Raw genomic sequence first — 113,882 nt, 5'->3', positions numbered from 1 at the left:
CAACCTGCACACTTAATCTGAAATTATCACAATAACAACCAGGTTTTTTGAGAAACTTGTATGTATTAGTGAATGTAATCATTCTTATTGTACTACACTGAAAATCTAATCAAAATCTAATGAGCCATTCCAAACTTAATAATAAAAATAAAATCGGTCGAATCGGACAAATCTCTAGAGTTTGAATAAAAAGCCCCTAGCCATAAATCCAACATTGTATCGACTAGTGTGAACTTCTCCTAAAATTTGACGGTCTCCTCCGTAATCACCCTGTATAATTGCTTTGATTGTTCTGCAAATTACCCCCTCTAGACATGTGAAAGAGGAGTCAATTCAGTACATCTCCACCCACTTGAAGATTCTATTGCGTCGTGTTTAAATAACTTGTATGTTCGAGAAATCATATAATTTTGGTTGAATTATAGAATTTTATAAAGTGTAGGCCACATCAATTGAATATTTGGATTCTTTCAATAGTTGATAGATTTAAAAAACTACAGTTGAATGGTGCTGATAACTCACGTCATTTTTAAGGTGTTTTATATTAATATTAGTATCACTACCTCATTTCTTTCCACCTAAATAGCAATCTAGAAATTTTTTATACCTTTCGTACAGGCCGAAGTAAAATTAATGTAAAACACTGAAGAAACTTATAATATCATAATACTGCCAAAGATCGGTCGAAACTAGCCAAAGATAGTTTTTATAAAACTAACTTATTTTTGTTTGTGTACATATTAGAATTTTTGGTTGGCAGACAATCAGCGTTGTATTGATATTGTCATTATTAGGTGTAGATATTGGTGGTTTCGTAAAAGAAACTAGAAATAATAAATATAAATCTTTATTGAAAATGACAATTTTTCTTACAGATATAGTATTTGAAAGCGTAGCACAGAAACGATTAGTGAAAGCAACGGACATCAATGCACCCTTAACTTTCCTCCATCTTCTCCACTTCTTCCATAATTTCGAGTTGTCGAGGTCCGTACAACAGTACATAGGCACAGTGCCAGTCACCTTTAGAATATGCGAATTAGGATCAAATGAGAATAATATGAAATATTGACTAAAAACCGAATTGATATCGAGAAGTGAGTCCAACAATTATATTTTCTTTGTGCCGTTGAAATTTTTTCTTATTTTCACGAAATGTATAAAAGGGGCTCAGCATTTTTTGGAATTAGTCAAGTATAAACAAATGAATCCCATTGGTATATACGCTCCATCGATATGGCTATAGGGGGCGTTTGCGTCTTCGAGATGAGCGTATTTTGTCTACGGACTGGGTAGATGATGAGAGATTTGTTGAAATAGTGAAGAAGTTTCATAAGCCATAGATATCATATACCTGATTTTTTTAGATTTTTATAAAATTGATCGAGAGGTATGTAATGTTTAGGTAATTTTGGTAATTCGATACAAGTGAGAATTGACCGCCAGTGCATCTACAGGAAATAAGAGGGACTGTATCAAAAATATTCCGCTATATCTTGTTTATGTCAGAGTTTTCTCAGTAATTTTTACGATTCATGTAATACGGATCAAATAAACTATTTACCATTTCAGAGATATAGAGGAGAGTCGATGATTTTTAAATGGGACATTTCCGATTCACCTTGTAAATTGAGGTAAATTAAAATCGATAGATATCTTGGGATAATGATAAAAAAGTACGCATCAACTGAACAGCCTATGTACAAAGCATACATAGAAGTGAACTTACCACCTCCCGATAATTTCAGAATTTCTTCTGTTGTTACTGGAGATACAACGTCATCATCGCATTTAACCCACGTGTCTCCAGATTGCCTGACCCATCCCACATAGTGACCACTAGATGAAGATCGGCCACGATGGGTAAGAACAGCTTGTAAGGTGTAATAGCCGCTGTTATTGCTGCCCAAATCTGAAATTAAAATATTCGAGAGGATAGGAATAAGATCCGGAGGAGTGACAAATCATTGTACATCAGATGAGGATTTTATTTAAACTCGTTTCACTTGATCACATAAATTCAAGCAGTTTAATCGAAACAATTAGAATTTGATAAATCCTTCATTACTTAAGCCCTTCAGAGAAATCAATGAGAATTTAATACTCCCTGAATTTCAGAGCGCATTTGGAAAATTTACGTCTATCTAGGGTGGTAGCGATAACGAAGTAGTCAAAATTAAATTATGTACCAGTTTATTCACACCTTCGAAAACTGATTATATAAACAACGGAAATATGTGTAGGTATGAAATATGAGCAAATCGATCAGCAAACATACATTCTGGAAATTCTATCCGGTCACGAGCACTTTGCAAAGTTTATACCGGGTACAGTGAAAAAAATCAAAGGTTGTTCAATAAAATGCGCCAACCAGAACTGACGAAATGGATACTAAGGATGACCTCGCGAAGTGAAATGACTTGCTATACGGCATCGGGATGTAATTAATTGTATTTCTCCAGAACTGAAAGAAACACAGCCAGGGCGGATCTATTCAAGACTTTTATTCGCTACCTCAAGGGCTAACGCTCCATGACTGATAGCGAAGAAAAGATCTATTTTGAGCGCAACTACGGAATTTCACTGACGACGAGCGGTACCTCTTATTCTCTACCCCAAGGGCTTACGCACCATGACTGCTAGAAAAGAAGAGATTTCTATTTCAACACACGTTAAAAATCTGAAAATTCCAGTATGCGACAAGAATGAAAAACGTCGTCAGCTCCGGTTTATCGCATATCAACATCAGAAAAACGTCGAAATCTTCAACGGCATGCAAAAAAAAACAACGTTAAACACAGATAAACGGTTTTTTACATTTACTCTGTCTTCGAGAATTAAATATTTTCAAAGGCGGAAATGTGAAATGAAAGGGATGCACTAAAATGAACTCCAATTTTTCTCAGAAAACTGGAGATCATTACAGTGTCTTTCAAGATTACCAAGTTTATGTGAGGGAATCCTATACTAGTTTAATCTAGTTTTTTTTATAGTAGTTGACGTTCAATTAGATCAACATAAATTTCAAACTTTATCAGTATCACTCCTGAAATTATAACTACCTAAGGTAGCTATTTGTGAGTCAAGATAGCGTCCAATAATAATGAAAAATCATGTGAGCACACAAATAAAAATATAATCGATAAAAAAATTCTGCTATTAAAGAAGTTAACCGAAGAGAAGAAATACAAATAAGAATCAGCGATTAGATGTACTTACCATCTTCAAACCAATAAGGTTCATATTTTTTCAATGCTTCACTAGATTTGGCATCTCCTTTGTTTTTACCCTTGTCTTTGGATTTGGAGGCAAGTTCTACCTGCATGTCCTCAACTTCCTAGTGAAAATAAAATTTTGGTGAAATACTGCCAAAGTTTTATCATAGTTCATCATTTCCAGTACATAATAATATAAGAAAAATCACGAAAAAAAAAAAACTCAACACCAAAGCATCGGGTGATTTACTCTGAATAGAATTTTTTGCATTCCTCAAATATCCACGTTTAGAATAGGTTATGTATTATTCATCAGCTAATCGATCTTTGTCATAAGGTACGTTGTTATTATAATACACTCTGATCCATACTTAATTGCTACAGAAAAAAACTCAATATGATGAATGTAATGATGGATGGCCAGATTTTTTGGCTTTTGCCCAAAAGAAGGGATGCGAAATTATCCGGTGCAAGCCAAATTTTTTCAGGGTGATTTGAAAAAGAATGTTACTTGAAATGATAAAGCAAATGGTTCTTCCAAAATATTGATGTTCGATCTAGCGAGAACAATTTATTTTGGAGACGAATGCGCAACAACCATTCATAGCCACTTGCCTTAAACTTAGCTCTCATTGGAGCCAATTTTTCCTGTAACTCTGGGGTGCAAAGGTCGTAGGCGTCGAAGTCCAAAGGAAACTTGACATCCTTCAAGATTTTCGCATTGATGGCTTCCTTTTCTTTATAGTAAAATCTAACAAATTGCACAGTTAGATAGGCCGGTAATCTACTTATTTTATTCTGAAAAAAAAAATCATTATATTTTATTAATTCATTTTAATTCAAGAAAGCAACTCTTAATACGCAGTAATTGTAATTTTAGTATTTTATACACAATGTATAAAGTATCATCTGAAGGCATTAGAGGAATAAATGAATAAATGTCATCTTTAACACCTTTTTCGAGAAATTTTCCGTATACTTTCATAGAATTTGAATTAGTATATTTGGACTTAGATATTACAAAAATAATAATATCATACTGTAACCAGTCCGGCCCTGTTCCATCTAGAAAATGTGGGATGCCGCAAGAAAGCTTTCAGCGCCTATATTATAATCCTCCAACAATAAAGATAAGTAAGCAATGTGCAATACTTACAGTTTTTGTATACAACGAATCCCTTTCCAAAGTGGGGGAATATTTGGTGATTTGCTCTTGAAGTTTCTGCAATATTCAAGATTATTGACCTTCCACTTCGTCTCAAAATAATTACTCACATTTCTCAAACCAGAGTGCATATACCTAACGTCTTGGGAAATGAAACAACTCAACTGCAAGAACTGTTCTTTACTCTTTGCTACGGGTTCATCTTCCGCTTCTGCACATTTCAATTCAACGTCAAAAGTTCCCCCGAAGTACTGATCGATCAGAGATCTGAAATAGACATAGAGATAATTTGGTCCCAAGCCAGAAGGTTGATGCTGAATTAAAAAATTCAACTTCCAATTGAGGGTACTCACTTGAATTGCTCGGCTTTCTCAGCATTATTTTGTTTTGCCGGTAGTTTCTGCTGAAGCATTCTGATTAACTCGGTCCAGAATTCATTAGCATCCTAAAACATGGAAATCTCGATAAACAACTTTCAACAATAGTTGCTGATTGAGATTACCTGTTGTAAATACCCATGATCATTCTTCTCGGCAAATCTAGGGAAAGCCAAATGCAACACTTGTAAAAGAAGAAATGGTGGAATAGTTTTTGCCTTGTCCATGCTAATATATAGATCCCTTAAAGCTGCTGTTATTGATTGAGCTGGTATCATATTACTGCTCATCGATATACCTACAATAAAAAACATTCAATATTCTGTATATACTCTGATAGAGACCATGTTGATTCCTTACTGCCTTCAAATTTCTGCAAAGCTTCTCTTAACTCTGGGACTGACTTCAAACATTGTACAGTAGCATTCATATAACAAGTATTGCCTAGATTACTTAAGCCTGCAGGTAAATCCAACTAAAAAACCAAACATCCTATGAGTAAAATTCGAAATAAAACTGTTGTGAAATACACTCACAGCAGTTGCTAATTCACTTTCATTCATATCTTCTACAAAAACAGTTTTTTCAACTGGTTCTTTAGGAACATCTTCCTCTTTGCTACCCATCAGTAATATTGTTACGCCCTGAAATGAAATGTTTCAGTATGGAGTGTAACTAAACAAGTTGTACTTTACATCTTTGAGATTGAAATTTGCCCAGTCATTATCTTTCAAAGTGACTCCTTTGATCATGACTTTCTGTCTTTCAGGAAGTACCCCAGTGAGGGCAAATAATTGAGCTTTGAAGACTATGGGGGATTCATCTGTATTTACTTCTATATCAGGATAAATTTCTTTACCCCATTTTACTTTAACTGAAAATGAAATAACATAAAACGAAATATATAACCTCATAAGAAACAGTTTTTTCAAACAAGAGGCTCACCCTTATATGAAGGCATTTTTATAGATATTTCAGATATGCCGTTTTATAAAATGACAAACGAAAATATATCACAATCTTTAAATAACTACAATTTTCCTAGATATATATACACATGAACGGTTTATCGTACAAATCAGTGCAATGAAATCGGCAAATTCGGCAAATTGTCACAATTGACAGTTGACAGATAAAATTGGATTTGACAGTCATCTGACAGATGATTCTCAGAAATGGTCTTGGTTTCAGGGGGCTTTAATGATAGAAAAATTAACAAATATATGATGTATAGTAAACAATACGTTAAGCTATTCAGATTATAATGAATTATATATTGGTTTTAGACCTCCAATGATGGATAATTTTGCAATTTTTGAATTTAAAAGGACCAAAGTTAGTATTTTCAGTTATACCAACAAACACAAAAATTCCTAACAGACGACATTTGTAAAGGTGCTACCAACAAAATGGTAATATCAACACTAACTTTCCCTTCCCTCCCATTAAAGTAGACTAGAATGGAATGCTAAATTGTTAAAATCGAGGTTGACTTGACGGATGGGTTGATGGATTGTTATTAGAGTTATTATTGTACAATTATGTATTCAAAATATTGAGGTGCAGAAACTTTAACATTTGTGATGATTTAGTTCTGTAAATGTGAAGTGCGGAAAAATAACAAAAAAATGGGTAACTGTTTCAGTAGTCCTTCAACAAGTGATAGAATTGATAAAAATAGAGAAAGGATTGGCGTAAACAATATCGAAGATAATAGTTTACAACCAAATCCAATACCACAAGCTCCTTCGGAAATAATAAGACCTGTGGTACAGAACCCAGAGCCAGACCCACCAAGCCCTAAAATTTTTGTGGCTCTTTATGACTATGATGCACGAACAGACGAAGATCTTGGTTTTCGCAAGGGTGAACATTTAGAAATCCTGAATGATACACAAGGTGACTGGTGGCTTGCTAGGAGTAAGAAGACACGACAAGAAGGATATATTCCATCGAACTATGTGGCCAAATTGAAGAGCATAGAGGCTGAACCGTAAGTATTGTTTACATCATTATCAAGAAGAAATGGAATTATGTACACTGAAGGAATGTATATGCTGCTGAGCACAGATTGATTTTAATTATTTTTTATTAGTGACATCAGTAAGAGCTGACTGGGATTAGGGAAACGTTATCTTTTGGATTTAGTCAATTTGAAGGTTGAACAGTCTGCAAAGAGAATCTTGTTCTTGGAATCATTGTAATTTGTTGTACAATATGTAGAAATGGGGTGAGGTTTGATAAACTGTTGTGTCCACTGCGATAATTGTTCTTCAATGGAAAATTATTATTTACGTTTCGTTATTTCTCGGAATCTTTTGGCATAACAAAATTACCCTGGTTGTAGGAGGACTTTTTCAAAAATATAATATAATTTTGAAGTGTATTCATATTGTCTCATATGAAACTACAAAAACTCGAATAAGATTTATTGTTTTCTAGAGTATTCTTGTGTATCATCCCCTTATAGTGAATTTCGTTTTACTTGGAGATAAAAGCCGTGTTCCAACCAAGATAGACTATATGCCTAGCAATTGAATCTGTGCCTTCAAAAGTATGTAGTTCACAAACAAATCTTGGGAACTTTGCTTATATACAATGTATTGCATGGTGGTTGGCCTATTTGATTTTTAAAGAAAATCATAAAAATTTTGTACTGAAAATTTGCATGATTTATAGTTTCTTCTAGTTCCCATTATTCCCAACTGAATTCCATCGGAAAAGCATACTATTGCAACGTCTGCGACCTGTTATTCTTATACTATTCAGAATACACCATATTTTCTTGGGAAGATCAAAACCAGGAACTCCATTCGAGGTATCACTAACTTATTTTTGGTTGTAAATAATACATGTATTCCATTCAGACTGCCAAATGTCCTTGTCCCTTACATTCGAATTAAGAAAAGAGTTAGAACATAAAGGTTTATATGAATTTACTCTGAGAATATTGGACAGAATTAGAAATGACTCAGTAAAGGAGTGAAATTTATTCCAAGAATTTATAAGTGCACTCTGCTTACGAATATGGGGTGGTACAGTGTTTGTAAGAACTGGTAACCATTGAATAGATAGAGATTTAGTAGTTCCGGTAATAATTCTCGGAGAAAGATTTAGCTGTTTATCAATTTTTTACACATGAGCTCTTTTAACCCAAAGGGGCAACAATATTCACACTTCATATGTGTGTAAAGTTTGAAAATCCTTCCATACTGTGTCATATGCTGCAGACTAAATCCACAAATGTTGTTCCTTTTAGTTTATCATTGAAACTTTCTTCAATGAAAGTGGTGAGGCTCAGAAGCTGATCACAACAATTTCTATTTTTCCTGAAACCTCATTAACCATTTTGGACAGTGTCATCTACAGTTGATTCAATCCTAAAAAGAATTAGCCTCTCTTGAATTTTCCCGGAAAATTGCCAGAATTCAGAATGTTATTATAAAAAGAATTGAATCCTTAATAATTCTCATCAGAGAACTCACACTTGTTGGGTTGAAATTGACCCAATTGAAATTTTCCTTGTTCAACTCTGTGTTAGAGAAGAAAACGAAAAATTATATTGGAAAAAAATTTGCGTGACAATTATTGAGGAGTCGTATATAACAATACGTTCTGTCAATTATTCTCGAAATTGAAGAATTGTTAGCCGAAAGCTTCACTTTTCATCTTTTCGGCCCAGTATCTCGAAATTAGTTATACGATTTTTTTGTGCCTTATCATTTTTGCCGGGGCGGTCAAATTCTTCAAGTTACCCATAGACTTGATGATGAATTTATCTAGCCCATAAATACATACCAAAATTGAAAACCGTTTTCCATTGAAATATTGCAACGTTTATTTTTCAAAATACATTATGGCATTTTTCGACTTATCAATTACGTTTATTACACAATAGTAACAAACGTAGGTGCCGGGATAGTTTCCAGCACAACAACAATAATTCAAGGTAATCGAGGTACGTACCTCCACAAGAAATTATAATAAGAATTATTATTAATTCATTCATGTTGCTGCAAGTGGAAGCATTTTGTCATCCGGTCGGATATGTTAGAATTACTCGATTATTGTTATTTCGAATTTATTCACGATTTGAATGGGACTTTCCATCGATTGCATTTCGAAAAAAAAAACATTTACGAAATATACAGAGTATGAATGAATTGCGGAAAAATTTAAGGGTTGATTCTTTGACAACAAATAGGGTGGGTCTTTCATACGAAATTTTTTTTAACAGTCCCTGCTTGGATACAGTAATTTCTGGTTTTTTCTTAGAAACAAGAAAACTGAGTGAAATTAGTGGGTAGGTAGTAGGTACTGATTCGACTCATAGAGCAAAGTATAGTGTTTTTGGCCTCGGTATTTAGTAAATTAATTTCTTTAAGGCGTATCCCCTGTCCTACTAGTAACCTTATTCTGAGAACTTATAGGCATCGGTCTGTAGAAACCAATCGCAATTATGCATCAGGAAAAATGCTAGATAGACTGGATTGTGCCATAAAAATAGTGTGCTAAAACAATAAAATAAAAGGCTATATTTCTGCAGAATCGGCAATCGAACACTGGAAGCAACGTTATCGCAGTCAAATCTGGTAATTTGACCACAACGCTTGGAATATTTTATAAAAAGAACGCAATCAACAATTGAATAATAACGGACGTGAGGATAGTTGAAATGAAAACGTGATTTTCGAGGTGATTATTTTACAAGTGCGGACGAAAAAATGAGAATGCCTCAATATTTCAAAACTTCTTAGTAGAGTATTTCAAAGTATTCATTGTATATCTACTTAAAACTGGGAAAATGGGATATTTCTCAAATATCAAGGAAAAACAATATGATATAATCAATGTTGTGGAAATCTGATTGGAACCATAACCTTCAGATCAAGAAGAAGCTGGTAGATTGTCCTCCATTACAGAAGGAATAAAAATATCATGAGTGCAGCAGTAAATGTATTCCTCAATGTTTTGAAAATCAATAACAATCCATCAATAATTAATAAAACCCCACAATAATTATCACATTTATCACTAGTAGGCCAGGAAATCCACCTTTTCGGAATCAAATCCGTCCAACCCACCCTTGTCTGTGATCGGTGCTAACCTCACTTTGGTCAAACCGACAGCTTAGGCTTACATTTGCGATTAGTAAACGTCAAAAATCTCTTTTGGGAGCTTTTTTTCTTATCTTCGGTGTGGCTCCCCGGTCGAGAGTATTTGCTGGGCACGCTCCGGTAGGACAGATTGAAAATTTTTATGTGTTTATATTTCTCGGTGATTTTCGCTATTCTCGACTAATCCGGAATCTCGAAACTTCACCCTTAATTTGATTCCGTATCCTATGGGATACGCTATATTCACGCAATATTATTCTGTATAGAGGGCTGCATCAAGTTGCATAATGTAGTATATTATATATATAGACCTCATTTCATTCGAACTCACAACTATTTCCGCCATCTATACAAGTTTGTTGAAAATACAGTGAAATTAGTTAGTAATATTAGTTTTTTTTAAAATGTTCTTGCCAAATTAAGGGTTAAATCGTGGAAACTCCGCCAATTGCAATAAACAGGAAAAGCTTTTAACGTTGAAATAAGTTATATCTTTCGCGATGTAAAAATAGGTAACAAGTAAATTACAATTCTATTGATTCGTACGGGTCTTTTCCCCTGTATGACTCGTCGGTCGCTGGTGTAGATAACGATAAAGGCAATGAATGTGCATTATTCAAAGTTCTAATCGAAGAACACTGCAAGGCGAAGTGTAGACTCTTGTATTGTCTCTTGCATATAAAGTTTTCAACTCGTGCTAACGTTGTATTGTCTGCGAGCAATATATTATTCTGCTGACGGAATTTCATTGCACCATTATGTTTGTGGTTTTAGCTAAAATGAATAATCGGTATTGAAAATGTTTTATCAAACTAAAAAATTTGGATGAAATTTAGGAAAACCTACCCATTATTTGTATTCACAATTTTTTTCATGAAAAATATAGGGTATAAACTCTCTGGGTGTAAATGAATATTGCTGAACAAATTAAGCAGGTATTTCCTTGTCAAAAAATAGTTCAGTTGTTTTTTTCCAAGTAGCAATTATTCATTTGTTTCTTAGGAATCAGAAAACTGACAGAAATTGAATTGAGCAGACAATTTATGAAAGCAAGAAAGCAATACAAAATTTTGGTGGTGTTCCCCTCGGTGTTCCCAATAATCTAAAGTTCCAAGATATTTCCAGACTATAAGACTCACTCTATTTGATTTTGTATGATATGAGATCAGAAGAAGAATGTCTTCGTATCTAAAATTACGAAGTTCTTTTTTCCACCCTTAGTAAAAGGGTCTGTAGAAAGGTTTTTTCATTTTCAAATCGACAAAATATCGAAATTTGGTTATATCTTCAAGGTAATGAAGATATCGTGAAACGGTTTCTACTAATAGACTTTTGACGAAAATTGAGCCCAAGACTCCTTTCAACGTTTTTATCTATCTAGTCTGGAATTCAAAGAAACAGCCAAAATCAAGCAGTTTGGAATACCCTGTATGTACAATGCAACTTATCCTGAAAGTTCAGTAATTCCGATAATTTTCTTGAGATTAAAATAAATATTGATGCAATATCGTTCGTGCAATGAACATCAAATTACCCAAGCTTGTTATCTTGATGGTTCGGAACAATAATTATCAGTTCTTGGATGATATCCGATTCAGGATCAATAGAATAACTTGGACTGTGTAACTTCACAATAAATTAAGCGACATTTTGACACCTTTTGATAAGTATAACTTGTTTTAACTAAAATTCGAATGGATTATTCATATAAAAATCACTTTTCAGACATTTTGAAGTAATCAATGTTTTTTGAAGTGCCTTTATCGAATGTTATCAGATCTAGGGAAATCTCGCTTAATCCCTTATAAGATGACACGGTTCAATAGCAGTATACTCAGTGACATAGAAAACAAAAAAATAATGTTAAGTTATTTACGAGGTTATTTATTTTTGTTTAGTTCAGGATAATAAATTATCAGTTTTTCGTGGTTTTCGTCTTTTCTCACAAAAAAAATAGAAAGTACGAGATTATAATTGTAGCTAGCTACAATTCGCATTTGATGGTCTTGGCTGAGGAGACGAAAAAATTCCAACAGTTTAGTATTGATATAGAAATCCAGCTACTAGCTAGTTACCACTACTCGCAGTCCATTTCATCTAGGTAGTGTATATGCTCACCATCGTTTCGGTCTTATTTGACCTCCTCAGAGCAACGCAACTTGCTCCCCGATGAAAACGGAACGGATTGATTATTCGATGTCAACAGGCTCCATTATGCTTAAATAAACACTAGCGCCACCTGACAGGACGGTAGTGGTGATTAGCTAGTTCGACTTAGACATTTGTTGATTTTGCTATCAATGGATATTATGTATCCGAACTAATTTAATACATATATTTCAAACTCAATCATCCCTTCCCTTTAATCGAGTAGAAACTATTGTTCAGATTGAAGGGCTGAGAAAGCTACTCAAATCGAGGTATATTTACTATTTAGTTTGTGGTTGTTGAAATGAAATTTCATGAAAATTGAAATTCGCTGCTATTGCTCATGATATTACCGAATCATGAAATACTTGCCCGATGTGATTGAGAAAATCACCACCTCATAGCGCTTAGAGTACTTATTAGAGTGACTTCGCCATCGATTTTTTTATGCGATAAAGTCATTGTAGGGTACCCAGTAAATTACCCAATTTCACTGATTTTCATGTAACTCTTCCCCCTGTTTCGCAGTGGTTCATGTTTCATTACACATCCGTAATTTGTTATCGTTAAATTCTTGCACGCAAACTCGATATGATAAGTGTAATGGTATAATTTCCGCGAACGTATTAACAGAAATAACATTCCGCTCGAATATTGCGTGCTGATCACATTGAATGAGGAACAGTAGACGTACTGTCTTCAATTTTTTTTTTTTAGTTTTACTGTACAGAAATACCCCTTCATGAAACGGTCAAAAATCTTAGGATAAGATATTCTGAAAACAATTTGACAGATACATTAAGTATTAATCAAGGGAAAAGAACAAAATAACCTTTCCAGCAAGAACTTTTTTTGTTAGACGCGTATAGTGATGCATGGATCAAGGGAAAAAAAAGAGTAACTCAGATATGTTTTGTTAGATATTGGTAAGAAAGTACATATCGAGAAATGATTATTCAAAAAGCTGTCGTCTAAAAGAATTGTAGAATGTTTTTCGCTGCCGGGTTGGTACAGCGACTTTTTCCTCTTTCCAACAATACTAGCCCAACGTCAAAACTCGACCGAATTGCCTCAAAAATGTGCCAAAATCGATAACATCAATATTCCGACTATTTAGCTGTATTTTGTCTGAAGATACCCACGCAGTTGTTGAATTAAACGTCCCCTGCTAACCATCGCCCGTGCTGACCCTGTATACTTGAATCACAATAATTGTCGACACAACAATAATCATAAAAAAAAATTGAGTGAGCACACTAATAATCGTTTAGATGAAAACACGTCCATTTTCAATTTATCTGCAGCATCGCCGAGGAGTCGTGCTCTGTTGCATTTCAGAATTTAATAGAAAGCACGATTTTCACAACGTTTATTATATGTAGTACATAATTAGGTACATAATGCAGGTGAAATCTGCACTGGGTTCCTCCTCATTCTTCGTTCGAGCAACGCCTAGTAACTCTTTCCGAATTGTGGGTTGCAGCGTTCAGACGTTTTGAGGGGACGTGGAATTGGTGTCGTCGATTTCAGATTATGGCGGATGCGCTGATACATTCGGGTTTATTTTTATATTTTCAATAGTTGTAGTTTTGTGTGTGCTTGGTCCTAGCAATGAAAGCTTCGCCATTTCGGCCAAATGTCTGTGAGTTCAGAATCAGAGCCGCAAATGTTCTCCAACTTTTTTTTTTTCTGAAGATCGTTTCTTATCCTGACTATAAAATATACAGTATGGTCCAACTAAAACCCAACACCTCAACCTTTTCCGGCTTTAAAATGAAAATGTGGAAAATCGTTTGGACCTGTCAATTTCTGATTCGAGGGGGAACAACTTTTCTTCTTTTTTCATCCCCGTATTTGCAACCCCCTAACGGTAGCACAACCCGTTGATTTTGAATAGGGATGCGGGGTTTTGCGATACGTCATGTTGAAGATCCATATTAGATAGGTCTAATCAACTCCATAACCGAGATACAGGGTGCTTCATGTATTCACCTAAAATTTCATTTTCTCATAACTTTTGAACCAACCAGTATAGTCGGTTCATATTCGAAATATATTATTCACTTGTAGAGGTCGATAGATTCACATTTAAATTTCCAAAAAATTCCAGGTCTGTATTTGAAAAATATGGGACTTCCAAGCTGGGATTCAACATCCTGTACATCAAAATTTTTTTATTTGATGGAGATATGTATTTGAAAATAGCAGCAAATTTCCAATGAGGTTCAGTAGATTTCATTGTCCCGCACGTCATTTTGCTCAAAGGAAGTGAGAAATATTTTCTTTGCTTATTTTGGTTACAAATCGTTTATAAAAATCGATTAATTGGACCACACGACCTACCAAGACGGCTTACATGATCTTTACTTATTTATTATTATTATTTATTTATATAATTTACGTTAAGTTTTTATGTTTCTTTATTTATTTATCGTTGTTGTCTTCGAATGAATTTTTCTTAATCATTCATGTTTTTCCGGTAATATCTTGAAATGATTCCTCAGAATATTATGAAATACGAATGTGCAATAAGTAGGACAAAAAAGCCAATTTGATCAAAATGTACGATTTTCCTGAAGATAAGAGGAATTCCAATATTCAATTTGATATTTCCCTGGATTTTCCTTTAAGCAAATTGACGTGCGAGACAATGAAATCTACTTAATCTCATTGAAAATTTTCTGCTCTTTTCAAATATCTCAATCAACTTCCAAAATTTTCATATATTTATTTTCCAAATACGGACCTGGAATTTTTTGAAAATTTAAATGTGAATCTATCGACTTGTGCAAGTGAATCATATATTCCAAATATCAACCGACTTCACTGGTTGGTTCAAAAGTTATGAGAAAATGAAATTTTAGGTGAATACATGAAGCACCCTGTGTCTCGGTTATGAAATTGATTAGACCTATCTAATATGGGTTTTTTGGACTCGCCTAGGGTAGCTCTAGCTCAGGTTACCGTATGTTCATTTACCAATGAAACACCTTGTAGATCTAAAGAAAATTCCATGTTTATTGTTCGTGAAACACCAGATACATCGGACAATTTCCAAGTTCTATAGGTCGGATCCATTGCTACATGACCTAAGACAGCCACGTCCCTTGCTTCGTCCCTTTCATGCTCCCTCTTTTTGTTTTCGACTGAACCAGTAGCGTCAAATTTGGCAACCAGTTGCACAACGTAAACATCAGATACATTTTTAGTTATACTATATAGTTAGAATAAGATTTAATTTCTTCAATAAGTTTGAAAATAACTGAGAGACGAGGAGTGACTTGCAAAGAAACACTTTCCAATTCCACCCTGTATCGCGAAAACCAAAAGAGTTAGCCATTTCTTTGGTTGAAAATGAAGATTTCTACCGAAATAAAAACAATTAAAAAACACGAGGATAAATTTTTAGATTTCTATTAATACAATCAAGAGCTAGTTAGGTGACATTTGAATATAGGAAGTTTGTTGAATGAAAGGTATCTCATTACATCGATCTCAATGAAGCGTGGAAAATTTCCTCGAGAATATAGGAAATACCTATATGTCCAGCAGAATAATTACATAACACGAAAATCGATTCAATACGAAAGTAGAAAAAAAAAAAGAAAAGAATATGTCTCCGAAACGGGGGGGAAATTCGAATACGGACTGATTCGAACGGGAATTACGAATAATAACCGAAAATTATAGCTCGCGCCCCCTGTTTACCGTTAGCAAAAACGAATGAAAGGCCCGTACAGGCGCCAGTTACACGCGAAAAAACTAGATGGTCAGCGAGAAGCACAGAAACAGTGAACCAGATTTAATTGTGCTCCTTGCAGAGCGACCAGCGGATTAATAACTAGTTTCAAGTTTTATAGGCTTGAAAATTACACGCCTGTCTTTCCTGCAAATGCACTCCGTCAAATTTATTCTATTTATAGATCGCTAATCACAATTAGATTAATCGCGATAGAATTTTCTATGCGCGGAGAAAGGATCGCGTCCACAAAAGAAACAAAAGAAGAAAACTGTCAGCGAATTATATAGGCTAGCGTGACGTGAAACGTCACAACTGTCACGTCGGATGAAGGGTTTCACTCGAATCCGTTTTAGATCTTTTTAGCGTTCAGAAGGTTTATAATCTGCAATCTTCTCGTATCTGTCGTAGTTGACGTGCTATGTAGTATAAAATTAAAATCGCGTCTTTTTTGCAAATTTGAGATTTTCGCATTTCAAGTTTCCGTTGAATCAGCCTGTATTTACCGCAAAGATCAGTTCGTAAGCAGAGCGTCGACCTGAGGATATCTCGAAAAAAAATTGACGATATCTGCGGTCGCTCAGTTTTTGCCAGAACGTCGCAGAATGAAACTACCAATAGTAGTTACCTATAACCGCACAGTCGAAGAAAATACATCGAAACAACGGACGAATGGATCGTTAACTGTTATCTGGAAACGAGAAACGGACGTGTTATTGTTGCAAGCGATATTTTTGGCATTAAATATGTGTACAATGTTGTTCGCTTTCGTATGTTGCAAGTATACAGGGTGTAGACTAGCTGTAAAAAAAATGTGTCCGAAAAACTATTAATTAGAGAAATAATATATTTATGTACTTAGTCAATAAACATAACTCAAAAATGACTTATATTTAAAAAAAAACAAAAGGGCTTGAGAGGACCTGATTTCATTATTGTACTTAAACCGGGGTGAAGTTTGTAGTCATTTTCTATCTATTAGGTCTCGGAAATAGATGAATTCTCTCAAACTCGAAGTGTTTATTCATTAGAAGTTGATAAATACTATTTCAACGTTGAAGTGTGAGTTTCATCCCTAAAGTGGATTTTCGAAATATAATAATCTAGAAATGCTCTCAAAAATGAATAAAGGGTTTGAAATTTGGTGTTCATATTCATAAATAGCTTAAGTACATATTGGAAAAAAGGCATGCAATACCAACAAAACAAAGTGACTTTTCGCTACAGTTTGTGCAAGCTTCCTGGTTCACCTTTACGGTATCATCGAGGAATCAAGTCCTCAAACTAGGACTGGTAAATTCCGATTTACAATCAAGGATACCGTTAATCCCGATCCTCGATTGTCAAAATTATTTGATTTATTCCTTTTTATCGATGCTACTCCCGACGATTGATTAATTTTCGAGGGTCATACACGAATGTACGATAATGAAGATACCGGCGCCAAAAATCGAATAAAAAAAACGGCGCGGATGCGGAATGATAGAATGTTGTGTTGAACTCTCGCAAAGAAATTCGCACACGCCACGATTCGACAGGACGATGTTATTGACCGACGAGAAAAAAGAATATTACGATTATGATGCCCAATTGAACTTGGCGGTGTCTTTCTTGATGACTGCCTCAGAATATACAGGTGGATAAACATGGATTGGTATTGAGATCACTAATCTGTCTTATTCACATTGACCTGTTTGATAATATATAAACTCTCGATAATTTTAAATTAACTAAACAACAAATAAAGTGGGATAGCTAAAAAAATTGCCTAAAGGTTGACTAGATATAACTTCGACATCTTTTTTTGGTAAAATATTCACAAGACAACGTTGGAGTGGCAATATCAGCTTTCAACCATGGAGTGGATGGAATATTCCCAGCATTCCTGCAAAAAGGAATGGTGAAGATTCCTCATAATCTTCTACAGATCATAGAAGTTGCTTAACACTGGATAATAAACAGGTGTCCCAAAATTAATGGCAATATATTCGGATATAGGTTCAGTACCTCAAAATAAGACGAAAAGTTTCTATGGAGTCAAGCGCGGAAATTATCTGGTGAAAAAATACGTTTCTTCAAAGAGATGAATAAATGAAATTTTGCAGTGGTATTTGTCAAATAGAGTTCATCGAATAGAGATATCTAGAACTCAATTTTTCACCGATTCACCGATAGCCACAGAGGGGTGAAATCGGAAAACCATTTTCCACCATAAATTTTCTTTCAGGCTCATCAAAAAATATACAGGGTTACAGGGAAAGTCGTACTGAATATTAAAGAACGTTATTATTCAGGTCATTTCTGATGGATTTGGTTTTATAATATGGTGTCCGAAACTCGGCCGTTATGGAGATATTGAGTTTTGAAGATTTTTTTCAAAAATCGTTTATTTTTGGCTTTTTTATCGATTTTTTTCGAATTGGAACTCCCAGGGGCCATTTTTTTTATGTACCCAGTCAGAGGGCATGTCAATTAATAAAAATGATCTGCAGAAACTGAACCTACTAACAACTCAATACGACTGCTCGACAACGGTTAGAATTAAAGAACTTTCACTAAGTGTTTTTAACTTTGAAGCTCTTTTTTTGCAAAAAACTTCATGGAACTTATTCGGCATATAATTTTAAAATCTTCTACTTCTCTTTAGCTATTCAAAAAGGTATAACACTCGCTATTAAATAAGCGAAATATCGACCAAATGGCAGTAAACGTAGTAGAGGGTACATTTTCAGTTTGAGGTAAAAGTAGCTGAAATAGGTAAATGAAACAAAAAAAGAGCAATATTCTTATAATTTATGTTCGACATGACTGCCACTATTGCTTACACAAATTCTCATTTTTTTAAACGGTTCGACCCAATTTGCACATTCCAATAAATCGAAACGTGTGTGGCGTTCTTTTGATTTTTGAATATACCGGGTCTTGAATTGTATTCCGGTATTCGGTTCATAAATCTGATTTTAAAGAGACAAAGTAATAAGCCATTCGTCTTGAATAATATTCCAGCGAGGCTGGCGGAGCCGTGTTCTTCGGAACGAGGGGCCGTACTGATTGTCAAAAAACGAAAAAGACGCATTTATCTCCGAAGACGTTGTTCGATGTGCGAATACGAATCGTCCTACAAAAGAAGGTCATTGCCGTCGGTTGAATCCTACACGATTTTTTTTTCTTCATCCGAAACCCGACTGTTGAATGTTCCGAGTTAATGTTTCTTATTTTCCTGGAACCGAATTGTTATTTTTGATAGTATCGAGTGGATCAGAATTAATGGATTTCGATGAGCAATAAGAAAATTAATTCTAATTGCGAGTAGATTTGATACATATTTGTTGGCTGTATACTTGGTCGCGGTAAACACCCCCTGCAACTGCTTCAGTAAATAAAACTCCATTAAAACATCGAATTAGCAGAACCCCCTAATTCTCCAAGAGTTGGAGTGCAGAAAATTCTTCACTAATGTTAAAAAAAAAACTAAAATGAGCCTGGAATTAGAGTGTGATCAGATTGTCGATAAACTTTCAATAAGCTTCTAGGTTCCTCTAGATAAACGTTAAGTTAGCAAAAATCTCTTAACCTGAGTAAAAAATGAATATACTAGTTTAACATTGAGTTAGCAGAACCCTCGAGTCTCTTAACAATAGGAGAGCATCAAGTTTTTCACTAGAGTAAAAAAAAATAGGCCTTAGTTTAGCCCAGAATTTTGGGGTGATCAGATATTCCATAAACACTAACTTTCGGGTTCTGCTAGCTAAATGTTGAGTTGGCAGAACAATTTAAGGCCAGAAAATTATTCACTAGTCTCAAAAAAATATCAAAATTAGCCTGGATTCATGGTGTGATCAGATTTTCGATGAAAGTTCGATTAACTTTTGGGTTCTGCTAGGTGAAAATTAAGTTAGCGGACTCCAGGAATTGCAGATCAGCAAATCACACACTTAAATGGCCTAAAATCATGGTGTAATGAAATTTTCGATTAACATTCGATTAAGGTGAATATTAAGTTAGCTCTACTCTTACTCCAACAATTGGAGGTTAAAGGATATCAGTAACTACAAAATAAATGAGCGTGTTCCATACTTGGATGAGTAACCTCTTTTTTAATGAATTTGAACAATGTTGCAAAAGCTCCGAAGTTCACGTCAGCAACACAGAACAAGTTTGTTTCTGTATGTAATCTGTGGCCAGCACTTTTGACTTTGTGTGTGAATTTATTTTATGACGTCCATAGAATTTCATCCTCTAACCGAGCCTACTTGACCGGTATTCTCGCCAGATCCTGTGCTAAATTCTAGTAGTTTCTTTGCCAGTTTTAGCGTATGAATAAAGCAAGCACAATAAATAATTGGAAGCAAAGCTGAATGATGCAAGAAGTGAGACGGTCGTTTTCTCGATTCCGCTTACGCCTCTCGGATGAACTTCTCGAAAAGCAGAATCCAATAAATATGTAAATGTTCCTCGTAACGAATTCGCCGAATTGGACCTCGTTGAAAACCAAAAATAAACAATGACCGCCGACACATTTTGATGAAGGTCCTGGCTGATATTTTTGGGTTTTACCAGATATGGTAGCCTACTGTTAGTACTAGCATTCAGTCTTTTTCCATTTGGAAGGCTTCCCGAGAATTGGACTGCGTTAAATGGGATATATCTGACGGCATCCCATTCAAGTTATTTGTCTTCCGATTAGGAAATCGCTTTTGGGAAATCAGAAGTTGAATTGATGTTTGTTGGTTGAACGAATCATCAATACAGCCCACCTCTTGATTTCAGTCTATTTATGGAATATTCATACTAGATTTGACATATTCTATAGTGTGTTGCATTTATTTAGAGGGTTCAGAAACTTTGAGACAGTTTCAAAAGTTCACATTTTTTTTCACCAATTTTTCCTCACTTTTCTGACTCATCCTTTTGCCAATTTTTTTAAAAGTTCTATATACAGTTTCAGGTGAAAATTTATTTTCAGTATATACAGTATATTCTTTTGATAAAGAGCATAACAATTTTCAACATCAAACAATAATTATAGCCTGTGTATAAGATACAGTCTTAGCAAAGGTTATCGTAACGAGGTATACCATACAATTTTGCGTATTATACTAGGAACCCTTTCGCTTCGTGAGTGTAGTGGATTGCAAAAAATAAAATTGAAATATTTCATATTGAAAGGCATCTCGCAATGCAAAAAGTGATCCTTTCTTCGAAGAAAAAGAAACTCCAGGGACTCTTTTCCAAAAGTTACCAGAAAATCTTGTTTGAAATAAAAAAAAAACAATATCAGAAATTCGCTAATTGCTAAATACCATGAATTTCCAGAGCTCCATCTACAATTTTTGCATGATGATGTGATGCATGATCGTCGAAAAATATTTGGCCCAATATAGCAGCATGAAACGAAGGAATATTGTTTTCAATGGTTTGCTTTGTACGAAGATATTTTGAGGATATCTTCATGGTTGGTTCGCTTTCTATGTCATGTTGCATATTACATGTACCTATCTATTTCTGTCGTCGATACGTGTATCTTACATATCTTCAAAAAATAACTAAAGATAGTTGTTCATTGATGAATTCGTGAATTATGAATTTTTGCTACAAATCTTGAGGTATCCAAGATATTCTTTATCACAGCATTGAAAATCTGTAATTCATATAGAAATTATATTCCACCCTTCTGGAAATTTTAAAATAAATTCTCCTTATAAATATAATATTTTGCCTCAATTCTATAATTCAATAGGTCTATCTTCTTCTTCGACTATCTGAAGAAAGAGACAAAGCAAATGGAACAACCTCTGGGAAATATTTTAATTCAATAATAATAATATAATTTTCACAATTGGTTCTCCTGATTGCATAATTGGAAGTGAATGCAAAATCGAATAGATATTTTTTCAACGCACCCAATAGAAATTTCTGACGAAATTGCTCTCGTGTTCTAAGAATATGAATTTAATTAATATCTTCGAACTTGGACTAAATAACTTGTCTGGCTTTCCGAGATTACTACTGAATTACCCATTCATTTTTAAGCGCTACATTTGATTGTTACGCAAAGATTGAACACTTATGTCGAAAGAACAAAGAGCAAGGTCACCAATAGAGGATCTGCCTTTTTCTTGATAGTTTCAACGACTTGATATCGACGAGCAACGTATGTTCAAAAAAATTCGTTGTCAAGTAGGCTATGGAAGGTTCGAGGATGGATCTAAAAGTAATCCTCAGCTTCTGATGTACCCTTTTCCTTGTGCACTATCAAGTTACCGTTCTGTATGGTTCTTGCATTAAAATTAGCAGCAAATCATATAGATTGTTTTCAATTACGTGCAAAATGGACCTAGTTATTATTGAAATTCACTTCAGAAATGGGGATAAGATAGTGGGAATATTCTCGTTGGATGGCCCGTTGCCAGTGGTTTCTCAACCAGATTGTTTAGACTTTTATAGTCTAACTCAATGAAAGAAATGCTTTTCCCACGTTGGAAGAAAGCATTGTTGAATCTGTTAGTAATTATTTTCTGTAAAAGTGCCTTTCTATTCAAGATTACGATATGTTTATAGGTCGATGTCATCAATTTTTACATAGTTTCCTTTAAACATGAAGGAAAGAATTACGTTGTCACGGAACATAGACCTTCGAAATTCCCTAGCCTACTCGACGACGAATTTTTTCGAACGTACGTTATAATTCACAGAAAAGCCTGAATACACAAAGAGTGATGTTGATAGATCTCCTTTTCGTTGAATATCTTCTCGTGGCTTTGGAAATCCCAGCGATTAACTACAGTTTCGTATATTACAGATCACTTTCTCTTCCATATCTGTATTTGAACGTCCATTCTGAGAAGGGTTGAAAGTTTTAATTGGTCAGGATAATTGCGAAATTGCAATCAACATATGATATACATTCGAATGGTTTAGGGCGCCAAATAAAGCCATGGAACATAGATCCTAGGCTAAAGAACGCATCTTCTTGTTTTGATTGATACGAAAGTGGATCATCTTCATCGATAGCATTCCTTGAAGATGTGTGCCAATTTTTTTTTTAAATTCGGAACAATGTCAGGATTCTTGAATTGGCGCGGAAAATATGCGGCTTATTCAAATTAATTCAACGCGATGAACTAACAGAGTTTCAGACGGCACCGGTGAAAGTTGTCCGAATATGCGGATTATTCGATAAAGCTCCATCATTAAATCGGAATAGTAGCCAGATATGACAACATCCGCTACGATTCGTCTCGGAATTCGATCAGTTATGAATTTATCAGGGACGGACAACTTTCAATTTCGCATCCTACGACATCCAAATTTTGCAGATTGTTTCAGAGTCCTCCTAGTAGATTATTTCACATTATCCGCTATTGTGGAAAGATTATTTCTAAAATATCAATATTTAGCATTATCTCTATGTTCAGAGATGTGATTCTGAATGTAAAGTTTTATGGACCATAGACCAGTGAATAATGGTTTATTAATCACAAGTCTTTTATGAGATTTTTAATTCCAAAGAAAACGATGATCACTTCATGCGTCAACCATAGGAAAAGATATACCTACAGGATTTTTCGACTTCAAAATGAAAATGTGGAAAATAGCTCCGACCCAGCAATTGTGCAACCACCTAACACAACCCCTTGATTTCGAATATGGTTGTGATTACTAATTTTGAAGATCTTATCGTGTGGTATATGACCCTAAAATTTCGCTTCAAAATATTCATCTATAATGAAATAGCAGCGCAAATAGTGAGACAAGCAATGTGGAATTCATCTCTAGAATATTATTTATATCCGATATATTTCAAAAGTAGTTATGTTGTTAATTTTTTGTCCAAAAAAGTAGACGGACTATGTTTTTGATGTACCTACCTATCGTCTATCGTGAGTTTTTAAGAAAGTTACAAGAGTGTCAAAGCGATTGTAAATTTGTAGTAAAATTAAAATGGTGTATTCCGTAAAAGAAAGGGTGGAAATGATAAAATAATTTTTAGAAATAACGACTATGCCCGAACAACAGTTGCTTTATTAAACAAACGCCATCTTGGAAAAAATCTATCCGCTGCTTACGTTGTGAAACTGGTTGCCAAATTTAACGCTGCTGTTTCAGTCGGAAACATAAAGGGGCGCACGAAAGAGACGAAGCGAGGGACGTGTCTTACGTCATGTAGCAATGGATCCGACCTTCATTCTAGGAATCCGCCCGATGTATCTGGTGTTTCGCGCACAAACATCATGAGAAATCACAACATAAATTCCATCCTTATGAGATTCGATTGGTTCAGGAACTGTGAAGTGGTCAGTACAATGATTAACGGTAATCAAAATTACATGTTCGATATCTGACGAGTTTTCATTTTACCTCAACAGCATTGTATAATGGCATAATTGTCGGTATTGTTTAGGTGGAAATACAACCCCCAAATCAGAAATAGACGGATCCGAGCGATTTTCCTCATTTTCATTTCAAAGCCGGAAAACCGTTTCGTTAGAGCACACTGTATATTCCTAGTAATTCATTCGAGTAATACCGAGTGTTCTGTTTTTTATGTCACCCAGTAAATAAACCAACAACTCTTTATGGTATAAATATGGGTGTAGAAAAAATTTAAAAAAATATTCTTGGAAATTGTTTTAGACCCGTACCTGCAGAGCAAAAAGGTTCTTGTTCATCGGTCTCGTTTAGAGATATATAGATTGACCTTAATGCGTATTCTGAGGATGGCTCAACGATATTAGCTGAAAATGCGGTCTCCTCAATCATCCTGATCTATTCGTCTCTAGACGGCCAAAGAACGTACTTGGGAAGGTCGCAAAAGTGAACGACCAGATACTGTCCTTGACCAATCGGGATGGCAACAAACCGCAGCTTTTCTACGCTTCTTCTTCTTCTTCTTCTATAACTACTAGATCAGGGCTTCTCGCATTGTATTAGAAATTTCATCATCTCTCTTCGATTCATCGCAATCGTTCTCATCATCTGGGGAAATTACCTTCTAATCCCTATAATCGGCAGGAGGTTATTGAAAAAATTTCAATGTCTAATCCAGATGAAAATCACCGAGAACGGTTGAGTTTTTTTTTTTTTTATTATTGGAAATAAGGAAAAAGTTTTAAATTGTTGAACTTTTATTTTGGGATAGAATGGAACAGAATGAAAAATTCCGCACCTTCTATTCACCGAATAATGTTATAACGGTTATAATGCATAGTTCGCTTACTATGCATGTTGTTTCATTGCAACCGAGATGTTTTATGAATTTTGTTCCTTTCTTTCTGCGCTCATAGCGAGTGAATTATCTTGTATATTTGACATAAATTTTCCTAATTTGAATAGCTCTCTGTGGGTTTAACAGAAAATTATGAAACGATTGTATCCTTGAAAGGAACTCCTGCATATGGAAAATCTAAAAATCCTTCTGTAGATTTGAGAGAGCACTAAAAGCCAAGCTTAAACTTTTGCTGTACATTTTTGCGTACTTGTAATTATACAGGATGTTTCCAAATAAGACTTGAATCTTGGAGGAGGTGTTAGTATCACTCATTTGCTGAAGCCATATTTATTGTTGACCGAAAATCAACAGTTTCCGAGATATTTGAGTTCTTGTGTTTTTTGAAAAGTCTCTTAACTCACTTCATTTTTCGTCAATTTTTTCTACGTTGACCTAGTTTGATTCTAATTTTGGATTATTTTCATCGGAAAGGGATGTGATACGTATGAAAAAAGCAAAACTGTGCTGTAATAGATGTTGAAAAAGAATAAGTATGATTTGAAAGAATACTTAATATCTAATATCGCTTTGCCTGTAACTTTCGAATTCCACAATTTATGTATCTACTCATTTTTGCTTTTATTCATACATAAAAAATTTTTTCTGATGAAAATAATCCAAAATTATAATCAAATTTAATCAACGCAGAAAAAATCGGCGAAAAATGAAGTAATATGAAAAATCTTTCAAAAAACACAAGAACTCAAATATCCTGTAAACTGTCTATTTTCGGTCATCAATAAATATGGCTCGGACGATCGCAAATGAGTTATACGAAAACGTCCTATAGGAAATTAGACGTGAACCTTATAAGGTTCACGTCTAATTTGGAAATGCCCTGTATATTGTATCTGAAAAGAGGCAAAGACGTCCCGAACCCAAGTGTGTTGACCTAACAATCCAACCAGCATAAAAAACTTCGTAAAGCCCTCTACTATTCCCAAATTCTTCGCCAACAACGAAAATTTTTAGCTGCCTTACATTCACACCCTATAGAACTGAGACTGCCGAGAGAAACATTTTTCAAACAATTTAATTCAACAATTTTCCCAATATTCCCCAAATATCGATCACCAGTATAATAATTCTTGATTCATATTAAATCAATGTTCTTTCTTTCTTTTACAGGTAAGTGACTTCCTTGATCATTCATTGTAAATACCTTTTACTCAGTAAGTACTGAAGACAATTTTTTACTGAAAAGGGGTAATAACAGAGCATCATATCCAAGGTGAGTGAACAGGTCCGATCAAAGCCTTATATGTTATATGAAATTTGAAGATTAACAAAAAATTTACTGATAGTATTAACAAATTATGGGTGTCCGTCTCATATAAATATCATATCGTATGTGTATGATAAACAGTTTTAGCAGAGGTTTGCGTAGCGGGGTATCATACAATTTTGCCCATGATACAAGAGCTTAGGGAAAAATCCCAGTAATTGTAATTCCCGTGATTGTAGTGGATTGTAAGAAATGAAACTGTTTAAAAAATAAGCTGAAATATTTCATATTGTAGAGGGCACTGCAATTGTCTTTTATTTTGCGCTCATAAGAAATAATTGAAGTACAATGTTGATGATTCCAAAACGAATGGCTATAAATAATCATTTTCCAGTTTTTTACCGAAACTGTGTACTATAAATTTCCGTTGAAGTTGTCTCGTTGACTTGATCTTTCCTGAAAGAAAATAGCTGAAGGGCCGAAGCTGAAGCTGAGTGAGATTAGAGAAACTAAGTCATTTGGAATTTTTGTTTCTGAGAGCGTCGATCGTGTTTGAAAGCACCCAATTAGTGGTTTCAAATCGAAAGTGAACTCTACAATTACCTGAAACATATCGATTTCACGGTTGCTAATTTAACTACATACTAGATTCGAGTAGCTCGCGTTTCGAATCATCGGATAACATAAGAAGAATCTCCTGAAAAAGTAAATTAGAATTCGATTCAGTTATAACTTCAAATCGGTCAGGAAAACGTCAGCGAATTCGAATATGAATTCTACAATAAACGTTATTGCTTTCTGGTGTTCAATATACAGGGTCGTCCGTCTTTGACTCCAATTTTCCAGTTATATCTCACAAACGATTTTATCGAATGGAATGACGTCAGCTAATTTGCCCTAATCACGGGCATAAGGAATGAGCCATCCTTTTGGTAGCTCTTCACTATTCGGTAATTCTATGAACAAACTTAGTTTTTTGACAAAACAACTACCTATTGTTGAAAGAACTGCATTCAAATTCGGCAACCTCTTCTAATTTTGTACAAAATTCGTCAAATGAAAAATGACATTGCTGGATCCTCTCCTGATGTCTTTTTGAAAATTGAGTGTGCTCCGAGAAGAATACAACAATTTACTCGTTTTTACTTTTCACTGTAAAAGCCGAAAGGGTGTTTCAACCCCTTATCATTAATTAAATTTAGTAGAGTAAATTTCCAATATTCTCTACCAGTTTCCAGCACCAGTAGTAAGTTGAATGAATAAGTCATATACCTACGTCACGTCGTCAGTAGAGTTGAGTGCAAAAAATCGGATCCGTATTGATTACCCGAGAGTGGACATACGAGCCTAGCCTCAATTTTGAACTCGATTGAACCCCAATCAACAAGTTTCGAACCCATAAAACATCCATGTATCCAAACCAGAACGACATCGGCAGCAAGATTATATATGAGAAAATGATCAGTCAATGAGCGCGAGTGTACTATACATCCGGTATTACACTCTTGTAATATCTTGCATCAAAACGATTTCCAGTCCGGCCAGGATAAGCCACGCTTGATTGAATTAAACGGGATGCGATGTTGACACGAAAGACCAATACCAAATTCGTATATAAAGTGGCAACCTGTTTTTTTTTGTGTGGCCGAATAACAAGATCGTTAAGCCTGACACACTCCCAGATTTATAAATGTTCATTAGCGACTTCTTTCTCTTTCTTTGTTTTGTGATTTCGTCGTATGATTCATGTCGAAACGATTGGTTTTCTAGTTTTTTGTTCCTTCTCGAACGATGCACGTGTGTCTTGTAAATGATGCAAATTCGAGGAATGTCATCCATACTTTGTTATATGTAGACGGCAAGACTGTAAAATGAATACATTGCGTGTCTCTGAATTCAGCAAATCAAAGACAATTTCCGTTATGAATATTCTGGGATAGGTCGATTAGTATTTTAAATTACTATGTTTTTGATCCAGGAACATATTATACAACGTGTCACAAATTTATTTAAATCAAACCAGCGAACAAACCAAATATCAAATTTTTATTCCTTGTCGTTAAAAATGTATTTAACAAACATCAACTCATTCGAAAATGAAGGAATAAATTGCTTCAACGCAATTAATTAAGGCAGTACAAGAGCAATTGTTGAAAATGACCCTCTTGACGAGACGTCCAGAGGTAGGACAGCACTCCGTACTATTATCTGGGAGCCTCAGCTTCCACCTGTGCCCATCTTTTGCCGCAATTTGTGTTCTACCTATACGGTTAGTACGATTTTCTGCTGGTGTGAAAACCCGGGGGGAACAGAACGCACTCAAGAGTGAACCGCCGTTCCTTTTTTTTAACTACTGTTAGTACGAATCTCTACTGGTGTGGAAACCCCGGGGGGACAGAAAGCATTCAGAGGTGAACCGTCGTGTTTCTGTGCCGTCTTGCTCAAACCCTACCCCTGCGGAGTTCCGAAGTCTTGGTTGTGGCTGGCGAACAAATTCGTAACACCCGTGGCGCGTTTGAGATCGGATCCCCTTTTGTTTCCGTTCAGCTCACTACGTGAATTTGCCACCTTTGCATTGTTATTCGTATACAATTTCGAAAAAACCCTGTAAGTTGTGTAGACTATTTCTTTTTTACCTATTGCACTTTTATATCCCTGTAAATCGTTGCATTTTTGGATTTGCCTATTGTGAACGTGGATGTTGACTTTTCACTAGTTATAACATGGGACCTTGTCTTCGCCGCCAGGGTAGGTTAGCTATTTTCCTCTTTAAAAAATAGCTGTCGCTCGAGACAACCGAGGAAACGCCATTACACTATCTTTAGCCGTAACATATCCAAGAATTTCGATGAAGGAATAATTTTCTCCGTTACCAAGTCGAAAGCATCACTAAACTCCTGACCAATTTCGCTACCATGCAGGTTCTTTCACGACCTTCCATATATTTTATAGGTCTGCCGTTTCGTTATCTCCGTTGTTACTTTGTGCCGTTTTTCACGATGCGGGTCCTGTTTCTCGACCACGACCCGTTGCCGGTCATTGTATGTAGGTATGCGTGCCTTATTCAAATTAAAGGCTCTTGTATATTTTTCGGGACTGGTTTGCGCATTATTATTCCGATAAATCAAAAAGCAACGTACGGAGATGCGGCGGCGGCGGTTGCAGCGACGGCAGCAGCAGCCCTCCAGCATCCTCGGCGTGGATGACCCCTCCAACCGGCGGACGGTCGTTCAGCCGCTCCCGTACGCGCACGCAGCACCTCGGCAATCAGTTGTGTCGCGATCACCTGTTGCGAAGCTTTCACGTCGATAATCGCGATTCTAGTACGGACTTACTGGTTGGTTCTTATATTATATTCAGTGTTGTTCGACTCTCAGAGTGCGGCTCTTACTGCCTAAGTAAGACAGTCTCCGAAAGGATTAACTTAACCGTAATTCTTTCCAAGGTACTACTACTTTCTGGGTCGACGTTTCTTTATGTTTGCGCTTTTGTGAATCAGGATGTACCCTTGTTACGTTAGACGACGACGGTCCACATTCGTTCTCGCTATCCTTCGCCTTTCTTCTTCTTCTTCTATTGGAAATTGAAGATCCGACACGATAATGGATTATATAAAGTCACATGTATATTGTCCAATACAGGAAATGTCATCCTACACTCTAAAGGATTCTTATTCCAAGAAAGAAATATATTCTTGCTTGACCCTCTGAGGGTTTCGTGGAATATAGATGATTTGGTTGTAGGAAAAATTTTAATAGCTTCGAATATTCAAATCATGGGTCGAATACTCGTTATCTGAGAACATTTCAAGATTCCAAACGAAAAATTGCCACTTTTATATCATACCCATTCCCTTTTTTACTTTCTATGAAAACAAGGTAACGAAGAGAAAAATTCCACAATTACTGAAAAGTATCCATGCGTTCGCCAATAATGAGACGGGAAATTTTTTCGCATTTACGGAAAAAGGAACTAATGATTCAGAGTACTAGTCATAGAAACGATTCATTTGTAGAGGTCATCTACACTTTGAGGATCAACTAAATGTAACCTGCGTTAGAATTCATACTTCTCGAACGTGGGTACTACATATTCAGAAATTAAAAGATTCGATGTATTAGTCGTAGTGTGCGTCATAAAATGATTTTATTCTATGTTTTTATTAGGCTTGAAAAGTGTACCATTAAAAAACTATGCTACGTGATTGCGGTTGAAAAACTATAATGTTCTATATACAGACAGAAACAACATTTTCCACTAGTTTGATGGGAGCATTAAAATTAAACCACGATTGTTGAAGGAAATACTTATTTAATCTCTTAGCATACATAAATCTTCAAATAAACCCTTTTACTATTTGAAGTATTTATTCAATACTCGACCATCAAAAAGTGATCTATAAGCAATGTAGAAAGATTTTTTTCTATAGATTCAACAACTCTTGCATTTGCGGTAAAATCTATTCTTACTCCATATGCAATCGCTTCCATAATAATAATATAACTAGTAAGCCCATATACATATTTACCTTGTAGGTAGATTTACCTTCATAGGCTGATTCGTCTTTAGTCCGAAGCTCAGGTCTACAGCCTTCGCGATTCGCCTTTAAAAATTGTCTTTAATTCACTGAATTTATTCCAAGTTAGAGAGACTGTCTTTATCTTTGAAATGAACACTTGCTGCTATTTGGTTTATTTTTCAAAAAGTGATCAAATGATCCATAAGCAAAATAGTAAAGTTTTCCTCTATTATATCAACAACTCTTGCATTTTCGAGAAAAACTGCATAACTATGTAGTTGCTGTAATTTCATGTCCTTACGATATGACAACCGTACGATAATTATTAGGGGAAAGATCATATGATATATAAACATCTCAATAAAAAATTTACAGTCGTTCTCTGAAAAAAATCTTCTCTGTCAGGATGACAATAATTGGGATCCATGAAATCCCATAAATCGATCATGTAAATCCGAATAACTCCACCCATCTACTATATATTTATATTTATTCGTTATTCGCTCAATACAGACTAGGTCAAATGAATGAAAAGTTGTCGAGAGGTATCCAGAAAAAATTTAATATCGATGTGATAAGGTTGAACGGTTCGACGGTCTGAAGAATTCGATACATCTACGGGTTTTATTATCCTCATCTTGAGAGAATCCGTTAACGATGACGATGGAATTATCTGGGGTATGAATATATAGTGTTATGTAATCACGTGTAAGGCTATGTGCCTCGACCTCTACGTGGAAACTTTCCTGAAACATTCCGTAATGTAATATTCAATTGAATTTTGTGTTTTCAATTCTAGTGTAGAGTCATACATACTAGAGGAACTCTGATAGGGGGTGGAATAAATGAGTATTCATTTAGATAGAGGTATGCCCTGGGAATTTGTGAAGATTCACTTCTAACCCATTGAGAATAATCGATTCATCTTAGCGAAATGAAAAATTCTAAGTAAATTTAGGCGAACAACATATTTCTACTTATTATTTGAAGTACCTACATATTAGTTAATGTCTCATAGTGGTTTAGTGGTTTCAAAGAGGTTAGATATCAGTCCATGATATTCGATTCACATCCTTTTGAACTAGACAGGCTTTAGCCTTCTGCTTTGATTCGATGTGCAACTGAAATGCCTCGAATGCTTGTAGAAATGTGCGGTGAGAATGCTCCAACTGACAAATCATGAAGGAAATGCTTCAAAAATTGTGAATACATACCCACAGCGTTGAAGATAAGGCTCTCTTTAGATAGCCAAAAAACTCAAAAGCACAAAGAATTTGAGGCATTACTCGATGAAAATCCCAGTCAAACACAAGGGGTTTTTGAAGAATCATATGGGGACCTCAACAAGCAGTTTCCGTACAATTGAAATCCATCGAAATCGTTCAAATCGTTCTGTAATGAATACATTTTTAACCGTAAAAAAAACAGACCGGATACACCGTAGAATACTTAAAAAAATATATACTCTACAGCTCGTCATTTCATAATAATCACTTTTCTAAAATAACATGAATCCAGTGGTCTATCTATAATTTATCCATTCCCGAAAATAGGAGTAACATATAGGTAATCTCAAATACTCCTTATTATGAACACTAAATCAACCGTTTATTTGATATTCTGTGTAAGTATGTCTAAACGAGTGACTTCTTTCTCGATCTAGTTAGATAACGGCGTGGCCATAATATTATCCTACATTCGTTTCAGAAATTACGGAAATAATGAAGGCGATTCTATTGTCGGGTCCAAATCGACTAGCTCTACCTAGAATTCTATCTGGGTCAATGCGAACGCCGGTTATAATATCTAGTGGTATATGTATATTTTGCGAATTGTAGATACTCTTTTAGTTCTTCACGAAAATATCATTTATGAGTCACGGTTCGGTGTAATACTGATAACTTGTCAAACAATAAAATGTATAGCATTCACTTGGCATGAATGCTTCGATGAAATTTTCATTTATCGTTTGATAAAAATATTAACACGTTGCTATAGTTCTGTATCGACTGATGAGGTTGCTAGAATTATAAATTTATGGTGATAAAATGAATGCATGCGAAGAATTGCAGATAATAGGTTCAGATAGATGCAATTTTCTGGTTCCTGCCGGAAGTTCTAACATCCGTGCCAATGTTGCAAATTTCATGAAAAACTTATTATAGAAAGAAATTCAATTTATCCGCCAATCGTTCGATCCTTTTGGAGTTCTTCCGATGGGAACAATTCCTTTTCCTTGAAAATATAGGTGTTTCAAAAGAGAAACTCCTCAAAGCAGTTCTTGTTCTTGGAATAAACATATTAATTGCGATACGTGATTCGTTAATGATTGTTTTCTTGAAGAGAAGTTATTAACGCTTTTGCACGTCGCATTTTTTATCCTTCCTGTAGCTTTAGGGGAAATGATGCTCACTCCTCAGTTTTAAATAATCTAAAATCGGAATTGATATTACTGAATGGAATTTTTAAATCTCTCATGGACGCAAAATGCTATTTTCTATACGATAGAAGTTCGTCTTTTAATTGGTTAAAATTTTTGCTTATAATCGGTAGACATGTTGCCATGCATGAAAAACTCTACATTATAAATGTAGCAGTGTCAGATTGATTTTTTCATAATTCTGAATGAACAAATCTCACTTCTTGACGGCATGCAGAAAGACCAACGAGCTGAAATATCCTGAAACCGCATTCCCATTCAAATTTTGACCTGGATCCAATGAAGAAATAATTATCAAATTTGACTTTCTTATTGCAGAAATTCATGTAGAAATCCTCGAATAAAACGATAATACCGAGATATTGAATTAATCCATTTACGATATTTCCTAAGGTTTTCTTTTTGCCAATATAATAATAATAATAAAAGACCTTTATTTTGTATTCTTTGACATACAATCATAAGGCGAAGTTTAGCTTATAGCTATTCTACTTAACCTCTTGGTCAAAATTAATAAATATTGTTCTTATTCTCTAGGATTTTCGGGTTAAAATCAAACCGGTGTTTGTAGAGCTATGAACTAAATTAAGCATCAAAAGGAAATATCCTAAAGACAGGTAAGGTGTGTTTTACGTAAATGTTTCACAGAGTTTTGATACTTTGCATTCGACAAAAGTCAAAAGTGAACCATCATATTTTTCATGGGTTATCCAAATATGTTATCGGAAAAACTATCGAAGGTAGGAATGGAAATTTATTACAGAAAACCTTTTTTCCGAAACGAAAATCAATCCTGCAGATTCGATTGATTTTCGAAATCCAATGTTGTAGAGTAAATTGTAGAGATACAGCGTGGTGTTCGGCAGGGGTGCATTTTGTCTCCTCTCCTTTTCAATATCTACAGTGAAGCAATCTTCGAGGAAGCTCTTGCAGAGGGAGATGAGGGAATAAAAATAAACGGTCAACAACTCAACAACCTTAGATATGCCGACGATACGGTGATAACAACAGACAGCATTGAAGATCTGCAAAATCTGCTACAAAGAATAAATGACTCTTGCACACAATTTGGACTAAACATGAATTTGAAGAAAACGAAGTATATGGTTATCACAAAACAACAAAATATAGACGTAAACTTAACAATTGATAACACTCCAATTGAAAGAGTTCAACACTATAGATATTTAGGTACAATAATAAATGAGAATGCTGAACAGTTGCAAGAAATTAAAACTAGAATTGAGATAGCCAGAAAATCTTTCATCAAACTCAAGAAGTTTCTTTGCAGCAAGGACATTAACTTAAAATTGAGGATGAGAATACTTCGATGCTATGTATTTTCAACTCTGTTGTATGGTGCCGAGGCATGGACATTAAAAACAGCTGAAATAAACAAAATGGTAGCTTTTGAGAGATGGTGCTATCGTCGCATGTTGCGGATTTCGTGGGTCGACAGAGTTACAAATGTCGAAGTGCTGCGTCGTATGAACAAGGAGGAGGAGATTTATAAAACTCTAAAGAGAAGAAAACTAGAATATTTTGCACACATAATAAGAGGTCCCAAATATCAATTGCTGCAGAATATTATGGGAGGAAAAATTCAGGGAAGGCGTTGTCAGGGTAGAAGAAGAACATCATGGTTGAGAAATCTCAGAGAATGGTTTTCAATGACTTCCAACGAACTGTTCCGTGCAGCTGCAAATAAAGTGCGCATAGCTATGTTGGTAGCCAACCTCCGTTAGGAGATGGTACGCGAAGAAGAAGAAGAGTAAATTCCGGTTTCTTGAATAAGTTGGGGTTGTTGTCGAAGGTGCTAAAACATAAATATGGCAAATTAGCGAAAGAACGATTAAAGATAACCAGTGCAGTTTGTATATGTTTATATTGTTTGTTTATATCTGTATGTGCATCATGGAATGGAAATACCAATAATGTATAGTTCAGCTGAATCACGCATCAAACTCACTCTATGAAATAATATTTGGTTTATGCTCCGAAGGCAATATAATTCTTTTTCTATTGAAGGAACAACTACAAGGTTTTCTGTCATTCGTAATACGTTCAAAAATATATTTATGTCTCTGGAAGAGTGTTTCAAATTGAGATCTTATCGATGATATGAATAATTTCGCAGTACAGTTTAGAAATCAATTCTATATTTTTCTATTGGACTTTTTTCCACCCAAATCATGATAGATATTTTCAGTAGTTGATCAAAACACAAATTTCTGCAATAGCTGCAAGAAATTCCGTTAGAAATAAGTTGCTCGCATCTGATACAAATTGAGGTGAGTCGCCATCTTATTGAAACCACATATCTTCCTTATCAATTTGATTGAATCAATGACTAGCAGATTCAGTCAACATCTTACTATATTCAGGAAATTCACAGTGATGGTATATGGTATATTAAATTCAGTATCATGCAGAGAAGTTAGAAACAATAAATTACATATATCACTTGAGAAGTGTTTCGTTTAGGATGCATAGCATTTGCATGAATATTTATTAATTGATTGATACAAAATTTTTTTTATAGGAGCATTCTCATATGAATGCTATATATGAATCAATTGGTTCATCCCTTTATTCAATAATATAGCTTATTGAATATTTGTCTACAAAAACAAATTACCCTGTGTGTCAGAAACGAAGTGGTTTATTTATTTGAATATGACATTTTGCAATCATATCCCTATTACCCTATTAGTTTTTTCAATTTCTTATACGAACACCCTGTATTATCATCATCCTTCAAATGGAATTATACCGTTCGATTAATTTTTGTATGCTTGTTCCTACGAATAAGCGTATTCTTGTGCGAAATTTCTAGTGGATCGACCTACTGGAAATTGAAAAAATTCCACAAGAAAGTTTCCATTCATTTTCAGTTAGTGATTTTTTGGAGGAAATGTTGTTACTACATTATTTATCGTATAATTTCATCCACGTCTGATAGAAAACTTTTCTCTTAACTAATTGCGTCGCATTTCCAGAAATTTCATGCAAAGTTGGAGAAAATTTCTAGTTTCCATAACCTCGGAAACCATGGCTACTCCAATTAAAATTTGTTCTGTTGTTTTTCTTTTTTTATGAATTGTTGTTTTAACACATCGTTGAAGTACCAGTTTTATGTTAGTGATGACTCTATCTCATTTATATTGTGCAATACAATATTGAAATCGATTTTTTATTGTATGATTGGAATAATCTTCGAGTTGAATTGTGTGATATCGCTATTTTGACATGGATCCTCTCAAGGTGACAACATTGAGAGAACATCTTAGCATTGTATTTTGTCGAAAGAAATACCGAATTCTTACTCAATTATACGATCTTTCAATAACGGATTACGTACCTTATATAAGTGAAAAAATACTGGGTGATTTCTGACCAATGACCTATCAGGCAGGGGGCAATAGAGTACTTTATGAATGTAAGAAATTGGCACTCAAACATCTTTTCTATCTAATCGAGTAGGTATCTAATAGTTTCTGAGATACTTGGTGTTATCTGAAAATCTTAGAATATTCTAAGCACTATAATTTTTCAACTGTTAAAGCGATTCTGATGATATTTTGGAAATTTATTGTCTTTGAGATACTCCGAAAAATAAAAAGAAGAAGAATCCGAAGAAAAAGACGTAAACTTACTAGATTATTAGTTTTTTCGCCCGGCAATCAAATGAATTCTTTGAACGTAAAAAAAAAAATATTCAAAGTTTCGTGAAGACAAGAAAAATCCAACTCAATTCGAATGGCACAAATTTTTTTATGAAGTACAGTCCTCTGAAAAACAAAGTATCTCGATTTTTTTTTAATTAAAAATAATAAATCCTTCAATTCCCGAAACAATCGACTGATTTCAATAATATTTCAAACTATGATTATGAATAAGGTGGTAAAGAATACTTTCAATGTAAAAGGAACTTTGTTTTTTGATCATAGGGGTTATTCCTAATCAAAGCACATCCTTCATTAATTCCCCAAATTAATTGAGCTCTGCTATTGATATTTTTCATCATCAAAACAAAGGCTCAGATACGCCCTCTTACACTAGAAGTATTTTCTATCACCTTATTCATGATTACCTTTATGTTGTTATTATTTTATTATTTCAAGAATTATTTGAAATTTGTGCCATTCGATTATATTGAAATATTGATTTCCATAACATTGTGTCACCTCTGTATACGAAACTGAGCGATGTTTCGGTAACCCGAAGTAAAAAATATGTAAATGACCTAGTTAGTACGGTCCTAGTTTTTATTGATTTTCTCTTTCGGATTCTTTAGAATTTCTTGGAGACCAAACTTAAGCTCGCAAAATAATATTCAAGATCGATTCAAGAGTTTATAAATTACAAGGATTTTAATATTTCATGAAGTTCAAGAAACACCCGGTATCTTGGAAACTAGTGATGTCCGAGTATCCTTCGACTCTACATACTGTCTTCTATTCTATCACCTTCTGCCCAATGGATAATTGGTCGGAAATCACCCTGTATATTCATTAGAACCGCAAACGATTCGATCGAAAATGTCGAAATGTTTCCATCTAGGACGATTTGCAGGCGCCTGATTGGAATATTCATGCTCGGTTCGTGATCTAACCTACCGTTGAAATCTCCCCGGCTAAAGACCGGAGGATATTCAATGAAAGGTCGATTAGGTGGGTAACTATTAAATGAAAATATCAAAGGTGTCAATTATTATCTTTATGTCGCATGATTTATTTATTGTTCATCGGCGTCGATATTCATTGATGGGATGGGCTGAGGTCAGGTTTATGTGTTATATCGAACGTCAGGCATGCCATGTCTTCAGATTGGGTAACACGTTCTACAAGGTCCTTTTGGTTATTGTTACATTCATGGGCGGACGTATCATTGGAATTATCGGAACTGTATACTATTCTTCCCGTATCTCTTGAATATTAAACGCGAAATGAAGGTATTTGTGCAACGGATATACGTTTATTTTTTTTTGCTCCCCCTTTTATTCGAAGTATTCCCTAGATGCTTTTTCGATCCTGGGACCTACGAGGGAAGTAGTATTGAGGTATAGTGAAAATTTTTTCATAGTTATTACAGGATGAGTCTTTGATTGTAAATTTATTTTAACAGTGGGTTCTTGGGGTCAAAAGGAATATACTTTCTTCTATCTAGATACAGCCATATTGAGCTATGCCACCACTGACCTGACAGACCTGACACTGAAGTTTTTTCAAGTAGATTTGAACGAAATTATATCAAAATAATATAATGAATGAGTTACCGCAATTTCTGCGACGATAAGGGAAAGCTCTGTAAGAGTTAGGGAAAAATGGATAGAATGTTTCCGACCTCTACTGAAACTTTTTCATTCGGAATGCAGTGACGTAGTAACCTAAGATCTTGGTCTCAAGTGTACTTTAGCATTACTGTTTCGCATTATCGTATTTTATTTAATTCGATAGTTTCAAACGATGATATTCTTGATTCGATTTGAAGTTATTATAATTGATTCATCAGTCATGAAATTCAGAATTTTTCAAGTTCTGAATTGTTCCAGAGAATGTTCCCTCCAAACAAATAATATTCATCCTATGGAAGAGTTGGCAAATTTCGATTATATCCGAGTCTCGACCAACCATGTGTTAATTCTGCCATGAAACACGATGAATCATATCCCAACCATTCTATCGGTTCATGCTGGTTCATTTGAATACAATTAAAACACACAGGCGGGATCACGCATGCCGTCAGACTCTGTAGGTAGAAGCTAGTTTAACGTTCATAACAATAAATGAATGGATCGACCCACCCAAGTACTATCGGTTAAGTAAATAACAGCTGATAAATCCAGTTCCCGATTAGACGGGAATTCCATCATTCGCTGGTTCTAATAATGATGCACATTACATCCATTCGGATCAATGCTGATAAGTTTTTCCCAGATTTAAAATACTCTAGTTGATGGTCCTACAATCAAATTTGACGATTATAAAGTGCAGTTCGGTTGAGAAAGTTGATGCTCGAACAACAGACCATACAAATAAAACATATTCTCAAGCGAAGTTTTTGTCACTCATCAAGGAAAAATTACAATGCAGAATGCCACTGGAAACACTGTAGCTGTATATACCTAGGTACTAGGAATTTGTACCTTTGTCCATTCGAAATCTTTAGTCTTCGGTATAACATAAGATCAAGTACGTACTCTATTAACGAAGTCCTTTCAACGGTCAACTGTTACGCCTTATAGACCACCTTCAAGTGGGAGCCATAAAAAACGTAATCAACAATTCCAAATTCGATATTCTATTTTAACGACCGACACGAATAATAGTCTCGTGGAAAGTTCTAAAGGCAATCTTGAAGTTAGTTACCGATCAGTGGTGGAACAGGATGGGAATATTATGTTTCTAATACGCTCTCGTCAATCTAGCACATCTCGCCGTGTATATATACTAAACGCAAAAAATCCCGTCTAAATTTAGAACTCCATATAAGTAAATATCCTTTACGGCTAGTCTGGTATAGACAACGGTATTTTATAATTAAACCTGAATAGGAGCAATTGACAAACGTTTGAAAAACTATCCGAACCACTTCTTCTGGTGACCGTATAGAAAATGGAGGAAATGGGCTTAGATTTAATACCTCCTCTGGTAGATTTACAGCCTCCATCAATCGCTCGATGGTTACCGAGTTATGACGGTATTATTATGACAGAACCACTGACGCAGGAAAGTTATATTGCTGGCCGACAGCTTATAGATCCATCTCTATGTACCTAGCATGAATGAATCGGCGACGAGGTTCACATTTCCTTCTCTTGTCGTCTCTTTCCCATATTATAAGAATGCGTTGTTCTTCGCATAACCGATTTCAAGATAATCATGTGAACAGTTAGTTTTTAAAAATTGCGCGAATTCTCTTTGTTCCTTTTGCGGTATGTCCGGTTTCGTTAAAGATGAGAGGTAGTTGACCAAATTATTGTTTACTTGCTAACTACATCTAGCCCGTTTCCGAAATTCATGTTTGTATTGAGAGTACAAATTGGTTTTAAAGATTGCTTTGAATGTAATTAGTTTAGTGGTTTCAGCGAGGTTAGGCATCAGTCCATGATTGTTTTTTACTGCGTTGAGTATGTTAGATAAGGCAGGTTTTAGTTTTCTGCTTAAATTAGAAGATAAGTGCAGCTGAAATGAGAATGATTATATTTATGGCGACAATACTCCAACTGATAAATCATGTAGGGAATGCTTTTTACGTTTCTTATATTGTAATTTCAGCGTTAAAGATAAGCCTCCGTCTACACACCTAAAAAACTCGAAGACGAAAAATTCGTGGTATAACTCGGTGAAGATCCGAGTTAAACGTAAGGGGTGCTTGCTCAGGCTGGGTAGCTAAATCTTGGATTTCAGGTGGCCCCATTGAAAAAAATCCAGTGGTGAAAGATCAGGTGCTCTGGGTGGCCGCTTAATATGTCCCCTTCTCTGAGAACTGACACACCGCTTCAACGAAATGGTGGTGCGTCATCTTATTGGAAAATGATCATTTGATGGTCTTCTGCATTCTCCAATACTTGGACGAGGGCTGGATAAACAGCGTTCTCCAATAGATCGATATAAATTTGGCCGGGAAGATAACCGGGTATAAAAAGGGCCCATTATGTGATTCCCATAAATACCCACCCAAACATTTAATTTTAGGGGAAGCTGAGTATGTAACTCACCTAATAATCTTGGATTTTCATCTGACCAATACCGACAGTTATGCTATTTTACAATGCCGTTAGCGTAAAATGAACACTCGTCCGAAAAATAGATAGTTTTTATTACCGTTAATCATTACACTGACCACTTTACAGAACTGGGATCATCCTCATAAGTTCCTGAACCAATCGTATCTTATAAGGATGGATTTTATGTTGTTTAAGGATTCTCATGATTGGTATTCGTGAAACACCAGATGCATCGGACAATTTCCTAGTACTAAAGGTCGGATTCATTGCTACATGACCTAAGACAGCCACATCCCTCGCTTCATCTCTTTCATGTTACCTTTTTTTGGTTCCGACTGAACAATTAGCGTCAAATTTGGCAACCAGTTGGACAAAGTAAGCAGCCGATATATTTTTTTCCAATTCGTCAAATAAAGCCGCTGCTGTTGTTCGCGCAGAGTCGTTATTTCTAGAAAATAATTTTATCATTTTCACCCTTTCTTCTACGGAATGCACTATTTTGGACAAAAAATTAATACTTTTCTAGACAAAAAATAATAATCATCATATCTACTAAATACTGAGATGGTACCTTTTATTCCTGGGAAAAAGCTTGTTAGAATTTTTGTGTTTATTCTCGAAACAATTGATTCATTTGCAAAGGTTTGTGTTTGTGTACAATTTTCGGCTTATATGCATATTTTTCTTCGCTCACATATTCGATAGTTGAAGATTGTTTCCAGCTGGATCGATAAGAAAAACTTCCTTACTTCGCCTATTCTAATTTCTTTTAGTTTATCTCATTCTGGGTTATACAGGGCGGGCAAAATTCGTTGTCTACTGAGGGGATCTGGAGAACTATAAGTGATGGTATAAGAAAACGAATGACACATTCTCGAGCTCTTTTTTCCTGACTCCACTCAGTTACGTGGAGAAGCTTGTAGCTTGACTTCCCTGAGGTTAAAATAAAGACCTGTTATTATTATTAATCCAAATCCGAAAACAGAAGAGAACCGGCCTGTCATTTCTAGATTTTTGATTTATGAACAAAAATTGAAAATTGCCATTATGAATAATGCTGAATTAGATACATAGGAAAAATGATTCGACAATCGGTAATTCCGATCACAATGTTGAGTCCACGAAAAATAAATGCATTTTAAACAGTCGTCTACTTATTGTCTTATTATTCAATAGTGAAACAGAAAGTTCATATTTTTTTAAAGAAATATTTAGGTGGAATGTTACAAATGATATATTTTTGAAATCAGCAAAAATTTGCAGCAAGAGAGAAGTATGTTCAACTATAGTTTACATTTGAAAAATAAGCAATCTCTGTCATCTTTAAAATGGTTGGATCGAAAAATCATATTCGAATTACTATACAAAAGTGCCTGTAAAATGTCATAATGATTGAGTATGAGTTGAAACAAGCAACCACTTCGACATTAGGTATTTTAAATGGCAATTTCTCAATTTTTCTTCATAACCCAAAATCTAAAAATGAAAGGCTTATTCTTATTTCACATTTGGATTAGTCGGGAAAAAATAATTCGAGAATGTTCCATTCGTTTTCTTCTAGCTGCTATAGGTCTCGAGATCCCCTCAGTAGACCACTAGTTTTGTCCACCCTGTACATATCAATAAATAAATAGCTCTGATTGAAGTTATTGTAGTGGTCCCTGTTTTTTCGTGAATTCTTCATAGACTTCGTCTAAGATCGAATGAGGAAATAAGTCAAAATGAAGCATAAAATATTTGCAAATGAAGCCAATTTGGTAATCATCTCTTAGAACATATCTGAAAATTACGTATTCAAATGTAGAAATACCAAATTTCGCAAATATCAAATTGATTAGACGATAGAGATCGTATGTCACCCTTCTTGAAGTTATCCACTAGCCTAATGCACCCACCCGAAGGCACTTACATAATACTTTCGACTATATTCAACGCAATATAAATCTCAGGTATAGATGTGTGCTATTACATAAACATTCCTTCATTTGATTCGATTTTGAGAACAAATGACGTCGATAAAATGACAAATCTTGTTTTGATCGTGAAATTGAAAGTGGTTATGTGATTCACTCGGAATTTTGGTTCGATAATACACGAAGAAATACCGATGGGTGCATTTCCAATGAGATCATATTCGGATCAACTGGGCTTGACTCTATTCAACATGTTTGATTGCAATATTATTTATTCCGATCAATCTAACCAAGGCTGATAGATTATGAATTTCGTATAACACAACCTACAACGATGGTCAGTGAAACCTATGGGAAATGTATGAGATATTATACAAGAGAACTACACTGTCCAAAAATTGAACTGGATAATAAGCGTACATGTGATAATTGTATAAAAGGAAATGAAAAATATTTTGTATAATAGAAATGTACTGATAAATTAAGTTAGGTGTCTACATTTGGTGTAAATCTGCCTGAAATGGAAAAAGTAAGCAAGACAGCTTAACAGCAACAACATAGTAGAGAAATGAACAAAAATAAATAAAATGGGCATTACAAATCTTAACATCGAAGAAGAATTACAGCATGTGTATGATATACAGTTTTAGCAGAGGTTAGAACTGGTAACCATTGAATAGGTGAAAAAGTAATAGTTTCAGTAATAATTGTTATAGAAATGGATACCTGATGGAATCTGCAATAGTAAAAAGGGTTCCTTCTGTTACAAACATCTCAAAATCAAGGTTTAATATCTGGTGGTGCCTTCTCCAGCTCTTCGTAGTGCTTTTAATCTATTCGGCGTTAGGCCAATGAGGTTATCAATGAAAGTTTGAACTGTCATGCTAGCACTAATGAAGATAATAAGATTGTGAACAGATTAAAACAAAAGCCTTCCCAAATAAACACTGAGCCACTACTGAAAAGCGTTGTTGTCGTCATGAAATGTTCATTATACCGTTGACCCAGTACTCGCCACGCCAACATTCGTACAGACGAAATCTGAACTCATCCGTGAACAGGAAAGTTCATGTTGGACGGCTTCTAAACGGATGTCAAACACGTGAAAATCTACAAATGATAATACACAACACGTATCAATAAAATTGATTAACGTTTATATTTTTTCGAACAATCTTTCAGAACTTCGTGAATTTGTTTTAGACGAAATGTTTATTCGTTTTTTTTATTTTTTATAAATTATTTAATGGTTAAAAAGGGTTACTCCTTTGAAAAAAACCTTCGTTGAACGTACCCTCTGCCGGTTTCTCACAGTTATGTAATTTTGATCTGAATATAATAAATTCAAACTCAGTTCCAATTAAGGAAATTGAAGGAATATCGGCATTGATTGTAACAATCCCGAACGGTTACAGCCGACAATGGCCTCGTTCGATTAGAAATAAAGGTGAAAGTTTTACTTTGATTCGATTCAAATCAGGTGGTAGGTACTTCAACTAATTGATACTTGAAATAGAACGGCTTCAGACTAGCGATTCGTTGTGAAGCTCCTGCTGAAAATATTGAGGAAGTTATGTTGGTAGCTAGGTAGGATACCAGCTCTGAATTTCGAATTCAATTCAGAAATACTTCAACGTAACTTTTATGCTTTGCTTTGAACCAGAAAAATCTAAAGTACGAATTTGTTCATTTAGGTCAAAATACGTCGATGCGACATCAATTTCTCCGTGGCTGAAAAATATAATAAACAACTTTAACCTTATGTTTGGGGCAGCTCAGATATTTTTTGATAACTATAATTTATCAATTATCGAAATAAATGAAAGTAAAAATATAATTTCTATTCCCGGCGAATGTTTCTTCATTTGAACATTCATTTCGTCATATATGACAATATTTTTGCAGTCTCAAAAAGTCTGACATCATTTTGATTGGCAAGAGTTGTTATTTAGAATACTGTTTGATATTCGATAATTGCAGGGTTATATTCTGAGAAATTCTTGTTATAATTTGCACAGATATTATATAACAATCAAGCCAACAATTAAATAATCCATTCCCTATCATCGAATGATTTCATGATTTTGAGAATCTGTATATTCCATCACATTTATTATTGACCGTACATTTTGGGTGGACTAATCATATACATATCTGCCATATTGATCCCAATATCTGGGTAGTTCGAAAAATGTCTCGAACACTCCTAGTTGTCAAATTGTTGTCAGCCTTAGGTATTGGGCTTGGTACATTTCATCACAACTGAAAATTTCCATCTTATCACAGTCACGATAATTAAATTAATCGACAATAAACAAGCAAGTTTTAATTATGATTAGACGAAGAAGTCTATCATCATCGTCATTGAAACCTAAACCAATTGTTATAAAAAATGGTCCAAAGTTTATTGCTGGTCAGTGATTCATCAGGAATATTACGAATGTCATTGAAATTGTAAGTTTCCATAATTTTTCTTGAAAATATTGTTGGACAGTATGATGATTCACGTTCAATACGAATAACAGCAATTTGAGGTCTTGATTGGCTTGATGTTATGTAATTTAATGGAATATCTGTTGATGGATTAATTTGATCGATTTCCATTATTGGCTATAGAATTGCAGAGAATTTTCTTCGGAAAGTATAGAATCTTTTTTGCAAATAATGGGCATTTGAAAAATTCCAATCTCTCAATTTTTATAGTTTGTCATTACCAAATGCAGAATCGATCCAACTTTGTGGAAAGTCCAACCGCAAGAAAAAGAGGAAAAATTAATAAAAGATTGAACCTCCGAGGTGCATTTCATACTCAGAAACACTAATAAGATGGTTGATTTCCTCTTGAGGTATCTCATCTTAGGCAACTTATGTCCAAGTGCCGCTAGAGTCTGTGGAGGATGAGGCAAACGGTATAATGTTCTTTTCGTAATGTCCCAGACGCGTTCTATGGGTGAAAGATCTGGAGATCTGGGAGGCCAAAGCTACAAATCGACATGATTGTCTTCAATATGAGCCAACATAATTCTGGCTATATGTGGTCGTGCATTATGTTGGAAAATTGGGTTGGAATAAGACGTATCCCACCACCTCCTGTATGTAAAAAAGTGATAGTTCCATAAAACCGACAGTCTAGTGGTGTGCTGTGCATTCTACAAAAAGTTGAGGATCACTTCTCACCTCGCCGCCTTCTCACCCTTGCACGTACATCATGCATGTCTAAGAAGAATCTGAAGTCCAAATTCAGCCGATCTGTTTTCAGCGAGGTTAGACATCTGTTCATGATTCGGTTCATATCCCTTTGAATTTCATACAAAAACCTTGTTTTCTTCAATAATAAAAAACAAGGTTTTTGTATTGAATTCAAAGGGATATGAACGGAATATTTATTTAATGCTTACAAGGAATACAAACAGGCTTAGCCCACAGTATTATTACTATTACTACTACTATAAATATTATGGACTGATGTTTAATCACTCTGAAACCACCAAAATTACTACCACTATGAGACATTAATAGCATTTAAAGCCTGTTTTCCAAACGAATCTTTGTTCTGATTTGCCAATGTTAGATTAGGCGAATGTAAAATAATGTATTGCTTGTATATTCAATATAATGTGAATTAAAATGAAAAATGCAGAAGAATTATTGCTCGATGAAGAAGATAAATAAGGTGTGTGTTCATAAACAAATTACGCGTTAATCAAGACACGTGGCCCACAGTGAAAGCTGTGAGGTATGTAACATTTCATCTCGGCCGAGTCAGTTGCGAAATAAGGGTACATCCGCATTCGCGCCATCAGTCTCCTCCCTCACGATACGCTTTTTTTCTAGTACCCAAAGCCTTTCGAAGATTTTTTTAATGAAGAAGTCTGAAGAATGGTGACCACCGGTGTAGTGTGGTGTTTTAAGGATAACAAATGGTTTCCCCTCCAGCTCTCCTCGATCAGGCTGCAAGGCGCGCTGACGCAGGCGCATCTGTCTGTCCTGCAGGAATTCCTCAAGAGGGTGGCGAACAAGGAGCTGATCCTCCAGGAGAATGGCTTCACGGAGCTCACCGAAAAACACAAGCAGTTGCTGCTGCAACAAGAGAGGAAACTTAGTATTTGTAGTTCGGAGATTCTCGATAAAAATGTGATTAAGCAGACTGATAATAGCGTAATGGTCGAAAGGAAGACCAGTCTGGGACAGATTCCGGAGGATAAGGTCGTCGAACAGAAACGCCGTCCGTCCATGCCGGATCTTAGAACTGTAGATAGGCAATCGAATTTATTTATTAATAATTTATTAAATAAAAATGAGACTGATAGGAAAGAGAATAAGACTGAAAATGACGAAAACGACGAGATCGTGCTGAGGTTGCTCAAGAAATATTGCAAATACAGCAAGAACGCGTTGGATGAAGAGATAGTGAGCGCTATAGAACAGATCCCGGACGATCAGATCCCCCAACCGCCCAGGAATAGGAAGTTGAGCTATATTCCCACCATGACCACTTCTAAGGAAGAAAAATTATACGAGAATTGCCTGGACGTTCCCCGAAACCCGAACGAGGATTCCATAGAGAATCAGCGCAACGAACACCTGATGAGATGGCTGAAACAGCAGAATCCTCAGCACGGCACCGTGGACATCCAACTGCCGACGAGGAGACACTCGTCGTTCGAGATCTCCTCGCCGACGGACAGTCGAAAAGGGAGTTTGATCGAAAGAAAGTCCAGTTCGTCGGGGTTCATCAGTAGAAAGTCTAGTCTGACCGCCTCTTCTACGCCAGAAAGTGTTAAAAGTGACAGCAGAAAATCGAGCGTGTCCTCGACGTTGACCAGTAGAAAGAGCAGTCTCGGTTCGACCTCTAGTTTGTCGGAAGGTGAAGAGACGGGCGGAAGTGACTCGGGATCAAGCCACTGGAAAAAGTTGTTGTTGAAATACGCAGGCGATAAGAGGGCTGAGAAGAAGATCAAGAAGCAGAGGGAGGCGTGGGCGAGGAACAGGAGAAAACTCAGCTCCGGTTCCGGTATTGAATTGCAGAGAAGAGATCTTCTCCACAAACCGTAAGTTTAATTACTTGGAAGATGATCAATTCGCTTATAATATGTTATACCTCAGAATATATACTTCCTAACATCATCGGTTAATATTAGGAAATGATGAATATTTTAAGATTATAACGGTTCACACCAAATGTACGGGGTGGGCAAAATTCGATAGGATTGAATGACAGGTCTGTAACCGTAAGAACTAGGGAAAAATGGATGACACGTTTAGTAAGTAAAGTCTTTTTAATTTAAAAGCTTCCTGTAGTCCTACTAAAAATGACCCTCAAGGAAGCTTAAAGGGAATGGCCGTTAAAAGATACATAGAAGTAGAAGAAGAAGGTGTAATGTTTCAAGGTTATATCATGCTCGCTCATTCAACGTAGCAAATATTCAATCTTGTGGGTATTTTATACCGAGTTGCATTCAGCAAAAGTACCCAATTTTTCGAATATCACAATTATTTTTATTTTTGAATTTCAACTTACTCGAAATCTGGTCAAATATTTATAAGTGAGCGTTCAACTTAATTTTGAGAGTTGGGTTCTTTTAATTTATCTAATTTTTTTGGTATGTGATGCTTGTTATGAACAAACTGGAGGAGATGGCTGAAATTTTGTTATACGGAGAAGATTCAGCACATCGATCAAAAATTATATTTCCAAAACCATTCCATTCGATGAAATCGTTTGTGAGATATAACTGAAATTTACATTTTTATGGATATCAAACACTCTTTATCTTCTCAAACCGAGTCAAATTAAAAAGGGAAAAAGTGTTTCTTGTGACCTCAGGAATCTTCTGTAAAATATATGTACAGGGTGGGGAAAATTCTATGGGATTGAATTCGCCGAACACATGAATTTACATTTTGAATTACGCAACTTTCCATGCATAATTGAGGAGTTTATCTTGCACCCTCTTCATCCCCAACAACAAAATGTATGTCCATTTTTGACAGAAGAAGTTGGGATGGCCATTCAAAGAAAACCCATCTATCCTTTACATTTCGTATATAGGGTGCATAACAAACACTTCAATTATACCTGAAAAGTTGCGTGATTTTGAATAAAAATGGACCTGTTTGAGCATTCTTTCATAAAATAGTAATGTCGAAGAAAAAATTGTCTGCGTTATACTTCATACCAACTCTGTATTAATTTGGAAGATATACTGCGTATAAACAGATCTCATTTCCCAGCTGTTTTAAATCGTTGCAAATCGCGGTTTCATAGTCATCAAATCATCATGGTGGGATATATGTATTTCGATTCCGAATTACGAATTAATTCATATTTGGAAAGCTTGATGACAGCGGTAAACTAGTATAAAGCCGAGATCGGAATTAATCGGTAATTTAGCAGTAGCTGATTCCTATTAAGGTTTAAAATAACATTAGATTGTGCGAGTTCGTCCGTGAATATCTCTCGATGATAAACGAGGAATAATTTGTTGACGAAAATTGATTCTTTGAACGAATCTGAGTCTTCTTCGTCTACAACTTTGTGGCCTTGAAGTTGTCCGAGACCTTTTGTTCTTCCCAAAAGGTTCACTACAGAAGCTACAAATAAAAGGGAAATTACTATTACATAGTATACATATATTATATGGATATATTGCGTTTCCAAAACTTCGTTATCCGTTTCAGATTCTAGCCTAATGTGTCATTATTTCGGTGATTAAAAGTTTTTGCGCACACTTGCGATTTTCCGATAAGAGGAATTTTCGAACAATATCGAAATTTATCTCCAATGCAGTGGGAATATTCTGAACTAGGTAGTAAAACTGATTCGTCAAAGGATGCAAGATACAAAGCTGTTCCTAAGTTCTGAAATGCTCCTTTCAAAATCCAAATCTCATCAGAAGTTCTATTGGAAATTTGAGTAAAAGAGCACAACATGTTTGTATTCGGAAAAGAGGAAACTATTTCGAAAATTCAATGTGAATATTCTGTTAATCCTTAGTTAGTTTCGCATTTCATGCCTCGTTAGTTTTCATTTATATGGATTTTTCTGGTTTATGTGCATATGAGGTAATTTCCTGAATTAAATGAATGAAGAATATGAATTTGATTAAATTATTTCAGAAATTAGAAACAGTTTTACAACTTGCAATCTTTGACTTAGAGCTTTATTACCTTAGCTCCACCGCATTGGAGATATTGTTCTTTTTTTAAATCCTTTCTCGAATTCGTTATGGTAGAATCTGAAAAGCATAACTAAGTTTGTGCTGGGTATTTTTTCAAAATCCACACTTTGAGTGAAATTGTCACAATAACAACCTGGTATTTTGAAAAACTTGCTAATATTTTCGAATGTACTCATTCATACTCTCGCACTGTATATTCGCTACTAAAACGGTCACCTATACAAGTACTGAACTGACCTGGCGATGCTTGGCGCTCAGACAAAAATGACTTTCAATAGCATACTTAATGAGAAGAATGTGATATGTATTTTGCTTATTCTGTTGAATGTGCTCTCGTGTTGTTTAACAGAAAGCGTAATCAGAAAGGTATATAGGTAAAAACAAAATAATAATAATTGTCGGTCTTTAATCGATCGATTTACAATAATAATTATTATTAGAATTCCCCAGCATCCGTCCTAGCGGCACCGAATCAGCGCGTTCTTACATTCTAAAGCACCGAGATGAGATTCAATGACCGATCTTGGAATTTCGTCAATAGTAGTTAATTCGCGTTATTTATATCTCTCGATAGATCCGTTGAGAATTTCTCCATTTTACGATTCTAAATCGAGAGAATGAGGAAAGCAGCAGACTGTTAGATGGCGCCATTTAATGTCCGTCTGTTGATGCATTCGAGAAATCTCCACGGATCGGTTCACCGATCCTCGTCGTTTGCGCTCAGATTAAGGATGGAATCCTGCTCGCAACATTTTTTTTTCTGCTCTCCGGTATGTTTTATGCCATCGGGTCTCGCTTCAGATTGTCCTTTAGTGCATGTCGTCATCGATCAGACCGCGTATGTCATTATGTCTTCCAACTTGGACATTGTCCCATCGTCATTCTTTTGTTGTTGGACATATTGGAGCAACTGGATTTTTTGCTGGCTAAACGACAGCCTTACCATCTTGTCCAATAATCTGAGAATGGTCTCGAACTATTACGTTCGACTCGTGGTCAAAATTATTTTTATAGCTGAACTTCCGTGAGAATAAGGTATTGGGAGTTCGAAATTTCGAGGTAGGTTTAAGATCTAAGTGTACCTCGTTAATGGAAAAATTCCACCGAATGATTTCCGTGTTATAGTGATATGAAATGTTTTCCTCTATATTCGACCCATCCATCAAATTTCCTTGAAATATTTTTCAAACCTCTGCAACTTTCGAGAGACTACCAATGTCTTATTTCAAGTGGCGTATCCAATATATATTTACATCGTTAGATAGCTGATTTGATGGCTATTTTATCAGTGTGCCAAAACTTGGCTAAACACTCAACAATTGGTGCACATGGAAGGTTACACTTTTTTGAAATTTCTACTGGAGAGGTTTTTCCAAGAAAATCTTTACCATTTTTACTTTCGATATTATGTAGTATTAAACCGCTACTGTTTGCACCGAAAATGTAAACGCAATATCTGAAAATCATCATTCTTGTATAAGAATAGACCACGGAATAGATCAACACTAGGTATAGGATTTACTGGATGCTCAAACATCTAATCCACTCCGCGAGTTTAATTTTCATAATTTATTTCATAGTTTTTACTTTCGAATTATTGTAATATTTTATTGCAATATAAATATATATCGGTTATTTTTATTACATATAATCTTTTGTTTTTGTTCGACAGAATGTATTTGCAGGTGTATTATTCAGATGTTGATTTATCTTATGGGATAAAAAAAATCATATAAACTGTTAATTTAATTGAATAAGAAATATGTACTGATCCAATGTAAATCGGTAATTAGGTCAATTGGTTTCTTATAATGAAAGACTGAACCTCATGTTGAAGTAATTTTCAAGTGTATTGGTCGCATTGCGTCGTTGTTATTTCCCTATTTTCCGTTTATCAGATCGTATACCTACTTGAGTTCGCATTGTTACTCTGATTAATGATGATGAAATAGAATACGTTCTTATTACGTGAGGCTTTGGTTGAAAATTAGTCGTATAATGTAATTTGTAAACCATCAACGAACAACTGATAATGGACATTAAAAAATAATCAAGTTTCCATACAATACAGTGGAAAAAACCAACATAAAACGATTAAATAACATCTATAATAATTTTTCAAACTTGTTAACAATACAAATTAAAACTGCCAATCCGCAATTGTACCATGGCATTATCTGAAATTATTTCACCATTGTTTTACAGAGATATATATCCGACCTCCATCAAAACGGAAATGGTCAATAACAATGAAGTTTCATGCAAAGGTTGAAATGACATCTTGTTTGAGCTGCGACATATACAGCGGAAAATGTATCCAGATATGACGATATCGATTATTTCCGGTTCGTTATTAGATTTTGGTATTCACGATGCTGTTATCGATATCGTCTTGTGGATTTTTCGAATTGCACACGTATTCGTTGATGACCTCTGCTTGGGACAATTGTTTCAAGTACCTATTCTGGTTTTCGTGTTCCGGAGGCTGTCAAATGAATAACGATTAAGTTCCGGTGAATTAAACCGGGTTCAAGGTGCATATTTATACTCGCAAGGGTGTATCAATGATGGTCGGTTAATGTTATCAGGTCAACACCTCTATTAAAATTATATGCGTTTTCTTCCACAAGGTAATTCTGAAAAGTGTACAGTGGATTTGAAGGCGTTTAGTAAAACGTTCCTCTTTGGTAGAACAGAGTTGACTTAACTGTAGGTATATCATTTTCATCGATATTTTCATTCTTAACACAGTTAGTCTCCGACTTTTATATTCAGATGGGAGCAATCAAATTAATAACTTAGGTACTTCCGAGGACATTTCATTCACAAAGTTTAGGTACTAACTTGACTCGGTGTTTTCAATATTTGTGCATAATTATGCATGAATATCTTCTATTGAAAAAATATAAATCAACATGAAAGCCAATGTTTTAGGATGTTTAGCCTTTAACTTCGTCTACAGTCAAAAAGTTTGAAATGGTATGATAGATCTTCCATCCAACAGGTTAGGTTTGGTTTGGTTTATATACATGAAAAGAAAAACATACATATATGTAGGTAAATAATGCAAGGTTGATTGATATTTAACGAAAATTAAATCCACCAAATCACGGAAGGCTGCTGATTTCCACGGAATTTATCCTGAGTTCATCAAGCATTCAGGCGAAAGGGCTTCGTCTTGGTGGTTATCTTTTTATAATAACATTCTGACTTCTGGCTATTTTCCGACCGAGTTCCAAAAGGAAAATTTCAAGAATTTTCAAATAAAATTCCCCTGATCTTAGATGTTATCGACCCAATAGTTCATTGAGTGTTCCTTTCAAAATTTGAGAGAGTCTGATTCTTTTTAGGATTGAATCGACTCCAGAAGACGCTTTCCAAAATTGTCAAGGGGGTTTCAGGAAAAATAGAAATTGTTGTTATTAGGTTCTGTGATCAAGAAAATACGATTCTGAAGTAGCGTAAACCCTTATGATCCAACTCTTTCCTTAATTCAATATAAGGGACAAGGACATTTGGCAGACTGAATAAGGAAAACATGTTTCTATGTGCATAAGATATCGTGCTGGTCCAACACATTATGCTTTGTTCCTGTTTTTCTGCCATTAGGTTAGGTTGTTTCGAATTTTCATCGATTGCTTACTACCCCTAAAACACATGTATACAAGAAATTGTTTTAATGGACGAACCTTAGGCTCAAGATCTATCTTGGTCATTCTCGATTCAAAATGTAGGTATTATTCGAAATAATTTACCGAAAGAAATGGGTTATTGAAATAAAAGAGAAGCAAGCATGTACATGCATACGCCGATGGTCGAAGAGATAGAACAAGGACGTATTACGACGTCGGAATCGGCGGAAATAAATCGAACGGGTCGTGATCGAGGCGCGGGAAAAAACACGCGGGGGACACGGTCGGTGCGGTGCGGTACGGTGTTGTACTACCCAGAATACTTGAAGCGTGATTCATGGCAAAGTCGACGACGTGAATTGAAAAATTCTGATCGCTCCATCCTCCATCGATAATATTCCGACAATGATGAATGCTCATCAATCATGCATAAAAATTATGTTGATTTATTACTGACATTCACTTCACATCGTTATACACCGCAAAAAAAAACACTTTCTTGTCGATATTTTTTATTCTCATCGTGAGAATTCATTTCGGCTGAACAATATACTGAAAAAATGGTATGGAACTGACAAGACAGAGAATGTCAATATGAACGTAAAATACCATATGCAAATGCCAAAACCACTTAAATAAATAAATGAATCCTTGAACTTGAAACAGTTTATGCGATTATCACAAAAAACAGTTTTTAAACATCATGACGATTTTTATGAAAATCGTGTAATTTGTTTTAAGTTCAATTATGGATTTTCATCAAGTATCGGACACATCAATCTAAATAAATCCTTTCGTTCGTATTGCAATTTACATATACTGTGGTCCAACGAAAACTTAACAACTCGTTTTCAGGCTTCAAAATGAAAATGTGCAAAATCACTCGGATCCGTCTATTTCTGATTCGAGGAGGAACAACTTTTTCGCTTTTCTTTTTCATCCCCAGAACTACAGACCTCTAACTGGGGTGAGCACAACCCCTTTATTTTGAGTAGAGTTATCGATTTCCATTGATAACGAGAGGACAGGTAAAATAGTTTATTGAGAGGGGCTTACATCGTTTTAGTGCGGTCAGTTCAAAAGAAGAAAATGAACATCTTACGTTAGAATCCATTAATTTATATGGGGTTTTCGTTATAGGTAATTCAATTAAATCAGTTCGTCATCTCGGAAAGTCAGAAATTTTTTTTTATTCGTCAAACGGAAATAAAAAAAAAATTTTCATTGAAAAACAAATATTCATTCATGTTATTAAGTTTCCGAAGTGCAATTATCTCTTTTATGAATTTCCACATGAAAAAATTTCTCGAAAATTCTCGCTATTGGTTACAATTCCGATACTGATGAAATTGAAAATGGACACTCGTTAAGTGCTGCCATCTTTTCGACGAAAGTGGAACTATTGTAATATTCGTCCCGTGGTATAAACTCCTCTTAAATGCTGGAAATGGGGACCACTCACTTCAGATTTCTGGTATAATTTGACGCTATTCATTAATGATCCCAGTTCGCAAATAATCCAGTGGCTCAGGCTGGGTAGCGTAAATCTTGGATTTCAGAAAAAAGGCCATTGGAGCCAGATCGGGTGATTTGGGTGGCCACTCAATATGTTCTTGTCTTCCAATCCTGGCGTGAGGAAAATTTTCATCTAACAACTGAGGTGGTGCGCCATCTTGTTAGAAAATGATCGTTTGATGGTCTTCTGCATTCTCCAATACTTGCACGAGGGCTGTATAAATAGCGTTCTCTAATAGATCTAAATAAATTTGGCCAGTGAGATTATCGGGTTTAGAAAAGGGGCGATTATGTGATTTACATAAATACCCGCCCAAACATTTCATTTTTGGGAACGCTGAGTATGCACCTCACGAAATAATCTTAGATTTTCATCTGACTAATACCGACAGTACTGTATACAATGTATACTGAATTGTACTGTGTTGTATGCAGTAAACATTTCATACAGTTTCTGAAATACAGAGTGTTTTTTTAATTTAGGCAAAAAATTCAATCCGCCATATGGAATAGAGGGATTGACCGATTGGGTTCAAATTTGCTACATGAACTGAAAGGCCTCAAATAACAAGTAACCCTTTGAAGTGACTCAATATCGGGATCGAAGTTTTCTTTTGTTTTTTATGTCAAGATCTTCTAAGAATAACGTACCGTGTATGATAGTTATTAGATATCTGAAGTCATATCCGAAAATATGTTATCGCAAGAACTTGCCTCAAGATCATGTTGAATAATTACGAACTTTTTTCTTCTTGAAACCGTGAAATCATTGGTTTACCGCAAGCAGCTAACATTCAGAAGAATCAATGTGGAATGACCACAAATTTATGAAATAAATAAATGGATGTCCTAGAACAAAATTCATTTAAGGGGTCATTTTTAATCGAGTACGATACATCCAATCGTCGTCGCAAAAATATTTGCTTGGCATATCCATTTCTTCACTGAAATTTTCCATTATGTCATATCCCTAGAACTGTCCGAAGTTTCTCCATCAGATATATTTCAGACTATAATTTTAACTTTTTTTCCAAGAATTTCAACAGAATTTCCTGAAAGAGATACATGTTCCATCGATAATATAAATCAATGAAACAATTTAAAATTCTACAGAAATATCGTAATATTTCGTCAGAATAACCTTGCTGCGAGCTGTTGCACAGATTATTTTGCAATAATTCGTTGGTGTGTACGAATTATGAATGAGCAATTTATTTGCCTGATCACAAAAAAAAACTCCATTTTTTGTGCTCATCCGACATCTTTCTACTCTCCTTTTTATGCATCAAATTCTATGCTCATCTTTAGTTTCTGAAATTGCCTCACTGGACTGGACTCAAAAATTCCCCATTTCTAATTACATTTCAGTCCTATGCAAATCGCAACCATAGAAACTTTGTTAATCGAATTTTTAATAGGGATAAAACTGAGTAAGACTGAAGCCATGCTAATGATAGATCGTCAACTGAAGAACTACTACCATGAGTATTACATACATATGACTTGTTTCAAAATAGCGCTTCGTCTTCCGACCCAGAAGGATTTCAATGATGCATAGCTAATAAAGTTGGTGATATGTATGCAAATCTCCGATTTAGTGAAGATAAGTGATGAAATTAGTCTGCATAAAGTTGAACGCATGAATTACTGGTGAAATGTTAGATATAACGTCTGCCATAGTATACATGACAGCTAGACGTAATAATCAGATGTTGTATAATCCATGTCCAACATCGGTTTTTCAATTGTGGATGCATTTTGTTGTGGAGAGTATAGAGAACGATCGCCGTATTAAAAAACTGTCCCCGAAAATGGAAAAAATGAGTCAGCCGCCGAACTGCTTCTATTCTGTTGCAGGTTAGGTTAGTTTAGATGTTTCTCATCAGTTTTCGAATAGATTACTCCGAATAAAATTGATAGATAGAAATAGATACATTCTAATGTAAGTATTGAAAATATGCACCTATATTATAAAATTGGGTAATCAGGACAGTACTCAATTGAATAGTTCGAATCAGATTTTTTTTTCCGTTTAGCGACACAAGAACATACATTGGATAAAAAATGACTTGTCTACTGTTACATGATTTGGGGGACAAAAAATCTATAGTCTGCAAGCAGTAATCGTTCTTCTTCTCTCTATACTCCATACATTTTGTTGTGATTATAGTGTTCTGTTTTCGTTATCTTCTATCTTGACAAATAACGTTTTAACATTAAGAGAAGATATAATTTATTTATAATATTTATTCATCTGAGAATGAAAGGTTGAATGGGTAGTATTTAAATTTGGTAACTGCTGTTGTAAACAACGATAATGGTAACTTATTGGAGATGAACGTGAGACCTTATACAGGGTGTCCCGTAAAGACCACGTCAAACGAAAACGAAAAGTAGATTAGAATGTGCTCTATCTGATGTGAAAAAATTGTTCGTATGAAAGTCTCACAGTTTTCGAGATATTTGATGTTTTATGAAAATGTTGAATTTTTTCGCTTAAAATGCTTTCTCTCTTGTGGAAGCTACAATTTAATACTTTTCGTATCAGTTTTTTTTCCGTAAATTTTGCTGAATGATTACTTCAATTCATGCAATGAAAAATAACACAAAATATTATACAGGGATTCTGAAAAAAAAAATTGAAATTCATGTTCTGAAGAAAGTGTTTTTTTGTGCTGAATTCTATCTGACGTGGTATAAAAAAAAGACACTAGATCTTTTCTGCACATTACGTTGAAAAGTTGCCCATTTTGTGAGGATTCCGAAAAGGTAAAATATAGGTGATAACCTTCTTCACGAAAAAAGATATTTGAATGTTTATCGAAAATGGAACAGATTTGTGAAAAACTGATTTTGTCACCCTTTCTAAAAATTCTTTCATTTTGCAGATTCTGATGTATCATATTGAATAATTCTCTTGAAAAATGTCAGTTAGTCCTTAAATTACTCATAAAATGGAATTATTCATTAATTGCAATGATATAAAGTAATAACGCACAGGACCTTCAACATCAACAAATCTATTGTGAAGAAACCTTATAAAAATATCAATAATAAAAATTCAGGATTATTATTAGAGCAAATGCTCAAAATAACCACCCCCTTCACTAATACATGCCCTGCATCTATTGGGAAATAACATTTTCAAACCATACAAACTTCTCCCGCTATTTTGGCTGCTGAAATACGAATGCGGTCCCTAACTTGTGCTTCATCTTTTATGGGATTCGAATAAATTTAATTTTTTAAAAAAACCCCAGTAAAAAAACTCCAGAGGATTTAAGTCTGGTGAACGGGGAGGATATGTTTGGTGTAAATATTCCCTAACATGACGAGTGTAGTGTGCTGGGCACCCGTCGTGTTGAAACCATAGATTATGTCGCATTTCCAGTGGTATATCTCCTAAGAGTAAGGGTACACTGTGCCTTAGAAAATTCAAATAGTTGGTGCTGTTTAATGATTGCAGCAATTCTGTCGGACCGAATATTTTTTCATCGTATATTCCAGTCCATAAATTCACCGTAAAGTGGTTTGAAAAGGGCATTTCTCAATAGAGGCAGGGCATGTATTAGCGAAGGGGGGGCCATTTTGAGCATTTACTCTCATAAGAATTCTGAATTTCTATTATTGATATTTTTATAAAGTTTCTTCACAATAGATTTGTTGATGTTGAAGGTCTTGTGCGTTATTATATCATATCATTGCAATTAATGAATAATTTCATTTTATAAGTAATTTAAGGACTAACTGACATTTTTCAAGAGAATTATTCAATATGTTACAGCAGAATCTGCAAAATGAAAGAATTTGTAGAAAGGGTGACAAAATCAGTTTTTCACAAATTTGATCCATTTTCGATAAACATTCAAATATCTTTTTTCGTGAAGAAGGTTATCACCTATATTTTACCTTTTCGGAATCCTCACAAAATGGGCAACTTTTCAACTTAATGTGCAGAAAAGATCTAGTGTCTTTTTTTTATACCACGTCAGATAGAATTCAGCAGAAAAAAACACTTCCTTCAGAACATGAAATTAATTTTTTTTTTCAGAATCCCTGCATAATATTTTGTGGTATTATTCGTTGAAGTAATCATTCAACAAAATTTACGAAAAAAAACTGATTCGAAAAGTATTAAATTGTAGCTTCCTCAAGAGAGAAAACATTTTAAGCGAAAAAATTCAACATTTTCATAAAACATCAAATAACTCGAAAACTGTGAGACTTTTATATTAACGATTTTTTCACATCAGGTAGAGCACATTCTGATCTACTTTCCGTTTTCGTTTGACGTGGTCTTTACGGGACACCCTGTATGGTTGGTTGCAATCTGAATTTATTATTATTATTATCATCGAAAATGAAATAGAAATCAAGAGAAGAATAAATCAATGTTTATCGCCAACGAAATTGCGGTAAGTCATTTATTGTAAATATTATAAATACTACTTGGTTCACCAGATGGATTGGAAAAAGTGAGCTTTTTTCTTATTTCCTACATTAAAATGTTATATTAAATGCTTGGGAAAACTTGATTGTCATGTTTCCAGGAGTGGCCTAGCTCATTATGAAAACTTGAAATGGCTTTATCTTTCTTTTATCTAAGGTCTAAGCCGAATCGGAAAAAATGGAAATGGCAAAAAGTGTTTCTTTTGAAATCAAGAATATCTTGTTACAACAGTTTTTTACTTATAAAAATTACTCTCATGTAGTCAGCCACCTTTTTCACTTGGGCGTTTTTAATGTTCGCTATCACTTGGTCGCTATCTGCCTATAGCTAATCTCTGTTCAAGTTCTTAGTTCTTAGGTATGCTGGATAAAATCAACCTTATTTATTTATATCCTTAAATTGTTAACTGAAACAGATCACTTCATCTTGATTCAGTTTTCAAGATTGAGAGTGTTAGAGTTGATGAATAATTCAATAAGATGTACCTACACTTTCAGGTGAACATCGCGTAAATGTCGCTTCCGCTTTTAGTCTTCGTGGACCTGCTACTCGTGAAGTTGACATATCAATAGACTGCTCTTCCTCGTCTTGTTACGTCGAAATTACTGCAGGCATCCATCTATACAGTAATGTATAGAACGACATCCAACGAATTTACTTTCGTTCGCTATCTAATTAGGCGTGATCAGAATACTCTTTCGATCAACTGAATGGAATGAATAAACATGATCAATTATAAATATAACTACCTTTCGTCACACACACAGCAGTCGTTTACCTGAAAATCAGTCAGGGCACGTCGAAACGTGTTGCGATCGACAGAGAGGGCACTGAACTAATTTGTCTGGAAATTCTTCATGTAGATTTCATATCGATTATGGAGAATTTTGCAATAAAAATTTTATGTTTTTCAGGATAAACTTTTAGGGGTGTAGTTCCTAGTTTGAACACATTTCTCACCGTTTTGATCGCTGATTTGGTTTATAAACTTTCGAACAGAAAACACCCTGTGAATAATGAATACATTGAAGGAACTAAATAATTTTTTATGGCCCATTCATTTTACTTCAATGTATTGCACATTGGCTTATTGTTCACGGAATCTAACATGAAAAATATTATATGAAATGAAATAATTCAGGCAAACAGTTCAAAAATAGAATATCAAGTTGTATTTGTTTATCATATTTTGTCCTACAAAGAAGTTAAAACAAGTAAGGAGAGTAGCATCGTATCGAAGCGAATATTTATTAGTTTGTTGTTTTGTAAAAAAAAACAACCATATTTGAAAGATCGGACATAATGCTATTAAAAAAAATTATCGACAAGTTCAGCTCAAATTTGTGACACGCTTTGTAACATTTCCTCACATCAAAAAGAGCGCAATTGAAAATACTTATCGACATATCCGTATATATTTACAGCAAAATAACTGTATTTGATTTACTGAATTTTTTCCAAATAAGAGGATCTCTTTTTATACAAAAAGCATACATATTTTGATGGCTATTATGCACGCGAATACCACCAAACGATAGATGTCGAGTTTTGTGAATCATCCAAGTGGAGTCATAATACACGAGTAAAACATTTACTATTTTGAAAAGATTAATTCTGAAATATCATTTTAAATGATATTTGTACTTCGCATTTCAATATCTCAATAAATTTCAATAATGCTATATAGTAATATATCCATGTTTAGATTGTCTCTAGTTTGTATCGTGAAGTTTGTTAGACCAGTGAAAAATTTCTCATTAATCACAAGTGATTCACTTTTCTATGCGTCTATCGTGGATAACCGATAACCCAGGCATTAATTTATCCTTAACTTGATCGGATCTGTATTTTTGGAAATATTGGGAAAATATTTTAGATGGATGGAGGAAAAGTTCCTTTCCTTATTTCAGGTTATGTTAGCCCCACACATCATGCAATATAATATGTAATGGCTAAAACAAAATGAACAATAAGTAATGCAAGTTCAATTTCAGATGGTACTTCCGCAAGATCAAGCGAATCGAGGCAGAGAAAAAACTCCTTTTACCAGAAAACGAACATGGTGCATTCCTTATAAGAGACTCAGAAAGCAGGCACAACGACTACTCTTTATCAGGTCAGTATTTTCGTAGAAATGGGCAAACCAGGTGAGATTCAATTTCACTTCGGTCTCGAATGGTGAATGTTATTTAATTTGTCTGTTCTTTATTTTCTCGTCTTTGAGATTGGTGAGACAAAATTAAGCATGGCGAATATTTACTTTTTATCAGGATATTGGAATGAATAGAAAATCATTATTGCATACATATGTATATTTATATATTCTTTTGATAACGAGCATTACAATTTTTAACATCGATTCACCCTTCGCATACTATGTCATATGCAGATAAATCCACAAATACCATTCCTGTTTTTAGTTTATCATTGAAACCTGCTTGAATGAAAGAGTGGGGGCTCAAAACCTCATGAGAACAATTTCTATTTTTCCTGAAACTCCCTTGACAATTCTGGAAAGCGTCTTATAGGTATAGTCGATTCAATCCTAAAAAGAATCAGCCTCTCTTAAATTCTTGAAGAAACACTCGATAAACTACTGGGTCAATAACTTCTAAGATCAGAGGATTCCTTTGCACGTTTTAAAATTCCTATAACTTTCGCCTTTCGGAACTCCGCCTGAAAATTGCCAGAATTTAGAATTAGAAAAAAAATTTGTGAGATGAGCTAGTCTCGAAATATTCACATCATTCATTGAAATATGAAAATACATTTTCAGTTCGTGATGGTGACACTGTGAAGCACTATAGAATTAGACAATTGGACGAAGGTGGTTTTTTCATTGCAAGAAGAACGACCTTCAGGACGTTACAGGAATTGGTCGATCATTATAGTAACGATGCAGATGGTCTGTGCGTTAACCTTTGCAAACCTTGCGTACAGGTAAGAGTATTTTTTTTAATGCTATTAGTGTTGAACAATCAAAGGTTCATCCTCAGATAGAACTGAAGATTCGAATGAGGCTACATGATTCGGAAAAAAAATATTTAGTTACTCAATTTCGGATAAATCGGTATTATTCAAATTTCTAAAAGAAATGTTCTTTCATGTCAAAATTTCCCGAATTACAAATGATAAGCCTCTACTTTCAGCCACTTTGTAACTGCTCAGGTCCCTGTAATATAACTGTTTTGTTACATTTTTTTTTGGAATCTTTGTTTGCATTGCGCTCGCGTGTTTTACTTTAGCTAATGATGAAGTGGACTCAAAAATTTTTGCTATTTCCTTAGGAACATGCTTGTTTTTTCCTGAAGTCGAACGCAATTTTCATCCAGTGTCTAGAATAATTTTTACAATAATATTCTCGTGGAAGAACGATTCTCGTAACTCCATCTCTATATCTCCTAATTAATTCCCCTATTCTTTCATCGCTCCGCTGATTGCAAATTAATCAGGAAATAAGAAATCCGATTGTGCTACCTGAAGATTACGTCAAATCCATGTTGTACTCGTATCGCCTCGCTATCGACGAATTGTGAACAATTCGACAGATACTCTTATGTCTTAACCATGCTAACAATTATCCACACTGGAGATAAAAAGAAAATAGCAAAGCAGAATGTTTAACTGCGCCAATGAATCATTTTGAAGTTTGTGATGTTGGTAAATACATGTGTGCCTTATATCTCATGGGTATAGTTATATTGAAGGTTAGAAATATTTTTTCAGCATGTTCAATGGCCTCTAAATTTTTGATTGATCATTCAGTATAGATATCTTATGGTTCGTGATTCCTACACGAAATATACATATTTTACTTTAATTACCTCCTCAATGAAGAAGAAGTGAAAAACTCATATAGAAATACTTTATTCTTGAAGCTTTTTTTCTAACTATTTTTTTTGTCGTTGCATTTACGAAGAGTACTTCTTTTTATGAGGTATGTCATGGGTTTTATTTTTATTTGTATTATTTAGTTAGCAAGTAACGTTGCCTAAATCCTGATTTGCATATTTATGTATGTAGTTTATGTACCTACATTCTCATATTAGTTCTTTATCTTATATCTTCATTTCGTTTGTTCACTCTTTTTATTTAGCGATTAGTTTTAAGTCACTCATTGTGTGGTTTCATTATTCTTAATTGATCACATAATCTTTTTTCAGTATTAAGTTTATTCAAAATTTTAATATTTTACTCTGATCTGAATTACTGACGATATTTCGAGGCAGAAATTGGGGGCCCTCTGATTTTCTTGAACTGGCGATCAGTTCGTTCTCATTTCCCCGTGAAAATATTTATTCATATCAAGAGACTTGTCTTATTATACTTGTTAACCTGTAGATAGTACAGGTGTGCATCATAAAATTTCAAACTTTGTTCAGCAACTTTTATTACGAGAGGGAAAATATGTTTTATCTCTTGATATCCTTCCACATTCGTATAACGAAAAACGTGACTCTTTGGGCTTGAATGGACTCTCCCCATTCTTCGTATTAACGTTATACAATTTAGAGTCGCGGAAGTCTCATAATAAACTAAGTGACATTGACAACGTGACACCCAGTATTGATGAATTCGTTAGAAAGAATTTTTAGGAATGTACTTGCTCAAGTTAGGATAACAAATGATCGCTTTTCTAACCATATCTACAGGGTGCTTTTGTGTTATCGTATGTTCTTACAACAAAGTGAGTATGCGATAATTGTGTCTTCTATAGTTACAATCTGAATTTGATTATCTCCACAATACGTTGTGAATAGCTGCTTTAATTTATTTATCATGCCTAGAATTAAACGACGAGAAAATTTCAACAGCTCAGTAAGGGAGTTTGATAGTGGGTTTACGCGAGGCTGATTTAACCTTTTAAGGAATAGCCATTATGATGAACAGAAGTGTATATATGGTAGTAGATTGTTGTCGGATATAGAGAATCGGCTGATTTGAATTGTTCGGTAAATCTCCAACAAGCATCATCTCGCCAATCGCGAAAAAACAAACTAAAATCGAATAATCGTACCGTGCCAAGTATCACTCTAATTCCTGCTTCCAGATCGGAAAGGATCAGATTGAGATTTAAAAAAAAAACTAATCAGTTTGATAAATGTGAGGTGAAATATCGTGAGTGACAAAACAAAAGTATGGTTTTGTTTTTTGAGCAGGATTTATAAAGAAATTACAAAAATTTAAAATTATGGAAAACAAATAGAGCTTTGAATGGGACAAGAAAGAATATGTTGGCCTGTTAAAGGTCAAAGCTGTTACTTCTGTTCGATACATTGTTTTGAATTGAAAAATTTAGTTGAATTTGTTCAATTTATATTATCAGAAATTAACATAAACCAATATTCAATATACCATCATAGCATACACATTTCAGTTCTTTGCATATTATTAACAGAATTTTCAGAACCACAATTAAAAAAATCTCACAGAGGAGGTATACATGACCTGTATGTTAGCCCGTCAGTATAGTTGCTTTATGCTTTTTTATGATTTTTTTATGATATGGCCTTTTTATGACATTAAACTTTGACTGTCCACAATTCTTCACCATTTAATAATTTTCGAACGATATTATGAAGTTTTCACCAAGAAATCAGACGGAAAAATTCAATAATCAGAAACTAGAAGGAGCTATACTTCATTCAAATTTATTTTAGCAGTCGGTTGGCCATGATATAATTTTCTCAAGTTTTTGTAACTAGAACGAAGTTAGGTTGGCACTCATGAAATGTCTTTAATGTCATAACGCCGTTGCCACAACTAATATCAATTTTTATTACGAAAATGCCGAAAGTGATTGAAAAAAGAGACAGGGTTTCAGGAAGTGCTATTTAGAATTCAGGTCCGCTCATTCAAAAAATTATACCCTGGTATTCTAAAATCCACAATACGTCAGACGGTAGAGAACATATTCAATGTAAGAGAATTTATATAATGTTTCATCTGAATCTAAACGACTTATATTTCAGCTGAATATTTCCACAATCAGAAAGATTGTGAATGAAGAGTATGACAAAGAATTTCCTTCTATTGGGAGACCCAAAAAAGTTGTGGCATTTGAGAATTTTAGGTCTGCGTGAATTATGCGAAAAGTTTACTACAGGATTTTCGATAAATGTCATCGGAGAATGAGTTCCCTAACTCTTCTTTTTCTGTTTTTCATTTGACTTGTCCTATACAATGTAAATGTCTTAAGGTACTAATAAATACCTAAATATGATAATTACATCAATGTATTAAGATGAATAGCCACAAATACGCGCAAGTTGCCCTGTTACTGTTTATTCATGTGAAATTTTTGTTCAACGGTGAAGTTGCATGTTAACTTGAAACTTCCTTCAACTCCTTTTACTTATATTGATGCAAGATGATTTTTATTGAAAAACTTAACATTCTTGTAATTATCTGTTAATTCCTTCGGGAGATACCCATTTCCAACCACTGCATCATATGCATTTCATCTTCGGGTTAATATTTTTGAAATCTACAAATGATGTAGCCAAAGAAGATAACGAACATTAACTCTCCTCAAGCTAGTGCATATTATGATATTATACTGATCTCTTGTATTTTCCATGCAAATAAGTGATTTGGTATGCCTTCATTCAGTTTGTATAAACTTCAATTATGTTCGTCACATATTTTCCGAAGAGATTCGACATTGTGATAAAATACGTAATAACAGAAACTTTTACGTAGAACGGGCAACATAGCGTTGATTTAAAACCCAAAAATGTTTTGACAAGCTTCATAACCCCACATTTTCGTACTATACAGAGTGAAATGTGTCAAATTTCCATGGCCAACCGACTGCTAAAATAAAGTTGAATGAAGTATAGATAAACAAAAGGCGGTACGAGAATCAAAACACTCAAAAGCTCTTTTGGTCAAAATGGCTATTTAATATCTTACAAAATTTCAAATGTTTCTGCAAATTGCCCCCAAATTAATATTTTAACCAGTCTTAGGGTCTTAGTAACAAACTTGAAACACAGATGTCAGGTTAGCACCAAGGATGGGTATTGCTGATTTTACTCATAAAGCGAAGAGTACGGTAGTGTTTTTGGACTATTCATTCATTAAAGTTATTTCATTATGTTTTTTTTTGTAAGGCAAATCGGCCTGTAAAGAAGTATCTTTTGTACTACTAGTTGTAATGAATTCATCAACAGAGGGTGTTTTGTTTTCTATGTCACTATATTCATACAGAAACATTAGGAAAGCAAGCAGTTCTAATTCATCAGATAAGCGCGTTTGTAATTTTTCCAAGGTTGATAAACTTATTGTTAACCGGACGAGGTACACGCAATGCGTGAATAACAGTCTTTGACTGTACTACATTTCGTACAATGTCATTTTGATATTGAAACACACATTATAGTACATAATATGTATTATGTAGAATTGTTCTCTACAGAAAGATCATTCAACCTAAACACTCGTAGAATTGATCGATTTAAATCGTTATAACCTACTGAGAATAGTTCATTTGCACTTTCACTCTGCTTATTTTATTCTTGGGAATCAATGTTTATTTGGAATAACGAACTGAAAACTAATATTTTTGTTTTATTTTTTTTTATAGATCGAAAAGCCTCAACCAGAAGGTCTATCTCATCGCACAAGGGATCAATGGGAAATCGAAAGATCATCTCTTAAATTCGTGCGCAAGTTGGGCCACGGCCAGTTCGGCGAGGTCTGGGAGGGCATGTGGAACAACACGACGCCGGTCGCCATCAAGACCCTCAAACCCGGAACGATGGATCCGAAAGATTTCCTCGCGGAGGCCCAGATAATGAAGAAATTGAGACATCCCAAACTCATCCAGCTGTACGCCGTTTGCACCGTAGAAGAACCGATCTATATAATAACGGAATTGATGAGGAACGGATCTTTGCTCGAGTACATTCAGGGCAAAGGGAAGACGCTGAAATTGCCGCAGTTGATCGATATGGCCGCCCAAATAGCCGCCGGTATGGCCTATCTGGAATCGCAAAATTACATCCACAGGGATCTGGCCGCCAGGAATGTTCTTGTGGCCGACACGACGGTCGTGAAGATTGCAGATTTTGGACTCGCCAGACTGATCAAGGTAAAATAAATTATGGTTCTTTATTTTGAATTCACGCGATAAAAAAATTCTGGACGATTCGAGAATTTACTAAATACATGTATTCGCAAATATTGAATACCTGACGAATTACGACAAAAGCATGTTAACGTTCTTTGTGAATGGGTGTTAAGTTCTCTTTGGATCACCCTGTATATATCCACAGTAGATTCTTGAGCTCAGAAGAAACATTTTCATAATGAAAAAAAAAACACTGAACTTTTTCTAAGCATTAAATATCATAAACCTTAGAAATAAGCTAGTACATCAGAAAAGTAGGCATAAACTCACCTTCCTCTTTCCATTACATAGTATTTATAATACAATAGATGTTGAGTTGCCACAATTTCGTTGGCGATAAATATTGTATATTCTTTTCTTGATCTCCATCTTCTATTATGAAAAATTCAGCTTACAACCACCTATATCAGCTGTGATATACATCCCCAACATGTCCGTATACAGGGTGTGGCGTAATGAATGGATAATATGGAGTCTGCGGGTAGAAGACTCTATGGCGGTTCAGAAAAATATATTTTACGTTTAGTAAAAGTGCCTTGGTTTTCGAGATATTGGAGATTTTCGAGAATTCAAGAGAATTACACTCTTCGACACTCGTTTTGCAGGCAAGACTCCAAATGAAAAAAATGTTTCAAACTGTTTTTTTGATAGTATATCTGGATAGATGATCTATCGAATGTAATTCATTATTTTTGAGGCGCATGAATAGTTCTTCATGAAAAAAAGATCTAACTCAACTACTCTGTTTTGCTTATCTTTTTTCATAAGTTCAACCTAACGCGGTGTATAAAATAATATGGTTACCTGAGTGCCAATGCAAGAAAAAACATGCCCGTTCCACTGAGATTCCGAAATGGTATAACTCTCTGTAATTTCAGCATTTAACACAAAATAAATTCCTATTGCAATCAGTTGAGGCCTAGTTTAATGTAAACACAGTTTCTAAATCGTTTAATTGAATCGAGTTCTACAAAAAGTGTTGAAAGTGGGCATCAGGAGCTCTTCTAGATGCTTTACAACTTCTTATGAATAATTGCTTTATTCTCCTTGCAAGTCTCATTTCACTTGCTAAAAATTAAAGAAAAAGGCTTACATCAAACTCGGCCTTGACCCATTGTAATAGAAATTTATTTTGTATTTAATTCTGGAAATAGAGTGAGTTATACCATTTCAGAATCTCAGTGAAACAGGCATGATTCCTCTTGCTTTGGCACTCAGGTACCGATATTATTTTTTACACCACGCTGGGTTGAACTTCGGAAAAAAAAAATAAGCAGAACGGAAAATTTGAGTTAGATCTTTTTTATGAAAAAATGCGCCCAAAAAATAATAATCTACATTCGATAGCGCATCTATCCAGGAAACTATCCAAAAAACATTTTGAGAAAATTCCTTCATTTAGAGTTTTGCCTGCATAAGGAGTGGCGAAGGGTGTGATTTTCTTAAATTTTCGAAAATCTCCAATATCTCGAAAACCAAGGGACTTTTACCGAACATAAAATATATTTTTCTGAACCGCTATAAGGTCCTCTACCCGCAGGCACCATATTATCCATTCATTACGCCACACTCTGTACGTATCCGTATTCATTGATGACTCTGAGGTTTATTCAGTTTTTGTTTTTTATTACATTTTTAATTTCGAATCAAGATTCAGAAATTGTAGGGAACCGTAAACATTTCACGCCGATTTCACTCTTTTTTTTTTATTTTAAAACGATGCAGCACCGAACTCTGCCGATAAGCCAGAGCGAAGACATTTTCACCGACGCGAATTTTACCATTTTCAGCACCTCAGGGTAGTCTATGAAAGATGATCTTTCCCTGGTCGCATGATTAACCGATCTAGTGTTAAACTGCGTTTTGAGTTATTGCGGATGGCTTTACAACCGTGATTGTGTACTTGACGCCTATATTGCCGAGATACGTTATTTTCACTTGTGCGAAAGTCTTAAAACAATTCCAAATAACTTTATTTTACTTCAAAGTAATCCGTGCTGTGAGTTGAAAAGACGCCCCCTCCACTGTTAAATTTGAACATCGCATAAAGCGATTACTTGTCTTGTAAGAGTTTTCACGACACTGGAAGTAGTCTGACTGGTGGTGCGTAAGCCCCTGAGAAGGCGAAAAGGAACAGAGAACCGAATCCTTCCGTTTTGCTTTCTTTCCGACCCAATCATGTATGCGTATATTTATTTCTTCGTAAACTTTTAATTAAAACTGGATCTTTTTTTTTATCTAGTTTATTTAACTTCATTGATTTGCTAAATGATGAAAAGACTGAAACAAACATAATTTCAAAAATTTCGAAACACTTTTAATAAATTGACTATATTTACATCATAACCACTGTGTTGTATTTCCTAAATAAATTAATGAAATGAAGGAGTAGTACTTAAAATATTCATGAATCATTCTCATTGCAGGAAGATGAATATGAGGCGAGAGTTGGAGCAAGATTCCCAATCAAATGGACCGCACCTGAAGCTGCGAACTACAGCAAATTCTCCATCAAATCTGACGTATGGTCCTTTGGTATCCTACTGACAGAATTAGTTACATATGGAAGAATTCCATATCCAGGTGAGTTATTCACTTTTTCACTTTCTCATTATCGGCATACTGAGCCATTTGACTTCTTCCGGTGCATTTGCCAAATTGAAAATTGAGAAAACCAAATTAGAATTGCAGTTCAAAATATACTTTAATTTATTTACACACTCACTAATCTATTTTCACTACTTAGCACTGTTCGGAATTCATTGTTCACTTCGCTCTCTATTAGAATACTAACTGCCCCTCGAGCCCACTTCGCGTTTTTTATATCGATACGCCCCTGAATATTCTCGCAGCACTGAAAGCAGAGACGTATTCAGGGAATTCGGACTTTACAATGTTGAAGATGAGAGAAACAAACAATATAACGATTAGAAAATAATATGTTATCCTTCCAATGTATAGGTATGACCAACGCCGAGGTACTGCATCAGGTAGAGCACGGATATCGCATGCCGGCGCCCGCCTGCTGCCCCCCTGCCCTCTACGACATAATGTTGGAATGCTGGAACAAGGACCCGATGAAGAGGCCGACATTCGAAACTTTACAATGGAAACTAGAAGACTTTTTCACAATGGACGGTTCCGAATACAAAGAAGCATCGGCCTACTGAGGCCACGTCCACCCCCCTGCTGATTGGTTGCGTAACTCGATCGATTTACACTACCATTAGGGGGGGAGGTGGTTGGTTATCTATTCACATATAGATATTCCGTGATTTTTTTTTTAATTAAATTGATTGATCGCGGCGCGGTATATGGCAAACCGATAACGAATTACTTCAAATATTATCTCATTTTTGTATATTTCGTGTGAATTTGGACATAGTAACAACAATCGCTTTTCATTTTAGTCTTCTGGTAAATTCTACGCTGCTTAAACTATTTCGAGATCACAACGCACTTGTTTAGGAGTCACTTGTAAATTTTTATTTAGGTTGCCATATCCTTTTATCTCTATTAACTTCTTTTATATATTTTATATTTGTCTCTGGCGTAAAGCACAATTTTTCCCGATGCTTGAGGTTGTTCTCTGCAAATTGTTTGTGTAATTTTATGAAATATTTTAATGCTTTTTGTGGAATTAACAGTGTGATGTCATTTTAAAAAATTCATTCGTATCTAATTTGTGAAAATTTAAAAATTTCTCTGACATTTTTGTTAATCGACCATGTTAATTCCATACCTGCAAATGTTGAAAAGTGAATTAGGTGTTGAAGAACTTGCTCTGAACAGAGAAAATATTGTGCTTTGCTTCGAGTGGAATTTATGCACAAGGATTTACATAGGAACTGCCCAAAGAAGTATTTTTTGTACTATCATCGTATATGAGCGATTTTCGAACCTTTTTTACTGAAACAGTGAAAATATTTTTTTCGTAAATTCTCTTTTAGAGGATTTTCGTTGTCATTGAAAAAATGTTCACTTCGAGCGGGCAAGAGCTAATCGGAATTGCCGAGATGAGGAACCAATCTGTGCATCTTATGTTCAGGGTGTCCCAAATTCAAATGGCGCAATCCCGCGTTTTTTTTCGAGAAAACAAAGAATGGTGAAAAGGAAAAAGAAGATCCTCTGTAATTCAGTATAATTTCGAATGTGTGAAATTTTGCGACGTAGGATGATTTTGCTAGATTTTAGTAATGTTTGGATATTCAACAACAGTGAAACCGATAGAATTCTGTATTCTTGAAACCAGTGACATTTTCTGTCATCGTTTTTCTTGTCAAATGTGATCACCATCAGCATTCTTATATAATATAGTCCAATCAAGAATGATTGACGTCCCAATAAGCCTTGAAAGTTCAGACGCAGCTTAATATCTAATCACAAAAAATCCTCAATAATTTCTGTAGTTTCAATCACGGAACTGGACTTTCAAATAAAATCTAGGAAAGTATTTGAAAAGAAGAAATATTCAATTTCAGAGCATAAAAATAAGTATTCAAAATTAATACAATTATGTATGGAATTTGTATGATTAAATTAAGAACATAAACAGCAGTACAAAATTTAAATAATCGTAGGTCAGTGTAAAGATTCACATTCAATAGATCTATAAATCACTGTTTAATAGCAATACCAACCTTAATTTCGCAACACAAAATCTTACGAATCGTCTTAAGAGGCTACGGTTGTCACCATTGTATGTTTCTCTGAAAAAAAAAATTACGGAAAAGTACCGTCTGTTTTGCTCCGGCTGCACTAAGTAGTAGTTTCCGTGTTTTCGACATGAAATTTGGGACGCCCCGTACAAGCACGGCTCGATTGCCTTTTGATTACAATCGACACGGGTCAGAACCCGAAGTTTGCTCACAGTCGCTCAATTTGTATTTCAAGCTCTTCTGATGAATTTTGTCGGCGATGATCCAGCACACATTCTTGAGTGTATGCTGAAAATTACTCATTTATTCCCCACCCTCACTATCTATTTTTCAAGAGAACGCTATACTGAAGACATTCCTGATATGAACAAAGTTGTACAAGGTGTTATAATATGTATATCGGAATTTATGAAATTTATTTCACTCTTGCTCTATTCTCATTTGTATTTGTTTAATCCGTAAACACCTGAGAATACATATTCAGTTTGAAATAAAATCGAAGAGCCTTTCACAAAGGTCGGAACATTGGCTCAACATTTTGCTAAAGGATGTTGCGCAATATTCGTTATATAATTGGGAATATATCAATCTTTGATGTTACGCTGTTAAATTTTTTACAAAGAAGAAATGATTTTATTGTGTTTTTCTGTAAAAACTTGGTCTGCGAAAGGATGATTGCTTCCATTTGAAATATTTGTAAAATTTTTCCAGTGTTACTTTGTATAACATTCGAGAACTATAACTTTGTGATTGAGATTGGTTTAGTTCCTCTAATTTTTTTATCACAATTCTTTACTAAGATGACAGTAAGTTTAATAACCCCTTTGAATTGTTTCTTCATCATCATTTTTGATCATCCAACCTTATTCAAATTTATAGAGTTAGATTGTTTATATTTTTAATTATACACATTATACAATATTTTTTGTATTATACACATTAAGTCATAGATGAATAAAATAAATTAATATTTATATGGTTTTAATTTTTTCAGAAAAATGATTGTCTCACTGGGAAGGTTAACGGCGGGTAATTCGAGACTAATACACATTTATATTTTAACGTTTATACATGGTGTTTTCAAAGGTGAGACTTTTATTTGACAAAAGGTGGAACACCAAATTACTGTTATATAATATTAATATTCATGATGGCTATGACCACACAAAATTTCATTAAATTTCAAGTACGGGACGGTGGAAGGTGACTGGCATTGAAAAATCGAATCATAACATGAACTTCTAGAAACGAGCAAGTCTGTAAGCCGAAATGTCATCGACGGAGTGTTGTTGACTGATGACATTTCGCGTGGGGTATGTGTCTTCATTATAAATTCGTTGTAGTTAGTGTTCGGTTGTTTTATCAGACTATCAGTGCTACAAGTGAGAATAAGTGATAAAATTTCAAGAATCGTGTTCGTTTAGTGCTTGTTATTGAATAATTCAACTTTGAGTGTTTATACCTGAGACGGTCAACAAGTAGGCGGGTCGGACCAATTTTGATAAATTTTTATTGGTGTATTTGGGTGAGGCTACCGATGGTTTAGTTTCAATTCACAACTTGGTCCGGAACGTAGGTGAAGTTGAAGTCAAATGACCGGGACGAATTTTGAAACTCTGTGTGTGAGTTCCCGAAAGGTTTATAATTGAAATCGTGCACAAGTTAGAGAGACAACAATTCCGTAAAATTGCGAGCTAGTCATGAGCAAGTGTAGGTAATTGCAGAGAAGTTGAAAACATCCAAACACAACTCTAGACCGGTTACGGGATCATTGTCTCTCATCAGTACAGTGTAGTGCTAAATATTTCAAACGGAGGATGGGGCCTTAATTTGTTGGGACGACAATTCTACGGGATTGTCTTCTCACTAATTTGATGTTTCCGAGGTGACCGTGGGTGACGTTAGCACTTGGAGAAGTACTATGTACTCCACTTCTACATTGAAATCGTAATCGGTGATGTCGATTATACAACTCAAGAAGATATACATAGAAAGAAGGCGCAATTCAGTTCAGAGCTCTCAAATACACCCGAGTAGTTCCCATAACCTATTATATCTCTTTTGCTATATCTTCTTGATGTTATGAATCTTGAAAGTAAGGAATTAAAGTGAAGAAAATTGTGTTCATATTTTAGTCAAGAAGCTATATTAAATATTTATATTTTTCTGAATAAATAATAACCAACTAAAAACCATGAAGATAACATAATATTTTCACAAAATATATTATTGTAATTCATAGAATACAAAATAATTATGTTCAATTATTCACTTTTTCAATTTCAGAGCTTAATGAAACCGAAGATAGGAGAACACCAATCTGAACAGCAGATGGACAGCCTATAAGTAACTGATCTTCAGAAGAATAGACGGTTAAAGTTTGCTCCAAATTAATAAATGCATTTATTACATTATTTCTGATTGGTCTGAACAAAATAAATTCTGTTTCACGATTAGCTAAATAGAGTTGCATGGATTTTTGGATTTCTGGTACTTTAATTTTTATATTCTTCTGAGTTTCACTCACTAGTTTCGATACCTCCGCAGGTTCAGCCCAGGGTTGATCTTTCAATGAAATGGTCACTTTATCACCATTTGAGTCTCGATTTTTCGAGAAGTTTTCTACTTTTTGTGAAAACTGTACCAATTCTCCCACCAAGAGATTTGTACAGTAGGAGATCAACTCCTCACAGGAGATTTTCAATTGCTTATCTACTTCCTTACGAGAATCTATCAAATACTCCTTGACTTTAGGTGTTCCATCCAGCAAAAATTCCAACAATGCATTATTAGATCCAAATGAAAAGATTTTATCACGATGGCTTATCAAATGCATGGCAGCTTTTTGAACATTACTAAAATCTAGACCAACTTCTTTGACTGTGAAATCTACTTGGAAGGGTGCTATCTGTTCTCTCACAATCAATAAATGTTTGGTTTGAAATAAGCATCCATCAATTTTGGATTTTCTTTGGGAAATCAAACCAGCGGCATTTTGTACAGTCTTTATACAGATGGCTAGAGCTTCTTGGGCCAAACCTTGAAATGTTTCCTTATCCAAACAAAAGTAGAGTCTCGACAAGCAAACTAGAGTTCTTTTAACAGTTGGATACCACATGGCATGAAGATCAGCAGGAGAATTTCCAGTATACGACCGGAACTGACTCACCGATCCCTCATTCAGAGCACCAATTTCATGGCAATCTACTGAAGTAACAGAAGATCTAGACTCATTTCTATGATATTCCTGTAGTTCCATAGCAATATTCTCCATCTGTATTAATTTTTCAGGATAAGCAAGATCCCCTGAAGAAGGCGTGTATCCTAGAAGATCATGCTGGAAGAAAATATTTGTCCTAAATACCAATCTCTCTTCAACATCCTCCAGTAATTGATTCATTATTTCAATGTATTTTTTCAAGGATGGGTTGGTCAAAACTCTTTCATTCAGCAATTCCCTTCGAAGAATACCACATAATTCGCTCAAAATTTCAATGTGGTTTATGACGATCAAACAAGGTCTCAGAATGTCATATAAACTCTGGCATAATATTGCTAAATAATTCTCAAATTGTTCTGAAGAATTTTTGAAAAAATATTGGAAGCAGTTCACTTCATCCTGACAAACTTTCATGATGAATTGTCCACATGATCTGAATAAAGTATTGAATTCATTTTTATATTTTTCTTTAATTTCACTCAAAGCTTTCGATACTGCAGCAGTAAGTAGTGGTAATCTTTCACTAAGATACATTTTATGACAATCCAGCAAAGCATTTCTAAAGTTTTCATTCTCTTCTTTTTTTTCTTCCAGATAAGATACGATTACTGTAACTTTATGGGCTGCACTTTGGAATTTGCCATAGTATAGGGAATAAGAACTTTCAGCATTTAAATCATTGCTAGCCACATGATCTGCAATGCCAATAGCCTTATTTTCTGGATCTATAATTTGCCTACTTGCGTCAGTTATAACTTGATTAAATAATTTATACACATCGTTCAGAAGTGAGATCAAAAGACTTTCATTTCTCATTTTGTAAATGCGTGCTTCTTTATAATCTTCACGAATACTCAAATTTTTGATGCTATCAACAATTGTATCTAAAACTTCAGTAAAAGCTTTGGAGTTAACATTCTTCGTTTCATTCAATAACTCCTCTGGTTTGATAAAATATTTCAGTTCATTATTCAATTCGTCTTTTTTAAGTTTTAGTAATCTTTGCTGTTTCATTAGATCTTCACTCAAATCATGTAAATAATCTGTTTTCGAGATGACGTCTTTATGTGTTTGTAAGAGCGATTCCAAGTATTCATTTGATTCACACGCATTTTTGAATAATTTTTCAACATGATCATCTTGCTGTTTCAATTTGTAATAGTAGCTTTGGAATTCATTCAACGTTTCATCTTTAATTTCATTCTCAATTTGTGTGAACCATTTGATGAAGCTTTTATATGAATCGATCAGAGGAACCTCTTTTACAATTTGTCCTTTCACTGTTTGAGTAGACGACTCTTGACCAAAGTAGTTTTCTTTTATGATATCTTCAAGCTGGTAAATCAAATCCTGTTGCTCCTCATTTAACGGTGCCAACGGATTTGAGGGGCTTTGCCATTTAGCTATATTTTCCTGAATTAGATCTTCAGTAGGATCGTTCACTTGATTATTCATTTTTTCAGCCTATGTTAGCTTCAATGGTGTGAAGTCATAAATTCTCAAAAAACTGTGAACTCATTCAGCGGACTGGTCCACAGATAACACTGAAAAGTTGTCTCTGCTGGAAAGTGAAGTCAATAATTAAAAATCCAAATTTAATTATCAAACTGAAGAATTTTAACCTGTATTCTTCATAACCACAGATTACAGTAATCTGTGTTTATAACCACAGACTAAAAACCCCAGAACACTAAACCCAAAAAATTAAATAGTAAAAATATGTTTTCTGTGCGAAAAACCCAGAGTACTCATCATAGAGAAATCTCTTGTCTCTGGTACTAATATTCTGTAGGGTTGCCATAGAGAAAGGGAAAGAGTCTCTGAGGGTTGCGTTCACAAACTTACTCAGAGCAAGCTCTGAGTAAGCTCTGATTACCCGAAGCGTTCACAAACGTACTTTTAGTTCTGTACTGTACTGTCCTGACCTTAAATTACCTTGCGCTGGTCAGTGATGCTTGTAGAATTCTTTTTTACTTCGAAGATACTTACGAATGACAGCACTTTAAAGACACCTTACTACTCTATGGCCAAAAATCGTGATCGTCTGGTTGTGGTAGGACTCCACATTACGTAGGCAAACCAAAGTACTTACCCTGATTACTAATAGAAAAATTGATGGGAGGTTGGGAGATTCGAAAGAAAACAACACATTTAAACCCAAATAAGAAACGTTTATTTCGGGTTTCATTGGAGACGATCTCCAATGTCATAGCTCTAGGGCGCAGCAGAGGGGAGGAAAAAGAGCTGCGAGAAAACCTCCCCTTAGAACAGCAACAATTATATAATATCCTATACAGGTATGATTTTACGTAGCTACGGCAACAGGTTCAACTGGCGAGAGAAAATCTCATGTGAAATGCACACTTGGTGGAATCAGTTACATCTACAGCTATCAGCTCCTTAATGATGACTCTTAACCGATATTTCAGTGAGATGAGTTACGTTCAGCATACAACAGTTCTGAATTGGGTAGGGTTCAGACAGGGGGCTGTTGGAAGGATTAGACTCAGATGCAAGGGCATCCAGCCTAAAGGGTTGGAGACGCAGTTACAATGGTACCCGGCCTCAGGGGAGAGAGACGCAGCTGCAAGGGCATCCGGCCTCAGAAATCGACGCAGGTACAAGGGTACCCGGCCTAAAAGGGTTAGAGACGCAGTTACAACGGTACCCGGCCTCAGGGGAGAGAGACGCAGCTGCAAGGGCATCCGGCCTCAGAAATCGACGCAGGTACAAGGGTACCCGGCCTGCAGGATACTAGGAAGGGCAAAATCCACAAAAGTTGTATGTTTGTCCCGTAACACAAATATGAATGATTTCTGCTCCTGGCTATCACGTTCAAATATGTCCTGTATTGACCAACTCCACCAGTGAAGAGAAAAATAGTAATAATAAAAGAAAAGGAAAAATGATAATTAAGGGTCCTTAATGCAATTACAGTATTTACCCTGTTGGTCGTACCTAAGTAATCGAATCATTGGCTTGGCTTGGGGACGCTTCAGTGACATTTACAAGTATTCATAAAATAAGCACAAAAAATATGTAGAAATTAAGAAATTAATATTATGAATATTATATAACACAAGCGCATCCACCATGAAACAAGTTTATTATAATAACTAGCCCTCAAATCATAAATGGAATAGAATTTGAAGCAAAAAGGGGTAGCGTCCAAAATGGCGTCTGGCGTCCCTATGACGTGTTCAAAGAAAGAAAGACTCAGAAAGTACATTGTTATCTACAATAAAGAAAATGAGTTATACTGTGTGTGAAGCACATAAAATAGAGACGGACGGAATTAGCCTTCGAGTAATTAACGAAATAATTTAACAATGAAAACTAATATGATGCATCAAGTACCCAAAACCGCATATTCGCAATAAAACCTTAAAATTAATAAAATAAGAAACGGTAATAATGAAATGAGTGGTAACTTACGTATGGAATTCACTGAACAAAATAAAGAAAAAAAAACAAGCTTTGTCTTACTCAAAAATTCACTCTAGGAAAAAAAAACTAACTAACAGGAAAAACCGGTTTAACTCGTTTCAAGAAAGGACGCTTAATGAATCCCTTCTTCATTAGGAATTTCTTGCCTTTTCGATCCCAAGTACCTACTTGAAAAAGAGCGTCTTCCAGAGGGCTCTTAACGCTTGCGCCATCTCCCCTTACAATTCAACAGCTAGTACAGAAAACCTTGTCTAACCTTTCATTTCTTACTGGTGGTCTTTGATAAAGTCCACTAGAGGGCAGTCGTTATGTCATTATTAAAAAAAAGCAGTCCACTACAGTACTGTCCTGACCTTAAATGACCTTGTGCTGGTCAGTGATGCTTTTAGAATTTTTTGTACTTCGAAGATACTTAAGCTACATTCACAATCAATTCACGGGCCGAAGTGCACTTCGGCACGGAAGCTTAGCAGATGGCGTTCTTCGTTACCATTCACAATGAAATTCAAGACAAAATTTCTTGCAAGTTGCAAACTATCACTTCGGCAAGGAATTTCGTGCCGGCTATAGATGATGCTGATGCTTATGCTTTGATCAGTTACATTTTTGATTCATTTGAGTATTTGGTACCAAGATTATTGCGAATGGTAAATTTCGTGCCGAAGTGCACTTCGGCCCGCGAATTGATTGTGAATGCAGCTTTACGAATGACAGCACTTTAAATACACGTTACTACTCTATGGCCAAAGATCGTGATCGTCTGGTTGTGGTAGGACTCCACATTACGTAGGCAACCCAAAGTACTTACCCTGATTGCTAATAGAAAAATTGACGGGAGGTTGGGAGATTCGAAAGAAAACAACACATTTAAACCCAAACAAGAAACGTTTATTTCGGGTTTCATTGGAGACGATTTCCAATGTCATAGCTCTAGGGCGCAGCAGAGGGGAGGAAAAAGAGCTGCGAGAAAACCTCCCCTTAGAACAGCAACAATTATATAATATCCTATACAGGTATGATTTGACGTAGCTACGGCAACAGGTTCAACTGGCGAGAGAAAATCTCATGTGAAATGCACACTTGGTGGAATCAGTTACATCTACAGCTATCATCTCCTTAATGATGACTTTCAACCGATATTTCAGTGAGATGAATTACGTTCAGCATACAACAGTTCTGAATTGGGTATGGTTCAGTCAGGCGGTTGTGGGAAGGATTAGACTCAGATGCAAGGGCATCTATCCTAAAGGGTTAGAGAAGCAATTACAACGGTACCCGGCCTCAAGGGTGAGAGACGCAGCTGCAAGGGCATCCGGCCTCAGAAATCGACGCAGAAACAAGGGTATCCGGCCTGCAGGATACTAGGAAGGGCAAAATCCACAAAAGTTGTATGTTTGTCCAGTAACACAAATATGAATTATTTCCGCTCTTGGCTATCATCACGTTCAAATATGTCCTGTATTGACCAACTCCACCAGTGAAGAGAAAAATGATAATAAAAAAAGAAAAGGAAAAATGATAATTAAGGGTCCCCAATGCAATCACAGTATTTACCTTGTTGGTCGTACCTAAGTAATCGAATCATTGGCTTGGCTTGGGGACGCCTCAGTGACATTTACAAGTATTCATAAGATAGGGACAAAAAAATATGTAGAAATTAAGAAATTAGTACTATGAATATTACATAACATAAGCGTATCCACCAGGAAACAAGTTTATTATAATAAATAGCCCTCAAATCATAAATGGAATAGAATTGGAAGCAAAAAAGGGTAGCGTCCAAAATGGCGTCTGGCGTCCCTATGACGTGTTCAAAGAAAGAAAAACTGAGAAAGTACGTTATTATCTAGAATAAAGAAAGTGAGTTATATTGTGTGTGGAGCACAAAAAATAGACACGGATGGAATTGGCCCTCGAGTAATTAACGAAATACTTTAACAATGAAAACTAATAATATACATCAAGTACCCAAAACCGCATATTCACAATAAAACCTCCAAATTGATAAAACAAGAAACGGTAATAATGAAATGAGTTCTGCTAACTTACGTATGGAATTCCGGTTTAACTCGTTTCAAGCAAAGATTATATCTCTCTATAATCTTTGGTTTCAAGGAATTTCTTACATTTCAGATCTCAAGAGTACCTACTCGAAAGAGAGCGTCTTCCAGGGTTCTTAACACCTGCGCCATCTCCCCTTTCACTTCGACAACTCGTACAGAAAACCCTGTCTAACATTTCATTTCTTACTGATGGTCTTTGATCGAGTCCACTAGAGGGCAGTAGTTATCGCAATGATGGAAAAAAAACAGTCCACTACAACATGATGGTGACCACGTTGGTTTCCGTCCCTGACGTGTTTGCACACCGGCCAGAGATTTCCCCCAACGCAGAGAAAGGAAACAGGGTAAAGGGTGCACAACGGGTTACCACGTTGGTTTCCGTTTCTGACGTGTTTGCACGCCGGCCAGAAACTTTCCCCAACGCAGAGAAAGGGTAAAGGTTGCACAACAGGTTACCACGTTGGTTTCCGCTCCTGACGTGTTTGCACGCCGGCTAGAAACTTCCCCCAACGCAGAGAAAGGGTAAAGGGTGCACAATAGGTTACCACGTTGGTTTCCGCTTCTGACGTGTTTGCACGCCGGCCAGAAACTTTCCCCAACGCAGAGAAAGGGTAAAGGTTGCACAACAGGTTACCATGTTGGTTTCTGCTCCTGACGTGTTTGCACGCCGGCTAGAAACTTCCCCCAACGCAGAGAAAGGGTAAAGGGTGCACAACAGGTTACCATGTTGGTTTCTGCTCCTGACGTGTTTGCACGCCGGCTAGAAACTTCCCCCAACGCAGAGAAAGGGTAAAGGGTGCACAATAGGTTACCACGTTGGTTTCCGCTTCTGACGTGTTTGCACGCCGGCCAGAAACTTTCCCCAACGCAGAGAAAGGGTAAAGGTTGCACAACAGGTTATAATAATAATAATAATAATAAATTTATTTGATCCATTAAGACACTAGATACACAGTGTATAGGACATGTCAGGCTAAAAACTTAAGAAACTAAGGAGTCGTACAAATATTCATCTACAGAGTAAAAACCTTTTTTTACAAGAAGGTTCTTAATTACATTCTTGAACAGTTTAGAATTTAACTTTTTCACAGAGGCTGGTAGATGATTGTACAATTTCATGCTTGTATATGAAGGACTGCATTCAAATCTGTGTGTTCTATGCTTCGGAAATGAAAACGTCTTAGAGTTCCTCGTCTCATACTTATGATGATCTGACAATTTTAACCATTTATTTTCATTTTCTTTAGCATAGAGCAAACATTTAAAAATATATATACAGGGCAACGTCAAAATTCTGTTCTCAACAAAAACTGGCCTACAAGAGTTCAGTGGATGGAGGTGGAATATGGAACGAATAATACGCTTTTGTGCTATGAACACTCTGGAAATATCAGAGCAACTTCCCCATAGCAAGATGTTATAAGATAAGTGGCTATATACAAGGCTATAATATACATTCAAAAGACAGTCCAAAGGCAAAACATTTTTGATTCTGTTGATCGCAAAGAAAGAGCTGTTCAGTTTCTTACATAGTACGTCGATGTGGGCCGTCCACCTCAAATTTTTATCTACATAGAGACCAAGAAACTTAGTTGTCTCAGATGTCAATATTGAGTTATCCCCGCAATTTATTTAAAGGTTGTTAATTCATTATTCTTCAAACAAAAGTTAATGCATACCGTTTTTTCTACATTAACCATTAGGCGGTTTGAGCGACACCAGTTCACAAATTCACGAACAACACGTTCACATAGTCTCAGAAGTTCTTCGAAACTGTTGGCAGAAAGAACCACGGAAGTATCATCGGCAAATATAGTTAGCAATAAGCAGGCTAAGTACTCGGGCAAGTCATTTATAAAAAGCAAAAACAGAAGTGGTCCCAACACAGAACCCTGCGGGACTCCAAGGCTACCATGTTACCATGTTGGTTTCTGCTCCTGACGTGTTTGCACGCCGGCTAGAAACTTCCCCCAACGCAGAGAAAGGGTAAAGGGTGCACAACAGGTTACCATGTTGGTTTCTGCTCCTGACGTGTTTGCACGCCGGCTAGAAACTTCCCCCAACGCAGAGAAAGGGTAAAGGGTGCACAATAGGTTACCACGTTGGTTTCCGCTTCTGACGTGTTTGCACTCCGTCCAGAAACTTCCCCCAACGCAGAGAAAGGGTAAAGGTTGCACAACAGGTTACCACGTTGGTTTCCGCTCCTGACGTGTTTGCACGCCGGCTAGAAAGTTCCCCTAACGCAGAGAAAGGAAACAGGGTAAAGGGTACACATTGGGTTGAAACTGAAGTTCCCAAATAAAATACAGAAGGCTATCTTACCTCTGGAGTGATGAGTGGATGGATCTGGCTCCTGACGGCTGGTCGTCACTCGGCACCCTATCGTTGATGTTAATAGAGAAAAAAGGCAGAACTACGTCGGATAGCGAGAGAAAAAGAATGAAAATGAGGATCGCGTTGGCGAATTATGCGTATTGCAATGCACTGAGAAACGAAGTATGTATCGTAATCGGTCAAATCAAATTATGTGCTTTAATCAGTCGGCGAATTATGCGAACCATAGACCTATAAAACACATGGACGTGCCCTTTCAGTGAGTTTCAATAGCCACGAGTGCGGCCAACATGAGATGGAGCTAGTATGGGCAAGATGGTATTAATTTCCGAGCTATATTTGTATATTGGCGCCCGTTAGAGATAAAAACAAGTACCTATAATCGAATATAAAAAATTGAACGAATATTAGTATCATTTAGATTGCGTTTAATGATCCAATTAGAACTAAAGAGCACAATTTTTGCTTTCGGCAACTATTCCTTGGAAAATACAACAGATAAGTTCATGAAAAGTTTGTAAATAAATTGATTTGAATAAAAACAATCAAGCACATTTTTAGCCAACACAATATTCTGATTTCTTGTTCAATATCTGAAAAAAATATTTCATTGATCAATATTGATCAAAAGGTTGAAAAATAGACATTACAATCAGCATACTAATTTTCTCTTCTAATCTCAAGTGCTTCTTGAGTATTATTTTAGCTAGATGAGAAAAGAATTGACATACATTTATTGATTTGAAATGAATAATTCAACTATGATATAATAAATCGATCAATACATTCGAAGTTACTATACCTGTGAAATTTCACTTTATCTGTCTTTTCAACTCATTTTGTACTATTAATTGCACTCTACGAGGACACCATTATTACTTTCATAATAGAAAAAGGATACGACATTCAAAGTTGATCTAAAATTGATGAGAAAATTCTGAAAATTTCGATAAATACAAAGTTCAAACGAATGTTTTGCCCATACTAGCTCTATCTTATTTCGGCCGCACCCCCTCTCTCTCAACGCCGTGTCCATGTGTTTAATATGTCTATGATGCGAACTAACTCAGTCGGCGAATTAGACAAATTCTGACGAACCGTACGAACCAGGCGAACTATACGAATTCATTGACCAGCGGGGGCACATTTGATTTTATATCGGCCGGGGGGTGCGGATACAGAATGTCAAAAATCGGTAAAATTCGCGTCGATGAAGATTTGTTTATCGGTACCGGCAGAAAAAAAAAACTCGGTTATCTCTCAATTCAAGAGGATTTTCAGTCCAATTCAATTGCCGACTCGAACCGCTGAAGGTGCTGCGCAGGATATTCAGCCAGTGCTCACCCAAGCGGGGTTAGTGAGAAAGCGCATGAAGTGGACAACGTCCATGAATGAAACTATTGTGCGCATATATAACTCCATTACGGGACAAGGGCAGAACACGAACAACTATAGGAAAAGGCTCCATGAGGAATTCTGCAACGCCTACCCAAATCTCAATGTCACTGAACAACGAGTGGCAGACCAGTACCGCGTAATTCTGAGAAATGAACTAATACCAACGGCCCGAATCGACGCAATTAAACGAGAACTTCAGCGTCCGCTAGCAATAGAGAATAACACCAACACCTCTGATGAAATTCACATACCTGGGCAACAACACCCAGAAGACATTGATACTGAAAGTCCTTCTTGCAAAGCAAATGAGCCTGAACACCAGGACGATAGGGAATAGCTCCACCGACAAGTTGACTCTGACATGAGGAGATACTTTGCCGAACTGGAAGGAACAGATCCTCTTCATCGAGTAGCACCTCCACGACTCAATACATCCAAGAAACTGTCACTTATAATCGACATCTTGAATAAGGACGTTTTACCTGAATACCTACAGAACGGAAGTTCATTGGAATATCTGCATCTAGTTTTTCACTGTGCAGCGCTGACGACAGCGAAAACCATAGGGGCAAAAATTCGCCGAACGAACAACGATGGTCCAAAATTGCACAAATTACACGCGCCAGCATGGCAGAAACGTCTTCAACACAAAACAGAAAGGCTAAGAAGAGACATTGGACGACTGACGGAGTACTTAAACGGGAATCGAGGAAGAAAGGTTGTGAAAGCTGCCAAAGAGATCATGGATAGAAACAGGACACACACAGAACGAGAGACGGAGAATGCTACAGCTCACCATTGCCTCGACACTCTGAAGCAAAAATTAAGTCTGTATGCAGAACGCCTGAGGAGATATAAAAGCAATTATAGCCGGAAAAAAGACAATAATTCATTCGAGAAGTCGGAAGAATCTTTCTACCGGTCACTCACATCGTCGGATGGAGAAAATGGAAAGTTACCACCAAAGGAAGCCATTGAACAATTCTGGACCGAACAATTATCAACGAAACCTCAGTTCAATGGAGATACCGGATGGATTGAAGATGAAAAATCTGAAGCTATAAAATATGAGCCGATGCAGCATGACATGATCACAATTGAAGAAGTAAAATCAGCTATCAGAGGACTGAACAACTGGAAAGCACCTGGGCCTGATGGATTACAGAACTTCTGGATCAAGAAACTTTGGATCATGCATGACAAATTGACCTCCGCAATAAATGATGTCATTGAAAATCCTGAAAGAATGCCAGTATTCCTTACACATGGCACAACATACCTGTTACCTAAAGACCAAAGGAATACAGAAGACCCATCCAAGTACCGACCGATCACATGTCTTCCAACGATGTACAAATTAATCACATTGTGCATATCAAACCGAATTCACAACCATTGCGAAAGAAATAACATCATTGCCATGCAACAGAAAGGATGCACCAATGACAGCCGAGGGTGCAAAGAACAACTAATAATAGATTCAGTTATCTGCAATCAAGCGTTCTCCAAGCGAAGGAATCTTTACGCTGCGTACATAGACTACAAAAAAGCATTCGATTCTATACCTCACGAATGGCTCTTGATGATCTTGAAGATTTACAAGGTGGATCCCAATATTGTTAAGTTCCTGAAAAACGCCATGTCAACCTGGCGTACTAGTCTTCAAATGAAAGCAGCAGATTGCTCCATTACAACAGGACCTATTCCAATAAGACGCGGAATTTTCCAAGGAGACTCGCTGAGCCCTCTGTGGTTCTGCATGGCCCTGAATCCCTTGTCTCATAGATTGAATTCTACGGACTACGGATTTTCCATCAAGAGCGGCAGTAGAACTATGATGAAACTGAATCATCTCCTTTACATGGACGATTTGAAACTCTTCGCATCTACCAAAAAACAAATGCACTTGATGCTGAAAATGGTGGAAGGATTCTCGGAAGACATCAAAATGAAGTTTGGACTAGAAAAATGTCGACTGCTAAACATAACGAGAGGGAAAATAGAAGATGGTACGTTCAAACTCAAGGAAGGTGCAGAAATTGAAGCATTAAAGGAAGGAGACACATACAAGTATCTAGGCATAAAACAGGCAAGAAAAATCAATCAGACTCAGATGAAGAAAGAATTAACGGAGGAGTTTACCCGAAGATTGAGGAGGATAATGAGAACTGGTCTTAACAGCAAGAATCCGATAAAAGCGATTAACACCTACGCTTGCTCGGCGCAGAGCTATTCATTTGGTATTATCTCTTGGACGACCACCGATTTAGCAGCTTTACAGAGAAAAATAAGGACGATGCTGACTAAACACAATAAACATCACCCCAAAAGCTCAATAGAACGGACAGAGCTGCCACGACATCTTGGGGGTAGAGGAATTGTTGATTTGTCCAACCGTATGTCCCAGGAAATTGAAGGACTTCGAAACTATTTCTTGAGCAAGGAAGCTTCGTTAGAACTCCATCGAGTAGTTTGTGTTGCTGAAACTTCTACACCGTTAAAGCTACACCAGGATCACTTGGAAACCGTCGAACACTCTGCAGAAAGTAAAATGCAGAAACTGATTGGCAAACCTTTGCATGGGAGGCACCAGAATGAGGTCAACCATGATTACGTCGACATATCTGCGTCGAACTACTGGTTGACTTCCGGAAGGTTGTTTCCTGAGACAGAGGGCTTCATGCTCGCCATCCAGGATCAGGTGATTCCAACAAGAAATTACATGAGATACATCGCCAAGGATGCCTCAGTGGCGGACGATAGCTGTCGTTATGGCTGTGCGACACATGAAACTATCCAGCACATCACCGGGGGATGTCAGAAGTTCGCGGGCACGGAGTACAAAAATAGACATGATGCTGTTGCCAAGATTCTTCACCAAGAATTGGCACTAAAACACCAACTTCTAACTTCGAAAAGGGTTCCTTATTACAATTACCATCCAGATGCTGTGCTGGAAAACGGACATCACAAGCTCTACTGGGATCGCACTGTTCTCACAGACCGGAAAATAACCCACAATAGACCAGACCTCATATTGCTCAATAAGGATGAGGACACAGCACTATTCATCGACGTGGCAATTCCAAATAATAACAATCTTCTAGATAGACACACTGAAAAAATTTCAAAATACAGAGATCTCGAGGAACAAACCAGAAGACAGTGGAAGCTGAAAGATACAAAGACCATTCCTATTGTCATTTCATCTACAGGCCTGATACCGAAGAAACTACTAGAGAACTTGAGAAAACTTCAGTTGGACGAAAATATTTATAAAGTCATGCAGAAGGCGGTACTGCTCGGAACGGCGAGAACTGTACGCAAGTACATGGGGAATGCAGAGGAACACCGTCTGCGCCGACAGGAAGTGCGGGTGGAGCAGGAATCCAACCTACAGCAGGGAGCCGAGGAGCGACCCGAACCCGACCACCACCACGAGCCCGAAAACCTGGAAAGGGCTCCAACAGAGCTTAATCCTTTTGATATCTGAGATATCTGGGATAAGTGAATTTTCCTCTGGAGAGGAGTGTGAAAGCCGCAAGGCTAAAGTCATAACATATATTTATTTCAACAATTATCACAGATACATAAATGAAATACAGTGATGAAATTGAAACAAGTCAAAACAGATATATTAGTCCTTAATTGACCGACAATAATTATGAAATTCCTCTACATTATAGGGTTCCATATTGAGTATGAACTTGCGTAACTTTATCTTAAATAAACGCATATTGTTGGTTTGTTGAAGTGATCTCGGAAGAGCATTAAAAAATCGCATACAACTATATTGGCAGCTTTGCTGCGTGAGAGTAAGCGAACATTTATGGAGGAGGTAAGGCACCATCCTTCTAGTATCGTTCGAATTAGAAAATTGTGAAAAGAGATCTGGATGCGTGCGAATAAAACACAAAGACCTGAATACAAATAACCCTGGCAGCGTCAGAATGTTGTTCCTTCTGAAAAATCCTCTACAAGATTCTCTGTAGGGTAGTCGTAAAATGGATCTCAAAGTCATTTTCTGGATGATGAAAATGCGTCGCGCATGTAGGCTGTTACCCCAAAAGATAATACCGTATGAGATCAATGGTCGCATTCAGCGGACGAAACAGTTGCGCAACTGTTACCAAACGCTAGCGGAAACGTTCGGTGAAATATGCGCTACATTCTCAACACGTTCTGGAGCGGACGCCATTTTTGGGAGCGGATTTGATTTGTGCTAGGTAGCGGTAGCGAAAAGGAGCGAAAGTTGGACTTGCACTGAATAGTTGTTATTTAGTGTGGAAGATGTACGAGTTTGAGTTTGTTGATGAAAATGAAATCGAAATTGATGGTTAGAAATATAGAAGGATGTAGAATTTTCCATTTTTATATACAAGATGGTAAGTAGATGAACCGCAATGGATACAGAGTACACCTAGTAAGTAATTTTTCACACAAAAAAACTGACTTAACCAGCACAAGGTTAACGAAACTTAAAAAATCCGTTTAATTACGTCTTTCCTACAGACTTCTCAACCAATCAGCTGATCGTGACAGCTCGTTGGACTACCTTATCCTATCTCGGCTTGCCAGCGGACGTTCAACATGTTCCCGACCGCTACCGCTACAGATGGGTAGCAGAAGCGCTTTGCGCTCCGTCCGCTGAATGCGACCAATGTTTCGAAATTTGCAAAGTAAAGAACCTTCAACACGTCGATTGTTACCTGACGCTTCAAGACATTTACTGCGTATAGCACAGAGCGCAGTCTCTTACTCAAATTCTCCACCTGAATATCCCATTTTAGGGTGGCATCAAGATGGATACCCAAGAATATAAGGCTTGTTGTATTGATCTATTAGAAAGATAGTTTAGTTTTAATTATAGTTTTTTCCAAAACTCTAACGGGAAAGGGGGGCAGAAGGGGCCCGGGTGGGTTAATATATGGGGAATAGTGATGTATAGTGATCTGAATTTAATAGAAAACGGGTTAGATGCATTCAGGTTTATTGGAGTAGAGGTGTAATGCCTTAATTAACAGGGGTGGGCATACTTCTAAGGGATGGGGTTGTTCGATTTCGATGAAATTTGGTAGGTATGATCTTTGAGGGTCACAGAATCGATTGCGACCATAAAATATACAGAATGGATCTTGAAAGTGGCGGTATAGCACTTTTTGGGTCTTAAATTTTTTATGCCATAAATCGATCAGGATCGTCGAGATGTCTCCTAGAAAGAGTAACATAATATAATTATTCTGTATCTTGAAAATTGTAGAAGTTATGACGATTTTTTGTTTTTACAAGGTTTTGCTAATATCTCGCTCATTATGCATCCTATCGCTATGAAACTTGGTGAGGACGTTTCTCTCGTCAAGGCGGTTCTTTTGGACCCTTAGGTACAGCTGAATTCCCAACGGTTTCGGAGTTATAATCGTTTTTGTGATTTAAAGGTTTCCCCATTTTCTCCCTTATTCTTCGACCGATATCGATGAAATTTGGTGGGTGGATTTTACGTCAAAAGACGCATCTTTGAGACCCTTAGGTACAGCTGGATATTCAGCGGATCCGGAGTTTCGACCTTTTGCTTTGACAATGATCACCCTATATCTCGCTCGTTTTCCAACTGATCGCGATGAAACTTGGCAAGAAGAATGTTGTATTTATAACGAGTCTTTTGAATCCTTAGGTACAGCGAGATATCCAATAGTTTCGGAGTTATTGATGATTTTGAGTTTTTAAGGGACACCCTATATCTCGGTTCCTATCGAGCCGATTTTTATCAAACTTGGTGGGTAGAATCTTCTTTCAGAATGGAGTATTTGGACATCTCATTTATGGAGATAGCTTAAGCATTTCCTGAGTTATTGACCTTTTGGTCTTGGGAAAAAGACCCTCTATCTCGCTTATTACCAGGCCGATCGCGACCAAATTTGGTAGGTATATTTAATTCACAATTGCGAATTTGTCGAACCTATCAATACGGTCATATTATGATTTGATTACGAGATATAGGAGTTCAAATTGGTTCAGTAATATCAACACTCTAACGGGGTAGGGGGGCAGAAGGGGCCCTGGGTGGGGTAATATATGAAGAATAGTGATATGAATTATTGTAGAATTGCTAAAAAATTGGTTGGATTAATTCAGGTTTATTGTAGTAGGGGTGTAATGCTTTAATAACCAGGGGTGTGCATACTTGGAAGGGATGGGGTGATCGGATTTCGATGAAATTTGGTACGTATGATCTTTAGGGGTCATAGAATCGATTGCGACCATAAAATATACAGGGTGGATCTTGAAAGTGGCGGTGGAGGACTTTTTTGGTCTCAAATTTTTTATGCCATAAATCGATCAGAATCGTCGAGATGTCTCCTAGAAAGCCTAACATAAATATTCTGTATCTTGAAAATTGTAGAAGTTATGGAGATTTTTTGTTTTTTCAATGTTTTGCCAATTTCTCGCTTATTATGTGTCCTATCGTTATGAAACTCGGTGAGGATCTTCCTCCCGTCAAGACGGTTCTTTTGAACCCTAAGGTACAGCTGGATTCCCAACGGTTTCGGAGTTATAGACGTTTTTGTGTTTTCAAGGTTTTCCCATTTTCTCCCTTATTCTTCGACCGATCGCGATGAAATTTGCTGTGTCGATTCTACGTCGAAAGACGTATCTTTGAGACCCTTAGGTACAGCTAGATATCCAGCGGTTTCGGAGTTATCGACCTTTTGCTCTGATAATGATCACCCTGTATCTCGCTTATTTTCTAACCTATGGTAATGAAACTTGGTACGAAGAATGTGCTTCTGATAACAAGTCTTTTGAACCCTTAGGTACAATGAGATATGCAGTAGTTTCGGAGTTATTGATGATCTTCAGGTTTTAAGGGACACCCTATATCTCGGTTTGTACCGAGCTGATTCTCATCAAACTGGGTATGTAGATTCTTCTTTGAAAAAGGAGTATTTTGAAACCTTATTTATGGGGATATCTTCAGCGGTTCCGGAGTTATTGACCTTTTGGACTCGGTAAAAAAGACCCTGTATCTCGCTTATTATCCAACCGATTGCGATGAAAGTCAGCATGGTGATTCTACAGAGTTGTGCGATGATATTGTATGAATTTCAGCACCCCAAAATGAGTACATTAGGGGTGCAAAATGGAGAGTGTGATAATTGGATCATTCGATTGTGATAAGATTTGGCAAGCTGAAAGAGCATAATTTTAGGGATGCTACGGTACAAATTTTAACACTCTACGATGAATAGTTGAGGAGGTATTAGGGTGTAAACTGTGTTAATTTGACCAACCAATTTTGATTATATTTAGTAGACCTAAAGTGCTTAATATTTGTGACCCTCCTGTATGAGTTTTAGCACTCTAGGAGGAGTATTTTAGGAGATATAAGGGTGCCAAGGTGACAACTTTGACCATTCGATTCTGATAAGATTTTGCAGGAAGAAAGAGCATAATGTTTCGAACATTTTTTATTAAGGTGTAGGAAATGTAATAATTTCCTCGAAAATAAATTCACATGCCGAATTCCTACAACAAATTCGACGAGAAAATCAAAACGGAGAAACATAGGAAACCACTCCTCCTTCGTCGTACAATTTCAATGGTGCAGAGAAAATGTTCCGAAAATGGTATAAAAAGAACCCATATGGAAAGCAAAATTCAGTCACATTCACACTCAGCGATCGAGACAGACGACCACCAGCTAAGAAAATTACGCATATCGCTTCCGCATTCCAAGCCTGCACACAAAAGGTTTTTCTCAAAACCACTCCAGCTACTCGAAGACCTGCGGTCCCAACACATCTGGCAACAATTATCAGGGCGACACTTGACCTGCACCCCGAGCCTGCATTCCGGACGTCAACAGTGACTGCACATTAGGGCGAAACAAATTCGTTTTTGTTAAAACGACATCGCATATATTTTGCTCTTCAGGGCAACCCTCATAAAAGTTGGGTTGAATAAAAACTGTGATATTCTGTGGGAATATTTTATTTCACTTCCCTTTTCCCTGAAAATACTAACGATAGTTCCAGCTCAACAGACTATTCAACCCACAAAGGGTTCGACACTCTAACATCAATAGTTTCGGAGTTATTAAGGTTCAAAGTTGGCGATTTTGACAATTCGATTTTAATAATATTTTGTGGGATGATAGGACACATTATTTAGATGTTGTTTAAGTGAGTTTCAGCACTCTAATGCTAATAGTTTAGGAGATATTGAGGTGCAAACTTTGTTTAATTGACCACGCGATTTTGATTATATTGTGTGGGGTGATTCGTCTTATTTTGGTGATTTTCCTGTGTTAGTTTGATCACTCCAGGATAAGTGCTTTAGGAGAATAGGGTGTTAAGTTAGAGAATTTGATCATTCGATTTCGATCATATTTCACAGGCTGAAAGAACACAATTTTTAGATGCTATTGTGTGAGTTTCCACACTCTAGAATGAATAGTTTAGGAGATATTCGATAGCAAAAATTGCGAATCGATTTAGGTTATATTGTGTGGGATGATTGGTCACAATTTGGTGAGTTTACGGTACAAGTTTTAGCACTTTTGGATGAGTAGTTTTGGAGATATTGAGGTGTAAAGGTTGTTAATTTCTCAAATCGATGTTGATAATAATGTGCAGGATGAAAGTTCATAATGTAACGTTTTCTTCACTTGATTAAAACGTCCAACTTATTAAAATTATTTATTTACACTTAATACACATATAACTCACAAACTAACTATTACACTACTATTTATTTCCACTCTTGTTTATTTCCACTAGTCGCTTGCACTGTAACTGTACTTGTACTTCACTTGCCTACCTGCTCCTCCGCTGGGCTTATATAGGCGCCGGAAACATTCAGGTACCTTCGCGAACCTTTCGCGATTCTTCTAGAAGGAAGCGACCGCCCTGGTTCTCGAAAGGTCCGACCGCAAGGGCCGGACTGGTTACAATAATTTTTGTGATCCTCTGGTATGATTATTTGCACTGTAGGATGACTTTTTTAGTAGATATAACGATGCAAACTTGGACAATTTGACCATTCGATTTTAATAATAATTTGCAGGATGATAGAACAAAATTTTTGTGATCTTCAAGTATGATTTTCAACACTCTAGGATGAGTTTTTTAGGAGTTATTAAGGTGCAAAATTGAACCATTGACCAATCGATTTTGATTATATTTTGCGGGAATAATCTACATCATTTGCTGATGCTACTGTAGCAATTGGAGCACTCTAGAAGTAGTAGTTTACTAGAGAATTGACCCCTAAATATGTCATTTCTAGGCCTCTAAGTTTGCCATTTTACGGCGTGGTAGTTCCACTCGCTTCTAGTGATTGTTCGACAAGTAGATGCAACCGGCCGCTAGGTTAGGTGAGGTTAGAATCGCGCCGTTAAGCCGGAAGAAAGAAAAGGTCCCCCTCTCCGATTTTGAAAATATTTGGCACAGTGATTGGGGTCGATGAGTAGATGACACGGTTAAAATTTCAGCTCAGGCAAATCATAATTGTAGGAGAAAAATGACCCTAAAATATGACATTTTTAGGCCTTTCAGTTTAGCTATTTTTGCGGGCTAGTCGTTCTACTCGCTTCTAGTGATCCTCTGGCATGTAGATGCAACCGGCCGCGAGGTTAGGTGAGGTTAGAATCGCGCCGTTAAGCCGGAAGAAAGAAAAGGTCCCCCTCTCCGATTTTGAAAATATTTGGCATAGTGATTGGGGTCGATGAGTAGATGACACGGTTAAAATTTCAGCTCAGGCAAATCATATTTGTGGAAGTTACGGTTGGTTAAACATCTTCAGGTCACGGATATTTTAGGTCCCAGAGGAAAACGCATAGGAAGAAAAGGGCGGGTGGAAAGCGTGGTTGGGAAGCTCGGGTAGAAAGAGTGGGTTGGAAACAAAAAAAAAAAAAAAAAAACGTGGGTTGGGTGGCGTGTGTTGGGTTGCGTGGGTTGGGATGCGTGGGTGAGGTTGCATGGGTGAGGTTGCGTGGGTGGGAGGCGTGGGTTGGGATGCGTGGGTGGGCGGCGTGGGTGGATGGCGTGTGTTGGGTTGCGTGGGTTGGGATGCGTGGGTGAGGTTGTGTGGCTGAGGTTGCGTGGGTGGAATGCGTGGGTGAGAGGAGTGGGTGGGATGCGCGGGTTGGGTTGCGTGGGTGAGAGGAGTGGGTGAGAGGAGTGGGTGAGAGGAGTGGGTGGGTTGCGTGGGTTGGGATGCGTGGGTGAGGTTGCGTGGGTGAGGTTGCGTGGGTGAGGTTGCGTGGGTGAGGTTGCGTGGGTTGTGGTCGTGGGTTGGGATGCGTGGGTTGGGATGCGTGGGTTGGGATGCGTGGGTGGTAGACGTGGGTTGGGTTGCGTGGGTCAGGTTGTGTGGGTGAGGTTGCGTGGGTTGTGTTGCGTGGGTTGTGTTACGTGGGTAGGAGTGCGTGGGTTTTATTGTTGAGGAGGGGGTTTTGGTGGGTGAGAGCCCCACACGAATCCGCAGCATTGCTCTGCCCGCTGCGGAGAAGCCGATTATCGGTTTCCCCCTACCTCGTGGGCACAAAAAAAAAAAAAAAAAAAAAAAAAAAAAACCTCGGTTAGGTTAGGTCGAGGTTAGGTTAGGTCGAGGTTAGGTTAGGTCGAGGTTAGGTTAGGTCGAGGTTAGGTTAGGTCGAGGTTAGGTTAGGTTAGGTCGAGGTTAGGTTAGGTTAGGTTAGGTTAGGTTAGGTTAGGTTAGGTTAGGTTAGGTTAGGTTAGGTTAGGTTAGGTTAGGTTAGGTTAGGTTAGGTTAGGTTATAAGCACCCTACCAGATCGATTTTGATGAAACTCGGTAGAGGTGTTAAACAAGGTTAGATCTATCGATAGGACCCTTAGGTACAGTCAGGAGAAGCTTAGCTTGGAAGATACAGGGTGTCCCAAGTAAGGTCGGAATCTTCGATTTTTGAGTATTGTTCCGGTTAGAGGTTGGAGACAAGGTTAATGTGATTTTGTGGAAAAGTGGGAGGAGTCAAGGTTAAGGGGGCGTGGCCTATCTAGAGTGGGCGTGGCTAAATCGATTTTGATGAAACTCGGTATATGGGTACTTTAGAAGGTCTACATTCGATTGACACCAAAATTATGTCGATACGACCAACGGTTTAGGAGTTATAGGTACTTTTGTTGTGGATGGAGATTAGACATCAGGGTTTTGGTAGGGGCGGGGGATGGGGACGCGGAGTGATTTTATGCGACGAAAAAGTGGGCGTGGCCAACGGGGGTGGGCGTGGTCGGGGGTGTGTCCACTATTTTTCAACCGATTTCGATGAAATTTGGTATGTGGATACTAGGTGGCGTTACGAATTCGGACGATGCCTAGGTACACCGATCGCTCTAATGGTTTCGGAGTTATGGGTCGTTTTCTACATTTGTGGATCTGTGACGTCAGGGTTATGGTAGGGGCGGGGGATGGGGACGCGGAGTGGGGATGTGGGCGGAGAAAGTGGGTGTGGCCAACCGAAGTGGGCGTGGTCGGGGGCGTGGTCTACCTACATCGTCGGATTTCGATGAAATTTGGTGTGTGGATTCTACTCGACGAGACGATCATTCTGAACCCTTAGGTACAGCTGGATTCCTAGTGGTTTCGGAGTTATGGACCCTCGAAGTTGCGACATGTCTAGGGTCGTAACTCGGTTATTTATGGGCCGATCTCGATGAAAGTCGGTAGGAATGTTCCTCTCGGTGAGACGAATATTTTGCACCTTAGGTACAGTGAGTTTCCCAGCGGTTTCGGAGTTATGGACGTTTTAGTGAAAACAAGGTTTTCGCTGGTATCTCCTTGGATATTGATCCGATCTGGATGAAACTCGGTAGGGATGTTCCCCTTTTAAAAAGGATCATTTTGAACCCTTAGGTACAGCTGGATTCCTAGTGGTTTCGGAGTTATGGTCGATTTTGTGAAAACAAGGTTCACGCTGTATCTCGCTCTCTATGAGGCCGATTTCGATGAAACTCGGTAGGAACGTTCCTCTCGAAAAGACGAATCTTTGGAACCCTTAGGTACAGTGCGGTCTCAAAGCGTTTCGGAGTTATGGACTCTCAAAGTTGCGATATTTGTAGGGTCGTAACACGGTTATTTGTCGGCCGATCGTGATGAAAGTTGGTAGGTATGTTCTCCTATGAAAGACGATTCTTTTGGACCCTTAGGTACAGCTGGATTCCTAGTGGTTTCGGAGTTATAGACCCTCGAAGTTGCGACATGTTTAGGGTCGTAACTCGGTTATTATGCTTCGGATTTCGATGAAATTTGGTAGTAATGTTCCATCGTGAAAAACGATTATTTTGAACCCTTAGGTACAGCTGGATTCCTAGTGATTTCGGAGTTATGGACGTTTCAGTTCCAACAAGGTTAATGCTAATATCTTCGTTATTATGTTTCTGATTGCGATGAAACTAGGTGAGGATGTTCCTTTCGTCAAGACGGTTCTTCTGAACCCTTAGGTACAGCTGGATTCTTAGTGGTTTCGGAGTTATGGATGTTTTAGTTCTAACAAGGTTAATGCTAATATCTTCGTTATTAAGTTTCCGATTTCGATGAAATTTGGTGTGTGTATTCTATTCGATGAGACGATCATTTTGAACCCTTAGGTATAGCTGGATCTCTAGTAGTTTCGGAGTTATGGATGTTTCGGTTCCAACAAGGTTAATGCTAATATCTCCGTTATTACGCATCCGATTTTGATGAAACTGGGTAGTACAGTTCTATCGTGAAAAACGATCATTTTGAACCCTTAGGTACAGCTGGATTTCTAGTGGTTTCGGAGTTATGGACGATTTTGTGAAAACAAGGTTCACGCTGTATCTCACTTTCTATGAGGCTGATTTCGATGAAACTTGGTAGGAATGTTCCTCTCGAAAAGACGAATCTTTTGAACCCTTAGGTATAGTGCGGTCTCAAAGGGTTTCGGAGTTATGGATGTTTATATTTGTTTATCACTTTTCTATCGGTTTAGTTGTGTCCAACAATCTAACGGGATCCGGGGGGCAGAAGGGGCCCTGGGTGGGGTAATATATGAAAAATATTGATCTATTTAAGAATATAATTCAGTTTTTATGATAGTTTTGTCCAACAATCTAACGGGATCTGGGGGGCAGAAGGGGTCCTGGGTGGGGTAATATATGGAAAATATTGATCTATTTAAGAATATAATGCTGTATCTCGGTTATTTATTGGCCGAATGTGATGAAAATTGGTAGGAATGTTCCTTTCGGAAAGACGAATCTTTTGAACCTTTAGGTACAGCTGGATTCCTAGTGGTTTTGGAGTTATAGAGGTTTTAGTGAATACAAGTGTCGTGCTGTATCTCCCTTTTTATAAGTCTGATTTCGATGAAACTTAGCAGGAATGTTCCTCTCGAAAAGACGTGTCTTTGGAACCCTTAGGTACAGTACGGTCTCAAAGGGTTTCGGAGTTATGGACGTTTTAGTGCTAACAAGGTTAATGCTAATATCTTTGTTATTATGCTTTGGATTTCGATGAAACTTGGTGAGGATGTTCCTGTCGTCAAGACGTTTTTTCTGAACCCTTAGGTACAGCTGGATTCCTAGTGGTTTCGGAGTTATGGACGTTTTTGTGAAAATAAGGTTCATGCTGTATCTCTTTTTCTATGAAGCCGATTTCGATGACACTTGGTAGGAATGTTCTTCTTGAAAATAGGAATCTTTTGAACCCTTAGGTACAGTGCGGTTTCAAAGCGTTTGGGAGTTATAGATGTTTTAGTGCTAACAAGGTTAATGCTAATATCTCCGTAATTATCACTTCGATTTTGATGAAACTTGGTGGTGAGGTTCTATTGTGAAAGACGATTATTTTGAAACCTTAGGTACACCTGGACTCCAAGCGGTTTCGGAGTTATGGACCTTTTGGTTGTGACAAGGTTATTGCCGTATCTCTCTTTCTATGGAGCCGATTTCGATGAAACTTGGTATAAATGTTCCTCTCGAAAAGACGAATCTTTTGAACCCTTAGGTACAGTGCGGTCTCAAAGGGTTTCGGAGTTATGGATGTTTATATTTGTTTATCACTTTTCTATCGGTTTAGTTGTGTCCAACAATCTAACGGGATCCGGGGGGCAGAAGGGGCCCTGGGTGGGGTAATATATGGATAATATTGATCCATTTAAGAAGATAGTTCAGTTTCTATGATAGTTTTGTCCAACAATCTAACGGGATCCGGGGGGCAGAAGGGGCCCTGGGTGGGGTAATATATGGAAAATATTGATCTATGTATGAATATATGGTTATATCTCGGTTAGTTATTGGCCGATTGTGATGAAAATGGGTACGAATGTTCCTCTCTAAAAGACGAATCTTTTGAATCCTTAGGTACAGCTGGATTCCTAGTGGTTTCGGAGTTATAGAGGTTTTTGTGAAAACAAGGATCATGCTGTATCTCTCTTTTTGTAAGGCCGATTTCGATGAAACTTGATAGGAATGTTCCTCTCGAAAAGACGAATCTTTTGAACCTTTAGGTACAGTGCGGTTTCAAAGCGTTTGGGAGTTATGGATGTTTTAGTGCTAACAAGGTTAATGCTAATATCTCCGTAATTATCACTTCGATTTCGATGAAACTTGGTGGAAGTGTTCTATTGTGAAAGACAATTATTTTGAAACCTTAGGTACACCTGGACTCCAAGCGGTTTCGGAGTTATGGACCTTTTGGTTGTGACAAGGTTATTGCCGTATCTCTCGTTCTATGGAGCCGATTTCGATGAAACTTGGTATAAATGTTTTTGTCGAAAAGACGAATCTTTTGAACCCATAGGTACAGTGCGGTCGCAAAGCGTTTCGAAGTTATGGAAGTTTTAGTTTCAACAAGGTTAATGCTTATATCTCCGTAATTATCATTCCGATTTTGATGAAACTTGGTGGTGATGTTCCATTGTGAAAAACGATCATTTTGAGACCCTAGGTACACTTGGACTCCAAGCGGTTTCGGAGTTATGGACCTTTTGGTTTTGACAGGGTTAATGCTGTATTTCTCTTTCTATAAACCCGATTTCGATGAAACTTGGTAGAAATGTTCTTTTCGAAAAGACGATTCTTTTGAACCTTCAGGTACAGCTGGTTTATCAGTATATTCAGAGTTATGGATCTTTTGGTTGTAATAAGGTTAAGGCTTATATTTCACTTATTATGGTTTCGATTTCGATGAAACTTGTTGGATATGTTCTTCTGTGAAAAATGATTCTATAGAATCCTTAGGTACAGTGAAATTCGTAGTAGTCTTTGATTTATAGACTCTTGTGGGTTAACAAATTGAACGTTGTATCTTGCTCAATATTGAATGTATTTTTATGAAAATTGGGGGAAAGGTTTCTATACCAAAAATGAATATTTGGAAATGTTATAAACGTTAGGCTCAAGGATAAATGAAGAGATAATTGATATTTACCTATTAAGTTATGTCCAACACTCTAACGGGGAAGGGGGGCAGAAGGGGCCCTGGGTGGGTTAATATATTGGAAATATTGATCTATTTAAAAGGTATTTCAGTTGCGATTGTAGATTTGTGTAACAATCTAACGGGAAAGGGGGACAAAAGGGGCTCTGGGTGGGTTAATATATTGATGTTTTCAAGTATATACTTCCGTTATGATATTTATGTTCATTAATCTTTTAAATTGTTATTTCAGATAAAATATACTGAAGAAGAGTATGTAAACAACAGTAAGGAACATTGTTTCGAGGATACATAATGGGAATACTAGACAGGAAGAGGACGTATAAATATGATACGATTAGATTGTTATGTGTTATTTATTGGTTATGAATATCTTAAGATTGCTGTATATTGTGTCACTTGTATGACTTACCAGAAGTATAATTGTTTTTCAGTGTAAATAAATAATATGTATGTCATTATCCATAAGTACAAATATGTAGGCTTTCAGTTCAAGAAATTTCTAATAGAAGGTTAGATGTGTTCTACATTATTGATCTCAACAGTGGTCTGAAAGAAAGAAAGGCAACGATTCAGTGTAACATAATTGATATTGGATATAATGCATTGGTAATTGATATAGGACCTTTTTACAGTGATCTGTTATATCCCCTTGCTCAGGTATCGTTATGTTGTACTGTCAGTGTAGAATTGTTGATATCAGCTTTACGAAGATAGATCGGAAAGTGTATAATACAAATTGGAGAAGTATTTATAATGTATATCCTCATTACTATCGATTTATTATGTTTATCCCAAAGGGCTTTTGTAAAATGAAGGAAGTCTCATTATTGTATAATAGTTGGTAAAACATTTACGTAGTGGTATTAATTGTTCAGAATGTGCCTGGGAGTACCTGAAATGAGTGGGAGATCAAGAGATTTGATAGGTATAAATGTGTTGTCGAAGACTTACTTGGGATTTATTAATTAGTTAATCAATGATATTACAATTATATTTTAATAATTTCGAGAATTGAGAATATTTCGGTTATGACAATGGCAGTGACATAACTGACGTACTGTCTTGTTGTGGCAATCAGAATTATCGGCTTGAATTGAATGTATTATTTTTTGAAATTTTGATGATTTGGAATGTTTTAATGGATTCTAGGGAACGACGTATAGCTATTTAAATACGTAATTGATGGCAAATTATATATCAGTATAATGATTGGGCGATATTTATAAAGTTGTTATGAACGTTATTTCGTGATAACTGTTACAAACTGTTATAGTTATTCTGTTATCGCAGAATGATTCACATAAATAACCAGATAACCTCATCGTTGTTATGATAGAAGATATGAATAATGACTAAGTATTTGAAAAAATTGTAGGCATATGCAAGCCAGGTTCTCTGATGTAAGCTGAAATTCTGTTCTTATCGAGTAAATGGAAGGAATATTGATACTCTTATCATTACATTCAGTATGAAGTAGTATGGGCTACATATCATGCGTTGGTATATGGTGAAATGATAGACAATGAAGGAATGGAAAGATTTTATACTATATGAACTAACAGGTATTTATTGGTATACATACAACATTTTGATATGGATCAATGCCGTTGCCGACATTTTTACAATATATTATTAAGTATTTAGTACAGAGATGTGTAAAATACATTGAAATTTTCATTGTTATTTATTGCAGGTATATTTACTCGAGGGGAGCATTTATTATCAATGGAATGGAAAAGGAAGTAAATAGAATGGATCAATATGTTATATATTACTAATATTGTAATTAATGGAATACAAAATTGTTAATATATTCTTGAAATAAACACATTTTAGACATCATTATGTTATGTATAGAGGAGGAGGACATTTATTTCAAAGACATGCTTTTCAATAATAATATTTTGAGTTATTGTTTATACAAATCAAGTTTCACATAATGTGATATAGTTTGAGAGAGAAATGGATAAGTACGGAGAACAGTTGACTATCTTTAGTTGTTACATGTTAATTGAAACAATAGTTTGGTGATACATACAGAACAGAGGAAGAATTATGGTTATAAGTGTATTTCGATGAAAATGGATGGACAAGTTTGTATATCAAAAAGGAACATATAATATGTACTGATTAACAATATATTAAGTTATGTCCAACACTCTAACGGGGAAGGAGGGCAGAAGGGGCCTTGGGTGGGTTAATATATTGAAAATATTGATCTATCAGAAAGATAGTTTAGTTTCAATTATAGTTTTGTCCAACACTCTAACGGGGTAGGAGGGCAGAAGGGGCTCTGGGTGGGGTAATATATTGAAAATATTGATCTATCAGAAAGGTAGTTTAGTTTTAATTATAGTTTTGTTCAACACTCTAACGGGGTAGGAGGGCAGAAGGGGCCCTGGGTGGGTTAATATATTGAAAAGATTGATCTATCGGAAAGGTAGTTTAGTTTTAATTATAGTTTTGTCCAACACTCTAACGGGGTATGAGGGCAGAAGGGGCCCTGGGTGGGTTAATATATTGAAAATATTGATCTATCGGAAAGGTAGTTTAGTTGTAATTATAGTTTTGTCCAACACTCTAACGGGGTAGGAGGGCAGAAGGGGCCCTGGGTGGGTTAATATATTGAAAACTAGCTGACTTGGCAAATCTAGTTTTGCCATTTAAATAATTTCTAGGGTACATAATAATAATAATAACTAACTCATCGTGATTGCTCGATTGGTCGTAAGAAAAAGGAATGCCATTTTGTCTGTTCTGTACAATTTCATTTGGGAATATGTTGTTATATAAACCTTGCCCTAACAATAATAAACACAAAAAAAAAGAATGGTCCAATTTGGTGCGATCGTTTGAACAATAAAGCATTTTGAAGTAAACCATACATCTTCTTTTATTAATAGAGATATGGATCTAACGGAAAGGTAGTTTAGTTGTAATTATAGTTTTGTCCAACACTCTAACGGGGTAGGAGGGCAGAAGGGGCCCTGGGTGGGTTAATATATTGACAAGATTGATCTATCGGAAAGGTAGTTTAGTTTTAATTATAGTTTTGTCCAACACTCTAACGGGCTAGGAGGGCAGAAGGGGCCCTGGGTGGGTTAATATATTGAAAATATTGATCTATCAGAAAGGTAGTTTAGTTTTAATTATAGTTTTGTCCAACACTCTAACGGGCTAGGAGGGCAGAAGGGGCCCTGGGTGGGTTAATATATTGAAAATATTGATCTACTTATGAATATAGTTCAGATGTTATGTAAGTTTTGTCCAATAATTGAGCAGGATCGGTGTGTCAGAGAGGGGTCCTGGATGGGTATTTGTTGATCGACGGAGTTGCTACTCAGATTGTTCCTTCTAATGCCAGAGAGACAGATGTGTGATGGATATGCTGGATACTTGATGAAACTCCATAGTGGAACTGTGGTTTCCTCCGGTGCGTGGGTGTAATACTGTTGTGTGCTGATGCCTTAGGTGCTTCTACGATGCGCTTAACGTGCCACTATAAAACTAAGTCATCTCGATGGCTGAAGGAATGATTAGTGGATGCTATTTGGCATTCGGAGTGTAGATACAAGGAATGGAAAAGAAACATTTGTTGTTGTCCGAAGACTGGAGTGAGGTAGTTGCTTAGAGTCGCCAATTAAAATTGAGATAGTTGAATTTGACATTATTATCAAGTCAATTTTTTGTACAAAAAGGTAGGTGCTATATAGATGTATTTATGTTTGTATCATAACAAATACATTCATAGCATGTCAATGTCCATTCCATGTATTTACGTTCTAAGGTTCGGTATGGTGCTGCTTGTATGCATATCATCTGTTAACACCTAAGTGCTGGCGCTCTATATTCGTAAAACGAGTCGATGTGGGAAAAGAGTGTGACTTTCATCAGTTGAAACTGTTTGCCGAGAGCATTGATATGCTTCGTGATGGATAAAGGAAAGGGAAGATATACTGTGTATATCGATATAGCTGATATTCGATGAGAATCCATAATGAACCTGGAAGTATATGAGGTGACTGAAAGGATCACTGTGTAGTGATATGAAGTTAAGGACTTACTTTTTGATACATCTATTCTGTTGATACAGAACTGCTACTCCTCTATATCTATTACGTTGAGAAAGGCGGAGTTACTTGTTTATGAACAACGTTTGTATTGTATTGATGAATGAGCTTCATTTTGTTTTCAATCGATAATTTAGGTACGAGCATTCAGAATATCATTCTAGCCTCAAATTATGATTATGGCATGTTCATTCAATCTGTCTCGATTGGTATTTCATTCATATTTTCAGAAATGCAAAGGTTTCACTGATTTCAGTTTGGAAAACGAGAGACTGTCAAATTATCGATTGGGATATGCATGTTGTTGATAGATGATACTTGATGAAAATCCAGAATCGAACTTTTACTTCATCCGCCGCCACAGATGCATTTCTCGATTTTCGTATTTGATGTTGAAAGGACAGAGCTGAGGAATAAAATGCATGAACTACATTTGAAGGAATTTGTGTTATTTATAGTCCATTTAACAATTACTTTCTCCTCGATTGATCGGTGATGGAAATTGGAAGTTACGTTGGTAATTGTCCATTATTCTAGGTGGAATACGTGTTTATTTAGGTTCGTTGATCTATTACACGCAGTATTATATTGCAGTTAGTTGTTTAATATAATTTGTTATTTGTAGTGTTCTTATTTTAATCGAAGAGAGCAGGAAAGTGGAGGTATATATATTAGAAGTAGGATTATTAGTAGTAAATAATAGGTTATGTTGCTATAATCCATTTCTGTGGTTGAAACTACAGAAATTATTGCAATTCTTGTGTGGCGACAAATCAAGTTGCGTCTTAATTTCGGGGATGTGGATTATAGACATGACGGTTTTTCTGAGGTTTATCGGGATAGTGGAAATTATTGAATGGACTATATAAAAAAATTGTTGTTTTTTTGTTAAATTTACTTCATTTGGTTCCTCAGCTCTGTCCACAATGCTGCAACTTCGAATTGTGTAGCGTAGTTATTAATTTCTGAGGTCTTCATCAGCGTGAGCAAACGGCTCCGTACCCCGAACGGTTTCCGTCCTCTCAATTCGGGCACCTCCTCCACAGCCGTGCGCCAGAAACTCCTGTTGCTTACGCTACCCAGGTTGGCGACGGCATGCTTGACGATGACGCAGTCCTGGGAGGAGGAATACTGCCATCTCTTCGGCTCCCGCAGGTGTTCGGCGGGAGTCGGAGGGGTATGGGAAAGGGTTGGGGATTGAGGGCCCATGCAGGATGGTCTCGTGATGACCAACCTTGGTAGGGTTGGTCGACGACGCCGTCCCGTCGAAGTACTCGGCTCCGCCAGGTCCGTCGGCGTCGGTGCGGTGTCTGGTTCCTGTTGTCTATTGTCGTTGTCGTCGCTGTTGACGCTGTCGTCGCTGTTGTTGTTGTCATTGTCATCGCCCACGTCTTCGTCATGGTCGTCATGCTGTTCGTCGTCGTCGTCGTCGTTGTCGTTTTCGTCGTCGTCGTCGTCGTCGTCGTTTTCGTCCTCGTCCGTCAACTTAACCCGGTACCACTCGTACATACCCCTTAGGGATTTACTTACGGGGTACGCGGGAAAGTAATTCACGTTTTCGTATACGTATCGTATTAGTTCGTCACGTTTGTAGTGTGTGTTGGCCGTAGTTGCAGCCATCAAGAGGGCGAACCCGTTATGGGTCGGCGTCTCTATGGCTGCAACTACTTGTCGTGGGTCGAGCGTCCCGATGATTCGCCATCGGCGTCCGTACTCTCGTCTGCGTCTTCCGTAAAGGTGGCGTACGTGCGTCGATCCAAAGTCTTTTGTGTTTAGTCTCGTCCAAGAGGTCAGGTTCGGTCCGTATTTCCTGAAAGACAAGTGGGCTATTGCCTTCATCAGTACTATGTGTGGTCTCGTTATAACGTCGTACCTGTCCGCGGCCGTCAAGTAAGTCAGTATGTGTTCGCGGAACCAAGGTACTGGTATGTTCGTATGATATAGTTTCATAGTCTGGAAGGTGAAGGTTCTAGTCAGTATGTGGTCAGGGTCGTAGTCCATCACTGCGTATCTCAGTAAGCCTCGTTGTTGTGCACCTTCCATGTCGTCGTCGTCGTCGTCGTCGTCGTCGTCGTCGTCGTCGATGAGGCTACTGGATAACACAAGTGACTTGAGTCGGTTGTAGTCTAATAGTCTAGTCGTTCCGTCGTTGAAATATTTAAGTTTCAGCTCGGCGTCGTACATTCGACGGGCGGCGTCGCGGGAAGGGTCCTCCTTCCAGGACTGTCTCGCATCTATCACCTCTTTGAGGTAGGTGATGGCGGTGGAGTTGATGTGTTGCTTCCAGTCGCCATCGAAGGTAGCTAAGCAACAGAGGCTTTCGCCTCGTCCCTCGCGCCGCTGTACGGTGAAGGTGTCCCGAATTAGAGAGAGGTACGGAGACGTTGGCTCTAAGGCTGTCATTGCCTCTTCGTAACCGTCGAAATTCGCTACGTACTCAATTCGAAGTTGCAGATTGTTTTTGATATGCTCTAGTCTGTGGCGGTGGGAAGTTTCAAAGTTGTTCATGAACTCCGTCTTTCTCATTACGTAATTACCGCACGTGCGAAACTCCCCAAATACCGTATGGATGGCGATGTTGGACTTTCGCAAAGCCCTTACCATATGGTAAGTGGGGTCGTACGACTGGAGGTAGGTGATCTCGGGATAAACGTTACCGAACGGCTGTTGGCACGTGATATACCCGCCGTGGAGGGTGTTGTGGACGCGGTATATCACGTGCTCTCTGCCGGCCTCCAGTCGTTCACGTGCGGTCGGGATATGGAGGAAGAGCGGTTTTTTCGGATGGTTCAGAACCGATCCGAAATGAAGCTGTATCAGCAGAATAGAGGCTCTGTCTTCCGCGGATATTATGGTCTCTAGGTTATTTCTTATAGTGGCAGGTTCGGCTATCACGCCGTGTTTGCAACGGTAGTACAGGTACGCGACGTCGTAGTATTGAAAGTTTAAGTCGGTACCGTACCACCGTTGCAAACCCTGCTCCCTTACGTTTGCGGCGTACTCTCTTTTTTCCATCACGAAGCTATCCACTTTGCGCCAAACAGCGGATGCGTCTTCGGCGAACAGCTTCACGTTTTGCGTGCCGTCGCAGGAGCTACCTTGCGGGATGCCGTGGGTGACTGTTTTGCTGTCATCCCGCAAGGTGTCCAGTCCGGCTCGCAAAACGGTACTGATGAAGTACTCTTTGATTCCTACGGGAATTGATTTGTGCTCGTTCAGCGCCAGCACGAAGGTGTTGTAAATACCGGATCCACCGAGATGAAATTCACGGTGGTATTTGAAACCGTATCGTTCCCTCAGCACACCGAGAATCTTAGAATTATAGCAGGGCTTGGTGGTGCGATCGAATTTGATGCGCATCGTATCCGCAATTTTGAATGCCGTTAAGGATCTGAAAACGAGAACAACATTGCGACATCGATTGCGATTGAGAAGTGTCTTACATTATGCAGTTTAATATTTCGGTATAAATAACAAATAACGAATGCAAGGAAGATAATAATAACGAAGGGAGATCGAAAGAAAATTCGGAAATTGTGAAACGACTACGATAGTATGTCATTCGAAACGTTCAACCCTGATGTACGTTGTGATAATGGAGTGGAAAAAAGAGCGTTTTCAATAATAATATGACGCAGTGTTTGGATAGTAATGGGGGATCGAGAAAGTGGAAAAAGCAGTAATTTGGGTGTAACGATTAATGTATACAGTTGCGATATTATTGCATATAATTAATATATTTAGTACTTACTCGCTAAGGACCAGGTACGAATCCACGTCCGATCTATATCGCACGTCCTCCACCTCTTCGGTATTCAGCCGTCTGGCCATTTTGTGCACTCACAGTTTGTTTAAAAAAATTTAAAACTAAAACTATACTTCTCGAAGATAAGGAAAAACAAAAACACAGTTCTGATAAGCAAAAATAAAGAGGAAGTTCGAAAGGAAACGCACTAAAAAACGAAATTAAAAGGAAATTGTCTAATACAGTTTGTAGGAAAATTCTAGTCAAGTTCGTAAAAATATCGCAAAACCACTTAATCGCAGGAGGATTATTCAGACAATGAAAATCAGGTCAGCTAATTTTTGTCGCAATGTGGCGTACTGCCCTCTGATTGGTTAAAAAATTGATGAACAGATGGTCATTTGTTTTTTGTCGCATTATTGCAGTTGTTGCTATGCAAAAAATGGTGTGTGGGAAGGGGAAATGATGCGTGGAAAGAGAAAAACTGTCCGTTCGTGGAAAAGAACAGGGTCGTACTCGAGTAGTTTTGAAAGAATCGAACGAAATGAAAAAAAGTGGAAAATTCGTAGGAAATGAATAACATTACATTTATCAATTCAGTAATTAACGAATTATTGGAAATAGTGTGTCTTTTAATATAAAATATGGGAAAAGGCATTGTAACCGTTTAGAAGGACGGAGTTAGCGGAGAAATACGAAAGTAGTAAGATAAGCATTTAAATAATTTGAATATGACAGCAATGAGTGACGTCTCGGGTGGCATGGAAAAGACATAGTTGCCGCAGCCTTCTACATAACCTCTCTTTATAGGGGGTACTCCGGAGTCGCTAAGAGCCTTTCATTATAGTGGATTTCAAGTTGGTATTCCCTGACGGATAGAAAAGACACTTGCGAATTTGACACATTATGTCATTGTCATTGATCATTGGCGAACTTCACTCGAAACGTTGTCTCTAGCAATAACATTGCTATTTACATAATCAGTATCTAAGTAATAGATATTTATGGTATTGGAGCATTATTGGGAAATGTAAGGTATTAAAAAGTAAGTGGTTTTGCTATTCATCATGTATTATTGTGATTTCAGAGTTGATCTACGATATATCCCAAGTTAGAGGGTTTGGAACGGTTCAAGATATACACAAGGAAGTCAGTACAAGAGTATAATGGAAGTGTTCTTGAGGATGAATTTACAATGGTTAAATAGGTGGAATACCTTAAAAAGTGTTGTGGACATAAAGGTGATAAAATACTATTTGGGATGTCATGCTACGATTTGTTCTTGTATCGTCAAGTGATGTCGTTAGTGATTGCAGTCCTTGTCGATGGATAGGTGACAAGCGATGCATTATTTTAGAAGGTATATTGTTCGTTATCTGATTTGTATTGTACGAACGACAGGTAATTCCTATATTTTTTCAGAAATACATGAAGGTGAAAGGTACTACTTGATGGCAGTTACGGAAGCACTGGAAATATAATGATAATTTTCACTTCGACAAGTAGATAATTGAGAGAAACTTGTAGAAGGAATAGGAGATCGGAATGTGTCAAAAGATTGGAGGTTATGTAGTAGAAGCGGATCGCATGTTTTTTGTTAGTTAGTGAAGAGTGAATGATTATTCAGAATTATATAATGTTATAGTAGTTGCTGACCGTTATTCTATCGTATATTGCTACTTTGTAGGAAGTCCGAAGATGGAAAATGGAAGAATATGAATGTTCATATGATAAGACGTTACATGTACATTTTATATTTAGTGAGTAATAGTACTAAGGATTCAGTATTATAAATCACGTTATTTTCAATTATTATTACTGTTTCTAAATATAGTTTAATATAATATATGTGTGACTATGAATATTAAACGTAGAAATACCATTATGGTGGATGCGCTGTGTGGTATTTTGGAATGTGAAGTATTTACTTATTCATTTATGTCTAACGTTCTAACGGGGAAGGGGGTCAGAAGGGGCCTTGGGTGGGTAACTATGTTAAAAACAGTGATCTGTCAAAAAAGTAGTTTAGTTTTGATTATAGTTTTGTCCAACGCTTTAACGGGGAAGGAGGGCAGAAGGGGCCCTGGGTGGGTTAATATATTGAAAATATTTATCTATGGGAAAGGTTGTTTAGTTTTAATTATAGTTTTGTCCGACACTCCAACGGGGAAGGGGGGCAGAAGGGGCCTTGGGTGGGTTAATATATTGAAAATAGGGATTTATCGGAAAGGTAGTTTAGTATTAATTATAGTTTTGTTCGACACTCTAACGGGGTAGGAGGGCAGAAGGGGCCCTGGGTGGGTTAATATATGGAGAATAGTGATTTATATTGATATAGATTTACTAGAAAACGTGTTAGATGAATTGAGGTGTACTCTAATAGGGTTGAAATGCCTTAATAAACAGGGGTGTGTGTACTTTTAAGAGAAGGGGTGATCGGATTTCGATGAAATTTGGTAGGTATGATCTTTGAGGGTCACAGAATCTATTGCGATCATAAAATATACAGGGTGGATCTTGAGAGAGGCGGTGGAGCACTCTTTTGGTCTTAAATTTTTTATGCCATAAATCGATCAGAATCGTCGAGATGTCTCCTAGAAAGAGTAACATAAATATTCTGTATCTTGAAAATTGTAGAAGTTATGACGATTTTTTGTTTTTTCAAGATTTTGCCAATATCTCGCTTATTATGTGTCCTACCGCTACGAAACTCGGTGGGGATGTTCCTCTCGTCAAGACGGTTCGTTTGAACCCGTAGGTACAGCTGGATTCCCAACGGTTTCGGAGTTATAGACGTTTTTGTGTTTTCAAGGTTTCCCCATTTTCTCCCTTATTCTTCGACCGATCGCGATGAAATTTACTGGGTCGATTCTACGTCGAAAGACGCATCTTTGAGACCCTTAGGTACAGCTGGATATCCAGCGGTTTCGGAGTTATTGACCTTTTGCTCTGACAAGGATCACCCTGTATCTCGCTCGTTTTCCAATCTATCGCGATGAAACTTGGTAGGAAGAAGGTATTTTTGATAACGAGTTTTCTGAACCCTTAGGTACAGCGAGATGTATAGTAGTTTCGGTGTTATTGATGATCTTCAGTTTTTAAGGGGCACCCCATATCTCGGTTCCTACCGAGCCGATTTTAATGAAACTTGGTAAGTAGAATCTGCATTTCAAGAGGAGTATTTTGACACCTCATTTATGGAAATACCTTCAGCGCTTCCGGAGATAGTGACCTTTTGGTCTGGGTAAAAAGGACCCTCTATCTCCCTTATTTCTGGGCCGATCTCGATCAAATTTGGTAGAAGTATTCTATTTACTATTGCGAATGTTTCGAACCTATAAATACGGTAATATTATGAATTGATTACGAGTAATAGCAATTCAAATTTTTTTGTAGTATCAACACTCTAACGGGGAAGGGGGCAGAAGGGGCCCTGGGTGGGTTAATATATGGGAAATAGTGATAGGAATTATTGTAGATTTGCTAAAAAACAGGTTGGATTCATTCAGGAGTATTGTAGTAGGGGTGTAACGCTTTAATAACCAGGGGTGTGCATACTTCAAAGGGATGGGGTGATCCGATTTTGATGAAAGTTGGTACGTATGATCTTTAGGGGTCATAGAATCGATTGCGACCATAAAATATACAGGGTGGATCTTGAAAGTGGCGGTGGAGCACTTTTTTGGTTTCAAATTTTTTATGCCATAAATCGATCAGAATCGTCGAGATGTCTCCTAGAAAGAGTAACATAAATATTCTGTATCTTGAAAATTGTAGAAGTTATGGAGATTTTTTGTTTTTTCAAGTTTTTGCCAATTTCTCGCTTATTATGGGTCCTATCGCTATGAAACTCGGTGGGGAGGATCCTCTCGTCAAGACGGTTCGTTTGAACCCTTAGGTACAGTCGGACTCCCAACGGTTTCGGAGTTATAGGCGTTTTTGTGTTTTCAAGGTATCCCCATTTTCTCCCTTATTCTTCAACCGATCGCGATGAAATTTGGTGTGTGGATTCTACTACCAAAGACGCATCTTTGAGACCCTTAGGTACAGCTGGATATCCAGCGGTTTCGAAGTTATCGACCTTTTGCTCTGACAAGGATCACCCTGTATCTCGCTCGTTCGCCAACGGATCACGATGAAACTTGGTACGAAGAATGTATTTTGTATAACGAGTCATTTGAACCCCTAGGTACAGCAAGATATACAGTAGTTTCGGAGATATTGAGGATCTTCAGTTTTCAAGGGACACCCTATATCTTCGTTCCTACCGAGCCGATTTTCATCAAACTTGGTAAGTGGATTCTCCTGGAAAAAAGGAGTATTTTGATACCTCACTTATGGGGATCGCTTCAGCGGTTCCGGAGTTATCGACCTTTTGGACTTGGTAAAAAAGACCCTCTATCTCCCTTATTAATAGGCCGATCGCGATCAAACTTGGTGAAAGTATGCTATTTGCTATTGCGAATGTTTCGAACCTATAAGTACGGTAATATGATGAATTAATTACGAGATATAAGTAGTTCTACTTTTTGTAGTAGTATCAACACTCTAACGGGGAAGGGGGGCAGAAGGGGCCCTGGGTGGGGTAATATATGAAGAATAGTGATGTATAGTGATTTAAAATTAATAGAAAACGGGTGAGATGCATTCAGGAGTATTGTAATAGGGGTGTAATGCCTTAATAACCAGGGGTGTGCATACTTGGAAGGGATGGGGTGATCGGATTTCGATGAAATTTGGTACGTATGATCATTGAGGGTCACAGAATCGATTGCGACCATAAAATATACAGGGTGGATCTTGAAAGTGGCGGTGGAGGACTTTTTTGGTCTTAAATTTTTTATGCCATAAATCGATCAGAATCGTCGAGATGTCTCCTAGAAAGAGTAACATAAATATTCTGTATCTTGAAAATTGTAGAAGTTATGACGATTTTTTGTTTTTTCAAGGTTTTGCCAATTTCTCGCTTATTATGTGTCCTATCGCTACGAAACTTGGTGGGGATGTTCCTCTCGTCAAGACGGTTCGTTTGAACCCTTAGGTACAGTCGGATTCCCAACGGTTTTGGAGTTATAGCCGTTTTTGTGTTTTCAAGGTTTTCCCCTTTTCTCCCTTATTCTTCGACCGATCGCGATGAAATTTACTGGGTGGATTCTACGTCGAAAGACGCATCTTTGAGACCCTTAGGTACAGCTGGATTCCCAACGGTTTCGGAGTTATTGACCTTTTGCTCTGACAAGGATCACCCTATATCTCGCTCGTTCACCAACCGATCGCGATGAAACTTGGTACCAAGAAGGTACTTTTTATAACGAGTTTTCTGAACCCGTAGGTACAGTCAGATATACAGTTGTTTCGGAGTTATTGATGATCTTCAGTTTTCGAGAGACACCCTATATCTCTGTTTCTACCGAGCCGATGTCGATCAATTTTGGTAAGTAGATTCTACTTGGAAAAAGGAGTATTTTGACACCTCACTTATGGGGATCGCTTTAGCGGTTCCGGAGTTATCGACCTTTTGGACTTGGTAAAAAAGACCCTCTATTTCCCTCATTACTGGGCCGATCTCGATCAAATTGGGTTGGTATATTTTATTTACAATTACGACTTTTGTGAACCTATAAATACGGTAATATTATGAATAAATTACGAGATATAAGTAGTTGTAATTTTTTTGTAGTATCAACACTCTAACGGGGAAGGGGGGCAGAAGGGGCCCTGGGTGGGTTAATATATGGGGAATAGTGATG

General features: G+C 36.7%; 4 protein-coding genes and 2 long non-coding RNA genes across 10 annotated transcripts; 2 read left to right on the top strand and 4 right to left on the bottom strand.

Annotated features, from left to right (window-relative positions):
• Positions 1-831: 831 nt before the first annotated feature.
• Positions 832-5,875, bottom strand: LOC123308084 (ubiquitin carboxyl-terminal hydrolase 14). Its single transcript, XM_044890627.1, has 12 exons — positions 5,703-5,875; positions 5,453-5,631; positions 5,294-5,401; positions 5,118-5,232; positions 4,883-5,055; positions 4,734-4,825; positions 4,491-4,647; positions 4,372-4,437; positions 3,831-4,013; positions 3,220-3,337; positions 1,730-1,912; positions 832-1,023 (listed from the first exon to the last, which is right to left on the bottom strand). The coding sequence occupies exons 1-12, from the start codon at positions 5,716-5,718 to the stop codon at positions 938-940; spliced, it is 1,476 nt and encodes a 491-aa protein (XP_044746562.1). The 5' UTR covers positions 5,719-5,875; the 3' UTR covers positions 832-937.
• Positions 5,876-6,177: 302 nt separating this feature from the next.
• On the top strand, positions 6,178-73,405 carry LOC123306540 (tyrosine-protein kinase Src42A). 2 transcript variants are annotated; one of them, XM_044888582.1, is made up of 6 exons: positions 6,178-6,750; positions 61,634-61,755; positions 62,416-62,579; positions 67,228-67,734; positions 70,200-70,356; positions 70,735-73,405. In XM_044888582.1, the coding sequence occupies exons 1-6, from the start codon at positions 6,386-6,388 to the stop codon at positions 70,941-70,943; spliced, it is 1,524 nt and encodes a 507-aa protein (XP_044744517.1). In that variant the 5' UTR covers positions 6,178-6,385; the 3' UTR covers positions 70,944-73,405. The 2 variants fall into 2 exon arrangements, with proteins under 2 accessions (XP_044744517.1, XP_044744516.1); XM_044888581.1 differs by lacking the exon at positions 6,178-6,750 and adding an exon at positions 46,741-47,912.
• A 1,135-nt stretch (positions 73,406-74,540) lies between these two features.
• Positions 74,541-77,303, bottom strand: LOC123307767 (conserved oligomeric Golgi complex subunit 3). The gene has a single exon (XM_044890193.1). It carries the CDS (start codon positions 77,104-77,106, stop codon positions 74,692-74,694), a length of 2,415 nt encoding a protein of 804 aa, XP_044746128.1. The 5' UTR covers positions 77,107-77,303; the 3' UTR covers positions 74,541-74,691.
• A 17,403-nt stretch (positions 77,304-94,706) lies between these two features.
• Positions 94,707-95,381, bottom strand: LOC123308688 (extensin-like). Its single transcript, XM_044891457.1, has one exon. The coding sequence runs from the start codon at positions 95,379-95,381 to the stop codon at positions 94,707-94,709; it is 675 nt and encodes a 224-aa protein (XP_044747392.1).
• Positions 95,382-100,651: 5,270 nt separating this feature from the next.
• LOC123307724 lies at positions 100,652-101,405 on the bottom strand. The gene is made up of 3 exons (XR_006537001.1): positions 101,269-101,405; positions 100,940-101,209; positions 100,652-100,863 (listed from the first exon to the last, which is right to left on the bottom strand). It is a non-coding gene; the product is annotated as an uncharacterized LOC123307724 (long non-coding RNA).
• LOC123307722 lies at positions 101,127-102,159 on the top strand. 4 transcript variants are annotated; one of them, XR_006536999.1, is made up of 3 exons: positions 101,127-101,242; positions 101,693-101,879; positions 102,011-102,159. It is a non-coding gene; the product is annotated as an uncharacterized LOC123307722 (long non-coding RNA). The 4 variants fall into 4 exon arrangements; XR_006536998.1 differs by lacking the exon at positions 101,127-101,242 and adding an exon at positions 101,386-101,492; XR_006537000.1 differs by lacking the exon at positions 101,127-101,242 and adding an exon at positions 101,458-101,474.
• The last annotated feature ends 11,723 nt before the right edge of the window (positions 102,160-113,882 follow it).

The sequence above is a fragment of the Coccinella septempunctata genome, chromosome 2 (assembly GCF_907165205.1).
Source record: "Coccinella septempunctata chromosome 2, icCocSept1.1, whole genome shotgun sequence".
Taxonomy (NCBI): Eukaryota; Metazoa; Arthropoda; class Insecta; order Coleoptera; family Coccinellidae; genus Coccinella; species Coccinella septempunctata.
This window is presented reverse-complemented; position numbering and strand designations above follow the sequence as displayed.

What these genes read in the sequence shown, in the direction of transcription:
- LOC123308084 (XM_044890627.1), bottom strand. An exon ending in CAAATTTCAATCTCAAAGAT is followed by an intron (nt 5,402 to 5,452) that starts GTAAAGTACAAC and finishes ATTTCATTTCAG; the next exon opens with GGCGTAACAATATTACTGAT. An exon ending in TGCACTCTGGTTTGAGAAAT is followed by an intron (nt 4,438 to 4,490) that starts GTGAGTAATTAT and finishes TGAATATTGCAG; the next exon opens with AAACTTCAAGAGCAAATCAC.
- LOC123306540 (XM_044888581.1), top strand. Translation starts at nt 46,741, where the DNA reads ATGGTGACCACCGGTGTAGTGTGGTGTTTTAAGGATAACAAATGGTTT. An exon ending in TTTGCAAACCTTGCGTACAG is followed by an intron (nt 62,580 to 67,227) that starts GTAAGAGTATTT and finishes TTTTTTTTATAG; the next exon opens with ATCGAAAAGCCTCAACCAGA. An exon ending in GACTCGCCAGACTGATCAAG is followed by an intron (nt 67,735 to 70,199) that starts GTAAAATAAATT and finishes TTCTCATTGCAG; the next exon opens with GAAGATGAATATGAGGCGAG.
- LOC123307767 (XM_044890193.1), bottom strand. Translation starts at nt 77,106, where the DNA reads ATGAATAATCAAGTGAACGATCCTACTGAAGATCTAATTCAGGAAAAT.
- LOC123308688 (XM_044891457.1), bottom strand. Translation starts at nt 95,381, where the DNA reads ATGCTGCGGATTCGTGTGGGGCTCTCACCCACCAAAACCCCCTCCTCA.